This window comes from Suncus etruscus, chromosome 10 (assembly GCF_024139225.1).
Source record: "Suncus etruscus isolate mSunEtr1 chromosome 10, mSunEtr1.pri.cur, whole genome shotgun sequence".
Taxonomy (NCBI): Eukaryota; Metazoa; Chordata; class Mammalia; order Eulipotyphla; family Soricidae; genus Suncus; species Suncus etruscus.
Window position 1 is genome coordinate 38482783 of NC_064857.1, and position 115945 is coordinate 38598727.

General features: G+C 52.6%; 2 protein-coding genes, 1 non-coding gene and 1 pseudogene across 6 annotated transcripts; all 4 read right to left on the minus strand.

Moving 5' to 3' along the window:
- Positions 1–9059: 9059 nt before the first annotated feature.
- Positions 9060–36240, minus strand: MEF2D (myocyte enhancer factor 2D). 4 transcript variants are annotated; one of them, XM_049782264.1, is made up of 12 exons: positions 36183–36240; positions 22489–22671; positions 21371–21574; positions 20316–20453; positions 19223–19433; positions 19052–19108; positions 17544–17734; positions 17225–17245; positions 16148–16277; positions 13094–13325; positions 12543–12852; positions 9060–12348 (listed from the first exon to the last, which is right to left on the minus strand). In XM_049782264.1, exons 2-12 carry the CDS (start codon positions 22540–22542, stop codon positions 12337–12339), a joined length of 1560 nt encoding a protein of 519 aa, XP_049638221.1. In that variant the 5' UTR covers positions 22543–22671; positions 36183–36240; the 3' UTR covers positions 9060–12336. The 4 variants fall into 4 exon arrangements, with proteins under 4 accessions (XP_049638221.1, XP_049638223.1, XP_049638220.1 ...); XM_049782266.1 differs by lacking the exon at positions 36183–36240 and adding an exon at positions 34906–34921; XM_049782263.1 differs by lacking the exon at positions 36183–36240 and having other exon boundaries at positions 22489–23061.
- Positions 36241–61787: 25547 nt separating this feature from the next.
- Positions 61788–61951, minus strand: LOC126021735 (U1 spliceosomal RNA). Its single transcript, XR_007500216.1, has one exon. It is a non-coding gene; the product is annotated as a U1 spliceosomal RNA (small nuclear RNA).
- A 3316-nt stretch (positions 61952–65267) lies between these two features.
- Positions 65268–107011, minus strand: IQGAP3 (IQ motif containing GTPase activating protein 3). The gene is made up of 38 exons (XM_049782194.1): positions 106975–107011; positions 102578–102665; positions 98583–98739; positions 98016–98093; positions 96578–96654; positions 95727–95794; positions 95532–95645; positions 95139–95317; positions 94441–94519; positions 93622–93785; positions 93032–93119; positions 91741–91904; positions 89783–89940; positions 88309–88421; positions 88053–88216; positions 86996–87086; positions 86018–86185; positions 85797–85936; positions 85522–85692; positions 81825–81908; positions 81649–81720; positions 81488–81557; positions 78546–78754; positions 77870–78022; positions 77446–77609; positions 76190–76414; positions 75071–75211; positions 71352–71436; positions 70891–71123; positions 70510–70642; positions 70313–70415; positions 69585–69711; positions 67883–67970; positions 67133–67345; positions 66652–66818; positions 66376–66477; positions 65850–65958; positions 65268–65476 (listed from the first exon to the last, which is right to left on the minus strand). Exons 1-38 carry the CDS (start codon positions 107009–107011, stop codon positions 65363–65365), a joined length of 4890 nt encoding a protein of 1629 aa, XP_049638151.1. The 3' UTR covers positions 65268–65362.
- Positions 106557–106678, minus strand: LOC126021022 (uncharacterized; annotated as a pseudogene).
- Positions 107012–115945: the final 8934 nt, after the last annotated feature.

A 115945-nucleotide genomic window follows, 5' to 3' on the forward strand; every position in this document is an offset into this window, starting at 1 on the left:
CTCCTGGCTCTATGCTCAGAAATCGCCACTGGCAAGCACGGGGAACCATATGGGATGCTGGGATTCGAACCACCGTCTTTCTGCATGAAAGGCAAACGCCTTGCCTCCATGCTATCTCTCCGGCCCCAAAACACTTACACAGACGTGAACTTATAACTCCATGTAGTAAGATTTTTTTTTGGGGGGGGGGGATCATACCCGGCAGCACTCAGGTGTTACTCCTGGCTCTATGCTCAGAAATCACTCCTGGCAGACTCAGGGGACCATATGGGATGCCGGGATTTGAACCACACCCGTTTGATGCTCAGGGGTTACTCCTGGCTAAGCGCTCAGAAATTGCCCCTGGCTTGGGGGGACCATATGGGACGTCGGGGAATCGAACCGCGGTCCTTCCTTGGCTAGCGCTTGCAAGGCAGACACCCTACCTCTAGCGCCACCTCACCGGCCCCGAACCACCAACCTTGTGCATGCAAGGCAAATGCTTTACCTCCATGCTATCTCTCCGGCCCCTCCTCCTCCTTCTCCTCCTCCTCCTTTTCCTCTTCTTCTTCTTGTTCTTCTCTTCTTCCTTCCTTCCTCCTCCTCCTCTTTCTGCTATCATATCTGGGGTGTTCTGGATACCAGGTCATGCTTGGGACTGACCATCTGCCTTCACATCTAGGGGACCGACCTGTGCCCACATTCCAGCCTGTTGAAATGCCCGCCCCCAATTCTGATCTAACGCTCGCTGGCGGTGATCCTCAGCCTCTTCCACAGCCTTCTCCTGAAGCAGTCAATTATTATCCCTCAATTTTGAAACTGCCCTTTTTGAAAATGTTCATGTCACGGTTGCCTGCAGTTTCCAGAGGGGCCTTCTGCACACAAAAAAAGTCAGGCCAACCAGCGATCTGGTGGTTGTTTGAGGTCAAGCCTGTCGACCCCCAAAAAGACCAAAACTCTTTATAAAGGGAAAGTGATGGGGTTCAGAAATTTGGGGGCTTCTGCTGGTTCTATGGCCCGGGGAGGGAGCATGCAATGCAAGGGGGTGCTAGAGCAAACCCTGGCTTTCCACACGAAAAGCACGTGTTCGACCCTTTTGCATTAGCTCCCTGAACTCCCAACTTTCTTGGCCAGATCCGAGAGGGAACAGAACATGGAGACATTTGGCACCAACTGCCCAGCCCTCCATCAAACTAGGCCAGGAGTGCCCGGAGGTCAAGCTCACGCATGCGCACTACCCTCGCGCCCAGCGCGCGTGAGGCACAGCACCAAATTCCTGGCACCTTTCTCACGAAAGGGCTAGTCAGGTCTGCGCACGCGCCGTGTCTCGCCCGCGATTGGCTAGAGAGCCCTGTCCGTCATTGCGGGAACCAACGAGGTGAGCCCAAGCTGATCACGTCCCGCCCAGCTTTGCCCCGTCCCCCGCTGGCGTGAGCTGGCGCGGGTACAACGTGCCTCAAGGGTGGGCTCGCCTCAGACCCATGGCTCCACGGAGGGGAGGTGTGGGAGCAGGGGCGGCGGGGTCAGCCGTGCTTCCCGCAGAGCCTGAACTGTGGCTGCGAGTCACCCGTCTATAGCGTACCCGCTGTCTGCCAAGACGCTGCCTGAGGCGCGTTGTTGGGACGCTGGTCCCCGCCTCCTCGGGGAGGGCGCGCGTGGCAGAGAAGGGCTTCGCCTTAGAAGGAGATTTTTCTGTTCCTCAGCCCTGAGCCGCCCGGTGAGGCCCCGCCCTGCCCTACTGGCAGCTGCCCCGGGATTGGGCGCCTGGCTCTGGCGGCCAGCGGCTGCCTCAGGCCTGAGGGCGTACGGAGGCGGGGCCTCTTTTGCCACGCCCCTCACTTTAGTCACGCTCAAATGCCCCGCCCATCTTTTTTAGTAACGCCACGCCCATTTTTCTAGTGTCGTTCAAACGCCCCGCCCTTCTTCTTAGTCCCGTTCATATACCCGTCCCCTCTTCTTAGTCACGCTCAGAGGCCCCGCCCCTTATTTTAGTCACGCTCAAAGGCCCCGCCCATCCTTTAGTCTCGTTCAACGCCCCGCCCCTTCCTGCTCAGTCACGCTCAGAGGCCCCGCCCCTTATTTTAGTCATTCTCAAAGGCCCCGCCCATTCCTTTAGTCTCGTTCAAATGTCCCGCCTCTTCTTCTTAGTCATGCTCAAAGCCCCGCCCCCTTATTTTAATTACGCTCAGATGCCCCGCCCACCCCTCTGTTCTCGTTCAAATGCCCCGCCCCTTCCCCTTAGTCACGCTCAAAACCCCGCCCATTCTTTTGGGCTCTTTCAAACGCTCCGCCCTCTATTTTAGTCTCATTGTAACGCCCCACCCTTTTCTCAGTCCCGCTCAAACGCTCCGCCCTTCTCCTTCGTCTTGTCCAATCGCCCCGCCCCTTCCTCGCCCCACCCCACCCCTTCCCCCGGGCCTCTCCAGCTCACCGGCTTTTATTGGGCACGTGGCGGCCGATGCGCAGTGAAGAGGAGTGACTCTGCTGCCACGCTGCCAGCGAGTTTTACAGTTTTACGAGAGACTAAACATACAGGGAATACATGCACAACTAAATAGGGAGGGGGACACATTGAGACTTGAGCCCAGTGGCTTGGAAATCCTGGGTTCTCCCCTCCCCACACCCGCACCCCAATCTCAACTGTCTGTCCCCTAGCCCAGGCCCTTGAGGCCTACGGGTGTGCAAAGAAGCCTTGCATGCAGCCACCTTTGTGGGGAGGCCCGGCGGGGTTTTTTTTTTGGGGGGGGGGGGTTTAGCTACTGCAAAACGAGGCACAGAACGGGCAGTGCCCTGGCAGGAGCCTGGAATGATAGGTTTGCAAACAGAAACCCGCAGTCTGTCAGGGCTCCAAGTCAAGTCAAAGCCACTTTGGACCCTGGGGTGGGGTCACTTTATGTCGCTCTCACATCCGCTGGCTGCTCCTGAAACAAGTTTCCACAATCACAAGGCTGGAAAAGTTACTCAGCCCATGGGACTGCGAGGTGAGTCAGAAGCAGCGCTCGATGGGGGGAGCTGGCCCCTTTGGCTGGCAGGCAGTTGTGCCACCCTTTGCCTCCCGCCTCCCAGGAGCTGCCGCTTTGGGGCGGGTCCCCTGTAGGCGCAGATTCTCGAATGGAACCCACGCCGCCACCCAGTTGGATTTGGTCTGTATTCCTCTGGGAGTTGGAAAGCAGAGGGACTACCAACGTCCTTTCCCTGAGAGAAATAATTTGGGGGTTCCTAAGCTTTCCACATGTCTCATCTCCTTTGAGTCTGAACACTACCGTGTGCAAGCACCCAGCAAGAAACAGAAAGGAATAAGGTGTCTTTTGTTGTTGTTGTTGTTTTTGGTTTTAGGAGATGCCAGGAATTAAACCTGGCGCTGGAGAGATAGTACAGCTTGGTAATGTGCTTGCTTGCCTTGCACAGGCCAACCAGGGTTTGAGGGCCCCCCCACACACACACATCACACATATGGTCCTCCAAGCATTGCCTTGAGTGCAGAGCTAGTAGTAACCCTATCGGCACTGTAGGTTGTTGTCCAAAACCAAAAACATTTTTTTGGGAGAGGGCCACACCCGGTGACGTTCAGGGGTTACTCCTGGCTATGCACTCAGAAATCGCTCCTGGCTTGGGAGACCATGTGGAACGCTGCGGATAGAACCCAGGTTCATCCTGGGTTAGTTAGCCACGTGCAAGACAAACGCCCTACCGCTGTGCTATCGCTCTGGCCCAAACATTTTTTTCTGGTTTTTTGGGTCACACCGGGCAGCGTTCAGGGGTTCCTCCTGGCAGGCTCGGGGGACCATATGGGATGCTGGGATTCGAGCCACCATCCTTCGGCATGCAAGGCAAATGCTTTACCTCCATACTATCTCTCCGGCCCCACCAAAACATTTTTAAAAAATAAATAAAAAATAAACCTAGGAAATGTGCTCTATCACTGAGCATGGTCCCCAGTTCTAGGAAGTACATATTTAATCAACCTTTTTTGGGGGGTTGGGTTACATCAGTGGCACTCAGGGTTACTCCTGGCTGTGCGCTCAGAAATCACTCCTGGCTCAGAAATAGCTCCCGGTCCTCGGGGGACCATATGGGATGTTGGGAATCGAACTGGGGCCCGTCAGAGGTTGGCCAAGTGCAGGGCTGTACTACTGCTCCGGCCCCAATTTACTTCTATTTTGATTTTTAGTAGTGGCTTAAACTAGTCACTAAGTACATCTGGCAGTGCCCAGGGACTACTGCTGGCGATGTGCTGTGGGATCTACTCCCACAGTGCTTGAGAAGCCATGTGATGCCAAGGATCAAACCTCCACATGCAAAACCTAAGGCATACATATAGCCTATTGAACCATCTCTCCAAAACACACAATGCATGGAAGTGCTCAATCCAGCTGTACAGAGAAAACAAAAACTAATGCTTACATGTTTAGGTAGAATGAAGTAGATGCTATAAAGGACTGGTTCCTAACTTACCTCATTGAAAGAAACAGGCCAACAGATGGGAAATGGAAAAACAAGACTTTAGTTTGTTTTTAAGTTTTTTTTTTTTTGGGGGGTGGACACAATTTGCAGTGCTCAGGACTTACTGCTGGCTCTGCACCCAGGAATCACTCCTGGCAGGTTCAAGCAACAACATGGGGTGCTGGGGCTCTAACCTGGGTCAGCCACATGCGAGGTAATTACTCTGCCAGCTATACTGTCTCCAGCCCCAGGACAGAGAAAAGGTTTCCTCCGTGAAAATTTGAATGATAGGAAAGGCCCCAGCAACAACACTAGGCAGAGTTGTTTTGCCATAAATGTCATCTAAGCAGGTTCAGCTCTTTTCATGTCTATGCAAGCACAGTGATAAAACACAACTCTCATCGAACACTTATGTGTCAGGAGTGGCTTTAAGTGACTTACATCTGCCTTTACTCCAATCTCACAGCAGCCGGTGATTCACAAGCCCCAGAGGGAGAGAGGTGAAGCTACTTGAAGGCTGTCTCCCTAGTAGACACTGGTCTCTGGCCTCTGTCTGCCTTGAACCCCAACTTCGGTGACATCAGCCAGGTGATTCCTTAGAGTTGCCTCCTAGTACTTAGTGCAGAAGTGCCATTATCCCTTCTATCAAGGGTTGGGTTTGGTCTGTATTCCTCTGGGAGTTGGAAAGCAGAGGGACTACCTCTTCCCTGAGAGAAAAACCTGAACAGGGATCAGACAGATAATCAGATAATACAATGGTTAGGGGGTTTGTCTTGCACGCAAAGGAGATGACAGAGGGGTAAGATGCTTATCTTGCCAGCAGCCAATTGGGGTTCCATATCTGGTACTGCATATGGTTCCCCTGGGCCCCGCCAGATGTGATTCCTGAGTGCAGGGCAAAGAGTAAAGCTGAGTACAGCTGGGAATGAGTGGATGAAAACAAGAAAAGAAAGGAGAACTGATGGAGCGGGGAGACTACTCATGCTTTGCGTCGGAAGGCTCAGGTTTGGTTCTTGGTCCTACATCGTTGGTTCCACATGGTAACTCCCAGGATTACCCTCAAACAAAAACAAAACAAAGACAACAGCAACTTTGAAGCTTGTTTTAGAACTATCCCTGACCCCTGAAGGAACAGAACTAAAGGCTCTGGAATACCTTGCCCCTTGGGAGCAAAGAGCCCTTTCTTGCTCTGCCTGGGAGCTTGCCGGTGTTGAAGGCTGGCTAGTAAACAGGAATGGCAGGTGACCTTGGCTAGGGACTGCTTTTGTGCTTCATTCCACTTGCAGCAGCCTGGACCCCTGAAGGCCTCAACAGAATGACAACCGTCTGACTCAATCAGAAATCAGACTCTTCTAGGCACCCTGCTAAGGTGGCGAGAAAGCTAGCACCGCTGTTTACTGAGTGCTTGAGCACAAGTCTGGGGTCAGGAACCTTCCTTAATTCCCTCCTCTTCTATCTCCCACAAAGTTTGTAAAACTTGTTTTATTATCTTTCTTATTTTTTACCTTAGTGCCTAGGAATCACTTCTGGCTGGGCTTGGGGGGACCATATGCAGTGCTGGGAATTGAATCTGGGTTGGCTGCATGCAACAAATCCCCTAACTATTGTACTATCTGTCTGGCCCCTGTTCTGTCACCTAACTTTCACCTAACTCTGGCTGGACCTTGGTCCTGTACTACTTCCAGCTGGTGCTCCTACAGGCATGGTCAGGGCTAATTCCTAGATTTGTACTCAGGGACCATTCCTGGTAGGATCAGGGGGACAATATTGAGTGCTGGGAATTAAACCTGTCAGCTATGTGCAAGGCAAGCACCCTACCTCCTGTACCATTGCTCTGGTCTCTGGCAGGAGCTTTCTTTCTTTATTTTTTGGCAGAACTTTATTTATTGGCAGCTTTGTTTATTTACTTATTTATTGGCAGCTTTCTAAAACATAAATCTAGTCAAATTCCTCCTGTACTATAACACTTGCAGAGGGTCAGATCAATATTACAGCAGGGAAGGAACTTGCCTTGCATTCTGCTGACCCAGATTTGATCTCCAGCATCCCATATGGTCCCCTGAGCTCACCAGCAGTGGTTCCTAAATATATAGCCTGAAGTAACCCATGGGCATTGCCAGATGTGGCCTCCCCAGTCCATTGCAGGACCAAACATCTGCAGAGTTCAATCCAAGTTATGGTAATTAAGGCCCTTCCTCCAGATACTGCTGCCTTAATTCTCTGATATATGTTACTCCTAACATTGCAGCTCAAAATTTGATTTCTTCAGTGAACCATCCTCTCTGCCTTATGTTCTGCTTAGAAGAATGCTTTTTCTCTCCTTGTCCAGGAAACGGTTACAGATCTCCAAAGCCAGCTCCTACCCTTCCTCCCAGAATTTCTCCTCACCCTTGCTCCTGTGGGTGGGGAAGGTCTGTTCTGAGCTCCTGTGCCCTGTAGCTCAGACTCAGACTTGGCTCCCTTTTCTCTGTCTCCTCTAGACTGTGACTTGCCAGAGGCAGGAGCTCTTCGTTCCTGCTCCCCTCCCCAGGTCTAATAAAGCGTGTCACCAAGTACGTGTGTGTCCCTCGAGACTGTTGCATTGCTGACAAAGGCTGGCCTGAGCCATGAGCCAAGTGTTTGTTGGAGAATGAAGTGTCCAGTTGCCTTAGAGTCCTCCGGCTGTGCCATGGGGAAGCCAGGGAGAAGCCTGGCTATGTGAAGGTGCTGGGGGTAGAGGAACCCGTTGTCCAGGGTGGATGATGGATGGTGGCTGTGGAGAACCCTAAGCTTTCGGATGATGAGAGACATATAAGTGGAAAAGAACAGCTGGGAGGGGGGCTGGGAATCTGGAGGGGGTGCTGGAGAAATAGTACAGCAGGCAGGGTGCTTGCCTTGCACATAGCTGACTTGGTTAGATCCCTGGCATCACATATGGTCCCCCAAACCTTCCAGAAGCGATCCTGAGTGCAAAGACAGAAGTAATCCTGAGTACAACTGGGTAAGACAGCCCCCCCCACATCCCAATCAAACCAAACAAACAACAAGAACAGCTCTGGGGGAATGCGTGGCAATTAGGTGATTAGGGCACATATCTAAATCATGATTCTGTGTTGAGTTCCAGCAGAATTGAAGCCAGCAGTACTTAGTGTCCAGGGTGGGACATGGGGCCTCAGGACCTGTATGGCCCTTTTCTTTTTTCTTTTTTGGTTTTTGGGCCACACCCGTTTGACGCTCAGGGGTTCCTCCTGGCTCAGAAGTCGCTCAGAAATCGCCCCTGGCTTGGGGGGACCATATGGGACACCGGGGGATCGAACCGCGGTCCGTCCTACGCTAGCGCTTGCAAGGCAGACACCTTACCTCTAGCGCCACCTTCCCGGCCCCGTGTATGGCCCTTTTCACTCTCTTCAAGCCCTACAAGGAGGATGGAATTGTCAGTTCTGGCTGTCTTGGTGAGTCTTGAGTGTACTGAGGGCTCTCACCTGGTGCAGTGTCTGGGGAGGCTTGGAAACTGCCAGAACACAGAGGAGGGCCTTGCTTCCATGGCAGTTGCCTAGGGCATGAGGGAGCTCTGTAATTCACATGTAACCCCTTGTGAAGTTGTCCAAGTGGCTGATGTGTCCCCCACCTCTGCCAAGCATGTGGCTCCTCCCAGACCCAAGGATGAGAGAGGGGCAGGTGAATACCACAACTGAGTCTCACAATATCATGCTAGAACTTCTCACACTGGGTAGTCACACCAATCACGACTGTGAAAGGGCAGTGGCAGGAGGTTGAGCAGTCAGGCTAATAGCCGTAACCATGGGCTGCCTGCAGAAGAACCGTGAGGAGCATCCTTAGCCAGTGCTGCTCAGTGTTCCAGAGTCAGGGGGAGTCAGGAGAGGAGCAGCCTGCAGTGACCTGGGAGGTGGAATGGTGATATTTGGGAGGTGTCTGAGTTCCACCTGCACAGACACGCAAGTCAAATACCAATCAGGCCATGTTGGGTGGATGTGCGGTGCTAGAACATGGACCCCTACCTACTGGTCAGGTGAGAGCAGCTCTCAGGGGATCCTGCTGCAGCTCCATTATTGCAGGAGCACAGACAGAAAAGGCCTACAGAGGTACTTACTTGGCCCTGCTATGAGGTCTAGCCAGGGTTCTTTACTTGGGCGTGCTGCTTCTGTCTACACTGTCCTGATATTTTGGACCATACCTAGAGATGTTTAGGGGTCATTTCTGGTGGCTCAGAAGCTAGAACCCAGATTGGCTATATGCAAGGAAGGTGCCCTGTCCTTATTTCCCAAATCTATAGTCCTATCCCAAAAGCCTGAGCCCATTTTGGGGGGATTTTTTGGGTCATACCCAGCAGTGCTCAGGGGTTACTCCTGGAGGTGCTCAGGGGGACCATACGGGATGCTGGGGACTGAACCTGGGTCAGCTGCCTGCAAAGCAAATGCCCTACCTGCTATACTACCAACTCTGGCCCTAGTTTGTTTTTTTTTTTGTCTCTGGGCATCTCTCTCTCTTTCTCTCAACAGCCTTCAGTAGCCCCCGAGACTGCTTATACTTTGGAGGAGGCCCTGGGCAAGGGGAAGGGGGTGTTTCAATCCTTCCTTTCCTCCCCCTCCTGAACCATCGACCGAACCGCACCCAAGAAACCAGAAGCTGAGCCCAGGTATCACAAATGTGTGTTCTTTTTCTTTTAATAGTAAACCTCTTTACAACAAATATAGTGAAAGAGTTCTCAAACAAAACTCATAAGAATCTCAAGGACTTGCCTGTTCTTATTGTGTAGAATACTAAGAAAGCATCACCGTACAGCACGAAAGGAAATATTGAAAACGAACCAACAGCCACACACTTGGAGTCACCTACCCAAGACCAGGAGGAGCCCCAGAGTGTGGGTGATTGTCGGGCTCGGGGTGGGGCACCTCCATGGCCTATCCACCCCTTGTTCTCCCCCACCTCATGTGCATGGGGAAGACAGACTCCAGATTCTCTATATAGCACTCCAGCCCCACTGCCTCCATACAAATGCCCCATTTCTCCAACTTGGGGTGACGAGGTGGCAGAGGGGAGAACCAGTTCCCAGGGCTCTGTTGCCATCCCTGCTTGAATGCTAAAACACGCCCCCACCCCACCCACCCCAAGGGATTCCAAAGTCAGTTAAAAATATATAGAGATATTTCTAGATACACTTTTACATCATTTCTGTCTCTCCAAACAAATAAATAATCAGCAAGAGAAGGTGCATTGTTTCCTTCCTGTCCAAGGTCAGGGAAGTGGGTGTTCCCTGGCAGGAGGAGGGTCCTCTGGCCCGCTGCCCCCACAGGCTGTGGGAACCTGGGGGGGCAGTGGGTGACTCCAGTGATGACTTTGGCAAGCGCCCAGTTCTTCAGAGGAAGGAGTGGGTGGAGGCAAATTTGGCTTGTGAGAGAAAGAAATGAAGTCCACATTTGAGGGCTGGGTTCCCAGGGGCCCCGACCCTCAAAAGGAACCTTGGGATACAGAGCTGCAGAAATGTCACAGATCCATTCACAGACCGCCCCCCTGTCTCCGGGGAAAGAGAAGAAATCTCTCTCTCTTTCTCACACACACACACCACACGCACACACACACTCACATGCACACATGGGAATCGAAAGCCAGGTTTGCTGCTGTGAGCTGCAGGCGACCTGGATTATATTGCACCAAGAGTGGCGGGGCCCGTGTTGAAGGTGGGGGGGCCCGGCCTACAGGCGGGAGCAGCCTGAGATGGGGCGGCCGGTCGTTCTGCATTGATTGAGCACCTGCACCCAGCCAGACACCTGCTCAGCAACTGAGAGCCAACTACGCATGCCGGGCTGGGGTGGGGGCACACACCCTGCTTTCTCTGGGGCCCTGGCCAGATGCCCCCAAGGAGGGCAAACTGTGCTCGATGGGCAGGGGTATGGGGTTTTGTGGGGGTGCTGGGAGGCCCATGGCCCAGCGGGCCCAAGACTGCATCGAGGAGAGGAACTGGCCTTTCCCCTGGGACCAGGGATGAGGGGGAATTAAGGAGGGGTTTAGCTTGGGCAGCCGTGGGAAGTACCCCAGGGTGGGTGGGAGGTAGGGCTGAAGGAAGAAGGGCAACAGCTAGATGCCCTGACTGCAGCAGCGTGTCCCCCAGCTAGCAGGGGACAAAGAGGGAATGGGCGGGCAGCAGGTCAGGGAACTGGATGGTCCCTCTGTGCACGTATGCCTTCAGAGTTCATCACCTGACTCGTTACGAGCCCAGGCATCTCAGAGTTCCACAGAACTGCGCATGCACGTGAGCACTAATGCATACATAGAGAAATACAAGGAACCTATGACACAAGCGCTGGCCGTCCTGTGAGCACTCAGGCTGTGGCCCCCTACCTTCAAGTCACACACCACCACACAAATGCCACAACAGCCGCCTACCACACAATTGGGCCATGTCTGCCTTTCTCTTGCCCAACTAGAAGCCCAGGTTCCTGGGAAGGAGGAGGCCGACTCCATCCTTTCAACCCCTTGCATGGCCCCAGACCCAGGTCCCTGAGGGTGGGGTCACAACGGGAGTAGGCTGGGGGCCTGCCCCCTCCAGTTTGATCTGTGGTCCAGCTTTAGGTCTCAAGACACCCCCCCCCACTTCCACTGCTCCCCCAGGGGAGGCAGCGGAAAGGGGGAGATTCTAGGAGGGGCAGGCGGGCAGCAAGAACAACAGCAGAAGAATCTTGTCTGTACAGTACGGGCCGTTTGAGTCATTATTATTACAATATACTTTGACAAAAATAGAATCTCATTTCATATCAATACAACAACAACAACAAAAAAAAAACCAACAGTTTCCTGGACTGTTACACTGCTAAGGGTTTTCAAAGGTTGCTATTTACAATTACAGTAGCCAAGAGGGAAGGTGGGATCCGGCCTGGGGTGGTGGGACAGGAGGTAGCGAGACAATGAGGGAGCTAAGAGCAGGGAGGTGGGGTCAGGAGCGGAAGGAGCCAGGAGGTGGGTGGGGAGAGGGTCCAGGAGAGACTAGGGGGACAGACTTGCTGTGACCCCCAGTCCACTCCTGGTGGAAGTGTGCGTGCAGGGAAGGGACAGCCTGTCTACACCGGCCCCACGATGGAAGGCCCCTCCCTGCCCCCCCACCCCCTGCACCAGGAAGAGGCACCAGGGGCTATTGCACTAGCATGTCTCGGGGAGCATGTCAGGTAGGGGGCCCAGCGCCTGGCCCGGCTCTGCCCTCCTGGCCCCTCTGCATGGCTGTCTTCTCTCAATGTGCTTCAGGCCCCTTACCCCCCACCCCCTAGGTGACCTTCCCTTTCCTGAAGCCCGGCCAGCACTGCACCCTGGGGTCCAGGGAGAGCCTGTGCCAGGGGTGCAGGGCAGCAGGGCCAGGCTCCAGCACCCGCCTGTGCGCCTGAGGCTCCAGGAAAATTCCCGAAGCAGAACCTCAGCTCACCCATCCCGAAACACGGAGCTGCCCATCCAGCGGACCCTGGGTTTCCGGTGTGGTGTGTATGAGGGGGGGTCTTGCTGTTTGGTAGATTTTTGGTTACTTCCCTTGATCTGGGAGATAGGGTGGGAGGGCTCCGCATGCAGGGTCGGCACCTGTCCTTCCCAAAGGCCTATGGGCCCCCTCCTGCAGCATATGTGTACAACGTGCAAAGTGTAACCCCCCCTTCCCGCAAAAAAGAGCCCCTCCCAGCCAGTGAAAATGGCAGGGGGATGCGGAAAGGGGATGGAAGCATCGCCCTCTCCAAAGCAAGAATCCAAATTAAAAAAAATATAATAATAATAATAATAATATAATAATAATAATAATTATACACAAACGTAACCGTCAACAGGACACGGAGCACTAGAAAGGGAGTGGGGGCAAGCGGGAGGAGCCCGGGGCAGGGCGGGTGGGCGGTGAGATTGTCAACTCTTCATCAGGGAGGCAGAGAGAGGGGATGGGGACCATCACTTTAAAGTCTGTGAAGAGAGGAGATGGAGAAGCAGGTGTGAGGGGGGCCCAGGCCTCGGGGTCTGTACCCTGCTCCCCTCTCCCGCTGGGGCCCGCTCTGAGCGGGGTGAAGGGCGGGAGGTAGGAGGCTGGGGGCACGGGTGTCCCGGTGCAGCAGATACTGGCGGGCAAGCAGGCGGGCAGGCGGGCGAAGCTACAGTACCCAGGCGTCCAGCCGCATCCTCTTCCCGCCGGAGCCCTCGGCCTCGGGCTCGGGCGCCTGGCGCAGCAGGCCCAACGTCGGCCCGAAGTCGCCCCGGCCGTCATCCCGGTCCCCTGTCTCATAGGAGCCCCCGGCCGCCGGGCTGCTGAGTCCCTCGCCAGGCTCGGGGCGGCTGGCAGGGAACACCACCGGAGGGGGAGGCGCAGGGCTGCGCTCCCGGCTGGGAGACACCGGCTCCGACTTGATGCTGACGTGGGGGTGGGTGGTGACCGTGAGGGCAGCGCCCACATGGGGCAGAGGGCTGCCCGGGCTAAAGCACAGGGAACAGGAAGGAGAAAAAGGAGAGACAGACAGACAGGGAAGGAGGGCAGATGGAGGAGGGGGCAGACAAGTGCACAGAGACAGTGGGAGGCGAGAGGGCCAAGGAAAGAGAAAGAAGAGAAGGAAGGACAAAAGAGTGGAAAGAGAAGGGAGACACGTTAGCTCTCACTCTGCCAGTGACAGCCGTTCAGGGGCCCTCCTCCTCGCACCCAGCACCAGCATGGACTCACAGTAGGCTGCTGAGAGACACGGGGACCAGGTGTGGCTGCGGTTGTGGCTGCGGCTGTGGTGGCTGTTGTGGCTGTGGCTGCGGCTGCGGCTGTGGCTGGGGCTGTGGAGGCTGCGGCGGCGGCTGCTGGGGCTGTGGGGGCTGCTGCCAGGCAGTGACGCTGCCTAGTGACAGTCCCCCCGGCGAGCTAAAGGCCGGTAAGGAGGAGAGCTCGGCGCTGGTCAGCTGGTAATCTGCAGAAGGCCCAAGAGACAGCACTGAGGGGCTGTGGGGGACGGGGGGTGGGGGGTGGGGAGGGATCCTGGGAGAGGTGCTGGTCATAGAGTGCAGAGTAAATCATGGTGCTCACAACAAGAAATGCACATTGAGGGCCTGGAGAGATAGCACAGCGGCATTTGCCTTGCAAGCAGCTGATCCAGGACCAAAGGTGGTTGGTTCGAATCCTGGTGTCCCATATGGTCCCCTGTGCCTGCCAGGAGCTATTTCTGAGCAGACAGCCAGGAGTAACCCCGGAGCACCGCCGGGTGTGGCCCAAAAAAAAAAAAAAAAAAAAAAAGAAATGCACATTGAGATGGATTTGTTTTTGTTTCTGAGCCACAACTGGTGAAGTTCAGGTATCACTCCTGGTGGGGCTTGGTCATCCTATGTAGTGCCAGGGAACAAAGCTAGGTCCATTCTGTACAAGGCACACAAATGCTACTACCTACCCACTATGCTATTGCTCTAGCCCAGATTTTCTAAGTCACTGATCAGCCTCTCTTTTGAGATCTGCCAGCAGCGTCCCGTGAGCACCATCACAAGTATGACCCCCCCCAAACCAAAAAGAACAAGTAAAATAAATAGAATATCAGTCCAAAGAAAGAAGAGCCCTGAGGATCAGTCCCAGCAGCCTTCAAGTACAGAGCTGGGACTGGTTCCTGGAGCACAGTAATGGTCCAAAAAGAAAAAGTCAGGCAAAAAGAACAATCACAAAAGGCCAGTGGGTCCAAAATACTTCTGTCATTTCTCCACATCTTCCTAAAGAAGGACCATGTTCTCCGGTCACTGCTAGGTGAAGGGCACAAGAGATGACCAACCATCACAGCCACAACCACTAGTATACTGACCCCAAGCCTCCTACTGGCCGACAGTGATGCAGATTACCAGGCAGGGCCAATGCTAATGTTGTGCCTGCCACCCTACCTAGGAAGGCCTGCAAAAACGGGGCACAGAGGCCAGGGAGGGGACACTCACTGTTTTCTTACAAGCGTCTTAACAAAGAAGTCTGGGTGGCCATGGAACCAAATGAACCAGGAGACTTTTAGTTGCACTTTACAGAGTATTGCTCTTGCAAGCCCAGGTTGTCTGGGACACCCCAGGGTCAGTGTGTGTATATGTGTGCAGGCTACATGCCTGCCCACCCAGCTTTGCCTCCATACTGCACAGTAGGGTCAGACAGGTCACTTCAAGCGTCCTCCTCTCAGCACTCGTGTGCCCCTGGACAAGCCTCTCATTCTTGCCTCGGAACTGAGGCCATCTTTCCTGCATCAACCACACAGCTGTAGGGGCAGGGAGAGCCCAGAGGAAGCAGGGGGATGGGGTCCAGCATGGAGCTGGGCTCACACGAGGCAGCTGCTGCACAAGTTGGAGACATTCACTCTGGCCACAGACGTAGGCAATGATAGAGTTTAGACAGTCCCAATCTGGAAGCACTGCCATGAGTGATGCCCGAGTATTGCACAGCTGGGTGTGGCTCCTAAAACTCAACCCCTTCCCCCCCCCCCCCAAAGAGATTAAACCTTCCAGCCTTGCAGTTACCTTTTAGCCTCATCCTAGAGATGCCCAAGTGCCCTCCTGGCCTGCTAGCAGGAGACATCTGGAGCTCTGAGAACCTGGATCTCCCAAATAAGAGCCCGAGTAGAAGGGGCACAGAGCATTTATTTCTGAGACTCACTTTCCACATCAGGGAGTTGAGCCCGGAACAGAATGAGCAGGAACATAACTAGGGCTCTGTTCCCTGCACACCCCACTCTGGCTCCCAAGGCTGGGAGAGAGCCCATTAGCCATGTGGCTGCCCACTTGTGGCTCCTCAGTGACCCCAGCCAGATGCAGCTACCAGAGCCCACCAGGGGCCAGACCCATCCCCCAAGTCTGCTCAGTCAGACTGCCCACAGTCTGAACTGGTCCTGTCGGTACTCTGGGGCCATAGGCCTCTGTCCTGCACAACAGAGGTAGAACCTGTCTCCATGGGCTCCAGGGGGGCTCCAAGGGCAGAGTGCGAGTTCTAGGATGGACAACTGTTCCCCACCAAGTCAGTACTGGTCCACAGGGTGACTACCTAACGCTGACACCACTCGCCTCACTCCTGCTGCTTCAGACATGGCAGGGAAACCATAATGGTCCCCAGATAGACATCAGTCCAGACTCGGCATGAACCACCTGCTGCTCATACCCTCCACGTTAGGACATTAGGAGCTGCCCAGAGTGTAGCTGCCTGCAGAGACCTCTGGAAACAGCCCAAGAACATGGAACCTCCAGCCTCAGGGGTGCGGATCCTCACAAAATACTTAGGCATGGTCACTGGCACCATGAGGATTCACTAAGTCTAATGCTGGGGATTGAACTTGCACTGACTGACTGGCTATGTGTAAGGCAAGTTCCTTACCTAACACATTAACTGTGGTCCCTAAAAATTAGTCATATAAATACGTACATATATATTTGGGGGGTGTTTTGGGCCACACTTGGTGGTGCTTAAGGGTTACTTCCTGGCTCCGAGCTCAGAAATCGTTCCTGGCGGGATATGGGGACCATATGGGATGTCAGGGGTCAAACCTGGGTCGGCTGTGTGCAAGGTAAGTGCCCTACCCGCAGTACTATCACTCTGGCCCCACTAGTCATTTTGATCTAAAATTTAAAGTGGAAATTGCTCTTATTTGCTAAACGTGGCAATGTTAATTAGATGGTGGCTCTCCCAAACCATGAGCTCACTCATACTGGGCATTCTCCTCCCACCTCCCATTACCCCTGGTCCCTCCATGAACCCATGGCTCAGGCCACATACTTGCACTCTCACCTGTGTTGTAGGCGGTGGGCATGGAAGAGAAAGGGAGACCCTGGCTGAGTAAACTCGGTGTTGCCACGGAAACCACTGGGGTGGTGAGCGAGTGGGTAGACTGGGAGACCCCAAGGCGCTGGGCATTGTTCTGTGGGAGAAAACAGTCTGTCAGGAGAGATAGTGCGGGTCCTGCAGGCAAGGCCAAGCCGAGATCCCTGAGCCTCAACATGGAGCCACAGACATGTTGACAGCCCCATGGCAGTGCAATTCTGCGTCCTGGAACACACGATCCAGCATGTCCCAGCGTGCCCCCTGCAGTCTCGCCTCCCCCAGGACACGATGCACACACCCGGAGCCGTGCCAGGGTCTCTGGCGTGGCGTGTGCCTGCGTGTGTGCGCGCACACGTGTGTGGGGCTGTCAGCTCCATCTGCCGCTGAGTCACTTGTTTATTCCAAAGCCACGCTGGGGCCGAAACTGCCACTGTGTTGGCCGCCAAAGCCTGCCTGCCTTTTCCAGCCTCTCTGGCTGCCCGTCAGGGAGCTGGCGCGCTCGGGGAGAGCCCCTGGCCCACTGCTGGCTGGAAAGGAGGATCAAGGTATGTGTGTGGGAGAGGCATGGGTGTGTGCAGGAGGCAGGCAGGGGAGAGGCTGGGAGCCTACAGAGGCTGCTCAGGAGGCCTCAGAGTTTCAGGAAAACCCATCTGCCTGGTCCTCTCGGAGGGAGGCCCCTCTGAAGTCTTGGCTTGGAGAACACTCACAGTAGGCCTGAGTGATACCAGAAAGTGGGGGCCTGGCTGTCGGTCCCTCCCCAGAGCCTCCTGGCATGTAAGATCACACAGTGGCACTTAGTGAATGAAGGAGATGCTGTGTCCACAGATATCCACGGATATACCATATGCATGCACCTCCAGTTCATCCATCCCCCTCACTCCCACACTTCTGGATCCTGCTTGGCACTGACCACTGGCTAATAACCGACTCAACACGTGCCATACACGGAAGAGAACAAAGGGGAACAGGCACTCCATGCAGGGGTGTCGGGGTGGCCAAGACAAGAGTCAAGGGTCACAGCACACAAGGCATAGCATCACTTACCAGGTCTAAGTGGTCCTCAGTCTGGGAGCAGAAATAAAAACCAAGGGGGTTTGAGTCTCCGGTTTCTTGTCCATCTCTGTTTTCAAGCCTTCCCCACTCCCTCTGCCTCTGTCCCCATGGAAGGTGCCCTATAGGCGGCCTTTTGCCTTTGCCCCTTGCAGGATGGCCCAGTGCTCCTGGTTCTCTCTGGGCTCCTGTCCTTCATGGCCCTGCTCAACCCACTTCTGCCCCTTTCCAGATCCTTCTGTGCTCCCCCTCTGCCTGAAGAGAGTTGAGTGGCCGCTCAGCTGCCCAACCCCTGGGTGGGACACCCACTCACCAAATGATGCATTAACCCTTTTCCTCCCTGGGATGTGATGACTCTCAGATCAGGCTTGCGGCTGGGGGTGCCCAGCTGGGCACTGTGAGGGGGTGGGGGTGGCGACTTGGCAGGGATGACCTTGTTTAGGCTGTTGCCGTTGGCCACCGGGAGGAGGCCAGGGGAAGCCCGTGCACTGACATAGCCGTTCCCTGGAGGGCAGGAGAGAGGACAGTGAGGCCTGGCAGCTGTTTCACAGCCCCTCGGAGACATACACAGATTCCAAGTGGGAGCTGAGATCTCTGGCTCCTCACTAAGACCAGTCTGGGGTACAACAGGGGAACACCCTGAACTCCCAGGTCATAGTCTTGTCCCTGGCCCCCCCAGCTGAAGATGGTAAGAGGCACTGAGGTTGGGAGGAAGAATGAGACATGGAAACTACTATGGCCAAGAGATTCTTCCTTGCCACACCTCTCCAAGCTTCTCCCCGTGCACAGCCCCAAACCAGCAGAAGGCCGCAGTGGAGGTGTGACAGCCTGGAGTTCACCTCAAGGAGGATGGGAACCACCAAGGCCACAGCCCCCTCTACTGCATCCCTCTCCTGCAAGCCAAGGAGGCTGCAGTGGCCACCAACATGTGACAGGGCTTCCTTCCAGCCTAGGGACATCAAGACACTCATAGCAGCAAGGCTGTTATCGGTGATGGGCTGAGGAAGCTACCACCATAATTAGGCTGCTAGTACGACGCATAATAAGTACCTTCTTCACTTGTTCCACACACTGCAGTCTACACAGAGCTGTCATGCACGCATTATCTCATCTAACCTGCAGACTGACCCTGTGAGCCGGGGAGGCCATGTGTCATGAGCCCTATGGTCTGAAGAGGACCCCAGAGGTCTGGCTGGCAGGCCACGTGGATGGTGAGAACCTTGACCAGCCTCACACACACACACATCTCCATGCTGGGCACCACTGCTCCTAATGGTCCATGGGTCTCTTCCAGCCATCTCTGTGGACATGGGAGGGGACTCACCCATCTCTTGCATCCAGCACCCACTGACTGCCCAGGAAGTATCACAAGCACCCGGAACTAAGCTTGCAGGCGGAAGCCCAGAAACATGGGGCTACACACAGTCACAAGTGTCACCTTGCTCTGTTCCATGAGGACACACTTGCCCTGGAAGTGTGTGGCCGCCCCTATCCCCACTCCCGGCTCACACTGGGAATGGCAGGAATGTCACAGTGACGTCAATGGTGACATTCGAAGTCATGGTCACCAGCTGGACAGCAGCACAGGGCAGGAGGGGCTCACAGCAGCCCTAGAGGATAGCCTTGTCCCTATGGCTTATGTATATGAACACAGCTGAGCCCAGATATCATCTCCCAAGAGGAGCCCTTGATGCGAGCGTGAACCTCCCATCCGAATTCCCAGCTCCACAGGGAAAGAGTCCATGCATACAGGCAAAGGAGCCAGTCCTGTCCTAGAGTCGTGACCCCCACAACCCTCCCCTGGACAGAGGCCACACTCACCAACAGGGCTGGGGCAGGCTCCGTTTGCACTGTTGAGGTCTCCCCCCAGCATGGCCCCTGGAAGGAAAACAGCCATATGGTGAGCAGCGAGACCCTCATCCTCCCACAGTCAGGGAGGAGAGACACCTGGGAAGGAAGGTCCCAGGCTCCCGTGTGGGGCAGCCTGCTCACCTGCACTGGCTGGCCGCTGGGGCAGGCCGGGAGATACACTGTTCCTCTGCAGGGCTGGCTGCTGCGGGGAGAGGAGCCGGGGGTCTGTGAGGGATGTCGTCACCAGGGACGGTGTGACCAGGGAGCCACTGGGATTGCTGAACTGCAGGGAGCTCTGGTTGGACACGGGCACCGTGACAGGCATGGCAAAGTTGGGGGCTGGGACGGTGGACTAGACAGAGAACAGAGAGGTGGGTTTAGGCAAGGGCTACTCTGGGCCTGATAGATCAAGCAAAGGTTCTTTTACCATCTAGGCAGTGTGGCCCGGACACTCTAGGTGTCCCATCAGCCACTCCCACCCTGGCCAAATGCTAGGAGGGCCACTTTAGAGTCTCCCAGTTAGGAGAACAGGCTCTACTCCCAGAAGATGGAAGAGGAGACCCCTAAAATCCCCTCACGGAGGTGGTTAGTCCTCAGCCAGGCAGGACACACAGTGGGCAGGTTAGAGGCCTGGAGTCCAGGCCCATCTCACACACACAGCTGCTCGCAGGACCTGCCCGGCTGTACCTGTTGGCTTTCCTCCTGCAGGCAGCTGTACTGGGCCTCACCCACCTCCTGCCTTTCCAGCTGGTCCCAGCAGACCTGGGGACCATCTCCCCCACCTCCCTCTGGACAAAGGGCCCTTCTCTATGTCCTCTTGTCACCTAAGGTGCTTGCATCAGCTACATATTTCCTGCAGGCCGGTAGGACGTGACTGGCCGCTGCCAACTCAGTCTCGGCAAGGCTCACGGGTTGACCACGACCGAGAGCCGAGGTTCTTTGGCGGTCACCGGCAGCGTGAAACCCCATCCGAGCAGCCCAGGACCGGGGCAGGCGAAGCCACACCATGCACACGGCAGGGAGCTGCTCCTCCATGCGACTACTCACGGCCAGTCTATAACTCTGCATCATCCTATCAAACTCCTCGTCTATCTTTTTATATTTCTCTTCCGTCTGGGGGGTCAGGGCAAACACCTCGTCCACCTCAGGGCTCTCACACTCCCTGTGCTTCTTGTGCAGCGCCTGGGGGAAGGGGCCGGGAAGGGCCGACAAAGAGAGCGTGAGTGGGGCTCACCCCATAGCGCCGGAAGAGCCCGTCCAGCTCCTCACTGGCGCGCCGGTACTTGTCCTCCAGCAGGGGGCTCTGCTCCAGCGAGTCCTCCCCGTCGGGCTCGGGGCTGTCGCAGCCGTTGAAGCCCTTCTTCCGCAGGGTCTGCAACCGCACCGCCAGGGCCATGTCAGGGGGGCCTCCACTGCCCCTCACTACCATGGCCATGTGGGGGAACCTCACGACCCACCCTCCATGCCTTGGAGGCCCTCGGGGGGAACTGTGGGAAGATGGGGCCCATACGGGAAGCATCAGAATTCAGGGGCCTGTAGGCAGACCAAACCCAGGAGTGGACAGGAAGAGGGTTGCTTCCAAATGTGGGGTGAAGGGACGGTCAGAAACAGATGAGACAGTAGGCTTTTCTCCCAGAAAAGCCCCCCAAGATAAAAAACAAAGGAGGGATGATAGCCAGGGCTGGAGTGAACCCCAAAGTCCCCCCTCCATGCTTAGCTCCCCCACCCCAGTGTTGTCCAGTGTTTGAAATGCACACATATTGTGCAAGTCCAGCCTAGAAAGCAAGGCAGGGGACTCCCTCAAGGATCCAAGTTCTGTTCCCAAAGGTACACACAGCTCAGTGGGAGAAGTGGGCACAGACAGGGCCCATTCTGGTCACCCAAAACCTTCAAAGATGGCCAGGCCCCACTGGGTCACCACTTGGGGCAGGATCTGCCAAGATGCATGGCCCTCGAAGGCCAGAGCTACAGTCCAAAGCCCTGTTCCTGGCAATGGATATGGAGCAACAGAAATGCAGAGGAGAGACAGGAAAGCAAGAGATCAGGGAAGAGGAAGAGGAGGAAGGGGGAGAAAGGGCGGGGGGGGGGGAGAGAAGAGAGAGAGAGAGGTAGGTGGGAGAGAAAAGAAAGATAAGAGCAGAGGTGCCCAGCCATGCCCGGCCCAAAGAAAGACGCTGAGACAGCTGGATGAGCAGCTCCACCCGACTGCCACCTCAAGCCTCCTTCCCCCGAGGCTGGGAGCATGCGCGGGAGCAGCTACGGGGCAGGTGCACGCTTGTGCCTGCACACCTCAATGATGTCGGCATTAGTGCGGCTCTCGTGCGGCTCGTTGTACTCGGTGTACTTGAGCAGCACCTTGTCCATGTCGGTGCTGGCGTACTGGAACAGCTTGTTGGAGTGGTTGAAGATGATGAGCGCGATCTCGCAGTCGCACAGCACGCTCAGCTCGTACGCCTTCTTCATCAGCCCGAACTTCCTCTTGGTGAATGTCACCTGCAGGTGGGTGGCGGTCAGGTCGGCTTGGTCCTGCTGGCCCAGCAGGCAGACCAAGACCACAGGTGGCTGGACCCAGCCCCTGCCTCAGGCACCCCCTGTTCAGTGGGGGGGGGGGGACATGACAGACAGGACATAAATAGGCCAGCATCTTTGTGACCCTGCCCTGATAATCGCCCACAAGCCAACTCCCAATATGAAAAGATGTTAAGAGGCACAGAGGTGTACAAGGACAGTCCTGGGGTGGTATTGTCAGGGGAGTTGTTCCTTGGGGGACAGGAAGATGAAAGGATTCCTTTTGGAAAAGAGAACAGTGTCTTCCTAGATGGGGGCACAGATGAGCCTCAGAGGATGGGATACAGGATGCTGAAAAGCTACAGAAAGTGGGGGGCATCCTCTTTTTCTTTTTTTTTTATCTTTTTTTTTTTTTTTTGGTTTTTGGGTCACACCCAGCAGCTCTCAGGGGTTCCTCCTGGCTCTAGGCTCAGATATCGCCCCTGGCAGGCAAAGGGGACCACATGGGAACCGGGATTCAAACCACCATCCTTCTGCATGAAAGGCAAACGCCTTACTTCCATGCTATCTCTCTGGTCCCGGGATCCTCTTTTTCTTTTTCTTTTTTTTTAGTTTTTGGGTCACACCCGGCGGTGCTCAGGGGTTACTCCTGGCTCTCTGCTCAGAAATAGCTCCTGGCAGGCACGGGGGGACCATATGGGATGCCGGGATTTGAACCAACCATCTTTGGTCCAGGGACGGTTGCTTGCAAGGCAAATGCCACTGTGCTATCTCTCCAGCCCCGGGATCCTCTTTTTCTAACCCAGCTCTTCCCCTCTAGTGCTACACCACAGAGCCCCCTTCTTCTAGGAAGTCCTCCTGTAGCTCCCACCCACCCCCCTGAGACTCCAGAATCTCACCTGCCGGTTCCGCTCATCAGTGATTCGCTGGATCTGGATCTTTTTCCTCCCCATCTTCTTGGGGATTGTCAGTGCAGAGGGCTGGGGGTGGGGTGGGGTTTCTGGGTGGCGGTTTCTGCACGCCTTAAACTGTCAACAATCTGATACCAGTGCTCAGTTCATGGTCTGCAGGACACTGCCAGCCTGGGAGCAGGGCACAAGAGAGGGCTGTCAGCCCTGGCCCCTGGCAGAGTAGGCTCCCAGCACCCCCAAAGCCTGAGGCTGGCAGCACCCAAGCCCCACCCTAAGCAACCCAGACAATGACACAGGCTAGAAGTGGAGCTCAGGGTCAGGGCAGCCACTGGCTTCTCCAGGTCTGAATCTCGGCGGCTGTACCACCCCATTTTCTCCCAGGGCTTGTCCAGAGCCACTCCCTAGCCTGGTCTGGTATGGACGATGCTAAGAAGCTGCTAAATCCATCAGTAGGTTGAGGACCATGTTCCTGGGGCAGAACTAGGTGGGTTCTGCAGCAGGGCTCCTCACACCCATCTTAGGGAGCCTGGGTACCTGAACCCCAACTTTCTGCTCCACCATCTACTCAGTGGGTCCCAGTTGACAAAGTGTTTGGAAAAATGGTCTGGCTGCTAGAAATAAATAACCCACCCATTTAGACTAGAAGCAGGAGGTGTTTCTTTTTTTTGTTTTTATTGTTGGTTATTGGGCCACACCCAGCAGCACAAGGGTAGGGTTTCTCCTGGCTCTGCACTCAGAAATTACTCCTGGCTTGGGGGACCATATGGGATGCCGGGGATCAAACCCAAGTCCATCCTGGGTCAGCCACATGCAAGGTAAACATTCTACTTGTTATGCTATCACTCTGGTTCTAGAGTTCTTTTTTTCTCTGCTGCAGAACACACAAGAGTGAATCCTCCAGTCTGGGCTTCAAGCTCCATCACTTGAAGCTCCCAGAGATGAAACAGTCTGTCAACACAACTCAGGAGGCCCCAGCTGCCATTAACCCACCATGGCCCAGAAGCAGCAAGGTAGGAATGAGACATGGGCATGCTCAAATGGGCTAGGGCAGTTTGGACTAGACTGGAAAGGCTTGGGGTAGGGGGCACAGGAGACACAGGGAAGCACCAGGTAGCACCAAGTTCCTCCAGCCCTTACTGTGGAACGATCATGATGAAGCCTCTGGGAGAGTGGTGGGATGGGGACAAGCATGGAGGTCCTGACTTCCAAAAGCCAGGAAGAACCTTCCTTCCAAAGCTTCCACCCAGAAGCTCCATGCAAAGCATAGACGGGGACTCACACTCAAAGCCAGCAGAGGTGTCAGGGGAGTGTGCAGGTGAACCTTGCCCAGCCTTCAACCCCACTGGTTGCCGTCTGTCTGGACCCTCTTTAGCTTGTTGAACCCCCTCAGCTCCCTACCCCCACCATTGAGCCAAAAAGCCACAGCAGATGCCAAAGCTCAGCCATGGCTTCCTGGGCCCAGTAACTAATTTATGGGCTAGGGGATTCCGGGATACCCTTCCCAGCTCGATTTTGAAAAAGCCTTTGCTCTATCTAGTCGTCTTCAGAAAATAATCAGGGCTGGGACCAAGCTCAATAGGATAAATACAGGCTCTGCATGGAGGAGGCCCAAGTTCAATGCCCAGTACTGTGTGCAGTCTTTCAGAACATCAAGGAGTGAACAACAACCAACTAGAAAACAACGTGATGACCTCCCTTCTCTCAGGACCCTCTGCTATTTTCCTTGTCCTTGAGGTGCTCTTTGGGCCCTCAGCAGTCCCCACCATGCCCTGGGATAATGCTGGCACCTGTACCAACCTTGAGAGACCCAGCGACACCACACTCCTTGCCTATGACTCTAATCTGCCAGCCACACACTGCAAAGGCTTCCACCCAGCGCTGCCACCTTGTTCCCCAGCACTATCCACAGTTCTCTCGGAGAGCACAGCGGCAGGTGGGCACGGCAGGCAGTGGGGACGGAGAAGAGGGCCTTGTCAGTGGGAGTCCCAGGCCTGGCCTTAAAAGCTCCAATCTGGTGAACTGGCAAAAGCAGTAGCACTCTGGCCCAGAGTTTGCCATCAAACCTGCCAGATTCTTGCTGAGGCTGACATCTGTCCCACCCTGTCCCCTACCGGGAAGCACCCTCTCTGCTCTGCTCACCTTCACAAGCAGCATTCTTGCAAGCTCATCTCATTCCTCTGGTTCCCCTAATTTTTGCACTCAGGGTATCCTGCTCAGTTCTTCCTCCACTTAACACAATGGTTACCAGTGATAATTCTGAACTTCTAGCTCCCAGAAGTGATGAAGGTAGCTTCCTGGGGGCAGAAGCTACTGGTCTGTGCACACAGAGGCACAGGTATAAGGGAAGGTTGTGATTTTGGAGTCCCAGCCAAATGAGAAGTCCTCCTCAAGGTCTGACACCCATTAGCCCCGTTCTGTAGTTCCTCTCCCTCTGCCCTCCCCCAAGCTGACCCATAGCCTGTGTGGCTGTACCCCACCTCTGGGCAGATCTCTCCCACCACTCCCCAACTCCCTTGCCCCTAGCTGGGCTGGTGCGGTGGGGGGAGACTCTGAAATCTTCTAAGGAGCAGCCCTGAGCACATGGAGATGGAAAGGATGGGGTTGCTCAGGCAACTGTCGCCTGGCAACCGGCTCCCTGGCTGATCTCCTACACCCCCCACCCCCGCCTCATGCTGGGGGAGCTGGGATGCGAGAGAGATTAGGGCTGAAGAGACAGGAGCATCCTCGACAGAGGCAAGTCAGGGTGCAAAGGTCCATCATGTCCTCAGCTCCCCTGCCAAGAGGTCCGAGAGCACTTTCGCCGAGAGCAAGTGGTCAGGACCCCGGACCACAGTGCTGCCCCTGCTGGGGCAAGTCCTCCCAGGAGCAGCTCTGAAACAGACCCTACTGCCTGCAGGCCCCAGGGCTGGAGTCTCTGGCAGCCCTGGGGTGAGAACATGAACTTCACCCTGATTTTAAAGTGGTGCCTGGGGCCTGAGTAGAGGACACTGAGGCCTGAACTATTGGAGACTGGCCTGTCTGCCTTCCCTGCCATCCTGCTAAGGGGGTTTTCAGGAACACATGGCCTACCTCAATGAGTCCCCTGCCCAGCCATCTATTCTCTACACGTGACGCTATTTTTCCTGGGGCCTCCCTTTCTCCTTCCTCTCCTTTCCATCCTGTTCCTCCTCCAGGAAGTCCTTCCAGAGGATCCCAGAGCTGTGGAGGTAGGGGTGGGCCAGAGCAGTGGTCCTGCAGGATGGTCCTGGGCCAGCCCAGACCCTGCTTCGGGCTTAGCAGCCTCTGATGGCCAAAAGTGTCCCCTCCAAGGCTCCAGCTGCCTCTGCTTCTGATTCACCACTTGGATCAGAGCCACAGGGCAGGGCAGGCAGGGAGACATCCCGGGGGTGGCAGTGATGGGGACAAGAGGTAGGAAGGGTGGTGGCTGCTGGGCCAGCTCTGGGGGCAATATGGCTCCCAGTCTGCGGGGGAGGGGGGAGACAGAGGCAGGTGAGCTGTTCTTCTTCAGAAGAGGCACTGAGGGGGACTGGAGATAGTAGGGGACACAGGACTCCAGAGACTAGTCATCATTCCTCCCCCAACTAAGCCACAGAGCCAATAGGAATCTCCTCTGGATTGTTGCTGCAAATTAGGTGCAAATCAGATGCAAAACATGCCCTCCAGGGGGTCTCAGTTCAGGGGGGCACAGGGCAGTAGTAGCTCTGGACTCCCCCAACACCTCTTGGCACCTGAGCGATACTCAGACCCTGCCGCGGTTTCAGGCTGCCGCTCTCAGTTCCGGTGTGAGGCTGGCCCTGCCCTCCCCCACCCGGAGGCTGGGGGGCAATGGGGGTACCTGGGGGTGGGGGTGGCCGCCCAGAGAGGCTGTGGGGGAGGAGGGGCGGGCAGGCGCAGGGCTGGGGACCCGGGAAGGCAGGCGGCACTGGAGACAGCTGTCATCCTCCTCCCGCCCCTTCCCTGTGGCTGGGCTGCAGGGCATGAAATAAGCAGCAGGCGCTGGGGGAGGGGGTGACAATCCCATCCACCTGTCACCCCCACAGTCAGGCGGCCTCCAGCAGCCTGCTCCCTAACGAGGGAGGAGGCGTGAGTGAGGCAGGCAGGAGGGGGGGTACCCCCCGGCGGCCTGGGGGGGGGGGACAGACACACAGACAGACGGACAGACGCAGGAAAGGCAAGGCGGCAGAGGCAGGCACATACATACAGGAAGAGGGCTAGAGGGGACAGTGGAGTGGCCGTGGCATGTATGTGGGAGAGGAGCCCTGGGGGTGGGGTGGGGTGTCTGCATCTTGCATCTGTAGCCCCAACCTTGAACTGCTCAGGATAGAAGCTCGCAGGCCCTTGCTAGAAGGGAGGAGGATGAACCCACTGACCTGCCCACCCTTGGGGGCTTCACCCTGGTGCCCCCTACCCCCAGGCTGCTCTCAAATGCACCACCACCATCACCACCATCACGGGCCAGTGCTCCTGAAAGTTCCGTCTGGCAGGCTCAGGCCCAAACCCCGGTTCCCGCCACCGTCTCTCCCTGGGGACGCCCCTCCCCCAGCCAGCAGCCTCAGGGCTGGGCAGGGGCTATTTTTAGCTGGGCACTGAGCTAATTTTAACCTTCCTGGCGGGGGACCTGGGGGGACGGGGACGGGCGGCTGGGGGAGGGAGGAACGGGCAGAGCTGCCCAGGAGAGGCTGACGGGGCAGGGGCTGGCGGTACCACCAGAGCCCGAGACCGAGGGAAGAAAGGGCCACGCAGAAACACGCCCAAGCAGGGGCCTCCCTCCTGGGGAAGCTGAGCTGCTTCCCTGTTCTCCTGGGCATGTCTCCTGTCTCCTCAGAACCAGAACCAGCCCTCAAAACCGGACCCCTCAACCCCCCATGAGGATATCTGGCACCCCCAGGAAGCATCTCTAAACTACTCTCCAAGCCACAGAGATGTGGAACTCCCCAGCCTGATTTGAGGAAGAATCAGGGGTACCAGGTCACTGAACCCCATGGAAGGGTAGAGAGTGGCCCACAGTGCTGGAAAGCGAGGCCGGCCCCTGTCCCACCTCAAAGCAGGGCGGGGTTGGGATGTAATAGGACAGAGGGCCCTTCCACCCTGGCCTAGTCCCTCTGCTCTGGAGAGGCCAGAAAGCTGACAGGGCCAGGTGTCTCCATGGAGTGAGTGAGAAAGATAGGGGCAACACAAAGGTCAGGGGAGAGGGGGATGGGGCTGATGAAGAGGTGTTTCCAGAACCCTACAGAAGATGGCCAAGGACTGGCAGAAGCTCAGGGCCCACCAGGTAGCCATTTGGTCATCCTGAACCCCTTACTCATCTGCAGTGCCAATAGGGCTCCAGTGCTCGGGCCTCTGGCTTCTACTACGAGGCAATGACTAGCCCAAGGTCACTGGCACAGTCTGGAACCCAAGCCCCAGCCTTGCTTCACCTCCATCCTAGCAACCCCACCAGTAATGACTCATTGCTGTCATTTGCATGGAAATTTGCATCGGCTCTGACCTTATTCCATCAGGCTCAGCTTCCCACTCCAAGGCCTGGGCACCCAGCAGGCACCCTTGGGCACTTAGGGACCTAGTGGAGCTATAGGTACTTCAGCCCTCCAGTCCTAGGCTCCTATCCTCCAATCCACCCTTCCCCCCGCGCGCCCCCAACCAACAAAACTGTCTGCCTCAGTCCAGTGAGGACCACCACTCTAGTCTGACAGTCCTGGGGCAGAGAATGATGCTGAGCAAGAAAACACTGCAGGATGGGGAGATGCCACCAGCCACCAGCCACCAACCCGGGGCTATTTTCACCTAGGAAAGGGGGAAAAAAGAGAAAGAGAGAAAGGGAGAGTGGAAAAGAGAGAAAAAGAGGGAAAGAGAGGGGAGAAGGGAGAAAGAGACAGGAAGAGAGAAAGGAGACTGAAGTGAGGAGGAGGGAGGAAAGGAGAGGAGAGAGCCCTGCATAGGAGGAGCGTGTTTGATTTGAAGGGAAATGTGATGCCTAGGAAAAAACCCAACCACCCTGTTCCCCATCCTTAGTGCTAAGGTGGGACAACAACAAAATGGGAATGGGCTGTGCTTATGTCTGCCTCTTGTCCCACTGTTTTTTGAGGCACCAGGAATGAAACCAAGGGCTTCATACATCCCAGGCAGGTGTCTACCACCGATCCCCTCATTTCTTTTTTTTTTTTTTTTTTTTTTTGGGTTTTTGGACCACACCCAGTGACACTCAAGGGTTACTCCTGGCTTTTTGCTCAGAAATCGCTCCTGGCAGGCTCAGGGGACCATATGGGATGCCAGGATTCGAACCACTGTCCTTCTGCATGCAATGAAAACTCCCTACCTCCATACCATCTCTCCGGCCCTCCACTCATTTCTAAGCTCCAAGAGCATAATGAAAGTTGATGGATGGAGAGGGTCCAGAGAGATAGCACAGCAGCATTTGTCTTGCAAGCAGCCATCCAGGATCAAAGGTGGTTGGTTCGAATCCCGGTGTCCCATATGGTCCCCCGTGCCTGCCAGGAGCTATTTCTGAGCAGACAGCCAGGAGTAACCCCTGAGCACTGCCGGGTGTGGCCCAAAAACAAAAAACAAAAAAAAAAAAAAGAAAGCTGATGGAGAGCCCAAGCGCTAGCACAGTGAGTGGGTAGGGTGTTTGTCTTGCATGCAGCCAACCTAGGTCCGATCCCTGGCATTCCATATGGTCCCGAGCCTGCCAGGAGCAATTTCTGTATGGAAAGCCAGGTGCCACCGGATATGGCCCAAAAACGAAGGAAGGAAGGAAGGAAGGAAGGAAGGAAGGAAGGAAGGAAGGAAGGAAGGAAGGAAGGAAGGAAGGAAGGAAGGAAGGAAGGAAGAGAAAACAGTAATAAAAAAAAGGTTGGGGCCAGAGCAGTGGTGCAAGCAGTGGGGCATTTGCCTTGCACGTGCTAATCTAGGATGGACCTCGGTTCAATCCCCCGGCGTCCCATGTGGTCCCCCAAGCCAGGAGTGATTTCTGAGCACATAGCCAGGAATAACCTCTGAGCGTCACCGGGTGTGGCCCAAAAACCAAAAAAAAAAAAAAAAAAAACCCAAAAAACAAAAGTTGATGGAAAAGATGGGGGTGGGAGCAGAGAAGTAAGGGTCAGGTCAGGAGGGAATGGAAGGGACAGAGAAAATGGAAGGGATGGAAGGGGATGGGAATTAGAAGAGATGGAAGGGGACAGAAGGGATGGAGGGAATGGAAGTAAAAGAGAGGACAAAGGGAACTAGCTGGTACCACAGGCATGGCAGGAACAAGGCTCTCAAAGAACTCACCAGCATTGGGACTCATTGTGATTCTAAGCTCAGAACTGCCAGACAGCAGACTTGGCTTGCTGAGTGGGAAGGGGGCCCAAGCATGACGCCCCAACCCTAGGGTTGAAAGACACTGACCCCCTGCATATGAGAGGAGTCCCATTTAGACAAAGTCACCTACTTGCAGAGCTGCAAGTGCTCTCTTGGAACCAGCCAGGCCCAGGAGCACGTCCCGTCCTGCAAGTCCTTCCTGCCACCCTGCCGCATCCCTGCACTCTGGCCAACCTAAGCCCATTTCAGTCATAGACACAGGGATGCCAGAATGGGGCCCTGGCATTCAAACCCTTGGTGGAAGAGAGGTGGGGCCAGTTGGGACAGTTACTATGTTGCCTTCTACCTCCCCACCCAACTTCCCTATGGGGTCTCAGGAGACAGAAGTGAAAGTGGCAGCTGGGGCTCGAGGCAGCCCAGATGAGGGAACCGTTGGGGCCGGCCACTGTGCAGGGCCATGGCTGCTGAGTGTGGTGGCCTGGTGGGCTGATGCTCAGAGTGGGGGAGAGGCTGCCCCAGAAGCAGGGGCAAAGGTGGGCCAGGAAGATGCTCAAAAGGCTGCGGGCCACCTTGGTATGTGGGAGCCACAAGTTCCATCCCTGGCACGTCCAGGTGTGGTGCTGGTGGCCCCAAACTTTGCAAGAGTGAGGGGAGGGGAAGAGGCCACCAGTGCATGTCCTCGTCCTCTCTTCCAGCCCAGGCCTCCATCACCCACAAACCAGAGGCAGCAGGTGGGCAGGGTGCCCTCTTCCCCCAGCACAGCCGGAAAGAGAATGTCAGACAGGGCACCCCAAGAGGCCAATCCAATAAGAGAAGCAAATCCTCCCAGGGTCACCACTACCCCGTGGTAAGGGTTTAAAGGGGCTGCTCTCGGGCTCCACAGTGAAGGGCAGTCCTCTAAGCCCCTGCAGAGGCGGTTTGCCAGCAGCTCTCACAGGATTAGCTGCTTGCAGGACAGGCGCCAGGTGAGGCCAAGATGCCTGGACAGATGGGAAGGGGGGGTGCCCTGAGTGGCCAGTGGGGGACTGGGTGAGGGAAGAACCAGACACTCCTCCCTAGGTCACTCTGTGCTCCTCACCCATGTCCTGCCTCCCTCACTCGAAAAGCCAGTGCCAAGCCCTTTCTGAGATCCACCAGCAGACCACCCCTAACTCCAGCGTGCCAGGCAGGCTCTGTAACTCTGACCCCCCCCCAAGCCTGAGGATTCCACCTGTCGCCTGCACTCACACCCTCACATCCCCCAGAGAGCAGGTGAGGGGCCGGACTCTTCCTCTCCCCTGCCCCCCCAGCCCCTCACCCTGGGCTGACAGGTGGTGGAGACAAGAGGCAGCAGCTGGGCCAGGACACCTGTCCCCCACCCAGGCATTCTGGGGCCCCAGGCTGAGGGGACTCAGCAGAGGACAGGGGCGCAGTAGCCAAGGAAGGGGGCTGAGCGGCTCACCTCTGTCTTCTGCACCTCTCCACCTCCCAGTGTGGGGAGCTCCCTAGAGGACCCCTCCTCTGCCTCGCTTATTCTTGGTTCTCCACCCCACCTAGGGTCCTGCAGGCCGGCCCCCTCCTAACTGGATGGAACATCACCTTTGTGGACAGCACATGTGCTCCCCTGGAGGCCCTCACAAGAGGCGGCAGAATCCAAAGATGGGAGGCAGACTGGACTTGAGAGCCAAGGAAGGAGTGGCAAGGTAGCCTAAAACACAGGTTTCCTTACAGGCTTTGCCTGAGCCTCTATACCCCCAGCTCCTTCCCTTCCATCACCCCCAACTCCTGGCCTGCAAGGTTCTGATCTCCCATGTCTCTTCAACCCCAGAGGTCCTGGGAATTTGTGACCCATCATCCAGCAGACAGAGCTCTCAGTCCAGAAGGGCCCTCTCAGAGAACAGAGAAAACCCACTCAGTTCCCTCCTCTTTCCTAGCCCCTCCTGTGGGGCAGGACACGCTGAACCCAGACAAAACCCTGACTACCCTCCTGGGGAAGCACACAGCCATATACTGGTCTGGCCCACTCAGTGCTCACAGGAGTGAAGGGACAAAGGGAACTTTCTTTCTTTGGTCCCTGAAGACCTCAAAACTCAAGCCAGTGGCTTCAACACTGGAAAACAGGATGAACCCTGAGTGCCGCTGACAGAAAAATCTGACGAGGGGCGACCAAGACGGCTCTTCTCCAAGCCTCCCTAATCTGTTCTACTGCAAGGGGCCATCAGGACACCCTGCTAAGCCAAGTGACCAGGCCCAAAGCGCAGAGCCTCCTGGGAGACAGAGTTTAAATGAGCACATAGACTCCCACCTGGGTGCGGCCAACCATGGGCCCAGAGCACCCTCCTGCCTGGCCGCAGGAAGAGCTGAACCAGAGGTCCCGGTACATCCCCTGCTCCCAGTCAAGTGTTCAGGGGTATAGGCAGCCCCATCTTCACACTGGCCAGCCAGGACGTGCTGGAGTAAGGACGGCTCCTACAAAGAAGCATCCAATGCAAAAGCTCTCCACCAGGGTTAGTAGCCAGAATGTTGGCGGCCTCAGGGGACCCTGCCCTTCCAGAGGTGACCGCCATCAGTGGCCGGCCAGCCCACAGAGCACTGGCACTCAAGGGGCACTTCTGCACGTGGGCAGTCGACATGACCCCATTCAGAGAGAGAGGCAGGAGGAGCCATAAGGGCTCCTCCACTCACAAGCAGGCTCAGTGCTCGGTCTGTCTCCCGGTGGTCTCCCCTCAGACCTCAGCTGAGTCTTCATAAGCACTGCTGGCAACCAACACCCCCAGCCTCCAATCCTTTAATCATCTTTGCCACTGGCTCCCCATCACCACACGGGGCTGCAGCTGCTCCGGGGGTGTTTCCATGCCCCTGTGCCTGTACCACAAACCCCAGCATGTAGGCCAGGGCACAAGTGTTCCCAGCAGACCTTGCCTGGAAAAGGGGCTTGACCCAGGTCCTAAACAAGGCCAAGCTCCCCATGCAACACTTTCAGTCCCTGGCAGAGCGAGAAGAGAGAAGAGAAATATTCCAGAAGCCAGACAGCACCAGCTTCACTCGGCCAAAGTTCAAGGCCTTTCAGCCCAGAAGAGCCACCTTCCCCGCCAGCAGGCAGGCAACACGGGCAAGCTCCTGCTGAAGCTGAGCCTGGCCGAGGCTGCAGCCTCCAGAGCCCTGCGCCCACACCAAGCACCGCCCTCCCCCATGAGTAAGTCCCCAAACTAGGACAGAAGGGCCGGCTGGCGGCCGGACTCATCCCCGTGACTGGCTCATAAAAGCCACCTGCGATTACAGGGACGCTGAGGCACTGCTGCCCGCCACTGTCTTCCTTCCCTGTCAAGGAGGGGACCACCTCAGACCAGCTGGCCTCAGAGCCCTGGAACAAGCCCCATATGGTCCAGGCTGAGTCCAGGGTGGGGCTCAGTCACTGCCACAACAGCACAAGACCAGTCTTGAGTCTGATTCGAGCCACCTCTGAGCTGTGGTCAGGGGCGGGTGGATGCCCACCCTCACAGGACCCAGATCCTGCTACTCTTCCAGGAAGACCACCTTCTCCGGAAAGGCAGCCAGAGCCACACCCTGTTGTCCCTGACTTCCATGCTCCCCCAACCCCTTGTACAGAAGTGTCTGGCACAGTCTACAAACTCCCCCCCCTCCAACACTAAGCCAAGCTGGAAGGGCAGGGTCAGAAGGCCTGGATGAGAAGGCAGACGGGGTGAGCAGAAGCCATGGACACCCTCTGTAGAGGCGCACCTTCCCAAACAGGGTGAGGAGTGCTATGAGTCCCCATCATCAAGGGCTGAATGCCTCAGGGGTGTTGGTCTCCCAGTTCCCCACTTGGGGAGGAAACCTTTTCGCACTGTCCTCCACTGCCAAGTCCCAGGAAAGCTCTAGGAAAGATTTTCTGTAAGACCTGCTGGAGGAAGATTATATAACAGCAGCTAGGGAGAGGATCCTCTAGCCTCTCTGCCAGCCGAGAGCCCAGTCCTGCCTGGTCCAGGCAGGGCAGAGTGTTGAGCTTGAGGTGGGTGAACAAAAGGGGCATCACCCCCCCACCCTCCCTGATCCTCAGCACAATTCCAGGCACAGGGCATCAAGTAGTAGCTGAGTCCCACCTCCCCTGCCCATCCCCCCAAACAAGCGCTGGGGTGCTCCCTGTCTGGGTTCAGCTTCCAGAACAAGGCATCCATCTTTCCTAGGCTCCATCCCTGCTATGAAGTGGCGGTTTGATAAAAATTCTAACACAGATTTGCTGTGTGATTTCAGGTAAGAAGCTAAACCCTTCAGGTCTTTCCTGGAGTGGAAGGGAAAGCTCCCACTTTTCCCAGAGAAGAGAGCCCCCCAACATTTGCAAATGCATGCAACAAGCACACAGGCATACAGGGACAAGCAGTCATACATGGGGTGTGTCCTGTGTCCTGGGCCAGGGCGGTGAAAGCAAAGAGAATGTGACCAACTTCAACCCAGAGGTCCAGCTGCTTATGTGGGGCCACGTGGGGGGAAGAGTCACACACAGGTTCTAAGGATCCCCCTCCATGCTCCTTGTTGCCTAGACTTGGGGCCACAGCTACCCTCATCCCGATCCTCCCCACCCCCATCTCCTGCGCTGGGAAACTACAGGAAGGAAATTCATTCCCAGGACTGCCGGCTGGCTGTGGGAGCTGAGACAGCCAGGCTCAGTCCTGCGCCCACCCCGCTATCCCCACATCTGCCAACGGTGACATGCGCCTTTCCAAGTGCCCCTGGACACCCAGCGTCTCCCTGTTGGGGGCTTGCGAGGGAGAAGCAAGACATGGACGGGCTCCTGGCTCCGAACGAAGCCCAGTCTAGGGCTGGTCCCCGCTCCTCTCCTATCTCTGAGCAGTCAAGGTCACCGCGCCAGCCGGCAAACTTCCCATAGTCCACGAGGGCCCAGAAGTGCCTAGAAGACCCACGGAAGGGATGGGGGAAGGGCACCTCAGTCCCCCCCCCACAAAAAAAAAAAAACAGAAAGAAGCCCTCCCGGAAAGGGGCTGGGCACAGGATCCACTCACTGGAGCCTCCTCCCTCCCAGCTACAGTGCAGTGCTTGGGGGTGGGATGGGGGAGACAGAGAGGGACCCTCCATGAGGACACGCCTTGGGGTACCCTCACCTACCAAGGTAGCCCCAGAAACACCCATAGCTTTGGAGCTCTCTCCTTGGGGGTGGGGTAGAGGCTTGCTTGCATGAGGGACGAGGGGCCTTGTGCTCCCCCAATCTCTAAGCCCCAACTCTAATCAAAGGAAGGCTGGTGAGGAGAAAGGAGACCAGAGGCACCCCGTCTTCTCAATCAATTCTCCCCACCTTCCACACCCGTACCCCCATGGCTCCCTGAGCAGCTAGCTAGCTTCCCCAGAGATAAGAGCTGCTGCGCAGGAGTGTGGGCCGCACACGCTCCGCTCCCCCAGATGTTGAACAGCTGCAAACTTCTGGCCCGGGATTCTCCAGCTGGGGTTCGCGACTGTGGACAAGTCTGGGGGGGGTCCACGAAGGAACCCCCATTCCCCTCGGGGGGCCACGCTGAGTCCCAACTCCACGGGGCACCCTACCCCGGTGGCGGCCGGGACACACACACATAACACACACAACCCAACGTGGGGCCCGGGTGTCATCTGAGCAACAGCCCCCCCCTTCTTCCCCCGCTCCCCAAACCAAACAGCTGCGGCTCCCCCCGCCCCCACAGGCCCCCTCTTCGGCACCGGTCGGGCCAAGGAGGGAATAGGCGGTGTGAGCGAGCGAGGGAGAGAGACAAGAGACACAGAGATAGAGAGACAGAGAGAGAGAGGAGAGAGAGACACAGAGACAGAGACAGGGGCAGAGAGAGGAGAGGAGGGAGAGAGACAGAGAGGAGAGAGACAGAGAGACAGAAAGAGACAGGAGGGAGGGCCGGCTGCTAAAATGTCAGTCGCTTCGGGGCTGTCATCGGAGACCCTTGAGAGGTCCCCAGCAGACACCCAGGTCACCCCAAAACACGAGACGGAGAGACAGAGAGACAGAGAGACAGGGAGGAGGGAGGGCCGGCTGCTAAAATGTCACTCGCTCGGGGCTGTCATCGGAGACCCCAGAGAGGCCCAGCAGACACCTCGGGTCACCCTAAAGGGTCGAACCCCGACTCCCGATCCCCCCCCCAAAAAATCACAGCCTTGTTGGGCAGGAGCCGACTCCCCGAGACCGACAAACAGTTCACCCCAACAAATCGCACGCACCCCGGGAAGCCCCAAAGCGCCGGTGCACCCCGCGACTTGCTCCCCGAGCGTCTGGAGGGCCACCCCGTCCCGTGTGGGGGGTCCGATCGCCGAGCCCACCCTTCCAAAGCTCGCCAGCACCCCCCAAAAGAACCCGGGTGGGGGAGGGGGCTCTTAAAGGGCCAGGCGCGTTATTTTTCGCTACTCACCGGCCCCGCTGGGAGAAGTGGGGGGTGTGGGGTGTGTGTCACGGAACCCCGAGTCCGGGGTCGGGGGGAACCTTCCCGATCTCCTCGGCAGGAAGCCGGGGTTCGACGAAGGCCGGCGAGGCGACGCGACGAGACGAGACGCGCGGGGCTGGCTGGCTGCTGGGCGGCGCCGTGGGGGGCCCGGGCCCCCGTGGCGGTGGCAGGCGGGCGAGCGGGGGGCAGCGCAGCCGAGCCGCCTCGCCTCGCCTCGCCTCGCCTCGCCTCGCTTCGCCTGGCCTGGCCTCGCCGGGGCGGTTGTTGCTATTTTGCTTCCTTCCTCCTTTCGGGCTCCGGAGGTAACTCGTCCAGCCCCCGGGAGTCGAGGCCGACGTCGGCGCCGCTACAGCCTAGCCTGGGGGGTGGGCCACGCGGATGACGGGCAGGCCGCGGGGCCAATGGGAGGCGCTGTCGGGGTTGGGCGTGGCCATAGGGGGCGTGGTCATTAGAGACCACGCCCTATGTTCTCCCCACGCCAGGGCCAAGCCAGGCCCAGGCCGGGACGGGCCGGGCCGGGCCGGGCCAGATGGCCCCCACCCTACGCCCTCCGTCAGAGCGGCGGATCCTTCCGCGAGGGAAAACGAAGGGAGGAAGGAAGGGACGGACGTGGGCCAATGGGAGGAGCTCCCAGAGCTTGGGGCGTGGCCAAGAGGGGGCGGTCCCACCTCGAGGCCACGCCCCAGGCTCAGGCCCTCAGACCTAGCCCTGCGCCCTGGCCCTGCGCCTCAGAGCTGGAGACGGGAGCGGCGGATCCCTCCGCGAGCGGCCGCTCGGAGGGAGGGAGGGAGGAAAGGAGGGAGGAAGGGTGGGACCGGGGGGGGGGCCTGGCGCGGGCCAATGGGAGGAGCGATCGGCGTTGGGCGTGGTCATATGGGCGTGTTTGTCACGAGGCCCCGCCCCTTGCTCTCTCGCTTGCTCCTCAGGCGGACCAGGCCGGAGTCGGAGCGCGGATCCCTCCGCCGGCCCTCTGAGGGAGGGAGAAGGGTGGGACGCAGAGGGCCTGGCGGCCTTTAAAGGGCTCGGCCGGCCTCCGCGCTGCCTCCTCCCCTCCCTGGCCAGCTCACCACGCGCTCGGGGAGGGCCTTTTTGGGGCGGCTCTGAGGGCCTGCGCTGTGCACACCCTGGTCCCCACAGCCCGTCTGCAGCCCCGAACCCCTGGAGGGTGGGGAATGGGGAGGGAAATCTAAGTAGAGGAAAATTTTGCAGGGTAGTAGATATTAGGTGACATCTCCCCCGACCCCACTTGTGTGTGGTGCCGTACCCCACTTTAAAGGGACTCGTTTCTGAGGGTTACCTGGGAGCTCTTTTGCTCCCTCCTCTCTCTACCTGTGACAACTCTTTCCCCTCCCTAACCAAGGTTGGCTTGGGCAGACGCCTAGCAATTTAAAGCCATAGTTCTTAGGTGACCGAATCTCCCCACTGCCTGTTGGGGTTTAGGGGAGCATCGAGCACTTAAGAGAGATCGGTGAGGGGGCAATTTAAAAGGGAGGGACCTTAATTTACCCCCTAGCACAGGAAACGCCCCAAAGCATCTCATTAAAGAAGCTGTAATAGCTCTTTTTTATTTTTTTATTGCAATAAACAGACACACACACACACACTTTGAATTCCTGGGTGCCCCAGGGCGTGGTGAATCTATACAGCTGGAATGTGGGCTCCATGCTTACTGGACAGCTGGCCTGACAGTCTCGGCCTCTTGAGTCAAAAGACATCCCTCTTGCCTACAGTTCTGCTTTCTTCACCTCCAGCTTGAGGGAAAGGATGGAATCTAGCTTAGATCTCAAAGAATATTGCAGAACAGAAGGGCTACTCAGCTCTTCACACACACCCTGATTTCTATCTGGATGGGTCTGATTTATCACACAAAGACTGGATTCTGGGTTAAGCGCTGAAGAGCTTGAGAGGCAAGAGATACAGTATCTTGGTCAATAGGCGCATCACCTTTGGACTTTGTTTTTATTTTTTTGGTTTGGGGCACATCTGGCTGTGCTCAAGGCTGACTCCTGACTCTGCTTAGGGGTGACTTCTGGCAGTGTCAGGGATCAAACTCTGGTCGACCCGCCCTGCTGTATTGTCTGTCTAGCTCCTAGAAGCTTCACCTTTGATGTCTTGGCTCAGATCCTTATTCCAGTTATTAACCCACGATCAACAGCACATTATTTACCCTGAAACTTGGTGATCTTCAGGGATAAATCGGAGATGGCGATACTAGTATCTAACTCCTAAATTTGGAGTGGACATTAAATTAGTTCATGTTAGAGGAGGCGTTGTGGCTGAAGTAGGAGAATGTCTCTGGCTGACTTCCACTATAAAGATCCTTCAGATATTTGTTGTTGTTGTTGTTGATCCTTCAGACCTTGAAGGAAGCAAGTTTGGTGAAACTTCTCAGCAGCAAGGATGGAGGTTGATCTGAGATGTGCTAGGATAGGTGCCAGAAAGCTTGTTCTCTCAGCCTAAGTTTCCATCCCTTTTTAGGGAGGGGGGTCTCCCAGGCGATACTCGAGGGTTTACTCCTGGCTCTGCACTCAGGAACCACTCCTTACGATGGGGCTCAGGGGACCATATGGGATGCCAGGGAGCAAACCTGCTTGGCCTTGTGTAAAGTAAATACCTTACCCACTGCATCATCACCCCAGCCCAGTTCCCAATCCTTTCACCTGGCCCCTTCTCCAGGAAATCTGATTTAAACAAGGTCCCACTTTGTCCCCAGTGGCGCAGCTCGGATTCCTGTCGGACCTGAGGTTTTGGGGCTCCAGCACCAGATGTTTTCCCTGCCAGGAAGGGCGCTTTGCTGGCCCAAAGAAGCTCAGGATGGGCGGGAGCCGCCCATCTGGCCTGTCCTCAAGGACTCTGAGAACAGAGGCCAGTGCCAGACCCAGAGCTGGGGTAGTACCGGGATGGGAACGTGCACCCCCCTCCTTCCCTCCCTCACCTCCCTCAAGTGGGGAACCTCCCCTAACTTGTGGCCTCTATTTTTAGTGCTTCCCCAGGCTCTAGCTGGAGAAACCGTTTAGTCATCGGGGTGTTTATTTTCCGGCTGTTTCCGACGTCGGGAAAGCAGAATGTTGAGACTGGAGAGATTCAGGCTGCTGGAAAAGGCTGTTTAGAAAGAGGCCTGGGAACTCATTCAGTCGATACGGATGGGGAAGGGGTGGGACGGGGGCATAAAAACCAGGTGGGAGCCGGCAGCCAAGCAAGCCCCCCACCACCAGGGGATTGAAAGAGTGGGGCTCATCGGCTGCCTCCCAAGTGGAGACTCTGCCAGCCAGAGGCCCCCTCCGGGCCCCAGCTCTATCTGCTAGAAGAATCTCTCCAAAAACACAAGCAGGCTCGCAACACATTCTTTCCCAGGGCCGATTCCCAGGAACCCCCTCCCCAGCCTCCGATAGGTCTGAGTGGTGAGCATCCCGCCAACCATCGCTTCCACCAATCCCATGGCGCTCCCCGGTTCTGCGGGGCTGGGATTGGCTGGCTGGCCTTGCCTTGGAATGTTGGGTCCTTAACAAAGGAATGAGGAAGCAAGGTGAATCACCTGGGAGGGTGTTAAAGGGCCAGAAGCCCGAGGAGGCCAGGTGGGGAAGGGAAGTGTTCATCTGGGGTACCGGTGTGTATGTGTGTCCTTGGAACCCTGAAATGCATGCAGAACCGGTTCCCCCAGGGAATAGAGGAGCTGAGAGAGTCAAAGGCCATTCCGCGTGAATATAAGATGTCCTGTCCTTATCTCTCTCTTTCCAGAGGAACTTGGTGGGAAAGGAAAAATAACAAACAAAAAGTCTTGATTTCCTTAGAGGATGAGGAAAGGATTTAGGGAATATGTGGCTGGGAGTTAAACTATACTAAAGGCTTCCTGTAAATGACTCATTGCATCCTTTTCTTCCGGCCCTGAACTGTCCGTCCCATAATTCTCTAGACGGAAAAGGTCTGAGCAGGCTCAAAGGGTGGGTCTCATTTTCCTTCTCCCACTGACTTCCAATGCCGCTCCTTAGAGATAAGTGCTCTAACAATCCAAAGTGGCTATAAAACCTTCGAGGAGGACTGGAGAGCTAGGACAGCAGGAAAGGTCGGCCCAGGTTCAATTCCTGTCATCTCACAGGTTTCCTGATCCCTTCCAGGAGTGATTCCGAATTGCAGAGCCAGTGGTGTGCCCTCAGCAACGTTGACTGCTAGCCAAAGCATTACTAGTCTGATGCAAACTTAGGTCCTTAAAAGTCTAAGTAAATAATTTACTTCATAGCACATTCACCACTGGACGTAGGCAGAGGACACTCCCAGCTCCCTTTCTTTTTCGAGTTTTCATTATTATCATGGTCACCAAGACCCACCCCATTTATGAGGGAGGGTCATGTGGTACCAAGGAGCAAACCCAACATGGCATAGACACCCCAGACCCAAAGCTCCCTTGATACCCCCAAGCTTCACTAAACCAACTTAGAATTGGAGGCTCTTCCTTAGCTTAGGACTTCTCTCCCTGCCTTTCATTCCATGCTCTGGAAGTATTACTGCTGTTGAGGCAGCATCCGCCTAACAAGGTTGAGCCCTCTCTTTCTGCACAGCTATTGGGATCTTTTCCAAGACCCACTTCATGGGTACCTTCCTTCCATGAGCCCATCATTCTCCCTCCTGTATCTCTTGAAGTCCCCAGCTGATCTTTCTATGCCTCCCCTCCCCTTTCCATGCATCCTCTAGGTACGATGATCTTTCTTTGCATCTCTTCTTGTGTATGCCATCTCCTGCCTCTGAGAGTGTTTCGCACCCTGTATTGTATTCTGTGCCTCTACCTCATGAAAGCACACCCTGTCATACCAGTATTTTGATTTCTACTTCGTCTTCTTCAAGAGACCCTGAGCTGAGGGTTCTATGTTTAATTCCACCTTGGGCCTTCTGAGCCTGCCACTGAAGGGAGGACTCCCAGATCATCTAATACAAGCGTGTCCCTATGTGCCAAGAGAACCCTGTGTGTGAGTGAAGACGATAAAGACGTTATTGAACTCTGCCTAGACTGGTCCATGGCTAGCTGCAGGGATGGCGCTCAGAGGCAAGCTAAGCCCCACACTCCGGGTCAGAGGGGGATGGGGTGCCAGGCAGGCAGGCAGGCTGGCAGAGGTCTCCAAGCCTTTGCTAAGCAGAGCCCGGCCGCAGGCTCAGTGCCAGGGTGCCTGCTGGGGCCAGGCCCAGACCAAAGGGCAAAAGCCCCACCCTGGCACTGAAGCGGGTAGGAAAGAGCTACCAAGCTCGGGTCTTCGGCCAGTGCCCACACCCCCACCCCACCCCACCAGCCCTCTGCCCCCGCTGGGTGGCTGCCCCCGGGCAGGATGTGGTGGCAGCTGCAGAAGGGTGGGCAGGATGTGGGGGTGGGGGCAGCTGAAGCGACAGTCTCCCCAGCTCAGCTCCTCCTTCTTGCCTTCTCCACACCCCTTCATCCGCCCCCCTCGGGTCACATGTTTGCAGCCCGGGCACCCAGGGACTCTTTCCCCTTTCCCGCGGAAGGACATACTTGACATCTACGGACACTCACCATTTTCTTTTAATTTTTTTTTTTTATTTCCCTTTTGCCCTCCGTCCCAGGACGAAAAAGTTTGCACGCGCTCTCTCCGTCTCTTTTGCAAGTCCTCATCACTAACCTAACCCGGGAGCGGCCCCTTTAAATGCAAATGAACCGCCTTCTCCTTTCTCGCCCCCCACCCCCATCCCAACTTCGCTCCTCGTGCCCAGACTCCACCAGCTGCCATTGACGTCACGCGTGCGTCAGCGTCGCCAGCCCAACCAGACGGCACGTGGGGGGAAGAAGGTGGTCTTAAAGGGGCAGAGGCTTGGGGCCTGCCCAGGGAAGGCCTCTTGGAAAAAAGAGGAATGCAACTGGACCTGGGGAAATAGTTGGGGGGAAGGAGTCGGTGTTTGTTTGTTTGTTTTTTCCTCTAGACTCCCCAGCTGCCTGACACTTGAAGCAGACTGAAGTTAAAGGAGATGTGGCCTTGAAGATTCACTTCCACCGTCCCTCTAGCCCCTGCCCAGCTTGTCCACAAGTGCAAGAACTTCCATCACCACATTGGTGTCCTCACCTCAGTGTCAAATACAAAGTGCATTTGCAGACACTTTGGTATCTGTGCAATGAAGAGTCCCTGTGCAAAGCCCTTCCCTTTCATTTAGGAACCTCACCTGTTTTCATGCCCAGCACCCCTGGCACATATACACACACAGTTAAAGACAGTTTCACTCTTTGGAACACCAAGGCACTTCAAGAAAACTATTTCTTCCTTCCACACATTATTGATGACAGGGCACTGAATTTGGAATCACACGAACATGGGTTGTAATTGTAATTCCATTTGGTAGATGACTGCCTTGGAGAGTTCTATGGAAGAAAGGTTCTATGAAGAGTTCTCTTTGGGGAGCGCAGTTACTCCTATACTTTTCGCCAGAGAATGGACAGTCTGCATTTAGGGAAGGCCACCAAGTAGGCAGCTGTGTCCTTTTTCACCGCCAGGGGAGAGAGGGAAGCATCTGGCTAACAAGGTTGAGCCCTTTGTTAGCTCAACCTTATTCCTCTCGGTGTGTGTGTGGGGGGGGGGGAACACACCTGCCAAATCAGCTGAATCAATCCTGTCAACCATTGGGTGAGAGATATTGCCGCCAAATCAAGTTTGATGATTTGAACAAGTCTCGGTAGCTCCATTTCAGTGACTGTCCAAGGGGACCAATACTGATGAGATCAGATATGTGCACGCATTGAGAAGTCAAGGAAACAATTCCAGTTAAGTCCTTGTGTGGTGTCTGGTTACCGCTCAGTAACCAGAGAGAGTGAAGAATAAGATGCCTGGGCCCGGAGAGATAGCACAGCGGCGTTTGCCTTGCAAGCAGCCGGTCCAGGACTTAAGGTGGTTGGTTCGAATCCCGGTGTCCCATATGGTCCCCCGTGCCTGCCAGGAACTGTTTCTGAGCAGACAGCCAGGAGTAACCCCTGAGCACCGCCGGGTGTGACCCAAAAATCAAAAAAAAAAAAAAAAAAAGAATAAGATGCCATTTCCATGGATGTTTTGTGCACTGTAGTCCAAGTTCTAATCTTTGGCATCACCTGGTCCTGAGCATGGACCACAGGACCACAGGGAACACCCCGCATGAACTGGGTATAACATCCAAATAAATATTAGAATAGATGATGTTCACCTCCTCAAGGAATTCTGAATTGTGAGCTACTTGAGAGCAAGTGCCTTACCACACTATCTCAATGCGAGGTTTATAATTGGTGTTTTGAAAATATTTGTTGAGGGCCAGAGGAATAAAACAGAAATTATGGTGGTTTTTTTTTTTGTTTTGTTTTGTTTTGTTTTTGTTTTTTTGCTTGCAGTAAGATCACTGCAGCATATAGAATGGTTAAGCAGTCAGGAATGACCCCTGAGCACCTCTAGATGTAGTCCAAACACCCTCCCCCAATTTTTGGAGGGGAACACCTGGCAATGCCAGGTCTTACTCATGGCTCTACACTCAGGAATCTTTCCTGGTGGCCTCAGGAGAGCTTATGGAATGCAAAGGTTCAAACTGAGGTCAGCCCTGTGCAAGGTAAGTGTCCTACCGCTATACTATCTCTTCAGCCCTCTCATCCCTCACAAAAAAAAAAAAAAAGCATTATTGAGAGAGAGCTCAACAGGCTAGAGTTTATGCTTTGCATGTAGGAGGCCCAACTTTATTATTATTGTTGTTGTTTTTTTAGGGGGGCCACACCCAGAAGTGCACAGAGCTTATTTTTGGCTATGTAATCAGGAATTACTCTTAGTAGGGTTCAGGGACCATATGTTGTGCCAGGAAGGCACCAGCAAGGTAAGGTACCCAGCAAGGTAAGTACCCTACTATCTCTCCAGTTTCTGGGGGTTCAGCTTTAATTCCTGGCACTGCATGGTCTCTTGAACACTCCAGGAATGACCCCTGAACCCTGAGCCAGGGGCAACTCTTAAGCACTGCTGCATGTAACCCAAAACTCTTTTTGTTTTTGGGCCACACATGGTGATGCTCAGGGGTTACTCCTACCTGTGTGCTCAGAAATCACTCCTGAAAGAAATGGGAACCATATGGGACACCGGGGATCAATCCCAGCTCTGTCCTGGATCAAGTGCGTGCAAGACAAATGCCCTACCGCTGTGCTATCACTCCTCCCCCCAAATATTATTGTTAATTGAATAAATGAACATGAATGAATAAATAATTTTATAACTTCTTAAAATGCACTGCACCTGCCCCCTAAGCCTTGCCCATTCCCATACCCCTCACTATTTTGTGGGGAGGACCATGTCTTGAGGTGTTTAGGGCTTATTTCTAGGAGATTACACACTCAGAGATCACTCCTGGAGACTATATATAGTTCCTGGGCTTGAACCTGGGTTAGCCATGTTCAAGGCAAGCACCCTACCTGCTTGCTGTAGCTCTCTGACGCCTATATCTCCTTAATGCCCAAAATTTTAAACTATGCCAGAATCTTCCGGTAGAACTAGGAGGACTCAACCTCTATGGTTGAACCAAAACTTTAGGCAAATAAACTACAAACAATGATCTATCATGGTGTTCTGGAGAGGGTCTCCCCCCCACTCCCCAAGCTCTCCCATTCCCAGCTAAGCTGTTAAAACCCTGTCCAGTAAATGTGAAATCCAGGCCAGGCTTCTGCTAGGGGTCAGAGCAACCAGGACCAAAACTGGAAGCAGGGGGAGCTTTCTGCCTCTTTGAAGTCCAGACCTAAGTCCATCTTTAGCTTTTTGTTCTCTGGAACTTCAAGCAGGTCTGCAGATGACACTGTTCCTCTCCCCAATTCTGCTCTTGGCCCCCAACCTTCCTCCCCTCCAATTTCCCAGTTGGGGGGATGGTGCAGGGGAGGAAAAGAGATCTTCTCTATCACCTGATGAGACTCCCGGGCAGAGGGCAGGAACCACCTGGTCCAGGTTCAGGCTGTCTTGCAGCTGTTGCTGGATCTGATTTTCAGTATCTGTCACCATCTGTAAAGCAGAAGGGCTGGCTGGCCAGCGGACAGAACAGACTTCCTGCCTGAGAGAGGAGCTTGGGCAGATTGCACCGAGGGCTCTCTCCTTCCTTGAGGACAAGGAGGAAAAGCCCTGAGGCCCTTCTCCTGTGGAAAACAACTCTGTCAGCCTCAAGGACCCTGTAGGTTCCAGGGTCCCCTCCCCAGCATCTTGCATCATTCTTAACGGTGGCCCCACCCCCTAGCTGGGTGGGGTGACATCCAGGAGCACTCTGAGTTCCAGAAAACCCCAGAATAACCCTTCTTAGTTGTCCAGCTGCTATTTCTGTCTGTCTCGTTTAATTATTCAAACTCCACTTTGGGGTGTGAGCTATAAAAAGCTCTCCGACGAGGGGGCCCAGGAGAGCCGGGAGCCTCGCCAGGTTGCAAGAGCAGCAGAGACCACAGGCTTGGGGCACGGTTGGAGGAGGGTCAGAACCCTCTGCCTGAATGTTCCATCTGCAATTGGTAGCCGGTTGTGCTGGAGAAGGCAGAATCATAGGCACCCCCCCTCCAATCCTACACAGCCAGGGAGCTGGATGCCATCTGCCCTCTTCTGCCCCGGAAATACTTCCTCTTTGCTGTCTTTGCTGCCTGCTCCCGGGTTCTGCTTCTACACCCACCGTTGACATTGCCTCCAATGGGGGAAGTGGGTGTCAGGAAAGAGATGGGCTCAGTGGACATGGGGAACTGCATCAATGTCAGGGAGTGTGCATCAACTGGGGACTTCGGAGTAGGGTGCAGAGTGGGGGTGGGTATGTTCTTACTAGGTGCCTCTTTGGGGCTCTTCTTTGAGACCTTAGAGCTGCAGGGATGGAAAGAAGGCAGCAGGAAGCCCAGGACAGGTTGAGGGAGAAGAAGAACCTCCTGGATACTTTTCTGGGAACAGCCCAAAGCAGGTTTTTGCTAGAAATGCAGAAATGAGGGATGGTCCTGGCAATGGGGTGAGGGGTGTGAGGGCCAGAAGAAGGAACAGGCTGAGCCAGAGTGGCTGGAGAAAGCCACAAGGGGCCACAGTTAGAAACACACAGTGGAGGCCCAGAGAAATAGCACAGCGGTGTTTGCCTTGTAAGCAGCCGATCCAGGACCAAAGGTGGTTGGTTCGAATTCCGGTGTCCCATATGGTCCCCCGTGCCTGCCAGGAGCTATTTCTGAGCAGACAGCCAGGAGTAACCCCTGAGCACCGCCGGGTGTGGCCCAAAAACCAAAAAAAAAAAAAAAAAAAGAAACACACAGTGGAGTTGCTGGATGGATCCAAGGACAGTGGGCCATTTTTGTTTGTTTGTTTGTTTGTTTGGTTTTTGGTTTTTGGGTCACACCCAGCAGCGCTCAGGGTTATTCCTGGCTCTATGCTCAGAAATCACTCCTGGCAGGCTCCGGGGGACCATATGGGATGCCGGGATTTGAACCATCGACCTTCTGCATGCAAGGCAAATGCCTTACCTCCATGCTGTCTCTCTGGCCCCCCCTCAAATTTTTTTGAGGGGGCTTACTCCTGGCTCTAGATTCTGACACAGGAATTATTCCTGGAAGCTCAGTAGATCATATGGGATGCTGAGGATGGAACCCAGTAGACTGCAAAACAAGACCCCTGGGACCAGAGTGAGAGCACAGCAGGTAGGGCATTTGCTTTGCATGCAGCCAACCAGGGTTTGATCCTCAGCACACCACATGATCCCCCCCAAGACACCAGGAATGACCCCTGAGCTCAGACCCAGGAGTAACTCCTAAATACCATCGGTTGTGACCTCTCCAAAACAAAACAAAAAACAACAAAAACCAAAAATAAGTCCCCTCCCTACTGTAAGATCTCTCAGGCCCTTGATTTTTCTCTTTGTTTTGGGTTTGGGGGCCACATCCACCGGTGCTCAGCAGTTACTCTTGGCTCTGTACTCAGGGACCACCCTGAGTGGTAGTAATCGAGGACCATATGGGATATCGGGGATCAAACCCAGATCTCCTGCATCCAAGGCAAATACCCTACCCGCTGCACTATTACTCCAATCCCAATAAGGGGCCTTGAGCTGTGTGAGAGAGAGGAACTTCAGAGATAGCTGGAGACCCCAAAGTATAGAAATGGGGTGAGTCACCCTCTGTGTGAAGGTGTGAAGAGGACCCCACAGCCTGGCAGAAGCTGGGCCAGGAGAGCAAGGCAGGACTTTCCAAGAGCCGGTGTGGGACCTGGGTGTTAAAAACGAACCTTGGGTTTCACACTAGGCCTATTTTGGGGCCTGTTCCCACACATTCCCTGGCAGCAGTCGCTGCCTCAGCTCCTGAGGGGTCCATCCAGGCGCTCCCTGCTTTTGCTGCTACTCAACTGTAGGGGGGTGGTGGAGGCAGGGAGTGGGGGAGCCCGTTGCTAAGCACACAAAGGCTGTGTACCTGGAGGGCAAGGGGGTGCTCCCTGTTGGCACCACACCTGTATGGAGGAGACGGCAGAGAGTAGAAGAGGAACTGGCGTCTGAGGCCAAGGCTCCCAGTGTCTGGCTTTTGGTAAGTGACAGGGAAAGGGGTGCTGGGTTTGTGTGCACATTGTGTCACTCTTACCTAATAGCCTGATGGGGGGGTGTGGGCGGCAGGGAGGGGAGTCCCAGTCACACATCTTCCACCGATGGCTCTCCCTTGACCTCAAATGTGGACACCCCTGCGGGCACAGAGGCTGAGGAAGAGAGAAGAGAAGCTGGTTCCAGAGAGTGCAGCCTTTCTGGGAGAGTCCCAAGGCCACCCCCAGCCTCGGCTTGTTCCAGGCTTCAGTTCTACGATAGATTGGTTCTTTGCTATTTGTTTTGATTTTCTTTTTTCTTTGGCGTTTGGACCTTATCTGGCATTGCTCAGGCCTTACACCTGGCTCTATGCTCAGGACTTACACCTGAATCCATACTAATGGATCACTCTTGGAGGAACATGGGGTGCTGGAGCTCAATCTTGGATTGGCCATGAGTAATGTCAGTACCCCACCTACTGTAATATTGCTCCATACCCCCCTCTGTTTGTTATTTTTATGCTCTTGGATTATTAATAATATTATCCTTTATTTTTAGGCTGACTGGGGCTTAAGAAGGGAAACCATGCTAGCAAAGACTTCTTTCTTCTTTCCCTGGAGCCTGGCCCCATCCTGCCACATGGCTTAAAGCTCTGTGTGGCCTGTGGTATGGCCATGTTTCAGGACCTGGCTTGTCTCTGCAGAAGAGACACCTCTGTGCTCTCATGCAACACGCTTTGAGTTTCTAGGGCAGGGAATAAATAGGTGATGAGCCAACAAGATACAGCAAAACCCAGTCCAGTAGTATAGACCAGGGCATAGGCATTCACTGCACACACAGACTGAAGACTTTTTTTTTTGTCTGTCCTGGAGAGATCCCCAGTTCATAGCAGTCCCCAGTGCACAGCAGTCCATAGCAGAGGCTGTGCTGAGCTGCACTTCCTCCTGAACCTCGTTCTGAGTCCTATATCTCATACACTCACACTGATCCAGAACTCTGTGGAGCTTAGAATTCCCAGGCCCAGTGAGAAGATGCTTTGCTTCATTCTAGACCCAGGAGGAGGACTAGAAACTGCAGCAAGGGGCCAGAGCAATAGCATAGCAGGTAGGGAGTTTGTCTTGCATACAGCTGACCTGGGTTTGATCCCTGACATTGATCCCGGGCATCCCATATAGTCTCCCACCTGAGCCTGCCAAGAGTGATTTCTGAGTGAAGAGCTGGGAGTAACCACTGAACTCTTCCAGGTGTACCCAAAAACCAAAGGGGGTGTGGAAAGAGGTGCCGGAGTAATAGCACAATGGTAGGGTGTTTGCCTTGCACATGGATGATCCAGATGGACCCAGGTTTGATCCTAGGCAGCCCATGTGGTCCCCCCAGCCTGCCAGGAGTAGCACCTAGGCTCTGTTGGGTGTGACCTGAAAACCAAAAAAAAGAAAGAAAGGAAAGAAAGAAGGAAGGAAGGAAGGAAGGAAGGAAGGAAGGAAGGAAGGAAGGAAGGAAGGAAGGAAGGAAGGAAGGAAGGGAGGAAGGAAGGGAGGAAGGGAGGGAGGGAGGGAGGGAGAGAAGGGAGGGAGGGAGAGAAGGAGGGAGAGAGAGAAAGGAAGGAAGGAAAGAAAGAAAGAAAGAAAGAAAGAAAGAAAGAAAGAAAGAAAGAAAGAAAGAAAGAAAGAAAGAGAGAGAGAGAAAGAAAGAAAGAAAGAAAGAAGAAAGAAAGAAGAAGAAAGAAAGAAAGAAAGAAAGAAAGAAAGAAAGAAAGAAAGAAAGAAAGAAAGAAAGAAAGAAAGAAAGAAAGAAAGAAAGAAAGAAAGAAAGAAAGAAAGAAAGAAAGAAAGAAAGAAAGAAAGAAAGAAAGACTGCAGTGATAGCAGGGTTTACAGCCTTTGCTTTGCATGTAGCTTTTCATGTAGGATTGAACCCTGGATCAATCACTTGCACCACATGGTCTCCCAGAGAACCCCAGTAATGATCTCTGAGCACCACTGAGTGCTCCTCCCCAAAATGGATTGAAGACTCAGTATAGGAGGGAAGACACTTCCCTGCCTTACACACAGTCATTTTGGTTGGCCGTGACCCTGGTTCAATCTTGATACCACATAAGATCCCCTGAGTCCTGCCAGGAATGATCTCTTAGTGAAAATCCAGAAATAAGCCCTGAGCACATCCAGGTGTGGCCTAAAAACCAAAAAAAGAAAAAGAAAGAAAAGAAAACTGGGACTAAAAAACATTCAAACATGCTCTTTTGGCAGGAGTTTCTGTGGTCTAATGTTCTCAGCTCTGAACTGCATCCATGCCACCCCCGGTGCCCCATCCTCCCAGGCCTGTTCCATTCCACCACCACCACCCTCCACCTGCTTTGTGCGGGACGTGCTAAAGACGTTTGATGCTCTTTTTTACCATCAGGCACAGCCTGTCTGGCAGAGCATTGCTGCCCTCATTTTCCAGACGATGAAAGGGAAGCTCAGAGAGGGTGAGGAACCTGCTGATATTCAGACAGCAAGAAGGGGCTGTGGATCCCACGAGGTCTTGCATACCTGCCAGGGGCCAAGGAAAAAAATGGTATCACCCCTGTGTAACTGCCTCTGCTCCGTCTCCCACACCCCTGTTCAGTTAAGATGTGGCCTGTGTGGTCACAAGAAGGCTGGAGGGCCCAGTCTCCAGGCAATACAGTGACAATACAAAACTCAGGGTGGAAGATTTGATGAGGAGGAAGCAGTCTTGGGCGACCTAGCACAGTCACCATGGGACCTCAGAACAGTCAAAGTTAGAGAGAGCTGGGAGAAAAACCTGGATCAGGTTTCAGTGCCACATGGTTTGTTCTTTCTTTTCTCTTTGTGATTTTTTTGTTTGTTTTTTTGTTTTTGGGCCACACCTGGCAATGCTCAGGGGCTACTCCTGGCTGTATGCTCAGAAATAGCTCCTGGCAGGCACGGGGGACCATATGGGACACCGGGATTCGAACCAACCACCTTTGGTCCTGGATCGGCTGCTTGCAAGGCAAACACCGCTGTGCTATCTCTCCAGGCCCCCTCTTTGTGTTTTTAAACCATACCTGATGATGCTCAGGGATCATTTCTGACAGTGTTGTTCGGGTACTGGGGATAGACCCTTGGGTTGACTGTGTGCAAGGCAAATATCCTACCAGTTGTGCTATCTCTATCTCTGAACCTATTTCTTTTTTTTTGGGGGGGGGGTTGGGCAGACCCAGGGGCACTCATGGGTTACTCCTGGCTCTGTGTTCAAAAATCGCTCCTGGCTCAGAGGACCATATGGGATTCCGAAAATCGACCCCTAGTCTGTCCTGAGTTAGCCGCATGTAAGGCTACCACTGTGCTACCACTCTGGCCCCTTTGACACCATTTCTTCATACAAATTAATTTGCTTGGGGCTGGAGGGATATACTGCAGCAGGTAGGGCAACTTGCACACAGGCAAGCTGGTTTCAATCCCCAGTACACCATATGGTCCCCCAGGTACTACCACAAGTGATTTCTGTGTACAGAGCCAGTGAGCATTGCTGATTGTAGTCATCCCCAAACATTAATTTGCTTTTATTAATGTATCTGTTTGTATTCCCTCCCCCTTCGCTTCCCTATTCATATCATGGATGAGAATGGAGATGGGGGCCGGGTGTTGCACATAAGTCTGTAGTGCTCACATCAGGGCCCTCTGCATGCCAAGCTTTTTATTGCAGTGTTCATACATACCACCAGGGGGCACGCTCCTCGTGGGCCCACAAATCACTGCGGCATGGTTTGGGGTTGTGCTTGCAGACTTGCTGCCAGAGACCTGGGCACTTCACTGATGTGGTACTCCCTTTCACAGGTGTTTACACAGCTCTGATTGCTTTGCAGCCAGAAACTGCAATGGGGGTTCTGACAGAGCAGAGCAGTTAGGCTTTAACAACTCAGTCTTCAGTACTGCTCTCAGTCTCCTGACCATGTCCTTGCTGAGACAGGCACTCACTACCCTGTGTTATTTTTCTGGATCCAAACCTTTGTTGTTGGTGGTGCCGGAGCAATGGCGCAGCGGTAGGGCATTTGCCTTGCATGCGGCTGATCCAGGATGGACCGTGGTTCAATCCCCTGGTGTCCCATATGGTCCCCCAAGACAAGAGTGATTTCTGAGCACATAGCCAGAAGTAGCCCCTGAGTGTCCTTGGGTGTGCCCCCCCCCAAAAAAAAAAGCCTTTGTTGTTGTTGGGTTTTTTTGGAGGGGGAACTCCTTGTTTTACTCAACCCAATGGTCCATGCTTGGGCTGTGGGGTGTTTGTGGAGCTGTTCAGACCCAGTAAAGCTAAGGAATTGAGTCTGGGTCCCAGCATGTACCCCTACATCTGCCCTTTGCACTATCTTCCTGCCTCACTGTCATCTCTTCAGTCTTTAATAAACTGCTGGCCTCTGAGCCTCTATTGCCCTGGAGGATTAGCCTCCTTCCCTTCCCTATGCTGATGATGTAATGACTGGGGCTTATTCACACATTTGGTTTTGGTGGTCCTACATTTTTTTTAACTTTTTTGTGGCCACACCTGGCAGTGATCAGGGATTACTCCTGGCTCTGCATTCAGGGGGACCATATAGGATGCCGAGAATTGAGCCTAGGTCTGTCCCAGTTGAGTAGGGCAAGGCAAACGCCCTACCACTATGCTATCACTCCAGCCCCTGGTTCCATATTTCTTTGATGTCCTCCTCCTTCCTTGTAGTACAGTCCTGTCTCAGTGTTTGTACCACCTGCCTCCCCACATCAGAGTAGATGAGGTCCGGGATTGGGCTTAATGCCAAGGATAGAACCAGTGGTCAAACTCCCCTCATGATAGCCACTGAGCTACATCCCACTCCACTCAGGTTTGGGCTTTATTTGGTGAGGAGCCTTCCAAGCAGTGTTCAAGGAACCCTGAGTTTACTCCCAGCTACTCCCAAGCTTGACAGCTCAATGCTGGTTTAGCAATGCTCTGGATCTACGAAGGCCACTCCAGACAATGTGGGGGAGGCATGCAGTGATAAGGATCAAAACTGGGACCCTGTGTGTGACACACTTTCCTGACCACTGAGATGTCTCCCTTTCCACCCACCCCTTAATTTATTATAACGGTGAAATTCATAGCATTCTGCAAATTACAGTAGATAACAGATATAATATATGTGGGGTGTCTAGCAACAAAGCCCATGCCTGCACCCTCTACAGAAGGAGGAGACTCAGTGCATGTGATCAAGGGCACTTTCAAGAGGCACAGACCTGTCAGCACAATGCCAGCTCTCTGCTTCACCCGCCCCCATTTCTCTCTCTCTCTCTCTCTGAGAAGAAGAATGTTTGGAGGAAGATAATCAAGAAAGGGTCCCCAAAGAGTCCTCTTCTAGAGCAGGTGGAGTAATGGTCTCAGAGTAATAAAAAACCCCAACCCCCACATCTGTTTTATTCTCATTTTCCTCTTCAGACACCTGAAATGGAGTAATAGGGGGCTGGAGAATCAAAACAGCAGGGAAGGAATTTATTTCCCTTACATAGAATAGACCCAGGCTTGGACTGGAACGATATAGCATAGTGGTAGGGCACTTGCCTTACATACAGTCAACCTGGGACAGATCTGGGTTCGATCCTCGGCATTCCATATGGTTTCCCCAAGCCTGCCAGAAGTGATTTCCGAGTGCAGAGCCAAGAGTAAACCATGAGGGGCCGGAGAGATAGCATGGAGGTAAGGTGTTTGCCTTGCATGCAGAAGGTCGGTGGTTTAAATCCCAGCATCCCATATGGTTCCCTGAGCCTTCCAGGAGCGATTTCTTTTTTTTTTGGGCCACACCCTGTGACGCTCAGGGGTTACTCCTGGTATGCGCTCAGAAGTTGCTCCTGGCTTCTTGGGGGACCATATGGGACGCCGGGGGATCGAACCGCGGTCCGTCCTAGGCTAGCGCAGGCAAGGCAGGCACCTTACCTCCAGCGCCACCGCCCGGCCCCCCAGGAGCGATTTCTGAGCTTAGAGCCAGCCTTGAGGGCTGCCGGGTGTGACCCTCCCCCAAAAAAAGAATAAATATGAGCATCGCCAGGTGTGGGCTTCTTCCCCCATTTTTAATTCCTGGCATGGCATAGAATCAGTCCTCCAAGACTTGCCACAAGTGATCTCTAAGCATTGCCAAGGTGAGACTCAACCCCCCCCCCCAAATTAATAAATTTAAGGTAATCAGACAAGAGTCTGCTCAGTGGCTTCTTGAACCTACCCTTGAACTTCATCAAACATGGGTTCACAGGGATTTAGGGTGCTCTTTTTCCTAGTTGAGGAGGAACTTTGGCAAAGGAAAGAAATGCCAAAAGAGTGGCAGTGGAAATAAGAAATTCCAGTCTTTAATCGGAGAGAAGACTGAAAGCTAGTGCAGTGGGCTCTCGAGACACTTGCCCTACCTGCAGATAAATTGGTTTGATTCTCAGCACCACAGTGGGTCCCCAGGCCTCACTAGGACTGATCTCTCCCTGAGCACAGAGCCAGGAATAAGCCCTGAGCACCTGTAGGTTTAGCTCAAAATCCAAAAAACAAAAGGAGGGGAAATTAAGGTTGGAAAGAATACTTGCTTTGCATGTGGCTGACCCCGGCTCAATTCTCAGCACTATATCTAGTTGCCTGAGCACCACTGATCATAATCTAGTGCTTCCCCCTGCCCAGAGGAAAGTAAATTCAGATTTTCAACAAACTTCAGTCTTGGGTTCAGGGGTTCAAGGACATGACTTAGGGGTAGAGGTCAAGTCCTGCTGGTGTCAGGGCCTGGATTTGATTCACTATCTCCAACCCACTCAGCTTAGCTCCACACTACCAAACACCAAAGACAAAGATTTTAGCCTTTAACATATTAGAGGAATCTGCAAAATATGTATGAACTAAGTCATATTCAAGTGCTAATCACTGATGATCTGTGCCATCATCATGTTCCTCCTTGCAGAATTTTGGAAGCTGGTGAAGAAAGCAGAACTCGGGGCTGGTGTGATGGCACTAGAGGTAAGGTGTCTGCCTTGCCAGCGCTAGCCTAGGACAGACCTCGGTTCGATCCCCCGGTGTCCCATATGGTCCCCCAAGCCAGGAGCGACTTCTGAGCACATAGCCAGGAGTAACCCCTGAGCTTTACAGGGTGTGGCCCAAAAAAAAAAAAAAAACAAAAAAAAAAAAGGAAAAAGAAAGCATAGCTCATCCAGACCTGTGCATTTGGGTGCATGGCTTTTGTTTTTGAGCCAGTGATGATGGGGACTTCTGGCTCGGTGCTCCAGTGTCACTCCTAGGGGACCATGTAGTGCTGGGGATGGAACTGGGCACTTTTCATTGCAGAGTGGGTGCTCATTCTCTGGAGCTCCCTCTCTGGCCCCTAAGTCCTCACTGCTCAGGTCAGTGAGGCAAGGCATCACTAGCCCATCACAGCTTGTATTTTAAAAACTGCCCTGGTGAGGCCAACATCCACTCAGAAACAGTGTCACAGAAGCACAGACAGATTTTTTGTTGTTGTTTATTTGTTTATTTTCTAGGGCCACACCTCAATGATCACTCTTGGTAGGGAAATATGTGGTGCTGGGAACTGAGGTCAAGTTGGCTCAGTATGGACCCAAGAGATAACACAGCGGTAGGGCATTTGCCTTGCGCACAGCCAACTCAGGACTGATGGTGGTTCAAATCCCAGCATCCTATATGGTCCCCTGAGCCAGCCAGGAGTGATTTCTGAGCACAGAGCCAGGAGTAAATCCTGAGCACTGCTGGGTGTGACCCAAAAACAAAAACAAACAAGTTGGTTCAGCATGTAGGGCAAGACTCATGGCCACTGTACTATCTCTTTTTGACTCCATAAGCAGGGAGGTATGGCTTTTTATGGGCTTATTTATTTATATTGGGTTTGGGCTATGCTGGTACAGTGCTCAGAAGCTTTTCCCAGCTCAGTGTTGGTGCTCAGGGGACTTTGGTTATGAGGATCAAACCTAGAACTTCAGAATGTCAAGTATACGCTAAGCCTGTAGAGTACTTCCCTCTGGCCTGGGAGGCAAGATTTCAAAAATATCATTGAAATCTAGCAGCTTCTGGGACCAGAGCAATAGCACAGCGGTTTGATCCCTGGCAACCCATACAGCCCGCCAAGCTTGCCAGGTGCCAGATTCCTAAATGCAGAGCTAAGAGTAACTCCTGAGCGCTGCTGGGTGTGGCTCAAACAAACAAACAAACAACAACAAAACTAGTTTTCTTTGTTCTTTCTCTTCAAATTGCAGTGACAGGCAGGCATCCAACTTGGGTCTACACACTTGAGGCTAGTGCTTCCACATTGAGCCCTCTCCCAGCTAAATGCCAAGGAGATTCTCCCAGATTCTCTTCCTGCAGGGGGTGGTAAGGAGAGAACATGACCTCCTGCCCTTGTTCTGCATAGTGAGCTTGGAAGGAAGTCTTGCTTTGAAGAGCCTGGCCAGTCTAAAGAGTGTCTGAAAAATCCAGTGCCTTTTCCTGGTCTACCAATAGTATGGAGCAATCCGGCCTCTGGGCACATGGCAAATCGGAGTCCAGTAGTCCACTGAACCAGCAAGCCTCAGAGCTTCCCACAACAGCAGGTTACATATGCAAACAAGCCTGTGTTTGTTTGGGGGGGGGGGGTCACTAAGTCCCCAACACAGTGGCTCTAAACAACCATCCATTATCGCCACAGGCACTTTAGGGCTCAGCTTGGCATCTCAGGCTGGCTCCCTGGCCAGGGTGTGGTGGCTGAGCCGAGCCTGAACTGGGCACTGAGCCAAGCACTTCTTTTTTTTTTTTTCCCTTTAAAATTATTTTATTTAAATCCTGTGGTTACAAGGTTGTTCGTAATACAGTTTGGTTTTCTCTTTTCACAATTGCCAAGTTGTTTGAATTTTCAGATTGAGTTTCAGCCATTCAACGTACACCACCCTTCACTGGTGCACATTTCCCGTCATCAGTGTCCAAAGTCTACAGTTTCCCTCCTGCCCTCCCTCTCCCTGCCTCTGGGCAGACATTTTTCTTCTCTGTCTCTGTGTCTCTCTGTCTCTCACTCGCTGGCTCACTCTCTTCCTTTTCTTTCCTTTTAGACACTGTGTTTTGCAATATTGTTGCTGAAGGGATATTATGCCAATCATTTTATCTCCTTTCAGAACCCAATTCTTGTCCAGCGTGATCATTTCCAGCTATCATTGTCATAGTTGTCCCTTCTCTGACTGAGCCAGCACTTCTAAAGAAGCTCTCATCCTTTCTGTTTGGGTCTGTCCTGGTCTCTGGCATGGGGTTGCTTAGGACCACAGAGTTCTGTGAACTGAGCTCAGCATCAAAATGGAGCTAACACTGTTTTCTTTTTGTTGTTGCTGTTGTTGTTTGTTTTGGGGCCACACTTAGCACAGGGCATAGTCCGGCCTCTGTGCTCTGGAATCACTCCTAGTGGGGTTCAGAGGATCATATGAGATGTTGCAGTTAAACTCGGGTTGCAAGCACCCTACCCACTTTATTTCATTTTATTTTGTTTTGGGACCACACCTGACAGTGCTCAGGACTTACTCTTGGTCTGTGATCAGGAAATACTCCTAGCAGGCTTAGGGGACCATATGGGAGGCTGGGAATCAAATCCAGATTCTCTATGTGCAAGGCAAGCACCTTTCCTGCTGTGCTATTATTGCTCTGGGCCCACTTTCCCTGCCACTGTGTCCTCTGGCCTAGACTTGGTACTCGCAGGGTCACATGCTTCTCATCCCCTTGAGAAGCTGCCCAGAGACCTGCCTACAGGTGAGGAGCAGGCAGATGTCCCATATGAGGTAGAGAGGCTAGTTTTTTGGTTTATTTATTTATTTATTTATTTATTTTTGGCCACACCCGATGATGCTCAGGGGTTACTCCTGGCTATGTGCTCAGAAATCGCTCCTGGCTTGGGGGACCATATGGGATGCTGGGGGAATCAAACCGCAGTGCGTCCTAGGCTACCGAGCGCAAGGCAGATGCCTTAACGCTTGTGCCACCACTCTGACCCCAGAGAGGCTACGTTTTTGAAGGAGCACGGAGGATGGGCAATGCACCCATTTTGAGAAAATATATTCTGTCACGGTATATTCAAACATCCAGCAGGAAGGCCAGGGAGAAGCTAAAGTGAGCTGATCTCTGTGGAAAGAGGGTGTAAGCGTGTTCATCTCACCGTTGCATATATGACTGTGGGCTTTTCCATTGAGATGGTATATCCTGTTTCATGAAAGGAAAAGGGAAAAAGATAAGGGGGAAACAAACAAACAAAAATTCTGTCAACCTTTTGCTGTACAAAAATGGAATGGCTTGGTATTTCTGGGGAATGTGACAAAACACATCTGAATTTCATGGCAGCCTTTAGCTAGACTGATTAGCATATATTTAAATGAGATGCAGAAAAGTGGACTGCATTCATCTAAGTTTTCAGCCTTCTGGAGAGAAAAGTGACATATCACATTGTAGAAGTTGAAGGTGCTGCCACTGATGCTTTGATACATGTATCTGTTGCAAAATGGTTTACCAAGGTAGGGTTAGTTAACACCTTCATCACTGCACATAATTATCTTTATGTGTGTGGGTGAGAACTGATAAATCACTCTCTTAGCAACTTTCAAGTATGTGACACAGTACTTTTTTTTTTTTTTTGAGCCACACCCAGCAGTGCTGGAGCGATTTCTGAGCACAGAGCCCAAAGTAATCCTTGAGCGCCTCTGGGTATGACCCAAAAAAACAGGAAAAAAATATTGCTGCTGGCAGGCACAGGGAACCACATGGGATGCCGAGAATTGAACCCAGGTCCGTCCCGAGTCGGCTGCTTGCAAGGCAAAAGCCCTACCACTGTGCTATCTCTCTGGTATCCCAGTATCCTTAATTGTGGTCAGCACTCTGTGCCTTAGATGTCTAGGATGTCTTCATCTTTTTTTTTTTTTTTTTTTTGGTTTTTGGGTCACACCCGGCAGTGCTCAGGGGTTACTCCTGGCTCTATGCTCAGAAATCCCTCCTGGCAGGCTAGGGGAACCATATGGGATGCCAGGATTCCAACCATTGACCTTCCGCATGCAAGGCAAACGCCTGACCTCCATGCTTTCTTTCCGGCCCTGGATGTCTTCATCTTATAACTGAAAATTTGTACCCTCTGACATGCCTCTGTTTCCCCAGAGGGCGTATAAAATCGTGCATTTACCAGAAGGTCTTGCTAATAGAGGTAAGTCAGATTTGTTTTGGGCAGCAGGAGGAGAAGACAGCCACACTCAATGGTGTTCAGGAAATCATTAAGTATCATGGATTAAACCCGAGACTCCTGCATGAAAAGCAAGCATACTAGCCTAAGCCCTTTGGCTACCTCCCTATGCCTTTGAATTTTGTTGTTGTTTTCTGTTTGTTTGGAGGCCACACCAGCAATGCTCAGGAGTTACTCCCAGTTCTGCACACTGGAATTACTCCTGGTGAGCTCGGGGTACCATATGGGATATTGGGAATCAATCCAGGTAGGTCACATGCAAAGAAAATGTCCTATTTATTGTACTATGATTTTGACCCCTGAGTTAGTTTTTTCATGGGGGTATGTATGCTACACCTAGAGTGTTCAGGAACCATATGTCTTCATAGAGACCAAACCTGAGCAAGTGCTTCCCCACTGTACCCTCTGGCTCTGAGTCAGATTTCTTTTCTTTTCTTCTATATTTGGTTTAAGGGTCACACCCAGCAATACTTAGAGGCTACTCCCAGTTCTGTGCTTGAGGTCACTCCAAGTGGGGTCATAGGTATTACAGATGGAGAAATAAGACCCATATTTCTTTGGGTTTAATACATTCAACCTATGTCCAGCCCATTGAACTATCTCACCAGCTCCTGAGTCAGTGTTTAATTTAATTCAATATACTTATTTTTTATTTTGGAGGTCATACCCATCCCTAGTGATACACAGAGCTTATTTTTGGCTCTGTGCTCAGGGGTCGTTCCTGGCAGGGTTAGAGAAACTACATGGAGTGCTGGAGATCAAACCTGAATTGACTATATGCAAGGCAAGTGCACTAATCATTGAACTATCTCTTCCCAACTCAGCCTTTACACATTTTTTTTTTCCTATTTAGGAGTCAGAGTGATAGTGTAGCAAATCAAATGCTTGTCATGCACTTGGCAAATCTAGATTGATCCACGGTACCACACAGGAGTAATCTCTGAATTCAGAGCCTAGAGGAATTCCCAAGTTTATCTGGGTATGGCCCCAATTGTTTTCTATTCATAGGGCAGGAGTTTTTCCTTGCATGGTCAGGTTCTTCCTTGTTTCCTCAGCATTACAATCATTTATTTAGTTTTGGGTCACACCCGGTGGCGCTCAGGGCTTACTCCTGGCCCTTTGCTCAGAAATCGCTCCTGTCAGGCTCAGGGGATCATATGGGATGCCGGGGATTGAACCACCATCTGTCCGGGGTCGGCTGCATGCAAGGCAAACCCTACCACTGTGCTATCTCTCCGACCCCACAATTATTAATTTTTTAACTTATTTATTGTTATGGGGTCACCACCAGTGGAAGTGATGTGGTGTGGCATGCAGTGCTAAGACTGAACCATAAGTTTTCCCTGGGAAATCGAATGTTCACTGAGCCTGGACCCTGCACCTGACCCAGCTTTAACGGAATCTGCCAGCTCCCTGCATAGCCTCATCCTGTTCAGCACTTTCATCTGGAACAAGAAAAGACAGACTTGTCAAGAGGATGGCATCTCAATGTAAGAAGACTTCAACATATTAGATAAAAATAATGAAAATGTTCAGCTTCACTCTCCCAATTATCTATTGCTATGTGACAAACCTGTCACACGGGTTAAAACCTAGTGACTGAAAACATCATCGTTATGACTGCTATTGTGGTGATGGCGGCTCTCGGCTTGTCTGAGCTCAGCAAGGCGGTTGTCTCAGAGGTGGCAGACAGAGGCCGAATCCCACATATGGCCCTGACAGCTCTTGAGTAGTCAGGCCTCAGCTGGAAGTCTGGTAGGATGGCACTTGACTTCTCTATATGAATCTGCCAGAGAGTAGCTTCCAGGATCATTCCTGGTAAAGTTTGGGTGACCATATGGGGTGCCAAAAATTGAACCTGGGTTGACTTTGGGCAAGACAAGGTGCCCTACATGCTATACTATCATGTAGATTCAAATATAAAACATAGGGGCCGGAGCAATAGTGCAGTGGTAGGGCATTTGCCTTGCATGCAGCTGACTCAGGACAGACCTGAGTTTGATCCCGAGTGTCCCATATGGTCACCTGAGCCAGGAGTGATTTCTGAGCACATAGCCAGGAATAACCCTTAAGCATCACATCACAGGATGTAGCCCCTAAAACAAAACCAAAAAAAAAAAAATTTAAAGAATAAAAATATAAAACATAGGGCCCGGAGAGATAGCACAGCGGCGTTTGCGTTGCAAGCAGCCGATCCAGGACCAAAGGTGGTTGGTTCGAATCATTGTGTCCCATATGGTCCCCCGTGCCTACCAGGAGCTATTTCTGAGCAGACAGCCAGGAGTGACCCCTGAGCATTGCCGGGTGTGGCCCAAAAACCAATATATATATATATATATATATATATATATATATATATATATATATATATATATATATATATATATATATATATATATATAAAACTTAAAGTCCACATGTTGGGTGAGGCCTCCCCAGGCACCAGGCCTCTAGCTCCTTCTGGAGAAGAAGCAGGGTAATGGCGGAGAAATAATCCACAAGTAGTCAGTTTAAGTTTCATTGGAGCCAGCTTGCTTTATTCTCTCCCATGAGTTTTTCTGCTATCTGCTTTCTTTGCAGAGCAGCTTCCCTTTTGCCTTTCCCCTTTAATAATATTTATTCCAACCAACCTGCCCCATGCCAGGTGTGGGCAGGTCTGATCATCCAAGTGGGATTAACATCTCAAAAGAAGAAGTTAGGGCAACAGGAAGTTGGGGGAAGGATTACTTTTTTCTTTTTCTTTTTTTCACTTGGCTACTCCTGGCTCTGTGCTCACGGTTCACTCCTGGTAGTGTCCAAGGGATTCTATGTGGTGCAAGGGATGGAGCTCAAGTTGGCTCAACTTTCTTTCCTTTTTTTTTTTTTTTTTTTTTTTTTTACAGGGGAGAGCGCGCACACAGTCCCCCACTACCATAAATTATGCGGTCGAGTTTCCCACATTTGGGGAAATCACAGGGGTCAACTTGCCCAGAGTGCAATGGGCCAGCCTCACCCTCGGGAAACCACCTTCTTGATCATGGAATCACCACTGCCAGGTAAGTATTGGCTCAACTTTTGGTTGGGCATGTGCAAAGCAAACACCTCTATCTCTGCACCCTAGTTCCACACCTCACTTCTCAAAGTAATTTCAGAAGCCACCTCACCTCACTTTCCTTCAAGGGAAGAAAATCTAGTTGACTCCTTTGGTCAGGGCTGGGATGTGTGCCAGTGCCATAAAAAGTACCTGAGGGATGGGGTATTTGGGTTTGGCCATCTTAGAAAACACAACCTATTCCTCTCATTACCAAAGAAACCCACACTCTGGACAAAAATAGTATGGGTAAGGCACTTGCCTTGCATGGGGTCAATCTGGGTTCAAATCCTAGCACCAGAAAGTGTCCGCTGAGTCCTCTAGGAGTGAGTGATTCCTGAGCACAGTGCCCAGAATAAGAAAGGGAGAGAAAGAAGGAAAGAAACAAAGAATGAATGAAAGAACAAGAATGGACGAGGGAGGGAGGCAGGTAGGAAGACTTGCATTTTTCAATGAATTTGACTCAGTTAAAAGTGGAAAGCCACGCCCATGTATGAGCCAGACAGAATTGAGCTGAAATGCATTGGTTCCCCCCCCCCAATAATTTAATCCAAGAATCTGTACCAGACAGAGGCCGTCTCTGTGTGCAAGTGGCTCAGCACACGACACATGTGATACATGTTAGCAGAGAGCAGTGCTCCAAATCTTTGCACAGATTCAGTTGATGGCAGTTTCACCATCTATTGTGGTGCCACCTGGAAGGCAAGATACCACAGCAGGAAGATATCAGACTCCCCCGTGGGGCCTGTACCCAGAAGCAGCCACTAGGGGGTGGGGTGCTGTAGAGTAGAAGAAGGTTGGAGATGTGTTTGGCTCTGCCGCCCCTGGCCTAGCACCTCAAAGCCAAGCATGAACCTTCTCCCACCTCACCAGCCTTTTCTGCAGGGCATGACAAAAAAACCTCCAATGGCTGGAGCAAAGCACATGGGAACTATGGGCTATGGGTTTGACCTTTTCACTATGTGGTACACCCCTTCCATATCTCCAAGAGCAATCCCTAAGCACTTCCTTTCCCGGTTGTGTTTTTTTGAGGCACACCCAGTGATATTCAGGGATCACTTCTGGTGATGCTTGGGGTACCAGAGATTGAACCAGCGATGGCTAAGTGTAAGTCGAGTGTGTTATCTTCTGTACTAACTCTCTGGCCCCAGTGAAACTGATACTTTCCAGAGTGCTGCCAAGCTGCTGACTAATTCAGCTGGCTCCCCTTCCCTTCACCAAGGCCCTCAGGATTTGAATTCCCCAGGCCAGAGAGCTTGTACAGCAGGTAGGCACATGCTTGCAGCTACCCTTTGTTCTAGGGCAGCGCCTTGGAAACCGAGTTGGAGGTGGTGGACAAGTGTGAGGACAGTGATGGGCTGGCCCCACTGTCACCTGAGTGAGGTGGCTTTGAAGTCTGCTGGGCTGTTAAGAGGGAGGGTGTGAGGGAGAACGTGAGAACAGGTCACCCAAGTGACAGATGATACAAACAGCAGGAAGGTAGGCTGAGGGGAAAACCTGGGGATCCAGGCTGGTGTGTGGGATCCCCTTCTCAGACATCTACCCGTTCCTGAAAGTGGGGTTCAAGGGTTTTTCTCATGGAAAGGGGAACTGTTTGTCTTTTGGGGGGGGCACAGCTTGTGGTGGGGGATCCTAGGTAGTATCAGGTCTCAAACCCAGGTCTCTTTTTTTTTGAGCCATACCCCAGTGGCGACACTGGGTTACTCCTGGCTCTGCACTCAGAAATCGCTCCTGGCAGGCTCAGGGGACCATGACAGGAATAGAACCCAGTCTGTTCTAGGTCGGCAGCGTGCAAGGAAAATGCCCTACCACTATGCTATCTCTCAGCCCCAAACCCAGGCCTCTTAATTCAAAGCAGGCTTGGCCCCTTTTACTGTCTCCAGCTCCTGGAAAGGGGATTTTGATCAGATTGTAGCATCGCCAAGGCTTGGGAAAAGAATCTGAAAAGTGGGCAAAGCCTGGCACCAGCTTCTGTGCCTGTGGTTAGTGAGTAGAGGTACATCAGAACAGAAACCAGGGCCGGGGCACTTGCCTTGCACAAGGTGACCCAGGTTTGAAATCCTTGCCAGGAATGGACCCGGTGCATCACAAGGTGTGACTTCAGTTGCTCCCCCCACACACCAGGAAACAAAGCTTTTCCCTCCTCCCTGGGCCTGGACATGTTCACACCTGGTCCCTCAGCATTGAGTAGGTATCAGGTTGGGGTGACTGTAGGAGGGACTCCCCAACTCCCTCAGGGAAGGTCCCGCCCAGGGGGGAAATGACAAAAGGCGTGAGTTGTTTTTATTTTTGTTTTATTTTTGGTTTTGGGTCACATCTGGCAGCGCTCAGGGGTTCCTCCTGGCTCTACGCTCAGAAATCGCTCCTGGCAGGCTCGGGGGACCATATGGGATGCCAGGATTCAAACCACCATCCTTCTGCATGCAAGGCAAACGCCTTACCTCATGCTATTTCTCCAGCCCCGACAGCTGCTTTTTATTAAAATAAGATGCAAGGACCAACAGGACAAGGAGTGGAGTGGATTTGGGGACAAGAGAGAAAGGAGTCAATGATGAGACTGCAGATCTGTCAGTAGTGCCCAGCTGACCTGAAACCCAGACCCGCATACAGGTGGGCCAAACTACTCCAGAGTCATGACCCTCACCACTTCCCCATGCCCTGAATATGACAGAAATGCCTCAAGAGTTACCTCTCGGGCACAAGTCTGGGGAATAAGAGCAAAGGGGAACAAGGGAAACAGGGACAGTACACAGAAGGGTGACTCCTCTCCTCACCCATCTTTCTTGGGACTTTTCTGTACACAGTACCCAAGATAGATGTGAACTCTGGTCTGGGAGGGCAGGCGGCTTGCTGTGAGCTCCGAGGGAAGGGATTTGATTCCCAGCTAAGAATATACAGTGACCCTCAGTGCAGGGTGGGAGAGGAAATAAATACTCCGGTGCCACAGAGACAATAGAACACAAGAAAGGGAGCAGGCTAAAAAGAGATGTTTGTCTCGCTCGGTGGAGGATGGGCCATAATATGGGGAGGAGTGAAGGAATCCACCAGGCCTTAGGGTCTCTGCAGGTGAATCAGGGGGTGATCTGGCTGCAGGGAGGGGTGGGTGGGGGAGTATCAGCGTGCGTAGCAGGTCAGATACCAACAAAGACAATAGCCTTTCCGGGCCTAAACATAGACCTGGGTTCAAGGACTCAAAAGGCACAGAGCCAGATGGGATGAGGTTCCCATCAGCCTATGAGACCATCCGACCTGTGGTTAGAGCAGACCTGGAAAGCCTTGCTCGGGAAGCTCTGGGCATCTGCGGGAAGCAGGTGTGAGCCAGAGCGAGGACACACACGTGTCCAGCCAGGAGAAAGCGAGAGTGCCAGCAGGTCCCAGCCATCATCATTTGCACAGGAACTTCTTGTTGAGGAGGAAGATGAGAAGGTTGACGTTGACCTTGGCTTTATTGAAGAGCTTCATGATGGCCACACCCTCGTATTGGAGTTGGAGCAGGTCCTGGGGCAGAGGACAGGTGTGAGTATACTCACCAGGTAGAGCCTCTCACAGGCAGTACTTAACCCAAGGACCTGCCATGCCTGGGACACTCAAGCAGGCCCTGAAACTGGCAGGACAGGGGCACAGCAACAAACAACCCCCAGCTGTAGAGGCAAAGCTGGGGTCACCCTCACCGCCACCCAAACACAGCCTCTGACTGAAGCCCTTGGTTTGAAGCCAGGACAGGTTTCCTTCCAGGCGGAAGAGCCCTGACAAAATTCCAGTTCAGTGTAGGCTGCAGCAGGTGGGATAGTGCAAGGGCCCAGAAGCCCTACTTTTCCCTAGGAGATGCCACCCAATGCCCAGGTAGGCAGGGCCTGGTGGCAGCCCTCACCTGGTATTGAAGTTGAAACCGCTCCATGTCCACACCCAGAAATTTGGCATTGACTTCAAACTTTCCCGCCTCGTCTCCGGGGGTTATGTCAAAGATGACATTTTTGAAGCTGTAGAAAAGTGGGTTTAAGGGGGCCGGAGAGATATCATGGAGGTAAGGCGTTTGCCTTGCATGCAGAAGGAAGGTGGTTCGAATCCTGGCATCCCATATGGTCCCCCGAGCCTGCCAGGGGCGATTTCTGAGCATAGAGCCAGGAGTAGCCCCTGAGTGCTGCCGGGTGTGACCCAACCCCCAACACACAAAAAAGAAAAGTGGATTTAAAAGGGACCCCCAGGTTCCTTGACCCAGGCAGCCTGGCACTGCCTCTTCCACTCAGGGGATCCCAGTGCTCCATCAACTCAGCTCCCAGGGAGGCTGGCACTTCCCTAAGTCTCAGCCTTGCCCTTCTCTTCCTGCCCCCATGATGCCCACCAAGACCCTCTCGGGAGGATTCAGGAGGTCAAACTGTATCCCCAGGGCCACATACTGTGACAGGGGAAGATCCTCGATTTCCACCAGCACCCCCTTGTCCAGGAGTTGGGCTGCAGTGTAGCGGAGCGATGGATGCTTCTTCCCTCTGCCGGCACCCCTGGCGGGAGAAAGACTGGTAGGACCAACCTTCTATACCTACCACGCCAGCTTCTGCAAGGGGTGTGAGGGTCTGCAGAGCACCTGGGCCCTGTGACTTAAAACACTGAGGACTGGGCTGTGCTGGGCAGGGCAGGTGGTGTCTGGGAGAAGGCAGGGCAGGAGCAGCACCTACTTGGAGCTGGGGGCCAGGTGGTCCAGGCAGGCCCGAGTGTATTGGGCATAGTAGTCACCCTGTTCCTCATAGAAGGTGGCCTTGGCATTCAGGCCCTGGACTGTGGCCTGAAGCTTCACCAGCTCTGCCCTACGCTGCTGCCGATGCCGCCGCTGCTGGCAGATGTCCTGGGGTGGCCAGGGAGTGCATTAGTCCTTGGTCAGTCCCAGTGGGTTTGGGCCTGGGAGATGCCTGTCCTCAAGGAACTAATACTCTACACATGTATGCAGACACACACACACATAGACATAGCAGACATAGTCACGTGCACACACAGAGCAAATAGTCACATAAATACAGTTACAAACACACATACATGGACAGATATAGCAGACACAGATACATGGACATCACAGATGTACATACAAAGATACATCAAAGATGCATACAGACACATGCACACATATGCACCACACAGGGGCACAGCTCTCGCAGTAGTCACCTTGGCCAGCTCGTCCACCAGGCTCTGGTAGCCGTCACAGGCACTGACCAGCCCCAGGCCCTCGAGTCGACGCAGGTTGCGCAGGACACGCCTCTGCTTCTCCACCAGTGGCAGGAGGGTCTCAGCAGATAGCAAGTGCCGCCGCCGCAGGAGTGTTGGGGTCTGGGCCTCGCAGGCCTGCCGTCGACACATCAGCCTCTGGTGGGCAGCTTCCTGCGAGGAGAGATGAGGTCAGCCAGAATCCTTTATTCTGCCCCCAAGTCAGGCCAGACCCAGAGCAAAGGAGAGGGGCAATCTCAGGGGAGTGCATCCAGAGCCTTTGGTGCTGGTTCATCCAGAACATTCTGGAGACTTTCAGAAACTGCCTTAGGGATGGTGCAGGCAAGGGAGCTTCCAGAACTGCAATATGCACCTGGGAAATTCCTAGCTCTCCCTGGAGCCAGAGCCCACTTCTGTGCCACCTTTTCCTCCCCCAGGCCTTTAAGCACTCCACCTGGATTCTCCTCTGGGCCCCTTTGCCCTGGAGCCATGGTGTAGACAGCCCTTGTGGAGCAGGGGGAGGCTGTCAGGGCTCTGTGGCCTAGCCTCAGGGGTAAAGCTGTGCTGAGGTTTCTGATCAAAGACAGGCCCAGTCTTCCAGAGCAACCAGGGGCCCAGCTGAAGTGGACTCTAGGTTGGCTCTGGAAGCAGCAGCAGTGGCAGCATTGGGGAGGGGAGGATTGGACTCTGTGGACTGGCTTGCCCATTCACCTGCTCTCTGGAAGTCGGGATGGACAGGAGCTCCTGGATAGAGTCCCCGGGGTGAAACTGCAAGATGTCAACCAGCATCTGCTTAGTGCTGCAGAAAAGTGAGAAGGGAGGTGAAGGCTGGGGAGGGGTCCTCTGAGGAACCCATCTACACCATAGCCACCAGGGTGCTTGGGAGGGGTAGTCAGCAGTGGGAAATGGGAGATGAGGGAGCAGCAGGGAGGGGGGAGAGGCTACAAACAGTTACGGATGTGGAGGGAGACCTGGAACTCAGACTAGGCTGTGGAACGACCAAGTCTAGACTTGAAGTTGATACTTCTGTCCTCACTTCAGCCTCCAAGGCCTCCCAGACCCTCTGAGTGTTTCCACCGCTAGGCTTATGCTAGCTCCTCGGCTGTCTGTCCCTTCTTCCGAGCTTTCCACACACCCACCCCTGCTTCTGCCCCGTGGCCAGCTATCTCCCTGTCCAGTAAGGTCCTTCCATGCAGGACGAAGCTCATCTTCAGCTCACTAGCTCACTTCAGGAACACTGAGTGCCATCCTGATCCTCCCCAGTGCTGCAGAGCTCACACCCTTGTTCTGTCAGCAAGCTCAGAACCAAAGTCCAAGCCCATCAATGGCTGCCATGCCACTCAGGGCTGCTTTCTTCAACCCTTTTCTTCCCCCACAGAAAAGCAAAAACTCAAGTTAGTTAGTTAGTTAATTAACTAACTATTAATTAATTAGGCCATACTTGGTAGTGCTCAGGACTTACTCCTGGCTCTTTATGCAGGTATCACTTCTGGGATTCTCAGGAGACCATTTGGAGTGCCAGGGATTGAACCTGGGTCAGTTGCGTGCAAGGCTAATGTCCTATCTGCTGTTCTAGCACTTTTGTCCTCTCTTATAATTTTAATGAGATTTAATAAAAAAAAATGCAAATATATCTGCAGGGCTGGATAGACAGTACAGGAGGGAATAAGGCACTTAGAATGTATGTGGTTGACCCTAATTCAATCCCCAAAATTCCATATGGTCCCTCAAACTCTGCTAGGAGTGATTCCTGAGCAGAGCCAGGAGTAAGCCCTGAGCACTGCTGGGTATGGCACTAAAACAAAAAGCAAAACAAAACCCCCAAACATTTGGAGGTCCAATGAGAGAAATCAAATGGGAAACCATGTTTTGTATATGTGAAACCCCAAATTCATTGTGGTCCAACATGGCACCCTTAGGGGTCAGCCTAAGTCCTGCATAAAAAATCATGGCAGGGTGGAAGGATATTTGAGGGCTTTGCTCACATGTGCATGCAGGAGATCCAATTTTATTCCCTGAATAAGCCCTGATAGGGATAAGCCCTGAGCACAGAGTAAGGAGTAGTTCTGAGCACTGTGAGGTATGACTCCCAAACCAAACCAGAGCAATTAGTGGTCCCTGGTGCCATTGGGCACGTTCTCTGGCCCAAGCATTAAAGTGCTGACCTGGTTAGCCAAGAGTGGCTCCTGAGCCTTGCTGATTACCCTGACAAAGAAAAGCATTCAGCAAAAGCATTGCTTTTTTCAGACAGCAATGAAAACATCTACCTCTGCAGGGACTCCAACCACCCTGTGCATCAGCCATGCAGCAAAGACAGAGGCTGTGATGGGGAGCTTAGGAAGGGGAGATGCAGAGACAACAGCAGATCTTCACCCTTGAGAAGGCTCAGGGCACTGGCGAGCACTTTACCCACCTCAGCAACAGTCCCTGTGTTGTGGTCTTCTCAGCATCTAGCTCTAGAGCTTCAAATTTGCTGGTCAGAGTCAGGGATACTTCCAGCCTGTTCAGGTCCACATTCCCATCTGCGGGTATGTTGTCCCCTGGAGCAGGGAGGCGATGAGAGGAGGCAGGTGTGGAGACACATTCAGAATGATACACACATACACACAGAGGACATGCACAGACACACACAGGTAGGGCCCCAGGAAAGATGTGTCTCGAGGTGACCCTCCCTAGGAGGCTAGTTACGGCCCCAAAGTATCACCCTAAATACCCACTGAGTGTCTGTGACCAACAATCTCATCCTCTTGACACTGGGGATGTTCCCTCTGACACTTGATCATGGGTGCAAAGAGCAGGGTTTCTAACAGAGCCTCGGCCTGGCTCCCCTTCCTCTGGCCCTTCCGCTCTGCCCTTGGCCCCTGGAGGGAAGCTCCCTCTCCAAGCCCACAACTCCTCACGTATATTCTCACACTCAACCTTGCCTCACCAGATACGTGTGACCTCCAACAGCCCCTTTACCCTCTGCAACTCTAGCACAGCAATGCTTCCACGGGCCTGCGAATCTTTGTTCATTTCATTTCCCCATCTGCCAGGCCCAGTGTCTTCCCAAAGCCAGAATGAGAGAGGGCAGAGGTGCCCTGGCCTGGCTGTGTCCACCATCCCTCCTTCTATGTGCTGCTCTTGGGGCTCTTAAGATACCAATGAGGTCAGCGATGGTGGGCGGCTCCCCAAGATCCTCCAGGAGCTCGTGGAGTGGGTCGCGGTGGTCTGGGGCGATATCGTCCTGATGTTCCAGCAGTAGCTATGAGGAGAGAGTAAGCACACAAGGCTGGACCTTCCTGCCAGGGCTGCTGCAGCTTTCCACAGAGCCCTGGGGTCCTGGCATGGCTTCTCACCCCGTGTGTGTGGACCAGCTCCCCTACTGTGATGTACACCAGAGGCTTGGCCACGGCCACTGTGTCTGAGTACTCGTCCATGGCAAAGCGCTCTTCAGGCTCAAGCACCTGGCAGGCTTGGTGGATGAACCTCCTATAGACAGAGGAAGATGGGTGAGAGAGGGATGTGCAGGGACCCTCAACACTCTGTTCCCCTTGGTTCTTCCTCGGCAGCGCCAGTGGCTGCTCACCGCCTCTGGGGGTCAGTGCCAACCCCCCACCCTCCACCCACTGTCTGCACCCCTGCCTCCATGCCCCCTTTTCCTTGTGGACTCCAGAGGGGATGAGGCACAGGAAAAGGAGGAAAGGGGTGGGGGAGGAAGAGGAGATCAGCTCCAAGACCTGAACTTGAGGTGAGTCTCCTCCAAATAGTCATTCAGGACACGCAGGTGTCGGTTTGCCCCTGAGAAGGCCTTGCCCGCCGCCGCGTGCTGCAGGAGCTGGGCCACAGCGCCCAGAGCGTGGCGCTGGGGGGCGGCCAGGGCTCCGCCCGCACTCATGGCCACAATGTCGAAGGCATCCGGGGCCACCACGGCGGGGTTCAGGAACCGGTAGTACAGGAGGTTCCCCACCACCTGAGGATAGAGGAGATATTCTAGACATGGGGTCTGGCCCTAGTGATCGAAGGGGCAGGTACATACTTTATTCCAGGTCACACGGCAAACAAGTGAAGCTCCCACCTGCCCTCCTGGATGGAGGGGCATTCCCTTAGGTGTTGGGAGTTTGGGGACAACCACTCTTTCCCCCAGTTTGTGGGTTCTCAGACAGTAGCAGCAAGGTCCGGGAAGTGAGTCGCTACTTGCCTTGTAGATCTCGTCCTCTGTGGCGTTGGGGAACTTCTCAGCCAAAGCATTTTGCAGAACCTTGGCCACATAACGCATCCCGTACCTAGGGACAAGGCACAGGGTGCCAGTCTGCCTCTAGCCTGGCTCTGGACCTTCCTGCCAAGGTTGCTGCAGTTTTCCACAGAGCCCGCACTATCGCCCACAAGGCCACCTGCGGCCTCCAATCCTGGGAAATCCCCGAAGGTCCCCATGTCTGTTTTTCCTTCCTCCTAAAGGTACCTGTAGACCAGTGGTCCTCAAACTACAGCCCGAGGGCCACAGATTGTATTTGTTCCCATTTTGTTTCTTCACTTCAAAATAAGATATGTGCAGTGTGCATAGGAATTTGTTCATAGTTTTTGTTTTGACTATAGTCCAACCCTCCAATGGTCTGAGGGACAGTAAACTGGTCCCCTGTTTAAAAAAAGTTTGAGGACCGGGGCCAGAGAGATAGCACAGCAGTGTTTGCCTTGCAAGCAGCCGACCCAGGATCTAAGATGGTTGGTTCGAATCCCGGTGTCCCATATGGTCCCCCGTGCCTGCCAGGAGCTATTTCTGAGCAGATAGCCTGGAATAACCCCTGAGCACCGCCAGGTGTGGCCCAAAAACAAAAAAAAAAACAAAAAAAATAAAGTTTGAGGACCACTGTTATAGACCATACCTTAACTGATTTTCATCCCAAACACCCAGCCCAGGAGGTCAACCTTGCCCAGCATCACAGAGTACCTGTGAGGGCTGAGAAGGAGTCAGGACCTAGAAGCTGATGCCACCACTAACCCAGGGGCATTCATTCCCCAGATGACAATATCCCTTAAGAGGCAGTGCCTGATCTGAAGAGTGATACTTCTTTGAATTCTTTTTGATTGTTTGTTTTTGCTCTGGGGCCACACCAAAAACATTCAGGGGTTACTCCTGGCTCAGAAAACACTCCTGACAGGCTTGGGGACCATTGAGATAACTGGGATCAAACCCAGGTTGCTTCATGAAAAGCAAATGTCCTGCCTGTTGTGCTATCACTCCAGTCCTAAATGTTTTTCTTTTTTCTTTTTTTTTTTAGTTTTTGGGTCACACCCGGCGGTGCTCAGGGGTTACTCCTGGCTGTCTGCTCAGAAATAGCTCCTGGCGGGAGGGGATAAAAAAAAAAAAAACAAAAAAGGGGCCGGGCGGTGGCGCTGGAGGTAAGGTGCCTGCCTTACCTGCGCTAGCCTAGGAGACGGACCGCGGTTCGATCCCCCGGCGTCCCATATGGTCCCCCAAGCCAGGAGCGACTTCTGAGCGCATAGCCAGGAGTAACCCCTGAGCGTTACCGGGTGTGGCCCAAAAACCAAAAAAAAAAAAAAAAAAAAAGAAATAGCTCCTGGCAGGCACGGGGGACCATATAGGACACCGGGATTTGAACCAACCACCTTTGGTCCTGGATCGCTGCTTGCAAGGCAAACGCTGCTGTGCTATCTCTCCGGGCCCTAAATGTTTTTCTTGAAAGAAACTTTCTTTTTTTTTTTTTTGTGGTTTTTGGGTCACACCCAGCAGTGCTCAGGGGTTATTTCTGGCTCCAGGCTCAGAAATTGCTCCTGGCAGGCACAGGGGACCATATGGGGCGCCAGGATTTGAACTGATGACCTCCTGCATGAAAGGCAAACGCCTTACCTCCATGCTATCTCTCCGGCCCCGAAAGAAACTTTCTTTTGTGTGTGTGTGTGTGGGGAAGTCATACCTGGCAATGCTCAGGAGTTACTCCTGGATCTGTGCTCAAGGGTCATTCCTGGTGGTGCTTGAGGGGGCCATATGGAATGCAGGGAATTGAACCCCAGTTTGCCACATGCAAGGCAAATGCCCTACTTGATGTTCTATTGCTCCAGCCTCATTCTTTAAATTATTGGTTCTCTGGGCTATGCAGTGAGGAAATGAGAACATTCATAGCCCACTGAGGTGTCTGTCCTCTGCTGGACTTTGTGATGATCATATATATATATATATATATTGTGGAAATGCCACCTACAAACTTAGTTACTTAAAATCCTAACCCTGTTCTGCAGTTGTAGGCAGCAGTTTGCTCCATGGGTTCCCTTCCAGGATCTCTTTGCCTAGGAGAGTAAGTACCATCAAGGCTAGCTTGGTGACTCCTTGCTGTTCTTTCTTTTTCATTTTTATTTTCCTTTGGGCCACACCCAGCTGTGCTCAGAAACTGCTCCTGGCTTGGAGGTATCAGGAATTGAACTCAGGTCTGGCCTGGGTCGCCACATGCAAGGCAAACATCCTACCAGTGTGCTATCTCTCTTGGCTGTTCATTTTTTATTTTATTTTATTTTTTGCTTTTGCTTTTTTGGGTTACACCTGGCAGTGCTCAGGCATTACTCCTAGCTTTATACTCAGAAATCGCTCCTGGCAGGCTCGGGGGACCATATGGGATGCCAGGATTCGAACCACTGTCCTTCTGTATGCAAGGCAAATGCTCTACCTCCATGCTATCTTTCTGGCCCATCTTTTTTTTCTTCTTTAAGTTTTGGGTCACACTCAATAGTAGGACTGTGAGGTGCCAGAGATTGGACTGGATTCTAGTATCCACAGCTCATGTGCTCTGGTCCTTTGGGCTATCTCCCTGGCTTTTCTTCACTTGCCATTCAAAAAATACTCAGTAAATTTTAAGAAATAACTGAGGGGTGAGGGGGGGAGGTGGAGAGATAGCATGGAGGTAAAGCGTTTGCCTTGCATGCAGAAGGATGGTGGTTCGAATCCCAGCATCCCATATGGTTCCCTGAGCCTGCCAGGAGAGATTTCTGAGCCTGGAGCCAGGAGTGATCCCTGAGTGCTGCTGGATATGACGCAAAAAAAAAAGAAAAAGAAAAGAAATAACTGGGGGACAGCGATAGGTAGGATGCTTGCCTTGCACATGGATGACCTGGTGTTAGATCTCTAGCATCCCTTATGGTCTCCTGAGCACTTCTAGGAGTGATCCCTTAGTGCAGAGTCAGAAATAAGCCCTGAGCATTGCCAGGTGTGACCCAAAAAACCAAAACCGAAACTTAAAAAACATGCTTTACTGGTTTGAAGTATTTCTTTTCTTTTCTCTTTTTGGTTTTTTGGGTCACACCTGGCAGTACTCAGGGCTTATTCCTGGCTCTGTGCTCAGGGATTGTTCCTGATGGGGCTCAGATGTGATATAGGGAATTGAACCCGTGTGTTCAATTTCTACCTGCTGTACTAACTCAAGTCCTGTATTCCTTATTTCTGACCCAGGCACTGCAGGCATCATTTTCCTCTGTTCTCTCTGTGGGGCCTACATTTCTGTGATCCTTTGAGGCTTTTTGGCTAAAGTAGCATCTAGATCAGTGGACCTCAAACTTTTTAAACAGGGGGCCAGTTCACTGTCCCTCAGACCGTTGGAGGGCCAAACTATAGTCAAAACAAAAACTATGAACAAATTCCAATGTACACTGCGTATAACTTGTTTTGAAGTGAAGAAATGAAACAGGAACAAATACAATGTGGCCCGTGGGCAGTAGTTTGAGGACCACTGAAGATGGTCCACATAGGCCAGGACATTGTTCTCCAGCACAAACCTCCAGCAGTGCCTGTAAGTACATCCCACCTATTTCTCAGAAGCCCTCAGAACACCCTGTTTCCCTCCAGGCTGTTCTGTTGACACTGCGGTGGCCCATTCCCTTGAGACCCTGTCTGGGTGGGGCTGTTGCACTTACGGAATTTGGTCCACAGATGACAAGATGGCCACGAGGAACTTATCAGTCACGGTGAGGAGATTGCGAAGGGAGATGTCCAGCCGCCTCTGGACCTCAGGGTGGCACAAGGCCTGCTCTGGGGTGACATCATAGGGGAAGTGGCTGTGGATAGAGACAAAGTGAGGCCAGGGACATGGCATGTGCACCTGTCTCATGGGTGTAAACCCACAGCTTGATCTTGGGTGTGGCAAAAAGTTAATAAAACCCTAGAGAGATGACGTACTGGCTACAGCTGAGACCAATGAACCCCCTTCCCGAGACATCCCCACCAAACTCTTCATCTGTTGATAATGCTAACAGTCTCATACACATAGGCAGTGGGGAGGCCAGAGGGACAGAGAGGCCAAAGAGATTAGGTGAAAAGGGAAGCACTGCAAGAAGGGGAATGGATAGAGAGATGATGGGGAACTTGGGGTCTGGGGGGCAGCTGTTGAGGGAGCTTAGTAGCAAACTCTGCCTGTGGTTTTTTTTTTTTTTAGGTTTTCGGGTCACACCGGCAGCACTCAGGGGTTAGTCCTGGCTCTACGCTCAGAAATTGCCCTGGCAGGCACAGCGGACCATATAGGATATCGGGATTCGAACCACTGTCCTTCTGCATGAAAGGCAAACACCTTACCTCCATGCTATCTCTCCGGCCCCCTCTGCCTATGTTTTTAATAGAATGAGAGCAAAGCCGTTTCATTTAGGAAATCAGAGAAGGAGGCAGGGGACGAGAGAAGGACCCCATAAAGCAAAGAAAACCCTGATGCTGAGACAGGCTGCAGGCAAGTTCAAGACAGAGTGTGCCCCACATAGGCCCCAAAGGCAGTTGGGGTACTGGGGGGTTGTTCCCATCATTTCCTCAGGGGAGCCCCACTAGAAGATGCCCATAGTCCAGCTCAAAGAACCTAGGCCCCTTCTATCCACAGGATGAAGATTCCTCTACACTCCACACCAATGTCCAGGCCACTCACTGCCAGCAGAACAGAGACGTCAATCGCCAGCACTGACACAGCTGGCACACCCAGCTGCCCAGTGAGGCCTTGTGGCAAAACCCTCAGAGAGAACTCTGCCCGCTCCCATGGCCATAAGGCAGCCCACCTGCGCTGGCCTGTCTTGGCCTCCATTTGGTTGATCCAGCTCTTGTAGAGATGGACAGGGTCCGTGTGGATGTTGAGCAGCTTGTCCTCCAGCATGTCCTGAATGACCTTACCCAGGATCTCACGAAGGGCGCTCAGTCCCCGCCCATTCCGGTAGAACCTCACCACTAGCCTCACCACAGTAGGGTTGCCGGTTATCATGTCCTGGGGCTGCTCCACCTTTGACCTGCAATGCAAGGGGTCCCTGAGGACTCTTCTTTTGTGACATTTGGGTTCTTCAAAGCCTACTTTCTCTGGGGGTTTCTTGTATGTGGTGGTGCGCAGAGAGCCTTGCATGGCCATGGATGAAACTCAGAGCCTAGCATAAGTTAGGAAGGCCCTTCAGCCAGGGTTCTGATGGCCCTATCAGAAACATGTTTGAGGACTAGAGACAGTATAGTGAGTAGGGTATTTGCCTTGCATGTGACTGACCTAGGTTCAATTTCTTGCACCCCAGAAAGCCTTCAGAGCCAGTCAGGAGTAATTCCTGAGAACAAAGCCAGGAGTAAGCCACTGCCAGGTGTGGCCCCCAAAAAACAAAAAAATAAATGAAAGGCTTTCCCTTCTTTCTACCTCCTCCAACTGCTGCTTAAAAAAAAAAAAAAAAAAAAAAGAGAGAGAGACCAGAGAGATAGTACAGTGGATAAGGCATTTGCCTTGCACAGGGCTGATCTGGGTTTGCTCCCCAGCATCTCATTAGGTCCTTCAAGCCCACCAGGAGTGATTCTTGAGTGCAGAGGCAGGAGTAAGCCCTGGGCACTGCTGAGTGTACTCCCCAAAACAAACAAACAAACATAAAACTAAAAAACTGGAGAAAAAAAATAAAAAGAAACGCGCTCAGGGGTCGGAGAGATAGTCGAGTGGGAAGAGACCTTGGACATATACAACTAACCTGTATTCAATCGCCAATGGTCCCCCAAACACTGCAAGGAGTGATCCCTGAGTACACAGCCAAGAGTAAACCCTGAGCATTGCAGATTGTGCCCCCCCCAAAAAATAACAAAAACAAAAAAATAACAAAAACAAAGAAATTCATTAACTTCTCTCCCAGCCTCTATACTAACACTCCAGCTGTGTTCCACAGTGTAGTATCAGGAAACGTCATTAGAGAAAAGTTTCTCTGATCCTGTTTGTATCCTCCAATCTCAATAAACAGTAAAGGAGCTGGTGCTGGTTTCTCATACCCCATAAAACCCCCATTCTGTGTGGCCAACCCACTTGATCTCCTCCTGGAGGGCCGTCTTGAACAGCTGGAGCAGGAGATAGGCCTCACGACGGTTGGAGGCGTAGTTGTACAGGCTGAAGATCACCGACTCCATGAACTTGGTAGTTTTGTTCTGTGGCATCTGGAAGATGAGCCTGGCCAGGTAGATAGGCTGCGTCTGCAAACAGTGGAGGGGGCAGAAATGCAGGTGTGTGTGCTGGGAGGGCTCAGGAGCAGGTCAAGAGAGACCATGGGTGGGGACACAGATGGCAGAGACTGAGACTATCTGCCCACCCTCCCTGGGAGATCGGAAATGTCCCCCACAAATGGAGTCAACTCTTTTCTCTGGGGCAAGGTAGTGGGGCCACAGGGCAAGCAAAGGTGTCAGAGTCACAGCTGGCAAGTCCCTACCCAGCTTCTTTGCAGGCTCTGGCTCACCTGCAGCAGGTAGAAGAGGTGTTGATAAGCTTCTAGTTTCTGCCGCTTCTCCTTGCTCAGCGACTTCAATCCCTTCTGCTTATCCAGAACCATCATATCCGAGAGTTGCTCTTTGTTCTTCTTGGTTAGCTTCTTGCAATGAGAGACCACTTCCTATGGGGTGGGCAAGAGTGGACAGGCAGTTTGGGGTGGACAGCACCCAGAGGCAGCACACCTGCAAGCCAGAAAACTGTAGCTCAAGGTATTCAAGAGAAGGTATTTGGGGAAGAAGAACTCCACAGCTGTCTGAAACCCCACCTGGCACTCGGCTTCTCACAGGGCAAGTCCCCAGAAGGAACTGGGTCATTAGACTTCAGCTACTACTCCAAGGGTTCCTGCACCTCCTAACCCAACACTGCTGAGTTCCAGGTCATTAACAGATTGAGGAGCTGTGAGTCTCTTGGTATCAGATATAATATATAGGAGAGAGTTATTTTCTCCTCACACCTTTGCCTGTGAAGCTATAGTTTTGAAATTATTAGCCCCAAGATGTGGCTCAGTGGCAGAGCACATGCCTGCCGTTCTGAACCCTGGTTTTATGTCATGCCACTCCTTGGGGGCCCCACTGCACCAGATCAGGTGGGGAAGCCCTTTGCAAGGAAGCCCTTGAGGGGTATAAGTTGGGGGAGTCCCTCACCTGCAGTGTGATGCGGTTCTTGACCAGCAGGCCAATCTTGATGTCCATGAGGTTGAGGTCGTGCTCCAGCTGCTGGTTGGAGCGGATCTTCCTTACCACTTCCTCCTGGAGCCTCAGCAGCTCGGCCTCAGCCAGGAAGTCCTGCTGGCTTTGATTTAGAAGGTGGGCAAATCTCCGAACCACGCTGAGAGGAGGGTGGGGTGCACGCACTGGTGGAAAGAAAAGGTGCCACCCTGATCCCCATCCTCCACTGAGGGCCACAGATTCCTGTCTTTGCCACAGCACATCTAGAGGAATGGGGTAGCCTCCCCAACTCTTGGCCTCTATCTCCATGTGACTTAGCTGTCTTTCCATTGTTCTGAATTTGCAGAGACTGGCTGTTTCCAGTGGTGTCCACATCAGGCCTCAGATGGCCTCTCCCGGTCCCCTTCAGATGTTTCCCTTCATCTGTCTGCCTGTCTACTGTCCTTCATTGATACTTCACTCCCAGCAACCTGACTGGCCAGCCTGCATGACCTTGTCAGCATGTGCTGGGCGAAGAGGGTGAGGGGAAAGGAAAGTTTAAGAGGGTTTAGACTACACAGAGGTAGTAGCCAGGCACCATGTTCCCAGAGTCTCTTTAGAAATGGGAACTTAGGGCCCGGAGAGATAGCACAGCGGCGTTTGCCTTGCAAGCAGCCGATCCAGGACCAAAGGTGGTTGGTTCGAATCCCGGTGTCCCATATGGTCCCCCGTGCCTGCCAGGAGCTGTTTCTGAGCAGAGAGCCAGGAGTAACCCCTGAGCACTGCCAGGTGTGGCCCAAAAACCAAAAAAAAAAAAAGAAATGGGAACTTAGCAATAGCACAGTGGTAAGGTGTTGCCTTGTATGTGGCTGATCCAGGACAGACCTGGGTTTGATTCCCAGCACCTCATATGGTCCCCCGAGCTTGCCAGGAGCAATTTCTGAGTACACTGCCAGGAGTAACCCCTGAGCACCACAGAGTGTGGCACAATGCGCCACTCCCCCCCCCAAAAAAAGGAGAGAAATGGGAACTTAAACCAATGAGAGTCATTGCCTCAAGAGAGATAGATAGGGGCCGGGCGGTGGCGCTGGAGGTAAGGTGCCTGCCTTGCCTGCGCTAGCCTAGGACGGACCGAGGTTCGATCCCCCGGCGTCCCATATGGTCCCCCAAGAAGCCAGGAGCAACTTCTGAGCGCATAGCCAGGAGTAACCCCTGAGCGTCACAGGGTGTGGCCCAAAAAAAAACCAAAAAAAAAAAAAAAAAAAAGAGAGATAGATAGGGAGCTTACTGCTACTCGCAGCAGACCAGGGTTCAATCCCCTGCACCCTTTATGTCCCCCCCACAAGCACCACCAGGAGTGGTGAACTTGAGCACAGAAGCAGGAGCAAGCATGGAACATAGCTGAATATGAGCCCCAAAACAAACAAAAAGAAATACAGCATGAGCTCACTGGATCCTCAGAATACCCCCCACACTCACCTGTGGCATGTGTTCTATTTTGGGGGTCACACCAGGGTGTGCTGAGGGTCTACTCCTGGCAGACCCAGGGAGCCATACTGTGCTGCTGGGATCAGTCCCAGGTCAGCCATATTCCAGAGAAGTGCCCTTGCTGCTGTACTATCTTTCCAGCTGTACCATCTGCTCTTTTTAGTGGTTGATTTTTAGGGCTACACACACTCAGCGATTCTTTTTTTTTTTTTTTTTTTTTTTTTTAGTTTTTGGGCCACACCCGGCGGTGCTCAGGGGTTACTCCTGGCTGTCTGCTCAGAAATAGCTCCTGGCAGGCACGAGGGACCATATGGGACACCGGGATTTGAACCAACCACCTTTGGTCCTGGATCGGCTGCTTGCAAGGCAAACGCCGCTGTGCTATATCTCCGGGCCCCACTCAGCGATTCTTAGCAGGTGAAAATCATAGGGTGATGGGGATTGAACTGGGGGGGGGTTTACATGTGGAACATATGCTTCAGCTCTCAGCCATCTCCCTGGCCCTATAATCCAAAAATCTTACAAATGAGAATTCTGGGGCTGAATGGTTCATAAGGGACAGTACACAGTGTGACATAGGGACTGATGAATGTGGGGGACGGACAGAACTGAGGAAAACAATTTCTAGTAATATCACAATCTGGAGAAGAGTGGGATGGTTAGTGCAGTGACATGGGCACAACAGCCCCAGGAAAAAGAGAGAGCCAAGCTGGGTGCAGCTCAGCTTCTAGAGTATGTGTGTCAACACCCCACGCAGGTGTGGTGGTGAGGGGACGTGAGGAGCAAGAGAGGACTCCTGAAGTCAGAGTCCAATCTGAAGCCCAAAAAAGGAAGGTGGTCCTTGTATTCCGTGAATCCATAGACAAATTTGGACATTCATCTTCTTTCCACCAATCAGACAGACAGACCCTGGAGCCCCAAAGTCTTCTGAAGCCAGCCAAAGGCAGGGAATGAGTTTCCCAAAGTGCTTCCCCTCAGGTACCCCAGACTATAGAGAGGACCCCTAGCCTTGTCTAGGTCACTGAATAGGGGAAATGGAAGAGCAACAGGGCAGGGAGAGTCTAATGGTGGGAGGAGATAAGATGGGGTGAGGACAGACCCTCATTTTCAACAAGTCAAATTTGGCAAGGCAGGAACAGAAGTCAAGTGTGGAGAAAAGTTGCCTGGAGGAGCTTCCCTGTGACAAAGCTGCCAGGAGCTGACACCCTCACATAGATGATCTCCCTGCTGTAGCCCTAGAGGGAAGAGAAGGGCCAGCCCCCTTCTAAGCAGCTCAAGGTTGGGAACAGTAGCTGTGAGACAAAGGGCTCAAGAAAGACGGACAATTCCCATGCTGGATACGACTAATGTTGGCTTGTGGGCTTGCTGACCTTGGGACCTGATAGTGGCACCTGCCCAGCCAAAGGAGAAGCTGGGCCCCTGACTCACAATGCAGCGGGGAGCCATGTTACCTAATGCCTGGTAGTCACCACGGGCTCTCCTGGCTCGGAAAAAAGCCTGGATCTTGACCACAGCGCCAACCTGCCATAAACACCGGGATTGAGGGGTCAACACCTGCCCCTTCATGGGGCAGCAGAGGTGGAGGGTGGAGGGGAAGTAGGCCGACACTCACATTCTTCTGGAAGTAGCCCAGACGCTTCCGGTAACGCCTGCGAGTGGCCCACATGCGAGCCCAGGCCTGGATCTGCAGCAGAGACAGAGGGTTCATTGCTCCTGCGGCTCCAGGCCAGCTTAGCTAGCAGAGCATCCTTCCAAAGAACCAGAATATGCCCAGACCCAGGCCGCTACCTTAATCACCGCATCCACATTCGCCCTCAGGTACCGCAGCCTCTCCTGGTAAATCTTTCTCTCTCTGTAACCCCGCCAGTGAGCCTGAGGCAAGAGAGGGGGCAGAAAAGTTGGAGGGAAACCACATCCTGGGAAGGATGTGTAAAGAAGAGAGGGAAGGGCAGAGATGCAAGAGGAAACCAGCCCAGGACTAGAAGGACATTCAGCTGGATGGGGGAGAGCAAACAACAGCACAGAAGCCCACTGGGCCCTCAGCCATACTGGCTGGTCCTGGCACAATCCAAGGGCACTCAGATTTAACATAGGTGGACACCCAAGCTGACCAATGCCTCCTCACAAAGCTTAGCTGAGACCACATGGGATGCTGGGGATCGAACCCAGGTTGGCCACATGCAAGGCAAATTCCCTATCCGATGTGTTACTACTCCAGCCCCTGTTCCTGTCCCCTTGAGCCTCCTGTCAGGTCAGGTGTGTGGGACACTTCCTTCTCCTCAAGCCAGGTCCCCAGAAGTTCACATTCAGATGGCCCCACCTCCCACCGATCCCGACTACAGCAAATGTTTCAGTGTCTTTAAATGGATGCCTGGAACTGGTCACACCTGTCCTTGCTGTCCAGCCCCCTCGCCACCCATTGAAATCCTTCCTGGCTGCCACAGCCAAAATCAAACAGGTTCTGCGTTCATTTTCTGGGAAGGTCTACACTAGAACTACAACTCCTGCCTGCAGCACCCAACTCTACATTCTATATTCTTGTGGATGGGCACCTACTCCCCATTGTCTGATCAGGCCTCCACGGCCCTGGGTTACACTCGAGGCAGCTGGCCCCTGACTCAGCGTCCATAGTGTCAGTCATGGTGCTCAGAGCCCAGAGGTCAGGTCTCCATTTTCCACCCCTCTCTGGCTCTAGGTGGGCCTGACAAAGCTTCTCTGGACATGCTGCCCCTCTGCCTGTACCCTCTGTCCACACCCCAAGGTGTGACAGGGACCTCAAGGTCCCTACTGAGGCAGGACTCTGACCCGGTTCTCTGGTGATGAGGCCTCGGCACATTTAAGGACTCCATTTTGGGCTCATTTGCCCAAAGTTTCAGGACAAGCTCTGAGTCAGGAACTGTCTATGCCTCCCCAGGCCCAGGCCAGAGCCTGCATAGCTCCAACATTAGCAGCAAACATGCCTTTGTGGAACCGGAGAGATAGCATGGAGGTAGAGCATTTGTCTTGCATGCAGAAGGACAATGGTTCAAATCCTGGCAGCATCCCACAGGCTCCCCCACTTTAGCCTGCCAGGAGCAATTTCTGAGCATAGAGCCAGGAGTAACCCCTGAGCACTTCTGGGTGTGACCCAAAAACCAATAAAAACAAAAAACAAACAAAAATAAAAAGTGCCTTTGGCTCCATCCCTCTCCCACCATGGGTGAGGCCCTCCAGTCTGGCCAGAGACACTGCTGTGACTCAGACCATCCAGTGCTGACTGTTCAAGTTCTATATTGAGTTCTGGGACCAGTAGTCCACAGTGGTCAACTCAGAATGGCTGCCACCACCGTCACGAGCATTTTCTGAGCCAGTGCAACCTGGGGTCTCCCTACAGAGTCCTCCACCAGTGGCTCAGGTGAACACAACTGTGGGGATTGAGAAGACAGAAGTAGAGAGGCCTGAACACAGGGGGCCTCTCTCTTCCAGTGACCCAGAGGAGGACAGTCCAGACTCAAGTGTACTAGGCCTGACCAAGGCCATCTGCACACTTAGCCCATGTCTGTCCCTGAAATTCTCTGCTGTGCTGTGACCTGCTCTCACAACCTCATTATAGCCAGGGCCTGCACAAGAAACGTCTCACACTCATCTCCACTTTTCCAGGGCCAAGCTCATCCTTGGCAGACTCTGAGCATCCAGAAAGACTTATTTATTGACTTATTTTGGATTTTGGGCCACCTCAGCAATGCTCAGGACTTACTCCTGGCAGGGCTCAGAGGATCTTATAAAGTGTTGGGGATCAAACTGGAGTCAGATGCAAGCAAGTCAAACACCTTAATCCCTGTACTATCTCTGAGGCCCCCAGAAAGGCTTATTAAATGAGGTGTCTATATTAGGAAGGGAGAAATTCAGGCCACACCCGGCAGTGCTCAGGGGCTATTCCTGGCTCTTTGCTCAGGGATCACTCCTGGCAGGGCATGGGAGACAGGGATTGGCTGTATATAAGTTAAGTGCTTTTATCCCTGTAATACCTCCTGGCCCCAAGATCTATTTTCATTTATTGCTCAGGATTGAACCCAACGCCTCACACATGCCAGGCAAGCACAAAACCTCACTAATAACTATCTTGCACTGTGCCATCTCCCCACGGCAGCCAAAGCTGCTCCACTACCCCACTCCTGTGTGCAAAGCATGTCCATTGCAGGCATGCCAGTTGCAGAGCCACTCATAGCTTGCAAGAAGGAAAACAGAAAGTGCCAGTGGGAGAGGGAAAAAAGCACAAAGTCTAACCCAAAACAAAATCTGTGAGCCAGGGAATGAATATAGCCAGATAAGGTTCTGGTCTTGCACGAAGCAATCCAGATTCAATCTCTAGTACTGATAGGTTTCCCCAGGCCCCACCAGAGTGATCCCTCAGTACCACTAGGTGTGGCCCCCCAAAAATCATTTTGGGGCCAGAGTGATACTATAGCAGGTAGAGTGTTTGCCTTGCATGCAGTCAAACCAGGTTTGATCCTTGCCACCCCATATGATCCTCTGAGCACAGAACTAGGAGTGATCTGAGTACAGCTAGATATGGCCCCCAAACAAACAAACAAACAAACAAAATCAGTATTATGGGGTCAGAGTGATAGCACAATGGGTAGGACAATCCTTGCACATGGCCAACCCAGGCTGGATTCCCAGCATTCCTATGGTCCCCCAAGCATGCCAGGAGTGATTTCAGAGTGCAGAGCTAAGAGTCAACTCTGGGCACCACTGGACATGGTGACCAAACAAAAAACAAATTAAAAAAAAATCATGATTATTTCTTTCTCTCCATTCCATCTGTTGAGATGATGGAAGTCAAACACACTTGGTTGTAGTGCTCAGTGTCCACACATTCAGCTGTGGAACTTGCATGTGTGCTGGATGTCTGCACTTCTCTAGTTTGGTTTTATTTGGGGGTGAAGGTTGGGCCATATTCAGTGGCGCTCAGGGGTTACTCCTCCTGGCTCTGCGCTCAAAAATCATTCCTGGCAGGCTCAGGGGACCATATGGGATGCCAGGAATCAAATCTGGTTCTGTCCTGGGTCGGCCACGTGCAAGGCAAATGCCCTACTGCTGTGCTATCATCTCTAAGCCCCATCACTCCTCTAGTTTGGGATTCATGCACACCAGGCATGGGGTGAGATTCGTGGTCTCCCCTTTACAAGTGCCTTTGCCATGGGCCACACTCCTGTGCCATTCTAGAACTGATACTAGGCCGGGAGAAGCTATAAGTAGTGTCCATGTCCACTCTCTGAAGCTGGGAAGATCAATCACTCACTGAATTTAACTCACAGCAACTGGCAAACCATCAAGGCGGATGCCACTGGTTCCAGAAAAGAAAAGGGAGCCAGAGAGTCACATGTCAGGAGCAGCTGGGCGCAGAACCAGAGAGGCGGCCAGCCAGTCCAGAGAATCCATGGACAAGTCAGGGAGGAAACCCTAGCATGCAGAGGACACAGAGGGAGCTGTAGTCTGTCACCTGGATGGTGATGGCTGCAGGGAGGTGGGTCCTCAGGAAGTGGGAGCGCTCAGAGAACTTCTGCCGCACCAGGAAGCCACGGAGGCGAGCCTGGAGCCGGACAATGAAGCCCTCGCTGGCCTTCCAGAGCTGCCGCCGGTCATGGGCAGCTGTGACCTTGGTGACAGCTGCCTGTGGAGTAAAAGATAGGAGTCTGGGGACCCTGGTGGGTGGTATTCTCTCCCATAGCGTCTCCCCCTTCTATGACCTCCCTTCCTGGCAGGGCCTCCCCAAACCTGGATCTCCTCCCGAGTCAGGTGGGAAGTGTTGAGGCGGCAACCGGGTGGCCGTGCCCAGGTGCCCTGGAAGCTCTGCAGGTGGAGATAATAGGTGGTCCCATCCTGTAGGCTGTGTGCAACCCAAAGGGCAGCGTCCCCTAAACAGAAACAAAGTCTGCAGGAAAAGGCTCAGAGGCATGAAGAGTTTGGGCTAGGCAAGACCAGGCAGGGACTGTTACCTGAATGGTGCTTCTTTGCCATGGCACCTTCCAGGACTCGCTGATAGGCATGGGCACAGTCGGGGACCACCCCTTGCAGTGCCACAGCAGGGTTCCTCAGCACACGCTCAGTCTGGGCCGCCTTGCCCTCCTTGATGGCCTGGTTGATGGCAGCCAGCCCGAGAGCCACTAACAGAGAAGGCAGGAAAACACAGCAGTGAGTCCTTCCTGTATTTCCCATCAGTCCTTCCCAGACCCCACCAGTCCTTCTCGCACACTGTCGGTCTTTCCACATCTGGCTACTGATGAAGACCTATAGGAAAATGAAGTTTCAGAGGTGGGATTACGGGTGCTGTTGAAGCACCCACATTCCAGCTGCCCACAGAGCTGGACAGAGGAACCCTAGAGGGTCCCACAGAGGTTCCTGGTGCTGGAACTCCCAATAGCACTGACACTGAAGCTCTACTATCTGTTAGCACTCATGCTGCCAAAGCCAGTGCCTCATTCCCATACACTGGGCTTAAAGCTAGAGCTAGAGGCTGGGGCCCCAATATGACCCACAGAAAATAGGATGGGGGCCAGAACAATAGCATAGTGGGTAGTACAAATGTATGTTTTGCATATGGCTGACCCAGGTTCAATCCCCAGCATCCCATCTGGTCCTCTGAACCTGCCAGGAGTGATTTCTAAGTACAGAGCCAGCAGTAACCCACTGGGGGTGGCCCCAAAACAAAACAAACAAACAAACAAGAGGCTGGAGAGATAGTACAGTGGTAGAGAATTTGCCTTGCACGTGGTTGACCTGGGAAGAACCCAAGTTCGATTCCAGCATCCCATATCCCATATCCCATGTCCCAGAGCCTGCCCGCAGCGATTTCTGAGCACAGACTCAGGAATAACCCTTGAGCACCACTCAGAAAAATGCAGGATGAGCCTCATCAGCTAGAGTGACTGAAGAGCTCATGTCCCTCTCCCCTCTCTCCACCGCCTGTCCCTTACTTCTCTGAGTTACATCCGTGTCCTCATTGGCTCTTAGCACCTCCTGGCAGATCTCATTCAGCCACAGCACAGCCCCAGGGTCCTTGGTCACCTGGGCGGTGGTGAGAGAGACAAGGATGAGTGTCCCAGCTGGTCTCCCAGGAGCTATCCCTCTTCATCTCATTTTGGCCCTTGTAACCCAGTATCTGCCCTCGCTTCCACTCTGTAGTTCTTCCCTGCCCCTGGACCTCCACTGACTCCAAGGTAGGTCCATAGTGACCATCTTCCATTGCGGCCCAGGTCACGCCTTCTCAGACTGATCCCATCCTGGCCTAGGCCTTCTCCCTCAGCCCCCTACTAAACCCTCTTCCTCCAAGCCAGAATCTTTGGCTGCCATACCAACGGAAGGAACCTTCCCACCCCCAGCCCCAGATTCTACCTGATGCCCTCCCAACACTCCTCGTGAATCCTGAACTTTCAAACTGGCACATGAATATGCACTGCAGGATGGGCGGCTTCTAGAGCAGCAGCCCTGTGCAAATGGTGCAAATGGTGAAGCCACAGACCGTGGTTGTGCTACCTGAGACTGCAGGGTGCAGGCCTTGCATGTGTGAGGCTGTGGGTCTGATCCCCAGCACCCTAAATCAACATGGCTCAGCCCAGCACTCAGAGATGAGCTTTGTGTGATCAAAGAAAAGTGAGGAGAGGAGAGCAAGAACCATGAGACTCTGCAGAGCCCAGAACCCTCCTCTCCCTGATACTAGCTCACTGCCTAGTGACAGCAATGCCTCTGAGCAGAGCAGGCATGAGCCTTCTGCTGTGGGGGAGTCAGTATTCCAGGGGTGACAGCACTCAGATGTAAGACTCAGCCCTGGGGTTTCCACTGTCCTCACAAGCTCACTGTCTGTCTTCTGTGCTGGGACTTGGAAACTGGGGACTGGGTTGGGTATGGGTTCTGTCATCAGAGTATTGCCACCCTGACCCCAGAGATACTGCATCTCTCAGACTGGAACTCCCTCAAGAGTTAACTGGGCATGATACTGTCCACAAAGAACCCACCTGGATAGTTCCCACTCACCCGAGCCTTTTGCCTCTTGGCTGTGCAGAGACGGTGGTGGTACCGGGGTGCCACCGGAAGACTGAGCTGGTCCAGGCCGGCCGCAGGAAGCAACAGGGCGGAGAGGGTCTTGTCAGGATTGTCCTGCTCCAGGGCCTCATTGATGAGGCTGACCGCCAGGACCTCTAAGAAAGTAAGAGGGGGCCAGAGGGCCAGGAAGCACTACGCAGAGCAGCCCCAACCAGCCAACCAGCCCCAAGCCCACATTTCCACTCACGGTCAGTCTCCTCCTGCACACGGGCGTTGACCTGGCTCACGGCAGCCTGCAGATCATTCCAGCTCAGCATGGCCCTGCACTCCGCTCGCTGCTTCATCAGTGCAGCAAAGTAACTGGTAGGTGGAGAGGGTGGGAGTGAGGGGGGCAGCCCCGCAATGAGGGTCTCATCTCGCCACACTGTCTGTTCTCTCTCAACCACCCCTGCCATTTCCTCCCTACCAGCAACCCAGGCTCATCTTCAGCCTCTTGTTCTCTCTCCTGGGAGCCTTCCTGACTTGTAGGGTCTAAAATGGCACATCCTGGTGACTCCTGACCCTACCTGCAACACCATATCCTTCCTTTTCTTTTCTTTGTGGGTGTCATAGTCAGCAGTGTTCAGAAGACCCTCTGCAGTACCAGGGATCAAACCAGGATGGCCACTTTCTAGGTTATTGCTGGCAAGGCAAGGCAAGGCAAACACCCTACCGCAGTGCCACTGCTCTGGCTCCCATATCTTGTTTTCTCTTGTCACACCACACAGTAGTGCTCAGTGGTCCTGGCTCTGCACTCAGGAATTACTCCTGGCAGACTTAGGGGATCTTATGGAGTGCTAAGGATCAAATTCAGATCAAATGTGTACAAGGCAAGTGCTTTACCTGCTGTACTATCTCTCCAGCCCTCCTACTCCATTCTTGAAGAATATCCATTCTCACCTCTTGGACCCAAATTCTTACTGTCACATCAGCCCCCGCTCTCTCTCCCACCCACATCTGCTAAGTAAACAAATCCTATGAGTTCTGCTGCTAGAAAAAAGCCAGAAACTGATTCCCTTTCACCTCTTCCACAGCTGCCCTGGCCAAGCGTCTACCATCTCTCACCTACATTACTCCAGCAGACAGGTGACTGGGTCCCCTCTTCCCTGCCCTCCATCCCCAACCCTACAGTGGAATTCCAGGACACAAGCCTGAAGAATCCTGGACAAGTAGCTCTGATCATCCCTGTCCTTACTAAAAAGACTGCCGAGGCCAAGGCATCTTTCCTCCCTGAGATGTGGCCTCAGATTCTCCATACCCCCACCTCCATACCTCCTTCCTCACCTCACCCTGCTGCACTGCTGCCTAGGACGCATCCTCCTCACCCAGGCCCTAGATGGCCTCCTGACAATAACTCTGATCATTGATGTATCCCTCAGAATGACTAAGCAGCCACAACGTATGAAACAAAGGCGACCCTCACGCCCCCTGCTGTAGTTTTTCCCTCTCTCCTCTTCTCACCCTCTGTCTCCCCTCCACAGGACATGTAGAGCAAGGCTTAGTCTGGCACAGCACGCAAGTGCCTAACACCCAGCGCAGAGCACTGCCAACAGTACATCAATCCCCCAGATCTTCTGTATCCGGAATTGCTCTGGACGTTGGGTGGTCTCCACACACAACTCTGGGTCCCAGCTCCACCCCTGCAGCCACTTGCTCTCAGTCTGTGACTGAGCCTTTCTCACCGCTGAGCGTTCTCTCCTTCCACCTCAGCCAGGCCCGTGGCGGGGTGTGCCAGGCTGCTCCAGAAGCCACTGGCATCCCTGGCCTCCAGCGCCTGGTTGATCAGGACCACAGCTGACAGCATCTCCACAGCCACGAAGAGCTCCTCCTGGTTTAGCTCCTGCCACGGGGTGAGAGCCACACTCTGCGTGTGCTGGCAAAGAGGCAATGGAGGCCGTCTGCCATCCTGCCCCTACAAGAGTCTCTATTCCCCAAGCCAAAGGTGATTCCTTGAGGAACAAACAATTTCTCCTCCTTAACCCTGGAGAATGTCCTCTGCATACTCAGAGTATAGGGCTATCTCACATAAACTGGGTTAGTTATCATCACAAGCCAGCAGGGAGCTAAGGTGGGAGATGCCACTAACAGTCCAATTTCAGAGGAGCCTAGGAAGAAAGGTAAAAGCCAGCTGCCCCGTCCCAAAACTCTGTCAGCTGGGGCTGGAGCGATAGCACAGAGGTAGGACGTTTGCCTTGCATGCAGCCGACCCAGGATGGACCCAGGTTTGATTCCAGGAATACCATACGGTTCCCCCAAGCCTGCCAGGAGATTTCTGAGTGCAGAGCCAAGAGTAACCCCTGAGCACTGCTGGGTGTGACCAAAAAGTAAAGACAAAACTCTGCCAGCTGCAGGCCAGACCCCATGCCCTGCTGCTCACCCAGGTAGTGTGTGTTTGCCTTGCACATGGCCTCAGTGTGCCCAACCCAGGATTGATGGTAATTCAGTCCCCACATCCCATATGGCTCCCCAAGCTGCCAAGAACAATTTCTGAGGGCAGAGCCAGGAGTAACTCCTGAGTACCTCTGTGTGTGGCCCAAAAAACCCCCCAACCCCCAAAAAAAGAAAAGGTAAGAGCATGTACCATGCATGCCAGCAGCCTAGATTCCATCTCTAGCACTGCAGGGTCTCCTACTGCAACCATTAGCCTGTGCATCACCAGGAGTTGCCCCGAGCACCACTGAGTAGGGCCTTCCCAATAAAATAAACATAAATAAAACTTACAATGGTCAGACTCTTACTATTTTGTTTTGGGGCCATACCTGGTTATGTTCAGGACTAACTCCTGGCAGGTTAGGGAGGATGAATCCAGCTATACAGGATGCTGGCAATTGAACCTGCATCGGCCATGTGCAAGGCAAATGTCCTGTCTGCTGTGCAATCACTCCAGCCCTCAGGAATTACTCTAGGTGAACTCAGAGACCATATGGGATGCTAGGCATTCAACACAGGTCAGCCACAAGCAAGGCAAAGCCCTCCCCATTGTACCATAACTCTGGCCTTGCATCTTGGTTTTTTTTTTTTTTTTTTTTTGGTTTTTGGGCCACACCCAGCGGTGCTCAGGGGTTACTCCTGGCTGTCTGCTCAGAAATAGCTCCTGGCAGGCACAGGGGACCATATGGGACACCGGGATTTGAACCAACCACCTTTGGTCCTGGATCGGCTGCTTGCAAGGCAAACGCCGCTGTGCTATCTCTCCGGGCCCTGCATCTTGGTATTTTTATCTTATTTAAAATAATTAATTTTCATGAAGCAATGCCTAAGGAACTCTAGGACTGGGACCTATCATCAGATTCCTCCCTGTCTCTGAGCCACATCTCAGTTTTTTTTTCAGCTCTAAAGTGCGAAAACCCTATCACCCATCCAGATGGTGTTAGGGGGAGCAGGGTGCTGCCTGAGGTATTGCCTGGGGTCCTGACTGCTCACCCCTGCCCTGCTGCTGTACCCACTCATGGGGGGGCTACCCATTCACTTACCCCTCCAGCTGCTTCACTTGAGGGCTATGCACAGACGAGGGTTATCAGGGGTCATGTGGTATTGGGGACCCAACCCAGGGCTCCCGCTGACAAACCCTGCATTATAGCCTGCTGAGCCATCCCAGAGTCGTTGAAGACTAAGGCTGGACCCTCGTTCCCAGGCTTACCCCTTGCTGCTGCCGTTGAAGCACCACCAGTTCCCTCTGGTACAGGGCAGAAGCAAAGGAGTGCACTGAGGGCAGCTGGGCATCAGGACACATCAGCTCCCGCACAGTGTCCTCAGCCACCCCCCTGCGAATGGCCTCATTGATCCTCTGCACAGCTCTCAACACTGCAGGAGAGAGAACAAGGCTACCCCTTTCAGCTCTTCTAGCCAGCAAGGTCCTAGCGAGATGCTGGGGCAAAGGCTTTGCAGCTCCTGCTGGGAACCAGTGGGTTAGATCCAAGAAACATTTTTTTATTGGGGAGGGGCGTTAGGCCATACCCGGTGATGCTCAGGGGTTACTCCTGGCTATGCACTCAGAAATTGCTCCTGGCTTAAGGGACCATATGGAGCACCAGGGGATAGAACCATGGTCCGTTCTAGGCTAGTATGGGCAAGGCAGACGCCTTACCCCTTGCGCCACCACTCCAGCCCCGCCAAGGAACATTTCTATCCAACCAGAAGGGGCTAGAATGGTGGGGAAAGAATGGTGCAAAACTACCAAGCACACCTGAGGCAGTGAGCACAGGACTGATGAGATCACAGGTTCCCAGAGAGCAAATTTCAACGGGATAAAAAAAAGTTGAGGATGGGGAGGATCAAGATGAAGCCTTGACGGGCCTGGAGAGATAGCACAGCGGCGTTTGCCTTGCAAGCAGCTGATCTAGGACGTAAGGTAGTTGGTTCGAATCCCAGTGTCCCATATGGTCCTCCGTGCCTGCCAGGAGCTATTTCTGAGCAGACAGCCAGGAGTAACCCTGAGCACTGCCGGGTGTGGCCCAAAAACAAAAAACAAAAAAAAACAAAAACAAAAAAAAAAGATGAAGCCTTGACAGGGCCTCCTGGGGAGAGGGTGGGAGTCATAGCTGTTTAACAGAGCTGGAGTGCTAGGATAGCAGGGAGGCCGCATGCCTTGATCATGGCCAACCTGAATTCGACCTCCAGTACCCATTTAGTCCCCATTTAGTACCCCACTAAGAGTAATTCCTGTGCATAGCCAGGCACAACTTGAGCACTGTTGGATGTGATCTAAAACTAACCAAACAAACAAACAACTAAACAAAAACCCACCAAGGTGGTGCCTGGTAGGAAACTGCAGGACAAGGGCATGGGGGCAATGCTCATAGCAAGGATCTCCTGAGCCCATCCTTAGGCCCCTGGGCAGCCAGGCACAGGCCGCCTCTATGCAGAGCACTCTGACCCTGTGACCTCAGCTGCCTTGGCTGAAGCCAAGGGTCAGCCCAGAGTGAACTTACTAGCACGTTCCTGGTCACCCCTCCTGTTGGCTGCATCCACGCCCGCTTGTACCTCCTCCTTTTCCAGAAGCTCCATGAGGCCCAGCTCCTGAGAGAAGGCAGGCACAGAGGGGAATGCTCCAGTCTGCTCAGGAGTTCAGACCCTTCCTGGAAACTTCCCCTCAGCCCGACCCTTCCCCACCAGCCCATTGAAGCCACCTCCAGGCAGCATTGAAACAACAGCAGCCACACTGATTGCTAAATTTATGGCTGGCAAGAGGGCTCAGGGGGCTGGCACACAAGCTTTGTGTGTGTGCAGGAGCCCTGGGTTTGACATCTGATGCCATATGAGGGAGATTAGCCTCCCACGGGAAAAAGAAAGAAATAAAAATCAGATGGCCCAATTTAGATCCCAGTTCATCTGAGGGAGCATATTGACTCTCCTTTACACCCCCACCCCATCCTACCCATGGACAGTTTGGGAGACTCTCAGGGTAGGAGCGAAGCAAGAGTCCTCCTAGGCTTCACGGAGGCTGCGACCAGCACTGACTGCAGGTCCCCTGCACTTGCTGAGCCAGGGACTGGGGAGTTGGGGAGGCGAGTGAGCTGACCTGAGCTTTCTGTTCTCTGTCTGAGCTCAGCTGCTCCAAGTACCAGGCCGCAGAGTCCCGCCTCACTTCCTGTAGGGCCAGGACAGGGTCCCGAAGAGCCTCAAGCAAGGCCTCTGCACTCTGACACTCCAGGGCTTCATCCACAGCTTCCAGGGCTCCATGGACTGAAGATAATGAAGACAGACAAACCACTGCATGAGTCCCTGAGAACGCCCAAGCCCAAGAATCTACTATCCCCCCTGGTTTTGTTTTTTGTTTGTTTTAAAGGCCACACCTGCTGGTGCTCAGAGGTCACTCCTAGCTCTGCACTCAGGAATCACACCTGGTGGACTTGGGGGACCATATGAGAAGCCAAAGATCAAACCCCAGTTGGCAAGATAAATGCCTTACCCACTCTATTATTGCTCTGACCCCTCTGCCCTCTCCGAATGCCTCATAGAACTCAGGCCCTGCCCTGCTGCAGGGGTTTTGGGGTCCAGCCAGAATCCTTCTGCCTTCCTGTCTTCATGGCCTTCCTATCTTCCCACCCAAAGAAGCAGGTGCCAACTCCATCCGAGATCTTCATGTAGTCTTTCTTTCCCTATCTGATTCCTCCCTGAGTACCTCCATTCTCCACACTCTCTTGAAGGCCCATTCGAATAGGGGACCTTGCCAGAAGTATCTCCCCAGCATAGTGGCCCCAGAGCAGATCTCAGGCTGCTCAGAGATCACAGCTGCTTTGAGTGTGGTCACAGGGTCTTTGGCAGGCAAAAAACCAGCCCAGATCTCTCAGAGCAGAGGCTGCCCCCAGCAAACCCTACCCTCCCTCCAATCTCTTACCGTTGACCTGAGTGATATTGCCTTGGATTTCCGCCTGTGTTAGGTAGCAGTCATAGATGTCAGGGCTATCTTCAGCACCCTATAAAACCACATGGAGGGAAAGCTGGGAAAACCCTGTCTCCTCCTCCCTCTTTTTTTTAGGGGGGTGTTTTTTGGGTCACACCTGGCAGCGCTCAGGGGTTACTCCTGGCTCTACACTCATAAATCACTCCTGGCAGGCTCGGGGATGCATATGGGATGCTGGGATTCTAACCACCGTCTTTCTGCACGCAAGGCAAACACCCTACCTCCATGCTATCTCTCAGCCCTCCACCTCCCTCTTTTCATCATTCTCTCCCCCTCCCTCTCTATCAACAAAGGTTCCTTGGGGGACCTTCCCAAGGTCAAAAGCCTATCTGGAAATCAGAGATCCAGTTGCCTGGTGCTGAGTCAGTGATATCGGATCAGCTTTTAGACTGCCCAGTTCAACCCCCCACAATTCCACACTCCATGGCTTCCTCAGTCCCCCCAAAGACCCAGCCCCCTAAAGCTTCCTCTATCTTCTATTCTGAATTCTCAGGATTCTCATAAGCTCCTCTCCTCTTCCTTTGAAGAAAAAAATGAGCCTCTCTGAGCCATGCGAGTGCTCCAGAGAGACAGGAGACAAATCCCCTTGTTTCCCCCCAAGATTGTTTGACCACCCTAAGGAGCCTCCTTACGCGGTTCCGGGCATTGGCAGCTTTCTCCATCTTGGCCTGAGCCAGAAGCTCCTGGTAGATGGTGGCGAGAGGTTCTTGCACATTCACCAGCAGAGCACTAGGGTTCTGCAAGGTGACCAGTGTGTCCTCAGCCTCTCCTCGCTCCACAGCCTCGTTGATGGCAAGAACAGCAGCATGGACTGAGCGGGGGCATAAACACACAGTCAGGGGGTTGGAAAGCTGCTCAGAACAGTCAGGGACTCGCTAGCATTATCCACTTCCTACTTCCAGGCTGAGCAGTTGACTCACAGCCCTGCCTGGAAGGATGGTGTCCAGTACCCAACCATGGTCTAGGGGGCTCCAAGGCCTCCCAGACCTCCCACCTGGCTCAGAAACTCCCTGCGCGGTCCCTACCAGCAGCCTCATCCATCGAGAGCTCATTGGCCAGGATGCCGCCGATCTTGCTGAAGGCGGGAAGCTGGAGGCCATATTTGGCCAGCTCAGAAGCTATGTTGCTGAGCTCCTCAGCTGCAATGACAGATGCCTTTCATCAGGTTCAGAAGGCCCATGAGACACAGGGGGGCACTGAGGGGCCAGAGCTGGACTCACCTGTGAACTTTACTTTGCCATAGAGATCGTGGATCTGAGGGGCCAAGCCCAGGCGGAAGAGGAAAAGACTGAAAAAGATGAGAGGGTTGGGATGGGGGAGGCACATCCATGGGACATGCATGCTACCCATCCTGGATTTGTTAGGGGGGTGCTGGATACAATGACCACTAAGCATCTGCCCACCAATGCTGCTGTGAGCAAGTTGGAACCTTGCAAGGAAAAATGGGTTGCCAAGAGAGACCTCAGAGAGGGCAGCAGAGCAGGGGGCACCAGACAAAGATGGATAAGGGGCAGGAAGGGCATAGCTAGCAGAGAGCAGCTGAGCAGACAGGAAAAAAATGAAGCTTGGGTACAACTGGCACAACTCAGTTTGTCACTAGCCCATGCCATTCTCCTCAGAGCTGGTGTCAATTCATTTTGTGTCCAGGTCACAAAACAAAGGCCCTTTCCAGCACCCCATCACATGGGGCTACCAGAGAGATGGTGCAGGGGTTAAGTAGTAAGCCTGGGAGCTATAGAGATACAATATCAGGGAAGGCACTTGCCTTGCCTGCAACCATCCCAGGTTTAACTCCTGACATCACATATGGTCCCCGGAGCACCACCAGGATGGTCCCAGAATACAGAACTTGAGCATTGCTAAGCATGGTTCAAAATAAAACAATAAAAAGAGTAGCATGCCTAGGCCAAGCCTGATTTAGTCCTACCACACATGTGATAAAACATATCACACAGATCACGCAAACATGTGCCCTTTCACATGGGCTCCTCACGGATCACCTTCCACCTGCTGCTGCAGTGCAAGCCACTGTCCACCGTGGGCTGGGTGACAAGAATGAGAAGCCTCCTACCTGAGAGCATGGATACAGTAGACCACTCGGGGCATGTTCTTCTTGTCATAGATGTCTGTGGTCTCCGGGAAGAAGGTCTGGGGGGTGAGAGGGCAACTTGTTACCGTTCGTAGACCTTTAGCATCACAGACACGAGTGAGGGGCTGGGAACCGTCTCCTTCACTCTCCCTGGCTGTAAGCCTTTGCTTCTGGCTCAGACTCCACAACCACTTCCAGCCAGCCCATGTCAGACTCTCGGGACATTTATCAAGGCACAATCAACCCTACACCAAACAAGGCTGGAGCGGTGGCCCAAAGCCTTAGTGCCCAGGAGAAGAACCCTCTCAGCCTCTGGACACAGCGAGCCCTTGCCCCTTGACCTGGATTCACACGGGAAACAGGCCTTGTGCTTAGAGGGGGGCTTCATGAGGAAGACGTTGCCAAGGTCTCACCAGAGCAAGGGCCCAAGTGCCCACCTCTCGGCATCTGGCCAATGGTGCCCAGTGCCAGGACCCCTTAATGACTTTAGACCCCTAAGCAAAGACCAAATCTAGAGACTGGAAAGTGTCTCAGACACTCGCCCTCAAGGACACACATGTTACTGCTTCTGCCTCTCAACAAAGCCACTTGCTCTGCTGCCATCTCTCCAGTCCCCATAGTGGAGAGAAGCAAAGCAGAGAGAAATCTACAGGGCGGAACATTTACCTTGCCTTATTTCATTCTTAATGACTCACCAAGGGAGTGTGTGCAGTTCAAGCAACACTCCTGACAATCTACAATCTAGACAGGATCCAAATGGCCATATCACAGAGGAGAAACCAGCTGAGAGCCAGAGAGAGAAGATGAGTAGCATGTAGCCAACTGACTTGCTAGCACTAGTTCCCCTTAGAGGCACACATGCCCTTGCTTCATGCTATAAAACTCTGGTGGAGGGTCGGCAGGCCAAAGAGAAATCCCAGCTCCACCCTGATATAGGAGCTGTGCTGCCAGCAGGAACAAAGCCATGTGCCAGGTAGCCTTCCCAGCTGTCTACCCATAAGAGAATAAAGGCAGAAACCATGCAACCTGCTTCAAAGACACTCAGCACCACAGAGCATGAAAACTCTTAAGTGCTGCAAGATCTGGGACAGATCTGGGTCAGGAAGACAGCTCAGGCCTTGCATGTCCAAGACCTTGAGGTTGAACCCCAACATATCTGGGCTGGACTCTGGTTGACCACAACCTCCCCCACCACACCCACTGAACCCAATCAGCACATTACTAGGCCATATCATAGGACCCTTAGGCCGAGTGGCTGAGGTTCAGGGAAGTGGCACTGGCCTCTGGACACTACTGGTGAGGCCCCTCCCTGCAAGAGTGGAGGTATGCACATGAGGACTGAAGGCCTAGGGAAATCAGATCTGTAGGAATGGCAACTGGTGGGGAGCTGTGAAGCCCCACTCCAGAAGCCTAGCATTACCGAAGGCAGGCCGATGTGAGCTATTGCAGAGAGCCAGAAGTTGATGTTGTCTGTGTGACGGAAATGCAAGCCAGTTGCCTGAAAGGGAAAATAGGAGTTATCTGCTGGTTCTCAGGGTTATCTATGGGTCAAGTTCAGAACACAGTATTGAGGGGAAGGGGAACAGCTCACTTCAAGGCATGGGGATCTAGGAGAGGATGAGGGGTGTCCCCCACCACAAGACACAGGAGCCCACCCTCTCAGGCTCAAGGAAGCACTGCAGAGCAGCAAAGCCTGAGTCATTTGAGCACAGGTTGCAGGTACAAATGTCTGCCTGGAAGTGTCACATGTCAGGGTTCTCATAACCTGCTTAGCAGGTGTCCCTCATTGAGATCCCAACTAACATGAGGAATCCCAGTGCAACGATTAATCATGGTACTTTTCACACACACACACACACACACACACACCCTCAAAAGCATCCAAACAAGAACAAGAAGTAAGTTATGTGGCAGTCGTAGAGCCATAGCATGGGAAAGGGACCCTTTGAGGGGACGAGGGCAGAGGCTCAGGATCTCTGTTTCCTACCTGGTAACGCAGCTGCTCCACATCATAAATCTTCTTCAAGGGAACCACAGAAGGTGCAAAGCAGTGGCCCAGCTTGGCCAAAAGCACTCCGTTCCTGAGGCTCTCCTCCAGCTCCACCGGGGATGGGAGCTCCTCCTTCAGGCAGGCTTCCATCCAACTGAGAAGAACAGGTGTGAGGACCTTGGAGCCTTCCCACAGGCTTTCTTCCCCTTACCTCTGCAGCAGCTGCTGTTCGTCTCCTGCCCTGCATCCAGCTCACCTCTTTGCTTCTGAACTGCCCCACAACACCTTAACTGGCCGATCCCCAGGTCCCACTTGCTCCAAAACTTCAAACTTCACTGATAGGTTCTGAACGGTGAGAGACTGAAAGGGCCTTTTCCCAGTGACAAGACAGAAACTCTCACTCATCCAGTCATTCACACCCACTGAATTTGCTCACCCCTGCCATAATGCAGGGGTTCTCCAGGACATGTTACAGAAAGGTGGCAGCTGCTATGAAGCTATGGTGAGGATCCAGGGAGAGGGGAAGGCCCAAGGTTGAGAGGAAGGGAGTCAGAGCTATACCACCCATAGCATCGGAAGACCTGCTCTCTATGCCCTCTCCCTCACTCCTCACAAATGACTGGCACAGTTTGGAGAAGGGAAGCTGCCCCCTCTATTTCCCACTTCAGTGCTAGGCATTAGGGCAAAATGAGCTAATACTGAAGTTGACATCTGGATAGAGACTGAGGGCCTCGCAAATGGGATCTTCATACTTCTCCACATACTGATTTCCAGAGACTCTAAAAGAGCTGATCAGACCTCACACCATCTCCTGAAGATGCAGGAGGTCCTATCTATACCCCCTCTATCAACTGATTTTTTTTTAGAGAAAATTAAATATATACTACTGGGAGTGGGGTTTTGGAGCTGGAGTGATAGCACCATAGGTAGAGCATTTGCCTTGCATACAACTGATCCAGGTCCTATCCTGGGTCTCCTGAGGGCCCCTCGGGTCCCCTGAGTCTACAAGGAGTAATTCCTGAGTTCAGAGACTGGTGTAACCCCTGAGCATGGCCGGGTGTGGTCTAAAAACAAACAAACAAAAAAACCCCCAACAAAATGCTACTGGGGACTGAGAAATAGTATAGTGGGGAAGGCTCTTGCCTCCCATGCAGCTGACTCCAGCACCACATATGGTCCCTGAGCACTACCAAGAGGAATCTAATAAGAGATATCAGGATGGCTGAAACGCTAGAGCACATGCATAGCATGTAGCAGCCCAGGGTTCCGTCACCACATGGCACCACATGGTCTCCTGAGCATCATTGATGTGACTTAACACCACCCTCCTAAGAAACAAACCCTCTGGGGCCGGGCGGTGGCGCTGGAGGTAAGGTGCCTGCCTTGCCTGCGCTAGCCTAGGACGGACCGCAGTTCGATCCCCCGGCGTCCCATATGGTCCCCCAAGAAGCCAGGAGCAACTTCTGAGCGCATAGCCAGGAGTAACCCCTGAGCGTCACAGGGTGTGGCCCAAAAACCAAAAAAAAAAAAAAAAAAAAAAAAAAAGAAACAAACCCTCACAAAAGAGAGAAACAGAACTATAAATTGGGCCCTAAACCTTAAGACTTCTCACTTGAGACTGGAGAGATACTACAGGGATAACAGTGCTTGCTTTTTGCATGTAGTTGAAGCTGACTCAATTCCTAGCATGACATGGTCTCCTGGTTACCTCCAGGAGTGACCCCTGAGCACAGAGCCAGGAGTAGCTCCTAAGCAGTACCAGATGTAGCCCAACCTCACCAAAGAAGGCATAGAGGTGGCAAACAATATCCAAAAGAATGTTTCAGGGGCCGGGCGGTGGCGCTAAAGGTAAGGTGCCTGCCTTGCCTGCGCTAGCCTTGGACGGACTGCGGTTCGATCCCCCGGTGTCCCATATGGTCCCCCAAGCCAGGAGCAACTTCTGAGCGCATAGCCAGAAGTAACCCCTGAGCGTTATTGGGTGTGGCCCAAAAACCAAAAAAAAAAAAGAATGTTTCATATCATATGGCATCAGGGAAATGCAAATTAAAACAATCAAATACAGCGACTCTTCAATTAGGAGGGCCAAAATCAGAACACTCACTCATAGTGCTGGCAAGGATGTGCAGCGGTAGGAACTTGCATTGATCATTAATGGAAATGAAAAATCTAATAGCCACTTTGGAAGACAGTTTGGGGATTTCTTACAAAATTAAGAAATAGACTCTTAGCCGAGTCAGCAACTGTGCTCCAGAATACTTCCCCCAAAGAAGCTGCTCAGCGGTAGAGCATTTGCTTTGCATGGAGTCAAGCTCTAGCCCCAAGGGGGGGGGGGGGAGAGTATTCTGGGATGGGGAAATGGCTCAAAAAGTTGGTGTGCCACATGGTCCCCAGAGTGAAATCCTCCTTAAAAAATTTAAAGAAAGGGCCCGGAGAGATAGCACAGCGGCATTTGCCTTGCAAGCAGCCGATCCAGGACCAAAGGTGGTTGGTTCGAATGCCGGTGTCTCATATGGTCCCCCGTGCCTGCCAGGAGCTATTTCTGAGCAGACAGCCAGGAGTAACCCCTGAGCACCGCCGGGTGTGACCCAAAAACCAAAAAAAAAAAAACAAAAACAAAAACAAAAAAAACCCCACTCCATGACAACCCAAAGAAAATAATGGCTGCAAATACTTCCCAGGTAGCCCAATCTGGGCTGATACTTCAGTTTCATTCTCAGAAAGGAGGGTGGTGGCAGATTTCCCTTTCTGCATGAACGACAGCAGCCCAGCTCCACACCTTACACCCTCAAACAGAAATAGCACAGCTTTGAAACTTAACCTTATCAAGCTTCCAAGCCACCAAATTTGTTTTAGATTTATAAAAAAGATCTAGCGGCTGCATACCACCTCGATATTTTATAGTACTGTCAGCCAAATAGTATCACAGGAAATCTGACAATAAAGTTACACAGTAATCTGTCAAGCTCATTGAGTTCAAAGTAACACAGAAGACTCAACTAGCAACAACCCTATAGCCCAGTAAATTCTTAGACACTGACTTTAGTAACACCATGGAGAAATATAACGAACAATTAGAATTGACATTTGTTGGGGCCGGCATGGTGGCGCTAGAGGTAAGGTGTCTCCCTTGCCAGCACTAGCCTAGGACTGACCGCGGTTCAATCCCCCGGCATCCCATATGGTCTCCCAAGCCAGGAGCGACTTCTGAGTGCATAGCCAGGAGTAACCCCTGAGCGTCACCGGATGTGGCCCAAGAACCAAAAGAAAAAAAGAATTGACATTTGTTGATCGAAGCTTTGATAATCCCATTTGCCTTAGTGTTGTAACAAGTAATATGAAGTAAATATGTGTGTCTGCATGGAGGCAGGCTATGGTGGTAGGAGAGAGACTTCACACTGGTGAAGGGAAAGTCACACTGGTGGCAGGATCGGTGTTTCATCATTTAATGCCTGAAATGACTATTATAAACATCTTGGTAAATCATGGTGGTTAGTTTATTTTTTGGGTGTTTTCGGGCCACACTCTGTGGCTCTCAAGGATTACTCCTGTCTGCACTCAGAAATTGCTCCTGGCAGGCTCAGGGGACCATACGGGATGCTGGGAATTGAACCGGGGTCTGCCCAGGGTTGGCCACGTACAAGGCAAATGCCTGACCTCTGAGCTATTGCTCTGAGGTTTTAGATATGGTGTTTAGATAAAGTTTTAAGCATTAAACATTTTTTCAGTCTTTTAAAAAGTAAGTGATAGTGAGGCAACAGTACAGGGGTTAAAGAGGTGCGGTGGCATTTGCTTTGACCCTGGTTCAAATGCCTGAGCACTGCCAGGGTCACTCGTGAGCAGAGAGTCAGGAATGACCCCGAGTATCCTAGGTGAGAGTCAAATCCCCTTCCCATAAAAAAATGCCATTTCAACTCTCCCATCTCACAAAACAGACTCTTGTCCTCTGGCATTAATTTTGGGGCCAAGACACAAGAGAGAGGCTCCTGGCTCACCGCTTGGCTTCCTCCAGTCGGCACAAGTACTGGTAGGCCACGTTCTCATGCCTCTGCTTGTCCATCTCCTCTGCTGTCAAGCGTTCATCTGTGAGGCAGAAAGTAGGAGGGTGAGGTCTGTGTTGGGAGCTGAGAAAGAGACCAGCGCATGCAGCATTCTCCTAGCACATTTCCAGGCAATCCTGTTCAGAGACTACCAGCATTTCCCCAGACTGGTTAGCACCCCTCTACTGGGTGGCAGGGAAATTCCTTCTGTATCCCAACCATTCCTCTCTCCAGCAACTCGCCAGCTCCTTCCCAGGTCTCTTTCCCAGCCTTCACTCAGTACCTCCCAGCATGGACATCCAGATCCAGGCAGGGGACTAGACTCTGAATTCTCCAGACACTGTAGGATGCCAGCTCCCCAAAGTGCCAGAGGCGAGGTCAACATGACCAACAAACACCCATGGCCCAGTGGCCCTTCCATTTGTCAGGCACAGGGGAGGCAGGTCCCCACTCTCCAGAAATAGTGATCTTACTGTGAGAGAGAAAAAGCAAAAACAAATTTAGGAGGGCCAGAGAGATAGCATGGAGGGAGGGTGTTTGCCTTGCATGCAGAGGACGGTGGTTCGAATCTTGGCATCCCATATGGTCCTCAGAACCTGCCAGGAACGAATTCTGAGCGTAGAGCCAGGAGTAACCCCTGAGTGCTGCTGGGTGTGACCCAAAAACCAAAACAAAACAAAACAAAAACAATTTAGAGACAAGAGAGACAGGACAGGGGTCACCTGTGCTGTGTTGATGATCAATTGAGGCTGGCCCCTTATAAGGCAAATGCCCCAGCCCTATGCTGTATCACTTTAGTCCAAAAGGCCAGTTTTAAAAGATCACAAAAAGGACTAGAGTAATAGTACAAAGGGTAGGGTACTTGCCTAGATTTAGTGGACCCAGGTTTGATCCCTGGTACAAAATTGGGTCCCATAAGCACTGCCAGAAGTAATCCCTGAGGACATCCAGGTGTAATAGAAACAAACAAACAAACAATAAATAAATAAAAGCTCTTTTCTGTTTTGCCATGTGCCACACCTGGCAGTACTCAGAGCTTACTCCTGACTGCTCAAGGGCTCTGAGAGGGGTCAAGGGACCCTTTGCCACGTGGGACACCAAATCCAAGGAGGCTTCATGCTTCATGTGTCTTAAACCCTGTACAAAAGAATCTACACCTCCTTTATTTCTCTGCGAAATAAAATTTCCACACTAAATAAAATACAAGCATTCAGTGCTGTGTGTGAAACCCGGGTTTGATCTCTGGCACTAGCACAAATGTGTACGTGGAACACAAACAATGTTCTTGGGGTTTTTGTTTGCTTGTTTTTGGCCCCACCTGGTTATAAAAAAAAATGCAGATATGGGCTGAAAAGATAGTACAGGGGTTAAGGCACATGCTATGCCTGGCTTAATCCCCAGCACTGCATAGAGTCCCCTGAAACCCATCTCTGATTACAGAGCCAGGAATAAACCCTGAGCACAACTGGGTGTGGCTCAAGAACAAAAAAAAACATATATGTATGTGTATAATATATTCACTCACTCCAAGTAAATAAACTCAAAAGCAAGAGTGGTTAGTCTATCTTGTCAGTGGGCTCTTTGTTATGGGGCCATGAAGTGTTGAGGTTTGCTCATTCATTCTGAAGTGGACTCAGCGCTTCATGTCCTTCCCATGGCTTCTCTGACTTCCTTATATTGCACTTTTGCACAGCAAGAATATGATTTGGGGTGAGGAGGGGCTTATTTGACTTGGCAGTTACAACAAGTTAAAACATGTCCCTCTCTCCTCCTTTTCTCTTCCCCGCCTCCCAACTGTTCAGACCAATCACAGGAAACCCAATGGGTCCCTCTAAGGGTAAATACCAGGAACTAGTCCTGGAGCATGGAAAACATGAGCCATTAAGTAAATGACCTCACTTCTGAGTTATGAATCGAGAGCTGTGACAAGAGAAGGGCCTCTGAACACACAGTGTACACAGAAAGAAACATCAATCTTTCTGCCCTTCACAGACCTGGAACTTTCCTTCAACAGACAATCCCAGCACACGGACTTTGCTTTTTCATTTACAATGTCCGGAGAAACAGGAGAGGAGGATGGCTCAGTGGCAATGAGCCTATCCTCAGTTTCTTTGTTTTTGTTTTTGTTTTTTTGGTTTTTGGTTTTTGGGTCACACCTGGCAGTGCTCAGGTATTACACCTGGTTCTACCCTCAGAAATCGCTCCTGGCAGGCTCAGAGGACCACATAAGATGCTGGGATTCGAACCAACAGACCTTCTGCATGCAAGGCAAATGCCTTACCTTCATGCTATCTCTCCGGCCCCACTATCCTCAGTTTCAAGACTCAGAGTTCAGACTGCAGGCGCAGCCCACTGCATGCATAACTAAATGTGCGCTCTGCAGTGCAGCCCAGCAAGTGTTCGAGGCTACACAACCCTAGCACAACCACCAAAATTGCTCAAGGGCCAGAGAGATAATACAGTGAGTCAGGCACTTACTTGCCTTGCACGTGGTCAACTCAGGTAGAATCCCGGGTACCACATAGTATCCCGCAAGTCCCCCAGAAATTATCCCTGAGCACCACAGGGTGTGACCAATATAATAAAAGATGAAAGAACCAGTGAGACCCCACACACACCACAGTATGTGTGTCCTTGTGTGCCACAATCATCTATCATCATTACAACAAAAGCAAAAGGAGAGGAGAGTTAAGAAATGTTAAGGAAAGGGCCGGAGAGATAGCATGGAGGGAAGGTGTTTGCCTTTCATGCAGAAGGTCATTAGTTCGTATCCCAGCATCCCATATGGCCCCCCAGAGCCTGCCAGGAGCAATTTCTGAGTGTGGAGCCAGGAGTAATCCCTGAGCGCTGCTGGGTGTGACCCCCCCAAAAAAAAAAAAGTTAAGGAAAAGATGGGATGAACAGATAGTACAGCGGGTAGGGCATCTGCCTTGCATGCAGTGGCTCCAGGTTCAATCCCTGGCATCCAGAGGATCCCCTGAGCAGGGCCAGCCAGGCAGATTCTGAGTGCAGAGTTGGATGGAAATGGGAAGACAGCTGAAAAGGCAGGAGGTGTTGTGTGCAGAAGGCTGAGTTGATTACCCCAAACTGTGTTATCATCGAGGTGCCACCAGAAACAAATGCCAGCAGAGCTGGGAGTAGCCCCTTGAAGACTGACTAATGGGTGCAATCCAAAATCAAGCAAATTCAAGAGAGCTCCATGGAAACCTCCCAGTCATCCCATATTTCTTTTTTGTTTGTTTGTTTTGGGTCACACCCAGAGGCGCTCAGAGGTTATCCTGGCTCTGCACTCAAAAATCGCTCCTGGAAGACTAGGGGGACCCTATGGAATGCCGGGAATCGAACCATTGTCTGTCCTGAGTCAGCTATAGGCAAGGCTGACACCCTACCGCTGTGCTATCTCTCCAGCCCCTCACCCCATATTTCTAAAGGCAGTTCTCTTTCTATTCATTTTTTGAAAATAATTGTGCAGGAGGAGGCACAGAGATAGTACTTGGGCTCAGACTCAGCACCACACAGTTCCAGAGTCCCACCAGTAGTGACCCCTGCACACAGAGCCAGGAGTAAACCTGAGCACCCCAAATTGTGACTCCCCCCAGAAAACAAAAAAAAAGTATCACCTGGGGGTGAGGACAAAATAAACAAGAGACTAAATCTACTGCTGGTTCTAGGTGCAGTTCGAGGAAGGAGGGCCCAATCCAGACTTAAAGGAGCAGAAACTCCAGGTTGAGTCAGGAATCAGCCTTTTTGTTTGTTTTTTGTTTGGGGGCCACACCAGGTGAAGCTCAGGAGCTACTCCTGGCTCTGCGCTCAGAAATCGCTCCTGGCTTGGGGGATCCTATGGGACGCCGGGGGATCGAACCACGGTCCGTCCTAGGTTAGTGCGTGCAAGGCAAGGGCCTTACCGCTTGCGCCACAGCTCCAGCCCCTGCCTTTTTGTTTTTGTTTTTTCCGCTCAGGAGACATTAATCATGAATCATGCATACAGACTCCAATCATCATATTCTATCTGCCCCTCTGAGAAGAGGAACAGGTAAGGACGATCCTACCTGAAGATCAGGAATCTGTGTTTTTATTTATTTTATTTTGTTTTTAAATTAGGAATCTTTGTTTCTAATTATTATTATTATTATTATTATTTTAATTAGGAATCTGTGTTTTTAAACAAACTTCCCAGGTAACCCAGACACGACTACAGTTGGAGAGGCATTGCAGCCTCCAAGCAAATCCAGAAGCATTTTGCATTTTGGGGTAGGCCTGGCACCCCCTGCCCGCCTCCCAAGCACAGACCCGCACCCCACGACCAGCGGTAGTGCCTCTCCACCCTCCTCCTAGGTCCCTCTGGCACTCACAGGTTGCCCGGCTCGGGCCTGCTCCTCGCCCCTCCATGTTCCCCCTTCTTCCAGGTTTGAATCTCCCGCCGCTGGGCCACCGCCCCTTTCCAGCGCCCAAGCCGAAAGGACACCTACTTCCGGTGAGTGTCGCAGAGACTCCTGGGAGTTGTAGTTCCGGAGTAAGGCGCCAGCTCTTTAGTGGAGGCTGATAGAGTTGCTCCGTTTCTGGCAGAACCTGTAATTTTTTTGGCAAGGGAGTGGGGCCACACCCGAGGTCTTTCAGGGGTTACTCGAGGCTCTGCGCTCAGAAATCACTCCTGGCAGGCTTGGGGGCTATATGGGATGCCAGGGATTGAACCCAGGTCTGTCCCAGGTCAGCTGCGTGCAAGGCAAATGCTCTATTGCTGTGCTATCTATTGCTCAGGCCCAGGATTTGGCCTTTTTGTTCCCACAGGTTCCCTTCTCCGCTACTGCTTGTTGTGGGTTTGCTTGTTTATTTGTTGTTGGGTTTTTGTTTTGTTTTGTATTTTTGGTTTTTGGGTCATACCCGGCAGCGCTCAGGGGTTACTCCTGGCTCTATGCTCAGAAATCGCTCCGGGACCATATAGGATGCCGGAATTCGAACCACCGGCCTTCTGCATGCAAAGCAAACGCATTAGCACCATGCTATCTTTCCAGCCCCTGATTATTTGTTTTTGAGCCACACCCAGCAATGCTCAGGGGCTACTCCTGGCTCTGCTTTCAGGAATAATTCCTGGCTCTGGTCTGGGGAATCATATGGGATACTGGAGATCAAACCCAGGTCGACCTCATGTAAAACATGAGTTGTCAAGCCCTACATCTTGTTTTAAGTAGATCCTACCTCTCTCCTGCTCTCTGATTCCTCCCTATTATTCCTATGAACATTATACCCCGGTCTGCTTTCTATTCTTTCTTTCCCTTTTTTGGTGTGTGTGAGAGATGGAGTGGGGTAGGAGTTGTTATTAGCCTCAAACCCTATAGGTCCTGTATAGGGTCTTGAACTCGTGCCTCGCACCTTTGAGCTATCTCCCTCCCCTTTCCTAGAGTGCGCTCAGTCTGGCAAAGTTGGGGACCATCTAAGATATGAGCTAAACTTGTGTGTAGATGAAGAGATAAATAAGCACAGTGAAGGCCCCAGAGAAGATTGCTGAAGGAAGAATTCAGAATACCCAAAAAAAAAAAAAAAAAAAAAAAAGGGGGGCCGGGCGGTGGCGCTGGAGGTAAGGTGCCTACCTTACCTGCGCTAGCCTAGGACGGACCGTGGTTAGATCCCCCGGCATCCCATATGGTCCCCCAAGCCAGGAGCGACTTCTGAGTGCATAGCCAGGAGTAACCCCTGAGCGTCACCGGGTGTGGCCCCCCCAAAAAAAAAAAAAAAAAGAATTCAGAATGACACCGTATGGTCAGAGCGATAAAACAGCAGTAGGGCCTTTGCCTTTCCTGCGGCTGACTGAAGCCGGACTTGGGTTTGATCCCCGGTGTCCTATATGGGTCCCCAAGCCAGGAGTGATTTCTGAGCGCAGAGCCAGAGGTTACCCCTGAGTGTCACTGGGTGTGACCCCAAAACAAAAACAAACAAACAAACAGAATGACACTGTATCAGCCAAGGAAAGAGCTGAGAGGAAAATTGCTTTGGCTGGAAAACTGCTGCCAATCAGCAGAATGCAAAGTCTACATAGTCTTGTAGTTGTGAGTGAGCAAAGAGGCCTATTCCCGAAAAGCTTGGATTTTTGTTTGTTTGTTAGGGCTACACCCGGGTGATGCTCAGGGTTACTACTGGCAGGTTCTGAGGACCATAAGGGATTTCGGAAATCAAACCTGGGTCCATCCTGGGTTGGCTGCATGCAAGGTAAATTAAAAAAGAGCAGTAGGGCTACCGCTGTGCTATCTCTCAAGCTCCAAACACTTTGATTTTTTTCTTGTTATAACATTGAAGATTTATGCTGGCTTGAGCCTGCCTTTGATCCCAGGTGCCTTAAAGAAACCTTAAACTGCTTTCTATAAATGGGGTTATGTTCCTGTGGTCCAAGTGATCCTTGTGATCCAAGCCTTCTTTTTCATGTGTCTTCATTCCCCTTATCGGGGAAATCAAGTCTTTTTTTTTTTTTTTGAGGGGGGGGTTGAGTCACACCCGGCAGCACTCAGGGTTACTCCTGGCTCTACGCTCAGAAATCACTTCTTGCAGGCTCTGGGGACCATATGAAATGCCTGGATTCAAACCACTGACCTTCTGCATGCAAGGCAAATGACCTACCTCCAAGCTATCTCTCCGGCCCCATAACACAGCGCTCAGGGATTACTCCTGGCTCTGTGCTCAGAAATCACTCCTGGCAGGCACAGGGGACCATATGGGATTCCGGAATTCGAACCACCAACCTTCTGCATGCAAAGCAAACGCCTTACCTCCATGCTATCTCTCTGGCCCCTCCAAAAGTGATTTTGGGAGGGGGGGGAATTGGATCATACCCTGAGGGATCGTCTTGGCATTGACTGTAAAAGCTCACAAAATTAAATAAGTTAGAGATTTGCACACTGCTGACCCAGGATGGACCTGGTTCGATTTCCGGCATCTCATATCGTCCCCTAAGCCTGCCAGGAGTGATTTCTGAGCACAGAGCAAGGAGTAACCCCTGAGTGTCTCCAGGTGTGACCCTCCACCCCCAAAAAAGAGACAGACAGACAGACAGACAGGAAGACTTCCTTGTGAAATTGATGGCTGAGCTGGGTTGAAAATCGAACAAGAAGGCTGGAGAGTTTGCTTGCTTTGCACAAGGCCAACCCAGGTGTGATCCCGGTATCCCATATAGTTCCCTGAGCCCACCAGTAATGATTCCTGACTGCAGAGCCAGAAGTAAGCCCTGAGCATCAGCAGGTATGGCCTCAAACCAAAAAGAAACAAAAATGAACAAGAGTTTATCAAATTGAAGAAAAGTGAAATTCCAGGCAGCAGAAACTATGTGTGCAAGATCAAGAAGATGGGCTCAGGAAATCACATCAGCTCCATTTTATGGGAGAACAAAGCTCAAGCAGGAAGAGGCAGGAAGTATCGTGGAGACTCCAGGGGCCAGATGTCTACAGGGCCTTGGGCATTTTGCTAAAGGGTCGGGGAGTAATCAGGAGTCAAACAGCACTTTAGATATAGGCCAGAGTCAGGCTGTATTTCAGAAAGATCCTTTTGCAGCAGGGACTTGGCAAAGGATGAGAGGACAGAGATCAATTGAGAGTTTATTGCAGCAGCACAGGTGTGAGATAAGGGTATAAGCTAATAAAAATAATTGTCATAATTATGCTTTTAAAAATTACTCTGGGGGAGTTGGAGAGATAGCATAGCAGGCATGACACTTGTTTTACACATGGTTGAGCTGGGGTTGAATCCTGGCATCCCATACGGTAGTCTCTGACTCCACCCAACCCGCTAAGAGTAATTCCTGAGCAAAGAATCATGAGTAACCTCTGAGCTCTGCCAGGTATATCCAATCCCCCCCACAAAAAAAAAATCACTTTTGGAGGGGCTGGAGAGATAGCATGGAGCTAATGCGTTTGCCTTGCATGCAGAAGGCCGGTGGTTCGAATCCCGGCATCCCATATGGTCCCCCGAGCCTGCCCAAAAAAAAACCAAAAAAGCACTGCCAGGTATGGGGGATAAAAACAACTACCTGAGAGGCTGGCAGATCCACCCAGCTAGCCAAAAGGGAAGCATCTGGATGAACGGGTGAGTGCTCCCCTCCCCTGCCTGGAATGAGGCCTCTGGACCTACAAGGCCAGGTGGACGAGAAGAGGATGGCAGTGGGTAGGAAACAGATGGCCATTGGCCAGATGGCGTCTCTTCTCTCAAGTCCTAGCATCCTATACTGGACTCCACCCTGAAAAGAGAAAGGAAGAACTACAATGAAACTCTCACCAGTCCAGTGGAACCGGGGCTTGAAACAGGAAATGAACAAACACATATTTCTTACAAACCAAATTTAGGGTCCAACATAGCCATCTTAAATAGTCAAATTGTGTATTGTCTGTTGGCATATTATCAGCGAGTACATATGCAGAAGCTCAGACTCAGAAATGATTGCTACATCCTTGTGAGAGCCTGGATGTTGGTGAGAGCAGTTCTGTCCTGTCCTCTCCTCCTCTCCACTGTCAGGAAAGCCTCCGTTGCTGAAGCTGCAGGCAGCTGGGAATCCTGCTTGGGAAAAGGGCACCATCTGTGGCACACAGCCCTAAGGCTGCCGCAGCAACAGCAAAGTCTGCCAGGCAAATGCAGGTGAGCCAGCTCCTGCCTTAGCATTTTGTTTCTGGCAAAGGCTTCTGGGCTTAAAAGAAATCTTTCCCACAGGTAAATGAGGACACTGGCTTTCTGATGCAGGGCCCCCTGGGTGAGGCGCCCAGTGACCTGAGGACTGATGTTCTCTCATTAAGCAGAACCTGAAAGCTGCAGATCAGTGGGGCTGGGAAAAGGAGCCAGGGGCAGGAAGGCGTATCTGATCTCCAGGCCTTTCCTAACCATCAAACCTGTTCCTAAATGGGAAATTATCCCACAGAGGCCCAGTGGGTGGGGGGGGAGGGATGGAGGAGAGATGGGAGGGACAGAGAGGGAATGGAAGAGGTGGGGGGGAGAGAGAGAGAGAGAGAGAGAGAGAGAGAGAGAGAGAGAGAGAGAGAGAGAGAGAGAGAGAGAGAGAGAGAGAGAGAGAGAGAGAAAAAAAGAATATGTTTATCTTTACATGCCATCTCAGTGTAGTGGAAGGGGTTCTTATCTCATTATGAGAAAAGTCTGTCTTTTTGTTCTTTGGTTTTTATTTTTTTGGGTCACACCCTGCGGTGCTCAGGGGTTACTCCTGGCTCTGTGCTCAGAAATCGCTCCTGGCAGACCATATGGGATCCCAGAATTCGAATCACTGTCCATCCTGGATCGGCTGCTTACAAGGCAAACACCTTACCACTGTGCTATCTCTCTGGCCCCCAAAACCTGTTTTTTAATCCCAACTATTTAGCTAATCCAGCAACCCAAGTAAGTCACAACTGCTCAAGTCTCTCTCCCAAAGTGACTCAAATCACAACAGCTGACACCTCCTCCCAAAATGAGAGAATAGGGGTCTGAGAGGTGCCGCAAGTGGTAGGGCATTTGCCTCGCAGGCGCTAACCTAGGACAACTGCAATGTCTGTCACCAGTGTCCCATATGGTCCCCCAAGCCAGGGGCGATTTCTGAGCGCATAGCCAGGAGTAAACCCTGAGGGTCACCGGGTGTGGCCCCAAAACAAAACAAACAAACAAAATGAGAGAGTAGGGATAGATCCTTGAGGAGTCATTAATTCAGGGTTTTTGTTGTTTCCAGGATTTGGGAGCTATGCCTGCAGAGATAGGGACCCAGATACCTGGGCCTCAGGGTCTTCAGGCATCAGCATTGAGATAGGGCACTTCAACTGTCAATCAAAGATTTCCCTAGGAACCGCGGGTGGTACTTGGGTGTCTGGTAACATAAAGATCTCTCAGCTAAGAGCTGGGGGAGGTAATCCAAGCCAGAGGGGCCATTCCAGAAAGCCAGCAACAAGGAGCTCCAAGGAGGTAAGGCACCCTGTGACTGACTCATGGCCTGGGGGGTTGCAGGGTTGGGATCTTGAAGATAAGGATTTCTGGATGTCTTAGGAGCAGGGGACTTTCTCTGAAAAGAGCATATAAAACTTCTTACAGCACCTCTTATAAAAAATATTGGGGAGCAGGGGAGAGTCCAGGGAGATTACTCAAAAGGCTGAAACCCTTGCTTTTCAGGCAGGAGACCTGGGTTCAGTACCTGATGCCACTTCCTGGGAGCAACCCCCCTCCCTAGCACCACTAGTTTTGGGACCAAAACAAAACAAACAAACAAACAAACAAAAATGGGGGAGGGGAGGGAAGAGAGGGGCTAAGAGTTTGTGGAGTCTTGTCCTCTTCTGTTCTCCTGGGAGGCGTGTTCAGGAAAAGGAGTATCAGGGGGTGAGATATTTGCAGAAAAAGAGTGTTTATGGGGCCGGAGAGGTGGTGCAAGTGGTAGGGTGCTTGCCTTGCACTCACTATCCTAGGACGGACCTGGTTCGATCCCCTGGCTCCCATATGGTTCCCCGTGCCTGCCAGGAGCGATTTCTGAGCGAATACCCAGGAGTAACCCCTGAGCATCACCGGGTGTGGCCCAAAAATAAAAAACAAAAAACAAACAAATGAAAGAAAAAATTGTGGTGTGGTATGTGTGTGGTGGGGGATGTACTTGAGCTTAAGAGACAGGAGAGTATAGAAAGTGATTCCCTTAAAATGGGTCTGGGGGGGCCGGAGAGATAGCATAGAGGTAAGGCATTTGCCTTGCATGCAGAAGGACAGTGGTTCGAATCCCGGCATCCCATATGGTCCCCCGAGCCTGCCAGGAGCGATTTCTGAGCATAGAGCCAGGAGTAACCCCTGAGCGCTGCTGGGTATGACCCAAAAACAAAAAAAAGGGGGGGGAGGGGTCTGGGGCTTGGAGAGATGGGTACCTACTGTACACAGAACTGACCCTGGCTGGATCCCTGACATCACATATGGTTCCTTTCCTTGAGTACTACATATACACAAAGATATGGAGCCGGGGCCAGAGAAATAGTAGATAATTCGGTGTAGCTCTAGTGGTATAATTAGTTAGTGTGATTTATTTTGGGGTGGGGGCACACCCGGTGACGCTCAGGGGTTACTCCACTTCTAGCTATGTGCTCAAATTGCTCCTGGCTTGGGGGAACCATATGGGATGCTGGGAGATTGAATCGCTGTCCGTCCTAGTGCAAGGAAAATACCCTACCACTTGCGCCACCACTCGAGCCCTAATAAGTATGACAGTAGACTGCGAGCAATTCCAAAGTTGTTAGAAATGGTAGATAGTCCAGCTAGTGGGAAAGGTGCTAGTCTGGCACCTACCCGACCCAGGTTTAATACTTGAAAATGCATACCATCCCCTGATCCTCACCAGGAGTGAACCCTGAGCACTAAGCCAGGAGTAAACCCTGAGCACAGCCCAGTGTGCCCCTTCAAACCAAACCAAACCAAACAAAAATCAGACATGGTGTAGAAACATCACCACTGGGCCCGGAGAGATAGCACAGCGGCATTTGCCTTGAAAGCAGCCGATCCAGGACCAAAGGTGGTTGGTTCGAATCCCGGTGTCCCATATGGTCCCCCGTGCCTGCCAGGAGCTATTTCTGAGCAGACAGCTAGGTGTAACCCCTGAGCACCACCGGGTATGGCCCAAAAACCAAAAAAAAAAAAAAGAAACATCACCACTGTCCAGCAAAAACTATAGCATAGCAGGTAGGGCATTTACCTTGCAGGTGGCTGACCTGGGTTGGACCCCTGGCATCTCATACAGTGCCCCAAGCCTGCCAGGAATAATTTTGAATGCAGAGCCAGGAGTAACCCCTGAGTGGCCCAAAACAAACAAAACACATCACCACTGCCATCTCCAGATATTGAAAATAAATGTGCCAGTCACTTCAAGTCGTTCACTATCCAGCATAAAGTATCCAGGACTGGAGAGACAGCTGTATAGGTGCTGCTTACAATAGAGCAAAGTTTCTTAACTTCCACCTGCCCCAGCACTGCATGATTTCCTGAGCTATAAACTGGGAGTAATCCCAAACATCACTGGGTGTGGGCTCCTTTAAAAAAAAAATAGAAAAGGGGCCGGGCGGTGGCGCTAAAGGTAAGGTGCCTGCCTTGCCTGCGCTAGCCTTGGACGGACCGCAGTTCGATCCCCCGGTGTCCCATATGGTCCCCCAAGCCAGGAGCAACTTCTGAGTGCATAGCCAGGAGTAACCCCTGAGCGTTACTGGGTGTGGCCCAAAAACCAAAAAAAAAAAAAAAAAGAGGGGCCGGCAAGGTGGCGCTAGAGGTAAGGTGTCTGCCTTGCAAGCGCTAGCCAAGGAAAGATTGCAACTGCGGTTCGACCCCCCCCCCCCCCGCATCCCATATGGTCCAGGGGCAATTTCTGAGTGCTTAGCCAGGAGTAACCCCTAAGCATCAAATGGGTGTGGCCCGAAAAAAAAATAGAAAAGAGGGGCTGGAGCGGTGGCACAAGCCCTAAGGCGTCTGCCATGTGTGCGCTAGCTGATGACAGACCTAGGTTCGATCCTCCGGCATCCCACATGGTCCCCCAAGCCAGGAACGATTTCTGATCACATAGCCAGGAGTGACCCCTGAGTGTCACCAGGTGTGGCCCCCCAAAAAAACACACCCAAAAATAAATAAATAAATAGAAGAGAGGGGCCCGAGAGATAGCACAGTGGTAGGACATTTGCCTTGCATGTGGCTGATCTGGGCTGAGCCTGGGTTCAATTCCAGCCATCTCATATGATCCCCTGAGCCTGCCAGGAGCGACTTCTGAGTGCAGAGCCAGGAGTAACCCCTGAGCACTGTCTGGTGTGGCCCAAAAACAAAAATAAGAAAAGAAAAAAATAAGGGCCCGAAGAGATAGCACAGCGGCGTTAGCCTTACAAGCAGCCGACCCAGGACCTAAGGTGGTTGGTTCGAATCCCAGTGTCCCAGATGGTCCCCCGTGCCTGCCAGGAGCTATTTCTGAGCAAACAGCCAGGAGTAACCCCTGAGCATCGCCGGGTGTGGCACAAAAAACAAAAAAAAGAAAGAAAAGAAAGAAAAGAAAGAAAGAAAGAAAGAAAGAAAGAAAGAAAGAAAGAAAGAAAGAAAGAAAGAAAGAAAGAAAGAAAGAAAGAAAGAAAGAAAGAAAGAAAGAAAGAAAGAAAGAATTCAGATATTAGAGTTGAGCTGGGGGCCAGAACAATAGCACAGTAGTAGGGCCTTTGCCTTGTACATGGCTGACTCAAGGCAGATCCAGGTTCAATTCCCGGCATCCCATATGGTCCCCTGAGCCTGCCAGGAGTGATTTCTGAGCGTGGAACCAGGAGTAACCCCTGAGTACCATTGGGTGGGACCAAAAAGAAAGAGAGAGAGAGTTGGGGT

What these genes read in the sequence shown, in the direction of transcription:
- MEF2D (XM_049782264.1), bottom strand. Translation starts at nt 22,542, where the DNA reads ATGGGGAGGAAAAAGATCCAGATCCAGCGAATCACTGATGAGCGGAAC. An exon ending in AAGGGTTAATGCATCATTTG is followed by an intron (nt 17,246 to 17,543) that starts GTGAGTGGGTGT and finishes TTCTGCTCCCAG; the next exon opens with ACTGAGGACCACTTAGACCT. An exon ending in GCCCACCGCCTACAACACAG is followed by an intron (nt 13,326 to 16,147) that starts GTGAGAGTGCAA and finishes GGCCTTCTGCAG; the next exon opens with ATTACCAGCTGACCAGCGCC.
- IQGAP3 (XM_049782194.1), bottom strand. Translation starts at nt 107,011, where the DNA reads ATGGAGGGGCGAGGAGCAGGCCCGAGCCGGGCAACCT. An exon ending in CGACTGGAGGAAGCCAAGCG is followed by an intron (nt 98,740 to 102,577) that starts GTGAGCCAGGAG and finishes TGTTCTTCTCAG; the next exon opens with TTGGATGGAAGCCTGCCTGA. An exon ending in GCCAAGACAGGCCAGCGCAG is followed by an intron (nt 75,212 to 76,189) that starts GTGGGCTGCCTT and finishes CTCTATCCACAG; the next exon opens with CCACTTCCCCTATGATGTCA.